Genomic DNA, 144,179 nt, shown 5'->3' on the forward strand with positions numbered 1-144,179 from the left:
ATGGAAAGAGTGACTTTCTGGCTATTAAAGTAGAACTAACCAGGTCTGGTCTCTATTAGTTTAATCCCCTTCTCATATTGGTTTGTTTGCTGCTCATTATTTCTGTTACTACTTAGTTCATGTTGATGTCACCATCTTCATTCAAACCTTGTGTGAGCCCAGATTCTAAGAGTAGCCTTGCCCATCTATTGTGGCAGCCAAAAGAAAAGAATTGAATCAAAAGAAAACTAACACTTTCGTGGTCAATAAAATAATTTATTGTGGAATCAGTTTTAGGGGATGGGCATATTTGTGTATACATGTGAATGAATGGATGGAGATCGATAAGAGAGGGGGGGAGGGAGAGAGAGAGAGAGACTACCATGGCTACAAATATTGTAGGGCAAGAACTTTCTTCAGGCACAAGTATATAATATAATTCTTATTTGGAAATCAAATCAAGTAGGACTATAATATATTATAAAGTTTATGTTTACATATGTGTTAGTCTATGACCATAACAAAGATTTGATTTATATTTACATAATCTGCTTATTTGTGTTTAACTATACTGCATTCAATTAGTCTAGTTTCCGGAGTTAACACATTGAGCCATACAATATTTTTCTGTTTGTTTTTGCTTATCCAGTAAGAACTGGCAGGGCCAGGTTTCTCCAGATCGTATCAGCAAAGAACCCCAGAGGTTTTGCCTTCTCTGTCACTGCCATCTCCCCTTTGAAACACCACCTCTGCTCACTCTTGAACTTGTGGTTCTTCAGGACAGTGACTGAGTTGGAAAAAACGTAAGTGATATACAAAACTCACTAGTCTAACTATGCAGTTTGCTAGTTTGTGATTCAGTATTCCTGATGTAGAATCATGTGAACCCAGCCTCCATCGCTATTGTAGGTTAAAAAAAATATATCCCTGAAGTACTAATTCAAAGCAGCAATAACCATGTTAACATTCTATGCAACAAGAAACTAATCACTGAGTTCTAAAATATTTTCCAGCTCACACACAAACACAAGGACAAAGTTAATCCACAGGGTGCCACACTTTACATTCTTTGCTATTACAACCAAAAACAAAAAAAAAAGGATGGTTATCATTAGGTGGTTGCTCATAAAAACTTCATTATCTGTGAGAGCCCTTTTTATTTATTAAAAAATAATCTTAGTATTAAAAGTACATGAAGTCCCAAGTCCACAACTGGATAATTTTAAAAAAGAAATCCACAGGCTTAATCCTTTGTTGTCCTTAGACTCAGGTCAAAGATGCAAGAGATGGGGAAGAAGCAGATGAATCCAAAATTTTGGCTGATGTTACAGTTCTGAATTTCTCTCCCTAGGATCATTAGGCAGATGGTTCAGGGCAAACTGAACCAATTAGTCAGTTAGTGTGTATTAGAGGTAATTACACATAGCTTCCTAAAACAGATAAGCAACAGCACACAAATAACATTTCTGAAAACATAACAGCCTGGAAATAACTCAACCCTTACTTTGGGTAAACATGTAAACTGCAAAATTTGCAAAACATGGTAGGACATGTTTATTGGCCTGAGATTTCTTCAATAAAGACATGGATTCCTCATAATCTTCTATCATCATTTATGGATGGATGGATTCCAGATCACAATGTTTAGAACACACACACACACACAAATATAGTTGCTGTGTTTTGACTTAACATGCTGGGTGATCTCCATCACATGTCCCAGGCTAGTTAGTCATAACATTTATATGAATAAAGTTGGAAGTTAAGCAATCTAGCAAAGGAAAAGTCAACTGAACCCAAATAACACAAGAATATCTAGCGGTGAAAAGTAGTTAGGCCTTCAAAATGCATAATGTGTCTTCAGATGAGGACAACTCGTGTTTTTCTCATGGTTACATTGAAGACTAATGCATTCAAGTTACAGGGGGGTGGGGTGGAACCATTGTCAAAGAAAAGGAAGCAAGGAATAGGCACAAAGCTAAAAGAAAGAATGTTATTCATGCATGTGGGGGAGAAAATAGCTTCTACTGCAGATGGGATGAAATAGAAATGCCAGAAAACCTGGTGCTGGGTGTTGTTTACAACCACAAAATTGCTGAGTGGCATCATTTCTATTGTTTGCATGTTACTCCCTTGTTCCCAAGGCAATGGGACAAGCTGTGGAAGCTACAGCAGGGGTCCTTATGAAACATTAAATCAATGGCCTGCATCTGCTAAAACCCTTGAAAACCACAGACGGTGAGGCCAAATTTCAGACTGCAAACTCAACAGGAGCCATGTGGCAAACCTGTGCATTCAACACTGAAGCTTGGCTTATTAACAACATTGGCTACTAGCATTTGGAGGGTCTTCAGTTGGAACCCAAGGAGCAGATTCCAACTAAATGAAAACACAGTGAAATCTACTCCTACTTATTTTTTTTAAAAAAAAGAACTTCTATAAGTGGAAGAGTGTTTTTGTGATGTGGTATTTAAAAGAATATTCTGATGACTTCTTCATACAAATTACTTTTGATGTTGAAAGTCATAAATCCACTTCAATGCAACAATAAAATTAAAGTGTTTCAGGGAAGTAGGCCTTATGGTAGCCCTGTGGGGTAGAATAATGTAGTTTCTGGAGGACAGAAAGCTGTTGACACAAAAGACTTAAGTTTTTTAAAATGTCTATTTAAGCCTGTGTTCTTATTTTAAATGCCTATTTAAACCTATTTTCCAAAGCACCAGAAGGCAAGGCAAGAAACAATAGACGGAAACTAATCAAGGAAAGAAGCAACCTAGAATTAAGGAAAATTTTCCTAATAGTGAGAACAATTAGCTAGTGGACCAACTTGCCTTCAGAGGTTGTGGGTGGTCCATCTCTGGAGGTTTTGAAGAAGAGACTGAATAGCTGCTTGTCTGAAATGATATAAGGCCATGATGGCGAATCTATGGCATGTGTGCCATATTTGGAACCATATTTGCTGCAACGGCAGCCCTCAGCTCCATGATTTTTGGCCTTCCACAGAGCCGGGGAAGGCCATTTTCACCCTCCCCAGTCTTCAGGCAAGCCTCAGAAGCCAAGAGAGGGTGAAAAATAGGCAGAAAATGGCTCAACAGGAAAACTGGAAGTTCATTCCCGCATGGGGGGTCATGCGTGCATGCATAGGTGGGTGGACATCAGGGGTGGGTTCCTGCCAGTTCTAACCTCTTCTATAGAAGAGGTTCCACAAATCTACAGTGCTGTTTAGAACCGGTTCCATCTACCTCCCCCCTCCTCTCCGCACATCATCAAGATGAAGAGCGAGAGGAGGAATTCTGGGAGTTGAAGTCCACAAGTCTTAAAGCTGTCAAGTTTGAACACCCCTGGGTTTTTTTTCTAAAGGGTTAGGGGTGCAAGGGTCTTGTAACTTGACAGCTTTAAGACTTGCGTGCTTCAATGCCAAAGTTTCTGAGCCAATATTTTGGTTGCTAAACAAGAGCGTTGTTAAGTGAGTTTCACGACATTTTACAAGTTGGCCACGCCCACCCAGTCACATGGCTGTCAAGCCACTCCCACTCGGTTACATGGCCAACAAGCCACTCCCACAAAGCAGGCCACACCTACAGAAGAGGTTCTAAAAAAATTTGAAACCCAACACTGGTGGACATGCACATGCAACATAACACACCCATACAATTTTGGCACACCTTTAGAAAAAGGTTAGCCATCACTGGGATAGGGTCTCCTGATTGAGCAAGAGGCTGGACTAAAAGAGTTCCAACTCTTTCTATCTTTCTGTTATTGCATGTAGAAAATCTGCTTGGTTCCATAATGCTTCACCACTGTAGCTTGTCCTCTTTTAGTGATTGCCTTGTTTAACAACTCTTTGCAGTTGTGATGGTGTGAAAAAGTAACTTTGTGAGCAATCCTTGCATTCATGTCTTTTGCAAGTCTGAAAGCAAAGCAAAGCTGAAATAAGATCATAAGCACATAGTTTCACTTAGCAACCACTTCACTTAATGACCAAGTTATGGTCACTAAATGGCAATTACCTGTACTTCGACATGCAGTGCCTAAGAAATTAATCAATGTAGCTGAATTACATTAATGTAAAGTTGCAAGCGTTAAGAAAGAATGAAACCTGGGCGAGAAAGGAGGAGATGCAACATATTTTAAGGGCGACTATTTTTTCCGTCATCTATCAAACGTATGTAACTCTATACAAAGGCTAGATCACTGCCTTATTAAAGGCTTTAAAAAATTTTTTGCCTGAAATATTTTTGGTACTTATTGTTGGCACATGGTAGTGATTAAAAAAACATTGGGTGTTTCTAAAATTTAGGGACTAGTTGCACAGTAAATTGAGTGCCTGAGTTTTATGGGCAACACACTCAGTTTCCAGAAGATGCAGCTGCTTTAACTCTTCAAGGAGATTGTCGCAAAGGTGCTTTTTCAAGAGGCCACTGGAGTTTCTGTTTTTTCTTTGAAGACATTTCGCTTCTCATCCAAGCAGCTTCTTGGATGAGAAGCAAAACATCTTCAAAGAAAAACCAGAAACTCCAGTGGCCTCTTGAAAAAGCACCTTTGGGACAACCATGACCCAGATGACTGAGAATCTCCACAGACACTTCAAGGAGGTTGGGCTTTGCTCGTGCCAGTTTCTGTGAAGCAGTTATGTCAAATGACTGTTATTCCTAGCCATATGTTTTGCTTGGTTTCAGGGTCTGCCTGTTTTGCACAGCCCTCACTGCAATTCTTATGGTGAAGAGATTCATGCGTGATGCAACAAGGAATTTAATTTTTCAGCCAGCTTGTCAAAGAAGCTGACACTGATTTAGACAGAGGGGGACTGACGCCCAGTTACCCAGATTCATTCATTCATTCTCTCTCTTTCTCTCTCTCTCTCTCTCTCCCTCCCTCCCTCCCCCTCCCTCCCTCCCGCCCTGCCTCCCTCCCCCTGCTCTCTCTCTCTCTCATCAAATGGCTCACCCTATTCTTTTTTCCTAAGTTGATACAAGGCTGGCTTGTGCACTTTGGAGCCAAAGACATGGCTATATGCAATTCAGGCATCCCAACATTATAACCGGGATTATTAATATGATATCCTGTCTATAGTTCTTTTCCCTCCAAGACAGTGTGGGTAGACTAAATGATCCCATGGGTCCAAATATTACTTTGACAAGAATCTTAAAAGTTGTTGAAAAAGGTAGCCCTTGACATCGCAATGACATGACATGCAATCTTGGGGCTCCAGGTTTGCTATCGATATCTCTGTTCCTAGACAGTCCTTTTGGACCTAAACAGTTCTGAAGAAACAGTGATAGAGAAGAGCATGTCTTGCTGATCTCAGGGACATCGCAAAGTCCCTGATTGATCCAGGAGAAAGCTCCTTTTGCCAGCTACAAGAGAAGCAGTCAAAATGGCTGCAGAAGCTTGGGACAAGCCCCTGAAACAGAAGCAGTACAGGAGAGACAGTGTGTTGAAATGGTGAGAAAAAAAATATTATTAGAGAAGGGAAAATCCAAAAGACTTGGAGTTTAAAATAAAATTGAAGACAGAAGAAAATAAGCGGCAAATTAACCCTGGTTTAAAACTATCATGTTATCTTTTCTACCTTAACTTTGTTTGTTTTCTATGGATGGACTTTTTACAAATGTCTCCTACTTTTAAACTGGACTGGTCTCTTTTTTTCCTTCTTCCACTATACTTTTTCCATTTTTTTGTATTAGTGGATTAAAAGTTTCTTCTTTCGTAAGGCTTGGTCGAAGCGTAATTTTTAAACATTTTTTTCCTCTTCCGGAGCATGCAGTTTACAGAGAGAGGCAAAAACAGACAGAAAAGAGGAGAAAAAACAGACTGCCATCCAATGGCTAGAGGCTTGGCAATATTTGATATTACAAAGCTATAGGCTTTGTTTACTGAAAGGGTCAGTGGAAAACATTTTGTTTATACAGGTGTTCCTTTGAAGGAAAGAGAAAGCTTTGATTTGAAAAACTCCACTGAATTTGTTTGAAACCTAAAAAGTCTTGGATGTTTTGGGAGTGTTTATAACCTGGAAAATGGCACAATGTGAAGAAGAAAAGGCACTAACTTTGTAAAGAATTTTCTTAGAAATTCAAAAAGTTTTAATAATCACAGAGAGAATTGAAAAGAGGCTTGAAATTATAGATCAAAATACAGAAAGTACGGAGACAGAGCTCAAAAAATCACAGAGACATATGAAAGTGATAAGAAAATTGTTGACACTGACAGCAAACTGAGAGTGGAGGGAAATGATAAGTGTGAAATATGGAAAGGAGAGATCGATGAACCGGAACTTTATTTCAGATGTCAGAACATAGATGAAGAAAGGAGAGAAAATTTGTCAGAAATAATGAGAGTAATCTCGGCAGAAGCACTAATGATAACAAAAGCTAAGCTGATAAAATCAGGAGATAGAGGGTTTCAAATCCTTATAAAACATGCAATGAACTACAAGTTCTTAAGAGAAGTCTACATAAGACTTATCAGAAAACACTTAGAATACAGACTTTATAAATGGCAAGAAATATTGGACTACACTATTTCTGGAAGGATACAGGATGATGAAATGAAATGTCACAATAAAATTTATTTAAATGTAGTTAAATTTTGAGTGCTATGTACAACGTAATAATAGTCAAATAAATGATTAATAATGATAACAAAGCAATTATATATACTAGATTGATAATATGAAATTTTATACAAATTGTAAGTGAGGATTATGGAGATGATGTTGAAAAGCCTTTTTACAAAGATAAACAATTTTATATAGAATAGAATATAACGATGTAATATCATGTGATGATTTCAGGATGATGTAATGAAATGTCATAATATAAATGTACTTCAAATATAATATGCCCTATGTTGAAAGGCTGTAATAATAGCTAGGCTTAATGGATGTTTAATAATTATAACAATTTGCAAACATGTTTATTAGATTGATGATACTAATAATGGGAAAAAACATGGAATTGAAAATTAGAGAATGTTATCAATGCTAAAATAATAGAATGACAGAATATGATAAAAAATAACTTTATTATTGGATATATTGAAGATGATATAATAAATAATTATAATATTAATGGTTATATATTTAGAATACCTTGTCTAAAATGGAGGGGCAATAGTGATAATTAAACAAAGGAAGCATAATAACAATGTATACATTTTCTTGGGGGGGGTTCCCCCCTTTTTTTCTTTTTATTATTCTTTTCTTTTTTGTTCTTTATTTTTTTTAATTATTATTATTTTGTAACTTCTAATCTATTTGGTTTCAATATACTCCAGACTTTGCTTGATAAAGAACGATGCCGGGAATGGGATCTGGGAAGTCGGAAGGGGGTCAGGGAGGGAGGTTTAGGGGGTGGGGGGGGAGGGTGGAAATATAGACTCAATTTTCAGAACAATGAATGCACTTGGATACTGTTGCTTTTTTTTTCTTTTTTTTTCTTTTCTTCTTTCTTTTCCTTTTATTTTTCTTTTGTTTTAGTACAAAACAAATAGACCAATGAATACTAGAAATACACCGAAGCGAGGTGTAGAGGGAAAGAAGAGGGGGGGAATTAAGAGGGAGTGAGAAGGGAATGTAAGGAGGGTGAGATGGTGGGAAGGGGAGAAAGGAATGGCTGAGGGGGAGGGGAAGTAGAAGAGGGGATTGTTGGAAGGGAGAAATGAAAGTTGGAGGGGTAGAAGGAAGGGTGTATGTAGGATAGAAGTGTTATGAGTTGTTTATTGCTTCTTTTTTTTTAACTGCACACTATTTAAGTGATTGTATAAAGGAAAATGAAAATGTAATAAAAGATTAATCTTGAGAGACAATATGTGAATTTTGATAAAATTCAAGTGATGACTATGGAAAGGACGCAGAAAGACCTTGTAACCAATTGACACACTGTATGTAGTTCAAGAGGCTTTTATGTTATATGTGTTGTGTGTTTGTGTTTGTTTGAAAATAAAAAAAAAATTAAAAAAAGTTGTTGAATAGATTTTCAGTCATCTCGGTCATGGATAGATGTCTCCAAAACCTTTATTAGGACTTAAAAGTTGTACTTGGTCTCAGGAGGACATTAAGGTCTGCAGCTGAGGCATGATGTGAATCCATTTAGTAACAATAGGGATTGAGTAATTTTGACTCAGCAAGCATGAACTCAGCAACCTGTAACTTAAACAATTGTTTGTTGTGATCTGCATAAGCCAATCAAAATTGTAGGTACACATGTGATTTTACTACTGAGGTCTATCCTCACTCTACAAACATGCATAGTGTGCTGTCAGAGTAAATAGATGGGCATAATCCTCTTTGGCAATAAACTTAGGATGAAGAACAGCTTGGATGGTGAAGCTGGGGGAGGTCTATGTAAAAACAGCAGCAAAAGAAGAACCCAAGGGAAGGTTCTTGTCCTGTTGATTGGCAGATAAATTCTATGGCAGTTGGTGGCTTCTACAGTGCAATGACTGTTGAGTTCTGATGAAAATTGTTGCTGATTCAAACTCTGCATATAGAATAATCATTGAGTAATTACTAGGTGAGTTGAGCCATTTGGGAAGTGTGGATTTTCTTGAGGTGGGGGGTTAAGGAAAAAAAAGACAGTGGTTAAAAAAAAGCCCACTTCCCAAAGGTAGCAGAGCTGATCTTTGTAGCTTCCAATTCTCTCTGCCAGTAAGAGGAACAATCTTGAATTTTTGTATTGCATCTTTCTCCTCCCCATCTCTCTCTCTCTCAGACACACACATATCTCTATCTGCCTATCATAATCTATCAACAGTATATCTCTCTATCTGTCTATCATCTCTTATCTATATATCTGTTTATTTTATATATATATTCTCTCTCTCTCTCTCTCTCTCTCTCTCTCTCTCTCTCTCTCTTCATCATCTTTAAGTATTTTTATCTATCTATCTATCTATCTATCTATCTATCTATCTATCCTCTAACTATCTATCACTGATCATCAATTTATTATCCATCAGCTATCTTATAAATGATGGTTTGATCCATATACTTATTTCCCATCTTGCTGCTTTTGTATTTCCCATAGCAAGTGAAGGAAGAAGGGCCCTTCTCAATAGAGCAGAAATAACCAGCGAATATAGAAATGTTCAAGTTAAAAGATGGTCTGGGTCAGTCTCTAATAAAGAGACTTTCTTAGATAAAAAAGGACTTCTGACTAGCAATTGTCCAGAATTGAACCACTGCTTTTGAAAAGGAGAAGCAAGATGTACATGTAGCTGTACCATTCACCCAACTGCTCAATAGTCACCCAAATTGTACTAAGATAGTGTTGAGGAATCTCAAACACAGAGATGTGTAATGCTTTTGCATCATATTGTCATTATCTTGATGAGGCAAACTTTTCTTGATGAGGCAAACTTTGTGGCGGCTACAGCACACGTCAATCTTGTTTTAGACTTAAGGTAGATCCAATCTGTCAATATGGAGTTTATGAAAGTTTCACTGTCACAGACAAGTCACTAAGCAAGTTATGTTTGGTTGCCAAGTTGGCTCTACAATGGATGGAAAGGAATCCTCTGCTATTATTAACTTTCAGTGACGTACAGATCCAGAGGGTTTCCTTGTACCTTCATGGAAATTGAATTCCAAATTGACCAGAGGATCTGCCATGATCCTGCTAAATGTTCTCAGCAAACTGTTTACTCCAGCATGCTTTTATCCAAACTGTAGAATATTTCATCTTTTTAGAGACTTAATCATAATCAAATGTGAAATATTTTGCAGGAGAAGCAAAATGTAGCTGAACTTTGATGAAAGCCCATATTCTTCAGTGTTGATGGCAGCAGGAAAAAAAACACATACCTAGCCATTCTTGAATCTGCAAAGCATCAATGAACAGACCTATTTCGGGTCATTAACCTAAGCAATAAGTCAGGGACTGAAACTTTTGGGCCCAAGTTTTCATGTACAATATAGACGAGATAAAAGTTTTGTACCTCTTCTGTTCTGACCCCCTCCTCCGTCTAGTAACGAACGCCGAGACAAGCTTAATTATAATGTCCTTTAATAACAAAACCAGAAGCTCGATGGCTGAAAGCCAAGCAAACAAACAGATAAGGACCTTGGCAGCAATTCAGACAAACCTTGGCAGCAATCCAGCCTGCCAAGTTAGTTATGTTCTCTTTAGTCAATGCGTTGACTTCTGCAAGAGGAGTGTGTCACAAGCAGTCTTTTTTATAGTCTGGGGAGGAGCCTAATGATCACCAGATGAGCGTAATTACCTCCTGTAATTGCATAATTGTTCTTGATGCCGAGTAGCTCTTCAATGGCATACATCGAGAAACAACTCACTGCTGGTTTCTGGATCACTTTCCCTTGTCTCCTCCCCACTGGTCCAAGGCTCAGGCGCCACCTGGTGGCCAACCAGTCTCTCTGCGCCCTGCTCGGAGTCGGAACCCTGTCCAGGGTCCTCCACATCCTCCAGGGCCGACTCATAGGGCCCCTTGCTGTCGGAGTCTGGTGGCAGCTGCAACAAACTCCTGCTGGGCCACAACACTCCTCTAACTTACATACCGACGCTATGGAACAATCTCCCCGTGGAGATCGGCACCCTCACCACCGTCCAGGCCTTCCGCACAGCCCTCAAGATCTGGCTATCCCGTCAGGCCTGGGGATAAGATTCTACTCTCGCCCCTCCCGAATGTTGAATGAATGTTGTGTTTTTACTGCTAATTATTTTTACTCACATTTTCTTTTTGTGTTTTGTCCTGCACTCCCCTCCCCTATTATTGTAAGCCGCCCTGAGTCCCCTCAGGGAAAAGGGCAGCCTATAAATGTTTAATAAAACTAAAAACTAAATACTACAGTTTTGGCAGAATTAGAGATGGATAAACCAGCCCATCATCTAACCTCGTTGTTATGGATAATTTTGAGCTTATGTGACTGAGGATGTTGACAATCTGTTAGAGAACTGTGGTTTACATATGTGCTCCTCCTCTTCCAGCTAATGATACTCTCTGGGACAAGTACTGCCCCAAAGTGGTCAATTTTTTAAATAGAGAAATAAGGCAGCTTTGGTGGTCCTGAAAAAGGCAAGGCTGAAACCAAGACCAACCCCCCCCCCCCTATTCTTGATTGCTAGTCTTTGGCCAATTATTGTATTCAATTTTACCCCTCTCAATTCTGAGTACTCATTCATTTCAGTCTGTATTTGGGATTTAGTTTAGGATGGTATCCACAATCTTGGAGATTGAGAAATTCACTGAGAATGGGCTTTAGCAGGAGTCTGAAAGCTTGGAAGAACAAACATCTGGTGCCGGTGACCGACTCAGATTGGAACCTGCAGAATCCAGAATCCTGGTGATTCTGGGAGATGACTTTTAACATTTCCAATTGTGACCCGCTCCTCTTGGAATGGACATGAATGGCTAGAACAATATTTTTCAACCTTGGCAACTTTAAGAATTCTTAAAGTTGCCAGGTTTGAGAATCATCATAGGTTAGAAAGAGATGGCTAGGGATTTTAATTCTTGGTTTCCAAGATGCCATCTTATTCCCATACTTTCAATATCTACTTGAAGCAGCTCTGACAAATTGTCCAATGGTATATAAGCTGAGGTATCATCAAATGCCAGTCATCCCATCATTTAATCTAAGAAAGTAAATGAAATCCTCTGGGCAGAACTGGCATGCAGTAGAATAAATAGAGATCTCTGGGCTCCATGGCAAACCACCAATTATAATTTGGGAGCTTAAAACACACTAACATAGCACCCCAAAAGCAATCTAAGATTATTATCTACAGTTAAGATCTTTGGGGGAGGGATATGTAGGAAGCAATTTGTATTAATTAAAAAAATATTTAGCAGAAGTTGTATTTTCATGTTCCCTTTGTTTTAAATAGCAATTTCATTGTTGTATGCTTTGGAATCTTGAAGTTGTTAGGTTAGAGGACAATGTACAAAACAAGTGGATTTTAAAAAAATCCATTTCAAAATAAAGAAGCAAACAAGTATGCATGCTTGCAACTAATTCCACTAAGATTTAACTTTTGCCAAATGAAAAAGGAGCACAGTACAGTGGTTTTTCCATTAACAGGAGATACTTGATTTTTATTTATTCTGGCTTATCCTCAGCAAGCCAAATTCATGATCTTGTATATAGGTCTGATGTTGATTTATAGACTTGCTATTTCTTATCCATGTGAACAACTCTTGGCCTTTTTTTTACCTGCTTTCTCTGAGCTAACACACTCCTAATAGATTATACTATGGAATCCTTGGTGCTCCCTGAACATGTCTGTTTGTTTGCAAATGTTTTATTACCCAACTAGGTAACGCCATCTGTCTGAGTAAGTGAGGTTTGTTCCCTGTTTATATACAGCAGCTTGCCCTTCTGGTGTTGGTGGGGCTGTGATATTCTTCTTGGCAGATACTTGATTAAGGTATTGTTTTCTGCTTGATTGTTTGCCTAGTGTTAATCCTTGCTTATCTGGGTTTTGGCTGCTGGAGAGAATGTGTTCTGGTCTTTTGTTTCCTCTTAGCTTTTTAATGGTCTCTTTTGAATGGTATGTAAATATTATATTATAAAAGCAATCACCCTCTTTTGGCAGCATTAAGGTGGGGAATTGGGGGAAGTAACCATTAGCTCACCTCTAGAAAAGCAGATATGCAAGATCAGCCTCTTGAGGGTATACATGAACATCTCACTAACTTAAAAAAAATATTGGTTGCTTTTAAGAGTTCTTCAGTAATAGCCATTAACATTTGTATTAAAATATAAAAATTTCAGCTCAAATGTACCTGTGGCTTTATTGCTGCAGAAGCTCCTTAAGGCTTGTTGTTTGCATTTAAAGGGTCTTGGAATAAAAACTACAATGAAATCTAAGAATGGACGGAAGTCCTTAACCTCCACTTGTGGAAACATCATCAGGCTCTGGTTTCTCTTAGCACTCTTTATATTATTAGCTATGCTCTGGAAGCAAAGCAAAAAGAGTTGCAAATGCTCCCGAATGTCAGCATCCATGGTAAGTTTTTTTTTAAAGAGTTCTGAAATAGTGTTGCTCTTTATTTTGTTCATTTTAAATGTTTTGTATTCTTACTATAGCAACTAAAAATGAAATAGTATAGTCTCATTTTTGGGTGGTGCGATGGCTCAAGATACGACTTGTCAGGGCTGTTGGCCGCAGTTTGAGACCCAAGCAACCTAGCAATTAGAAATCTTGCAAATGCTAGTAGATAAATAGGTATCACTTCCATGGGAAAGGTTACTGCGTTCCATATTTTAATGCCGGCCACATGATGCAGCCAGCATAGAGAATTGCCTTGGCTGAGAATTGGAGGGGAACACTGCCCCCTTGAGTTAGTCATGAAGCATTGAAGCCTTTTATATTTTCTTAAGAAGTTTGTATTTTGTTTTGCTTGATCTGTGTTCTTTGGGGTGCCTGACTTTTCAGTATGTGTGTGTGAGTGTGTGAGGGTGTGTAGTATATGTGACACATATGTGACATTGTAGTATAATTAGAGTAGCAGTGGAATTAATCATGCTTTTCCCCCCCTTCCCATCAATGGTGTCTGATTCTCAGAAGCTGCCTAAACAAGTCCTTGAAGTTTTCTTGGCAACGTTCTCAGAAGTGGATCATTGTCTCCCTCCTGGGCCTGAGACAAAGTGACTGTCTCAAGTTCATCCAATTGGCTTTGTGCCTAAGGCAGGACTAGAATTCACAGTCTCCAGGTTTCTAGCCCAATATCATAACCACTACACCAAAGTGGATCTCATGTATTAAATATGTATTATTGTTATAAAGCAGTGTTTCTCAACCTTGGCAACTTGAAGATGTCTGGAATTCAACTCCCAAAATTCCCCAGCCAGCATTTGCATTCTGAGAGTTGAAGTCCAGACATCTTCAAGTTGCCAAGGTTGAGAAACACTGTTACAAAGTATTTCAATGTAAAATGTAGGTTTAGGACAACTCTGCAGAATGTCTATGGTTTGACAGTTGATGTATAGATTCATGCATAGACTATAATCAGGAGTGGGATTCACCCCGTTTGGACCGGTTCGGGCGAACCGGATGCTAATTTTACATCTGGTTCACCGAACTGGAAGTTTCAAAGAGCCAAGGTGGCGCAGTGGTTAAATGCAGCACTGCAGGCTACTGCTAGATCAGCAGGTCAGCGGTTCAAATCTCACCGGCTCAGGGTTGACTCAGCCTTCCATCCTTCCGAGGTGGGTAAAATGAGGACCCAGATTGTTGGGGGCAATATGCTGACTCTCTGTAAACCGCTTAGAGAGGCCTGAAAGGCCTATGAAGCGGTATATAAGTCTACTGCTATTGCTATTGCTATTCAAGGACTGGCTGGCCCACCCACCCTGCCCCACCCTCCCAGGAGTCTCCACGTGGCCCATTTTGGATGCCAGGTAAGTGCAAGGCCTGCAGGGAGGTTCCCTGAGGGTGAAAAATGGGCCTCCAAGAAGTTACAAAAGTCTGGAAATGGGCCTATTTTCAGCCTCTGGATGGTCTCCAGAGCCCGGGGGAGGCCATTTTTGCCCTCCTGGAGGCTGGAAGAAAACCTCAGGAGTCTGGGGAGGGCAAAAATACCCCCCCACACACACTGTGGTGGAGGAGGCTGAGTAGGCCACATCCACCATGGCCTTGCCCACCCAAGAACCGGTTGCTAAAATTTTTGATTCCTACCCCTGACTATAATCAACTAGGCAAACATTTGCATAGACGGAAACTTTCAACTAAATGAAAGTTTAGAATATAGAAATTGAGAGACAAAGAAGTTCCTGCAGACTTTACACTGATAGTCATTTCTGACTCTAGGGGCAATGCTCATCACCATTTCAAGGCCACTGACACAGTGCTATCGAAATGTATTTCCAGTCATGTGGCCAGCATGACATCACAGAATGCTGTTACCTTTCCACCGAAGTGGTACCTCTTTATCTACTCACATTTGCTGGCTTTTTAACTGCTAGGTTGGCAGGAGTGGGGGCATGGATGGGAACTCATCCCATTGCAGGTCTCAAACCTGGGCTTTCCAGGTGACAAGCCCAGCATCTTAACCACTGAGCCACCACCCTTCCCAGAATAGAAATTGGGTCAACAATATTTCCAAGGCAAGAAAATATTCATCATGAGAAACTCTTCAGGAGATGACAGGAGAACCTCTACTGAAAAATCTCCATGGGAGACAGGAGAACCGGTTCGGACTGGTTCACCCGAACCAGTAGCGGTAAGAGAGAGCTATGCAGTAGAAGACATTCCTTGGCCAGCTCATAACTTTAAAAGGTCAAGAACACCATATTCCACCCCTGAGACTTTCTCTGACGTGCAATCTTTTCTGCTGTGAAATCATGTCAAAAGGGTTTTTTTCCCATCAAATTAAATGGGAAGAAAAATACAGGATAATTGAAGAACAAATACAGGATAATTTTTCTCCCTAGTGCTAGTATTGAGAAGCTATCACTAGAGTATATATGTATAGTTCAGCTTTACTTGAGTTCCCAAACCATAAAAAATACAACTATCATATCACAGCCCCATCTTGGAAATCACCCTCATTATCTAAGCTGTAGGAGGGGCTTCCCCCCATTTTTTACTGAATTTAGGCAGTGCTGTAGTTTTCAGTTATATTGACCACGAGGAAGCACGGTGCCACCACTTTGATAGGACTTCTTAGCTGAGGATATACAGATGTTGTTCTACCTCTTTTAGAAAGACATTTGACCTTGATTGTATTGACTCTTAAAGTGTCAATAAGGATTCCCATCCATTTGCTGGAAAGGTTACAAATCTACAACAATCAAAGTTGCATCTGTAAACCATAAACCCCCAGCAAATTTGATCCAATGGTTAAGTGCTAGACTAGGAGTACAGAGATATGAATGCTTCATCCAAAGCCAAATGAATGACTTTGGGCTAATCTTTGTCTTTTAACCTTAAGGGGAAGACAACGGGAAACCAAAAATGGCTCCAAGAAGCCACACAGCTAGGAGTCAAGTTTCATTTGAAAATACACAGAGCTAACACACAAGCCCACTGCCTTCAGTGGATTGTCTTGAGTGTTATTTGGAAGCTTCAGAAGCATTCTCCCGATTTCTAGATTTTGTAGATGTTTATTGATTTCAAAAAACATTTCAGTGATTAACCTGTTTTAAGATTAAACAAACAATATCCTAGAACAAAGTAGCAGCAAACTGTGTTTATATCATGCCAGGAAAGCTATATGGTTGTGTCTCTGTAAGTCACTGAGGGTTGAGTTTGTCTTGAAGGTGACTTTTTAAAGGTATGTTAGCACTCAAAGACAGGAATAAGACTGAAGTGAGAAATAAAAAGGAAATAAGAGTAATAGAATTAGGAAACAAAATGTATAAAACGGAAGTCAAAGATAATAATGAACTAAGGGGAGCATAATAATGAATTAATAGTAAGAAATGAAATAGGAAAATAATAATTGCAATTATAAATCAGTAAAGGAGAAAGCAAACCAGGCCCTTGCTTACTTTCCTGTTCTGGCTCACCAACGTTTGATAGGAGATGTTGCCAACCTCTGAAAAAAGTCAAATAAAGACCTCTACCAGTGGTTCTCAAACTTTTCTTCACCATGGTTCCCCCTTAAATATCTTTTGTGGCCAAGGACCACGGCCATGGATCCCCAATTCAAATCTTAACTCAAGATTTAAATCATAACTTTTCTTCAAGCCTTCACGGACCCCCTGAGATGACAAAGCGACCCTCCCCAGGAGTCCACGGACTGCAGGTTGAGAATGACTGACCTCTGCTATTCCAGGATACAGAGAATGACTTAAAAGTGATGATATCACTCAGTCAACTACATATAGAGATAATGGATGCCAGTATACAAATATGCTTTTTTACATTTAAGGTTACAGAAAGAAAGAAGATAATAATCCCAGAGTATCCTTTTTGGAAGAAATCAGAGAATCTAAGCATCAGTGTACTGGAAAGTGCTTGGGGTCCTTTACCCATTACATACCAATATCTTGTTGGATCCCCTTCCTCTAAAATGAGTAAGTATAGGCTCTTTTTCTATAACACAGATATTAAATTTATCATTCTTTTCATGTATGCATTTCTGGAACGGTGGTTTGCCCAAACATTTTTATTTATTTATTGTATTAAATTTGTATTGCATCTCAGTGTCCGAGACTCTTACAAATGTACAATATCTAAATAGTCCAAATAGCAATAGCACTTAGAGTTATATACCACTTCACAGTGTTTGACAGCCCTCTCTAAACAGTTTTACAGAGTTAGCACATTGCCCCCAACTATCTGGGTCCTCATTGTACTGATCTCGGAAGGATGGAAGGCTGAGTTAACCTTGAGTCTGGTGAGATTCGATCTGCCAAAAATGCTGGTAGCTGGTGATCAGCATAAGTAGTAACCTGCAGTACTGCACTTACTGCACTCTAATCACTGTGCCACCATGGCAAATAACTCCAAACAGTTGATGGGCTATCTTGTATAGTTTGATCTAAGCACCATACTGGCTAAATTGAGAAGTTATCACATATAAGACCTGCCACAAAAATCCCTGTTCCTCTGCTTGGTTTATGATCAGCCATGTTGCTGTCCACATGTGGAAACATGCATTCTATAAATTCCTAAATCCACGAAAGCTTATGACAAAGCGTGGCCAAAAGACTGACTATGGTCAAAGAATCTCTGGCAAGGACCTCTCTGTCACTTTAGAATAGTATTTCTTAGCCTTTGCAACTTTAAGATGCATGGACTTAGACTCCTGGCTGGGAATTCTGTGAGTTGAAATCTATGCATCTTAAAAGTGTTAAGATTGAGAAACAGTGCTTGATATATCAGGTATAACCCTAGAATAGACTTACAACATATACCACTTCACAGTGCTTTGCAGCCCTCTCTATGCAGTTTACAGAGTCAGCATATTGCCCCCCAACAATCTGGGTCCTCATTTTACCAAACTTGGAAGAATGAAAGGCTGAGTAAATCTTGAGCCGGTGATAATTGAACCTCTAGCAGTCAGCAAAATTAACCTGCAGTATTGCGTTCTAACCACTGTGCCACCATGGTGTCATGGTGCCTTCAGAGCCCAGTTCCAGAGCCCCTGGAGGAGGTGAAGTTGGAATTGGGACCATCTGACAAGGTTTGTCCATAGGACCATTTTTCACGCTCTGGAGGGCAAGCTAGGTGACTTCTGGTTTGCCTGCAGGGGCGTTTTTTGCCCTCCAGAGCCTTCAGGTGGCTTCCATGAAGCCTCCGGAGGGCAAAAAATGGCCCAACATGCAAACCAGAAGTCCGTTCCCGAACTTCCAGTTTGCGTGTTGGGTGGTTTTTTGCTTCAGGTAAGCTTCCGGAGATGAAAATGGCAAAAAAGCCCGAAGTCAGCTGGCCAGCATGTGCATGCGCGCTGGAGCTGACAGTGTAACACCTGCCCTAACAAATGGCTCCACGTGCCACCTGTGGCACCCGTGCCATAGGTTCACCATCACGGTGATAGATGATAGATAGCTAGATAGCTAGATAGCTAGATAGCTAGATCTCTAGATAGATAAGATAGATAGATAGATGATGATGATAGATAGATAGATAGATAGACAGACAGACAGACAGACAGACAGACAGACAGACAGACAGACAGACAGACAGACATAGAGATGATAGTCTATTCTTGTATCTCAACCACAATTTGAGATGGGAATCTATTATTGTATTAAAAAATAACCTACCTAACAGAGCTTCCCAAAGAATCCATAAGAAGTGCTTGTCACAAAGGATATGTTCTATCATTGCTACAGATGCTTGTTTTATCTGTTATTTTTCCAGAGTTCATGAGTATTGGAATCTCATCGATCTACAAAAAGAAGGAATACCATTTATTGGCGACAGTTGAGTCCATTTTCAATCACTGCTCTCCAGAAGAACTGAAGAAAATCCTCCTAGTGATATACCTTGCCAATAATGATTCTGAGATAAATGTCGAAATTGCTGAAGAAATTAAAGCAGCGTTTAATGAACATATCAATGAAAAAAGGTTACTTGTTATCCAAAGCTCTACAGCAAGTTATCCTCCATTATGGAATTCGAAGGAAGGACATCGGGACAACAGGGAGGACATTGGCTACGCAGCCAAACAAAATGTGGACTATGCTCATTTAGTTAATTTCTGTGCCAATCTGTCCCACTATTATTTGATGTTAGAAGATGATATTGTTTGTGCTTCCAATTTTGTATCCATCATACAAAGTTACTTACACGATGCAAAGGAACACTGGACCACAATAGCATTTTCCACACTGGGCTCCATAGGGAAGCTGTATCATAATGCTGATCTTATTAGGTTAGCCCGATTCCTCTTGATGTTCTACCATGACATGCCTGTAGACCACCTTCTTCAACTGTTCCATAAGTCAAGGGCTCAAGAATATATCAATACCTTCCGGCCTTCCCTTTTCCAACACGTAGGGAGGGTTTCTTCATTTCACAATTTCGAAACTGAGATCACTGATCCCGAGTTTGAAGAAGATTTGGGAGACTCAGGAGATTTTCTTAGTGCTTCCTGTTTCACAGATATTCCCATTGTTTTAAATTATCCACCGGAAAATGTGTGCCCTCCTGGGAAAGGTGTCTTTTGGGGCAAGGAAGTGGAAGCTAATAGCTTTTTCACCATTGTTTTTGGGAATCCAATTATTGTCCAGAAGATTCGGATTTACACAGGTTCAGCTGAATATTCAAAGGACATCCTCTATGATGGCCAGGTTGAAGAGGGAAGACTCAAAGTTTATTCAGAAGCGGGGCAAACATGCATGATTTTCAGAGAAATAGGAACATTTAAGGATGGGCGTTTTGAGTTGGAAGATAAGCAAAGAAGCAATGACATAGAGTGCCTCCGAATTCAAGTCAAAACATCACAAAAGCAATGGCTGAGAATAAGGAAAATCAACATTTGGGTGAAGAAGGATTGAAATGCACTTTCTCTTGTACAAGCTAGTTGCCTTCATTGTAACTGTAAGTTTTAATTCCTGATTTCTGTAATTGAAGAGCAGTTCTGTTTCTCCTTAATTAAAATAAAAAATGGAAGGCAAAAAAATAAATAAAGTGAAAATAAAAGGAACATTGCAACGTGATCACAGTTTTTCTCAAAGACTGCGGCTTTAAATTCCTGCTCCCCCTAAAAAATATGTCATTTCTGATTACGGCAGAGCCTTTAAATATTCCTAAATGGGCCAGGCTCAGCTTTCTGATACGATACTAAGGTGCCATGGTGGCTGTGGACCTTTTCTTGAGTGTCCTAAGGTTGCTTGCCTCGCCAAAATGTTTTTTTTAAATAAAATGGTCAGCTACTATACCACAAAACAAAGGGCCACCCTCAGATGTAATTTCTAATAGTTTCCCCTGGGCTTTGCAGAGGGGCATCTGTGGAAGAAGGGAGTGAGGATGTGTGTTTAAAAATTTAACATGATGGATTCAGCCATGCAGTTGAAAGCAGTGGTGGGATTCAAAAAGTTTTACTACAGGTTCTGTGGGCGTGGCTTTGTGGGCGTGTTGTGGCTTTGTGGGCGCGGCAGGAGAAAGATACTGCAAAATCCCCATTCCCTCCTCACCCCACCCCACTAACCTGTTTTCCAGCTCCCGTTCTCCTATTCAGGGCAACAAAAGAAGATCAGCTGGGAGGCAGCGGGGTAGAGCCAGCCTATTTGCCAGTTCTCCGAACTACTCAAAATTTCCGCTACCGGTTCTCCAGAACCTGTCAGAACTGGCTGAATACCACCTTCAGTTGAAAGCTTTTCTTTCATATTGAAAAGGGCAATGCTTCAGTCATACAGCCCTTGGCCACCACATTGACTTTTTCTAGCCTCTGACCTCCAAAGTTGCGTCTGGTATCCCATCTTATTTTACAAAATAAAAATGATAGCGAGTTGGAAAGTGATGCCCTGTTTCAAAGTGTGCCCACTTACCGGGAATAGAATAAGTAATTGTGAGAGAAAAAAAATCTTAAAAGCTGAGAAGCAGTCCCATAACAGGCACTCCCCCCCCCCTTATAGGTCACATTTGGAACCGACAAGTCTGTCACTAAGAGACACAGTCATTAAGTGAAACATCATGTAACCAGTGCAAGGTCACATGACTGCGACTTGTGACTTTCTGCCACATTCCCCATTGACTTTGCTTGTGGAAAGATGACGTAAAGTTCACAAATGGTGATTGCGCAACTGCAGGATATTTTGACTGTCATAAATGCAGGTCAGTCTCCCAGCACCCGAAACACAACCACGTGATTATGGAGATGCTGTGATGGTCTTCAGTTTGAGGAATGACTCTAAATCCATTTTCAGCACTGTTATATAAGTTTGAATGGTTACTGAATTAGGCAGTCACTAACCGAGGGCTGCTTTAATTTGTTAATCATTTAATTTATTGCTCATTTCTGCCCTCCCCAGCCCCCAGGAGCTCTCTAAAAGCTTCCTAGAGGCTCTGCACAGCCATTTTGGTGAAGGGGCGGGGGTTTCGGGAGGCAAATTTTTTTTGCTGTATTCAGTGTATAAGACGCACCCAGATTTTCAGCCTCTTTTTTGAGGGGAAAAATTGCGTCTTATACTCCGAAAAATACGGTACTTTTTTGGGCAACACTAAGATGTGGCTTGTGACTTCTTCAGGGTTTTTTTCTTTTTACTTTCTAATCTAATCTAAAACCCTGGCATTTCCTTGAGATCAAGTAGTTAATTGGCCTCAGCCTTGCTGAGTTTCTAAGCCTTGCCAAGGTCAGTCAGGTGCTGCCATCTGCTGAGACATTAAATGAGGGCCTTGTTATAAGCAATCGGTGGTGGTGATGGTGGGGAAATCTGTATGCACAGAAAATAAAAGATGTGCCTTGAAAGTAAAGATAGATTTTGATATTTATCTCCAAATCATAAATGACACACCCTCTCTTTGGTGAAGCATAATTTATTTATTTTATTTAAGAATATTATTTAAGAAAACTTGTATAGTCGCCCACTAGCTCTCAGTGATTCGGAGTGGCCAAGCATGGTCACCTCATGGCTGCTATTGTGTTGCAATATTTTTGGAGAGGGCTTATTTTCATGGGAGGGCTTATTTTAGCGCATACCCATTTTCATAACATATAATCACATGTATATTATTACATAGCCAACTTCATATTGTATTATTAAATGTTTACATCAATTCATCTTACCGTCAACTTCCAAAAACAATTATTGGCTCTTCTGTTCTCTATGCACCATATTTGTACCTTATCCATCACTTTCTTCTCCCTCTCTCCTCCCCCTTCCTACCTCCTTTCTTCCCTCTGTCATCCTTATCCTCTCTACTTCCCCTTCCTCTCTCCTTCTCCTCTCTCCCCTTTCCACTTTTCCTTTCTCTCCTCCTCTTCCCTCCTGCTCTCTCTCCTTCCCGTCTCTTCTCCCCTTAGTTCTTTACTCTACTTCACACTCTTCATCTCATTTACTTGGTGTATTTCAGCTTCTGAGTGAGCTCCATTTTATGTTAATGGCATTTATAATTCCTTTTCAATGTACATATTTAATTTTGACATATATCTTCCTCCTTTTTAAAAAAATAAGAGAACAGAAAAGTATACATATATAATGATTCTGCTTTTAACTCCCCCACCCTATTTTTGGCCGAGATGTAGACCTAGTTACAATTCCCAGCTATTCTCATTATTATATTTATATAATTATACATCCTTACACGCCCCAATTTGTGATTCTGTCTTTAAATCTCAATAGTTTCCCATTGTAAGTATATTTCATGTTCCCTCTCCATTTTTCCATATCTTGGGTTAGATTACCCTTACTTGTCTATAAATGGCAATCCTTACTGTTCAGTGTTCATTACAATTCCCTTAATCTACTACATAGAATAACAAATGGTACACATCTCACTTTATTAATCATCTTAAAGGATATATATATATATATATATATATATATATATATATATATATATATATATATATATATATATATATATATATATATATACATACATACATACATACATACATACATACATACATACATATATATATATATATATATATATCCATGTTTCATATATTTTAACCCTTAATTGTCCTTCTATTGTCATATTCAATCAATTAGCAACTCAGTCTAATTATCATGTAAAAAGTGAATCACAAACCTCTGCTGTACAATCTCCCCATATCAGTTTCATATTTGTCCATATTCCATGTATTTGACCTTTATTTAATCATCTTTCCATTATCATATTCAATCAATTAGCAACTCCATTTTATTGTCATATTTAGGAATAAACTCCTTATTTTAGCTTTACATTTTCCAATATAACAATTTCTAGTTGTCTGATTTTTTCCTAGTAAGTCTTTTGTCCTACTTCTCTGTTCCTGCCTTCTCCCTTTTCTTTGTTTTGATATGTACACCCTCTTCAATTTTCCCCAATCCACTGTCAAAGAAACCTTTTATATTTCTCTTTGTTGAGGCATAATCTCCTATTTCTATTTTCCTTATGCCACTGTCAACCTCCGAAACATCTTTTGTCTGCTTTTTATTCCCTTTTGTTGGGAAACATCCTCCCTTTACCATTTTCCCTATAACGCTGCCAAGCCCAATGGAGCTTTTTGTCTGCTTTTTATTTCCACAGTTTCTACCCCTTCATTATCTTTCCCCCATTCTTCTTTCCCTTCTTCTTTAAATCCCTGCTTCTCTGGGGTCAGAATTCTATTTAGGCTTGATTTTAATGATTTATGCATATTTTTTATAATTTCACGTAGTTCTTCAAATTCCCAGCTTTCTATGATGTCCAATTCCAAAGTTACAGTTAGTTATATAGTTATTCTTTCAGAGTTCTGGTCCACCTTAAATTTATCTACTTCAGCTGCTGTGGGGAACAGCGATGGGAGCCATCTTAGTCTTTCGTTCTTCCTTAAATGTTCAGTTCTAAAATTGCAGTTATTTATGCAGATCTTATTTCAAGGTTCTGGTCCACCTTAAATTTAGCTAATTCAATTAATGTGAAAACAGAAGAGAAGCTGGAGCCATCTTTATTTTTTGCAGGAAAAAAAGAAGAAGAAAAACTTCATAGTTTCCCAGTTTTTGATCTTGTTATTTTTTTCCCCTTTGCTACCTTCCACCTCCGGTTGGTTATAACTCCTCAAAATATATTAATTGGAACAAACTTGCAAACAGCCAGACTCAGGTATGTTTCTCTTTGCCTCCTGCTTTTCCAAATTCTGATTTATGCAGTCAGTTAATTAAAACTTCCCACACAGTCAAGATTAGATTATCAGTTATCAGTGAGAAGATAGTGATTTTCTCTTGATTTTTCTCCCTAAGTGGAGTTGCTTAAGATATATTAGTTGGAAGAAGTTCAGAGGAAGTAAATCCCTCAGAATGTTTGGTTTCTATTTCAAATCCAAAACCAGATTTGGAGTTTGTATTTGAGTGGGTTTGTCACTTCTCTGATTTCTCCCTTTCTGTTTGAATTGTTTCAAATAGCTTTTTTGGAGGGCTAGTGTTTCAACCCTCCATTTTCCCTTTCTTTCTTTCCTTTTGCCAAAATTCATATCTGTCTATTAATATTATTTGTACTTTCAAGATTCTTTGCCTTTTCTAAGTTTTGTTTATGACTGTGGGTTAAATGAATCTTCTTATCGGTCTTTCATCTCGTCTCCGTCACACTCCTGTTCAGTTGCTTTGGCTGGAAGCCAGATTCTGTACAGCCATGTTGCCATGCTGCTGCCCCTACTCCAATTCAGAGGGTAAATTTCTGACCTGTGAGGGGCCTGTTGGCTCCCCCTGGGTCTAATGAGACACTTCCTCATCTTCTACAGGGGGGTTCTGATCCATAAAGGATCTTGGAATAGATTTGTCAGACAGGGGTCGTGTGAAGCTCTTGACAGCTTCCCCCTCCCCATGTCTGTCCAGCTGGAGAACTTTGAATCAGGCTGTTGTATTGTTGTAATAATGGGATCATGTCCTGCTACACTGGCCATGCTTACAGTAAATTATTTAATAAAACAATCTCTTAGCTCATTTGCAGGATAGTCAGAAGAATTCAAAGGGCAAATAAAGATGCTGTTGCAAGGAAAATTTGTATTTGCACCCTGTGCATTGTTGCGAGCAAAATAAAGTAAATACAATTATAAATCTTTGTAATCCACTGTATGTACAATTATAAATCTTTGTAATCCACGGTATGTACAGTATTTTCTTTATGATATGTCTACATCTTTGACCCATCCTGAAGTTTGATCTGGCATATCTCTAACCAAAGTTTAACTGGCAATTTTGTTTTGTGTTTGAGGGAGTAAGGATTCATTTTAGGGTGCAGCGAGGTGCCCCATAAGAAAGTGGATTTGTAGACTTCCTGGCAGGCTGAGCTGAAACTCATTAAGCAGCCATAAGCAATTTTAAGTTCTCCCTCTAAGTAATTCACTATAGAAAAATTAAGACACCCATTCACAAGAATCCCAGCAATTGCTCTATATCGAATGTCAGTTATTTTCTAATAATCAGGATTTACCTTTCCTGCATCTTTTTCTCCCATTCACTCAGCAAGAGTTAGAATTAAAAATATATTTCCTTTTGGGTGCGATAGAATTTCCATATATCCCTTGTGTTGATAAGGGGCTAATCCCTTATCAATAAGGGGTGGGAATGGAGATTTTATAGTATCCTTCCCCTGGAGTGGGGAAAGAATGGAAATTTTGAGATATCTTTCTCCTGCCGCGCCCACCAAACCATGCTGACAGAACTGCTAGTAAAAAAAAAATTTGAATTTCAGCACTGAATGGGAAGATAATGTGAAGCTACGGAAAATGAAACACCGAGAAAAGTTGGAAAGGGGAAGGGGAAACATGTTTCCTTTCCCTTCACTCTGTGTGATGAACTCCAACAGGCTTTTGGAGTTGATAATTTGCCTGTTAAACAATCTTATCCAGTGCTTTGCTCTGCTATTCTTCCATTTGAAACCATGCAATATTCCAGGTCTAGGTCCTGGAATAACACTTCTCTGAAGCCAAATGAAACCATTCTTTCAGTGGGCTGATGGAAGATGAGCAGAATCAAGTGTGTTTAACAGTTAAGGAAAGCAAACCACACTCAGCCTTAGCCACAAGGCCGAGAAGCTTTAAACAAAATTTTCTTTCCTCTCTCTACTATGATTCACTAGATGGCAGCAAATCTACATCAGAGAACTTCCTCACCAGATAACCTCTTTTTCCACTACCCCAAAAGCTTCATTCTAGGATGGTACCTTTTTTTTCAAATCCACACTTCAAAGCAATCTAAAATGCTTGACAGCAGCATTGAAGTATGAGTGGTAAGAATTTGTGTGAGTTGTTAGATGAATAAATTTCTTTTTTTAAATATTTTTTTTTATTTTTTATTTAAAACAAACACAATCCTTCTTTACATGCTGTAGAAAATGTATCAGTTGGTTACAAAAAGACTTTCGTGCATCTCTTCCACAGTCAACAAACATAATTCATATTAACTCAAGCATTTTAACTCAAATATTTAAACACGTCACCATCATCATATCTCCATTTTCATTTGACTATAATTGTTTAAGCGTCCTTCATCATAAAATATACCAAAGTTTAATACATAACCACATACTGGCCTTTCAATTAGTATTTCTAAAATCCTCCGCTAACACTAAATCCTTATGTCCTATTCTAGCTAGAAATCCATAATATTTAATAACAAAGTTTTCTAATCCTCCTTTCCAAATCACTGTTTAAAATTTACCCCCGGTTTCTATATTATACCCATATCTATATATACGTTGTTATTCTTATCCCTCCTTTATTTGACTATATCCTGTGTCATAACATTTTCCCCCTAATAATCAAAACTTTTAACTGTATCTAAGTTGGTCCCACCTTTTTTATTAACCTTTATCTATAATCCAAAGGGATTTCTAATCTTCCTTACATGGGTACCATTCCATATTCATATCCAATTATACTCATCATAACATTACACATTGTATACATTAGTAACATTATCAATTATTTATTTAAACTATATCTATTGTCAATAAATTTCACTAAGTTTAACTAGTTTTAAATTATATTCTTCCATCTATCAACCTGTATCTTTCCAATAGCAAAACAGTCTCATATATTCTGCCATTTGTGGTGCCAGTCCACTAATCATCTCCTTGATCAACTCCTCTTAGCAACTCCTTGCTTATAAGATCTCTCATGTAATCTTGATGCCCTTCTGTTTCCTTAATCAGCTTATCTTTCATTGTCAGTAGTGATATCCATTCTATTGGTAATAAAATTTCTCTCTTTAATTCCATAGATTCTTTGTTTTTTTCTTCTTCTGTAGCTTGCCCTCTGGGATAAATTTCCCCTCTTTCAGTATTCCACTCTTTCCATTTTCAGAGACCAGCCAATCACCATAAATATCAGCAAATTTAATCTCTTTATGTTCATTTTCCACTTCGATTTTTTTGAGTTTTAACCACCACATTTTGCATTTGATAAACATCTTCAACTTCTTCATCATATTTTGCTGTTATGTGCTCTAAGTCTTCCAGCTTCTTCTCTATACTCTCATATGTATTTGATAATTTCTGTATTTCTGAAAGTATTTTTTGCAAGCTCAAAATTCTTTTTGCTTTTGAAATTCTCTCCAGCTGACACAGCTGCTTGGAAGGTTAAAAAAAATTAAACATAGATTCACAAAAATGTTTGTTTTCACTTTTCTCTGGTTAGAGATATACTTCAAAGGGACATCTGTATGCTTCCCTCCTTATCACTCTCTATAACCAAGCAATAAGACCTTGCAGTGCCAAGCCAAAACAATCAGCGAAGAAAAAGAAAGTGTTCCATTTCCAATACACAAACTCCAATAAACAAACCCTCCAGCCTCCGAGCAGCAGTGTTACTACTGAAAATCTTATTTCTTTTGTATCATTTTTGTATTTCAACTTAAAAAAGAGTCCAATCGTTAAACAAGTTAGAAAAACACCCACAGCAATGAAAGAGAAAAACTTTAGTCCATAGGTTACAGAGAATAAAAGAAAAAATAGAAGAAACTTAATCCATCCATTTCAAAAGGTTTGCATAAATTCCATCCATGAAGATAGCATTTAAAAAGTAAGATAACCACTGTCTAAAACCATTCCAAATTTAATTCCGCTGCTTAATTCTTCCGTTCTCCAATTTAAATTAATTTTAAGTTTTTTATAGGCAGTCTCTTTTTAAAACAGTAAAAGTTACTCACCAGCTGGAAACAATTTCTCTTTCCGTATCCTTCCGTTTTGGAGCCGCCCCGACTTCGTCAGCCTTGGCTGGATTTTTTGTCACCGGCTTGAAGAACTTCTCTTGCATTGATCAGGGACTTTGCGATGTCCCTGAGGTCAGCAATATGTATTCTTCCTGTTCACCATCTCTGCGGGACGGTTTAGGTCTGACTGGACCACCCAGCAGCAAAAGTATTGGCTGCGGTCTCAGGGCATCGAGACCTCATGTCCATATTGTCGCGACGTTGGCTCCTCAGATGAATACATTTCTTGTTAAAAGCAGAAGGCTTTAGGCATTTGCATATTTCCCCTCACACAATTCTTTTTTCTTCATCAGTACAGATAACTTAACAAAAATAGAACTCATGTACAAATATCAAACAGGAGTTTTTAAAATTATACTAATTATCTTCCACCCAATATAATATTTCATGTTATAGGTCCTTAGGCATTAGGTATTATTCTGGGTACTGGACTGTGGTTACTGATTTTTAATCTTCAGTCGGTTGGTCTCCTTGATTTGAACTGTTACTTTAACTAAACCTAGGTAATTTATACTGGTGGCTCATAGTGTATTATCTATTAATTGAAAAAGAATACTGACTTTCACTACTATAATTTTTTGTACAGTGATACATTCCAACTTTGGCAGCTATAATTCCAACATACACTCACATCTCTAAACCATATCATTATTTTCAAAAGTATATTAATATATTTATGAACATCAAATCAAACAAACTTTGCTCAAGTTATTAGATGAATACATTTCTTGTTAAAAGCAGAGTGTTTTAGGCATCCGCAGAAGCATGGCCTCTCCTTCATTTTACACTTCCAACATAATAATTATCTTTCATTTGTTAAATTTTTATGCCATCCACTTCTCCTATAAGGCAACTCTGGGTAGCTTGCAGGTTATAAAAAGACAATTAGAAAAATAATTAAAATATTAAGGTAAAGGTAAAGGTTCCCCTCACACATATGTGCAAGTCATTCCTGACTCTAGGGGGCGGTGCTCAACTCAGTTTCAAGGCCGAAGAGTTAGTGTGGTCTGAAGACATTTCCGTGGTCATGTGGCCGTGCGCTGAAGGCACATGGAATGCTGTTACCTTCCCACCAAGGGTGGTCCCTATTTTTTCTACCTGCATTTTACATGCTTTCGAACTGCTAGGTTGGCAGAAGCTTGGACAAGTAAGGGGAGCTCACTTTGTTATGCGGTGCTAGGAATTCGAAGCGCTGAACTGCCGACCTTTCTGTTGACAAGTTCAGTGTCTTAGCCACTGAGATACTGCGTCCCCAAAATATTAAAACTATGCAAATTAAAAACTTAAAACTATACCAAAATCAGGACTAAGAGACGGGCAACATGGGGACAAGATCTTCTTAACCCATCAACAGCCTCTTGTGATGAGCATCTTCTGGGGGTCCCAAGCCAGCTGGCAAAATTAAGTTCTAATACTCTTCTGGAAGGCCAAAAGGCTGAGAGCAGTTCTCAGATCCAGTGGTAGAGGGCCACAGCAAAAAAGGCTCTTCTCCTTGACCCTGCCCATCAGAATTCCTTAGCAGATGGGATCCATAGCAGGCCTCCTCCCACTGGCCTGAGTGGGTCAGGGCTAATAATGGAACCTTTTGTATGCTTCCCTGAAGTATTCAATGAAGAAGGAAAATAAGTACTCTCCATGAAGGGTAGGTTGATCCTTTATCACTTATTTGTTAATTTAAGACATTTAGAATTTTTGTTCCAAAATTCTTGCAAGTAACTAATATTCATTTTAATAATACTTTAGTTGTTGATTTACATTACAATCGTCGAACATACTTTTAATCCAACAATAATTATGTGTTTCTGAAGCCACAATTGTCTGGATGTTTTTGTGAACTCAAAAAAATATTTCAGTTGGACTTAATGCTAATCCCCAATTTTGAATGATCCAAATTTCTCTTATAACAATTCAAGTTGTTTTGATAGTTGATCAGAAATAAGATAAAATCTTATAAAATCCTAATGCCCCTATTAGCTCACACATATCTAAGAGTCTTTGCTTACAATTTTGAAATGTAAGCCTATAGAGAGTATAAGAGAGAAAATTATAGGCTTTGCCAGCAGCAAAATGACACACATCTGAAAAATAAATAATCAACTTCCAAATATGTCTTTCAATCTTAGTGCTAGAAACACAATGAGATCATGATTCAAGAGAAAACCAAATACCAAGGGGGTTATGTAATAACTATTTGTGCTCATAGAGATTTTTGAATTTGATCCATCAAATTTAAAAAAATCAAAATAGAAACCCCAAAAGTAAAACTAAAAATCTGAAAATCAGTCATCCCATAAGATTATTATAATTTGATAAAGAAAATCAAGAGGTTGTCTTTTTCCTAAAGCTTCCTTCATTAATTACCTGTTTCAAACTCCGTAAGGGCTCAAGATAACTTAGGGGACACTTCTATGTATTAAAAATATTCTCTATAATATTCTCTATAATTCATGTGCAAGAATTACTCTCAATATTTTTTCATTACCATAACCAAAACTTTGTTATTATAAACCATTCATTAAAAGAGCTAAAACAGAAAAACCAGTCAGAATCCAGAGATCTCCGATTTCCATGGATAACTGCATCTATTATTCCTGAAGGATGCAGTTAGATGAAGTGCCTGCCCTGTATAATTTTTCGAGATCTATACAAATGTCAAATAGTTTCTTAAATCAAATAATTATTAAATTATGTATTGTACCATTCTTAAAAGTGGGAATACCATTCTTAGCTTTTTCAGTTAAAAGACTGATAGCTTACTCAGTCATTCTCCTTGCTATCAATACCTTCATTTAATATGACACAATGGATATTCCATAATAAGTGCAGATATAGACTCAGCTGACAGGAAAACTTTGTGTAAATCATGTGTTTCTATATCTATAGCTATCAATCCCATCCATCTATATCTATATCTATATCTATATCTATATCTATATCTATATCTATATCTATATCTATATCTATATCTATATCTATATCTCTATCTCTATCTCTATCTCTATCTCTATCTCTATCTCTATCTCTATCTCTATCTCTATCTCTATCTCTATCTCTATCTCTATCTCTATCTCTATCTCTATCTCTATCTCTATATCATCTATATCTATATCTATATCTATATCTATATCTATATCTATATCTATATCTATATCTATATCTATATCTATATCTATATCTATATCTGTCTATCTGTCTGTCTGTCTGTCTATCAATCAATCAATCAATCAATCATCTGGATTTTATACAACAATATGACCACAAATATATGTCTTACCTAGTAGCCATCAGACTTCCACATCTAATTTCCAGAACATTATGCAAAATCTTAATTGTTCCATTTTATTTTTAAAAAAGGTCTTTAAAAATGAAGTAGGTATATTGTCATGAAAAAAAGAAAGAGGGTTATTTATAGTCATTGATTCAGCTATTGGGTTATGAACAAATATTGCAACTTGGATTGCATTATATTTATGCAATTGTTCAATTAAATTTTAAAAATGCTACGATGTGACAAAGATTGTAAAGCTTATTTAAAATCTCCATCCATAATTATCTGATTCTAAAAAAACATTCAAAACACCTACATAATAATCTAAAACTCCTGGATTATCTTTAGTGGGATCATCATAATCAACATAAGCAATACAATTATCAGGTTCCACCACAAAACCGCGGTAGACAAAAGCGCGCTCGACGAAAGCGCGTACGTGATGTCATCACAGCGTGACGAAAACATCACGCTGTGAGCGGTAAATTTAAAATTAAAGCGAAAACCTTACCCTAACCCCCCCAAACCTAACCCTAAACCTAACCCTTAACCTAACCCTAACCCTAACCCTAAACCTAACCCTTAACCTAACGCTAAACCTAACACTAACCCTTAACCTAATGCTAAACCTAACACTAACGCTTAACGTAACCCTAAACCTAACCCTAACCCTTAACCTAACCCTAACCCTAACCCTAACCCTAACCCTAACCCTAACCCTAACCCTAACCCTAACCCTAACCCTAACCCTAACCCTAACCCTTACCTTTATGTGAATCGGCTTGCTTTAATTTTATTTTAATTTTAATTTCAATTTAATTTATTTTTAATTTTTTTCGTCGCGCTGCTGATGACGTCAGGTACGTGCTTTCGTCGAGTGAGGTTTTGTCTACCGCGGTTTTGACGGGTCACGCAATTATTAGACTATTTAATTGTCTGTATTTTTAAAAAGCATCTCTAGATCACTTATTTCTTGCATCACTATGAAAACTGTTAATTGTAGTTGCTACATATATCTGTACTAGCTTTTGATTTTCCACTGATGTGGAGTTCACAAGCCCATCTTCTGAAATGTTCTTTTTGATATGGGATAATATTGGCTACTTTTTAAAATTCCAATTTTTAAATTGTCCAGATTAGTATCTGTATTCTTTTAGAAAAACAATTAAGGCTAGTTACTCAGTGAGACAATTTATGAAATTTAATAGGTAAAAATATATTTTATAAAGATATATTTTATCTCTCTCTCTCTCTCTCTCTCTCTCTTTCTTTCTTTCCTTCTTTCTTTCTTTCTTTCTTTCTCTTTCTTCTTTCTTTTTCCCCTCTCTTCTTTCTTTTCTTTCTCTCTTTCTTTCTTCTTTTTCTTTCTCCCCCTCCCCATCTCCCCTCCACTTCCCTTCCCTTCACTGTTAACTCCTAGTGATTGCCTAAACTACTTCTTGCAGTTTTCTTGACAACACATTTTAAGTAGCTTTACACTGCCATCTTCTTAGGCCTCAGAAGGAGTGACAGGCCCAAAATTGTCCAGCTGGACTAAGAAACACAGTCCCAGTTTCTAGCTTTAACTTTAACTTTTAATAAATTTATATGCCGCCCAACCCCGTAGGACTCCGGGCGGCTTACAGAAAAAGTTAATATAAGGAATTAAAATAAAGAAACAATTTAAAAAGAAACAATTTAAAAACAACGCACCATACACTCAATCTGGGTGGGGCTGGACCTCATTCCTGAAGTCAACAGCCCCAGGCCTGCCGGAATAGCCAGGTTTTAGTGGCTTTTCGGAAGGCCGAGAGAGTGGGGAGGGTCCGGATCTCTATGGGTAGGTCATTCCACAGGGTCAGAGCAGCTACAGAGAAGGCCCTCCTCTGAGGAGCCACCAGCCGGCATTGTCCGGTCGATGGCACCCGGAGAAGGCCCAGTCTGTGAGTTCTTATCGGCCGTTGGGAGGTATGTGGCAGGTGGCGGTCTCCCAGATATCCAGGTCCTAGGCCATGTAGGGCTTTAAAGGTGATGACCAGCACCTTGAAGTGTGTGCGGAGACTGATCGGAAGCCAGTGCAGCTCGCGGAGGATAGGTGTAATATGGGTGTATCTAGGTACACCCATAATCACTTGCAGGGCTGTGTTCTGGACTAACTGTAGTCTCCGAACACTTTTCAAGGGCAGCCCCATGTAAAGCGCATTACAGTAATCGAGCTTAGAGGTGACGAGGGCATGAGTGACCATTCGAAGTGCCTCCCGGTCCAGATAGGACCGCAACTGGTGCACCAGGCGAACCTGGGCAAAGGGCCCCCTGCTCACAGCCGACAAATGATGTTCTAATGTCAGCTGCGAATCCAGGAGGACACCCAAGTTGCAGACCCTCTCTGAGGGGTGTAGAATTTCACCTCCCAGGCTAAGGGATGGAATATCTGGACTGTCCTTGGGAGGCAACATCAATAGCCACTCGGTCTTGTCTGGATTGAGTGCAAGCTTGTTCGCTCCCATCCAAACCCTGACAGCCTCCAGGCACTGGAACATCACTTCCACCACTTCACTGAGTTGGCACGGGGCGAATAGATACAATTGAGTATCGTCCGCATACTGATGGTATTTGATCCCGTGCCGGTGTATGATCTCACCCAGCGGCCTTATCGTTTTAACCTTAATTACACCAAATTGGCTCTCCTGCATAGTACATAGAGCAGTATAACTACTAAAAGATCCACAATAACTATAAAACAATAAAACATTTACCATTAACTATGAATGTTTGAAATATCTAAAGTAAACAGTACAACAGTCTTTGGACCAAATGCTGCCTTGCTAAGACTGAAGAACTTTACAATCTGAAGGGCAACTATGCACACCACTGCATTGGTTTGGGGAGAGCAGAGGACGGTCACCTCGAAAGCGAAAACAAAAATAAAATCAACCCCCTCCATCCCTGGCGGATGCAATGAATCTGAACGAGAGGTAGGCAAAATTGCTTTGGGGGGGGGGGAAACATTTGGAAGAGACAGAAAAATCTTTCTCTGACTCAATTCCAGTGTTTTGCAGTTCTCTGTGTCTGTAGGACATGGGAGCAACATTTCTATTTTCCCAAAAAAGGTAGTTTCAATCAGGCCTGCAGCGAAATGACAGGTCAACAACCATCCCAAGATGAACACTCTGTTTTGTTTTGTTATACTATCCCTGCACGTCATGGGAAACCATTTGCTCTCCTCTCCCCTCAGGGCAAACTTTCAAAGCCAAGAGTTGTCTCTTACACTCCTACATCCTCTGATTTCTGGGGAGAATCTGTTTGTACCAGGGATGTACCTCCTTCTCTTTGAAAACTCATCCTTTAATGCAGGAACAGAAAAGCTCGATTAAAAGTAAGGATGCCTTGCGGATTGCCACAGGCACTGGAAACCAAACATTCAGCAATTTACAAAATTATCTTCCTTCAAAAGAAATCTCCAGCCCTTATGAAAAGGAAGAAAAAGGTAATTCTAATCAGAGCTGGAACTGATGTACGGCTTGACAGGATACAGGTGGTCCTAGACTTACAACCATTCATTTAATGACCGTTTGAAGTTACAACTGCCCTAACCATTGCAACATCACGTGGTCAAAATTCAAATGCTTGGCAACTGGTTCATATGTATGAGGGTTGCAGTGTCCAAAGGTCATGATCCCCTTTTGCGAACTCCTGACAAGTAGAATCAATGGGGAAGCCAGATTCACTTAACAACCATGTTACTAACTTAACAACTGCAGGGATTCACCCAGGGGTGGTTTCCAGCAGGCACTACTGCTGGTTTTCTCATGTGTGTGCTATGTGCGCATGCACAGTGCAATTAAAGTCATTCTGCGCATGCGCAGAACTAAAAAACAAGATGGCGGCATCATAGGCGCAAACCGGAGAACTGGTTCGGGGGCATGGCAGGCCTCGGTCGCTGCCGGTTCCAGCGACCCAGGCTAGCAAACTACTACCAGTTTGGCTGAACCAAGCTCAATTGTGGCCATAAATCGAGGATTACCTGTATTTAATTTCCATTTCCTCTTTCAGGCTTTGTCCTCCTTCCCTTGTCTTCTCCTAAGGACCCAATCTCCTTTTTGGAATAGGCCAAGCTTCTTGTTGACAAGATCAAGCATGTATCATGAAGGTTTGAATCTATAAACAACACCACAATGTTCTTCACAGGCTCTGTGTTTGAAGGCTTTGGCACCCTACACATGTTAGTGTCATTCCTTTTGAACTCTATCATACCACTAAACGAGTGTCTTCCAGAATATAAGTAGGGCATTGATTTGAGTTTGGACAAAGTTTTGAAGAAGCAAACATCTTAGAATTAACTCCAATTTGTTCTTGACCAGCTGAAGAGTTTTGGGTTTGTTTGTTTTTTGTTGCAATTTCTAAAAGCTATCTTCAACGAAAAGGCTTCCCTTTCTCAAACAATCGGCATTAGAAAAACAATGCTTGGAAAAAATTCAGGAATAGATCTCTGTATGGAAGAATTTATATGTTGATCTTCCTTAGCTGTGTGGGCTCACGACTCTGTTATTCCTTAATGCTCAGCTTTTATCTACTCATCTTCACACACTAGCGACTCTAAGTCTACACAGAATAACTAAGTAAAAATCTGCATGATGTCTCTAGATTTCTAGCTAATTCAAAACAGAGTCTTTTTGTTTCAGAATACTTCTGGGGGAAAAAAATCATAAGACCGTAGGGGAAAAGGCTGCATACAAAGCTATTTGGAACATCCTCTTTCTCTAAAGAGGTTGATGGGCTGTGAGACAAAGTCTGTTAAGAGCATGCACACTGGGTGGCAAATGTACTTGCAAATGTGCACACACGTCTTCACACAGCCACTTTGCAATCATTGAATGCAGTTTTGTGTCTTCAAATTATCTCCCAATCAATTTTTCCACTCAAGAATGGAGAGTATTAAATAGTACTTTCCATCATGAGAGCCTTCTTTGCATTTCTCTCCATTGCAATCATCTAGATCAGGTGTGTTAAACTCAATTTCATCGAGGGCCACATCAGGGTTGTGTTTGACCTCCCGGGGGGGGGGGGAGATGGGATCCTTGGCTAGGGTGGGCATGGCCAGCTCGCCATCACATGTCAGGGGTGCCTACGGTGGCCCAAGTGCTCTATCGGTGAAAACAAGTTCCCGAGCTCCGTTTTTGGCTTTGACTGCCTTCTGCAACCCTCTGCCAGTGAAAACAGAGCTCAGAAGGGCCACATGGGCCATCCTTTGCTGTTTCCAGGTCTGCACTGTGGGCCAGATCTAAACACCCTGTGGGCCAGATCCGGCCCTCAAGACTTGAGTTTGACATCGCTGATCTCGATAGAAGTTGAAACATACGGTCTAAAAAGGTGAAAAGAATCTGGTGCACTGTTTTCTTCATGCAAGTGATTAAACTCTACTGTGGCAGTGTAATGGTAATGGGAAAGAAAACATACAGAAATGGCATGGGAAAAAGAGACCAAGGTGATAACAAAATTATGGACACTCCTGGCTGACTACAACATGGCCCTTCAAGAATACAGTCTGTGGGATGCACTGTTTTTCAATCAAGAGAGACCTTTGCCTGGGGACTTGTTTACAGACTCTTTGTCCCAACAGATCCTCTCCATAAGATGAGAGGAGATTACACGCATCAATCATTCTGATACATCTGGTCAAGTAATGTAGGAAATTGTTCAAGAAATGTTGCAGATGCTCTAATACCCAGGAAGCTTCTTGCTCTGTCCAAAATGTATGGAAGAGTTTTACCAAAACAAAACTCACTTAAGAGGATACCAAGACTAAAACAAAAGGTAGAAAATAATGGAAAGAAGAGAAACAAGAGTTTAAGAATTCAAAGAATACATACAGTGGATTGCATCTTATAGATGCTGAATCTGTGAAAACGAAAACAAAGCTATAACATATTTATAAATTGATTTAATAAGCACCAGATGGGGTGTCTTATGAACCACTAAATCAGAAACTATATAATATCATCATGGAAATGGATATTGCTTGAGTGATTACTTTATCATGCAAATGACATAAATTGCCATCATTTCCATGATGGTATCATTATGCAAAGTCTGTAAAATTGTAGCAAAAACTTGGTCTGTTGTGTGCAGAATCTATTCTACCGAGCTTGAATTGCACATAACTTTGGCTTCAGCATTTTCTTTTTGTTAATTTCAATGCACAATTTTCTTGATTTGTGTTATTATCAAAGCCCAATAATATCTTTCTGCTATCTGTGTTTTTTCTGATACAGCATGGGTGTATCAGAAAGGAAGATGGAAAAGAAGGCCAAGAAAGGCAAAATGATGTTTGCAGCAGCAAAACTGAACTCTGCCCTTTTTGTATGTGCTTCAATGTTGGGCTTTGATATCCAGTTTGGGCTAATCTTACCTTATAAAAGAAGAATCTTCATTATCTTTATCTTAAAACTTCAGCTGGGAGGCACTGCTAGCTTTATTAGAGTCACAGAAACCAAAATATTCAGCACTTTGGCAGAAGCGGGTTGACCTATGAAGCTTTTTGCTTCAGCTTTAAAATCTCTTTCTAGCTTTCAAATGGGAATTGCACGTTTTCATTTATCTTACTTTTCATAGATCCCTTTTGGCCAGCAATTTTAAGAAAACAGATGTTGCACCCTATAACCTTTTCTCAAATCCTTTATGATTGGATGAATGCCACTTCACTACCCAATTATCTTCCTGGTATTCTAGCTGAGAAAGTCATTTTTTTTTACTTCTGCTATTTTAGAGCAAATGATGGTGGAGATCCTACTGCTACATGGTTTAAGAGAGGGAAAGATCACAGAAGGAAGGGCATTTGATCTGGAGAGAACAGCTGGGAGGTTTTGTTTTGGATCAAATTCTTAAATCAAAGAAGGAAAAAAACCCTCAATGCTTGCACGACTATACGCTGCTCCTTGGCAACTTCCCATGATGGGAGCATCTAAAAGTGTGGGCTGCTTCATTTCCCTACCACCAATGGCCATTTTAACTAGTTCAAACTTTTTGAGAAATATGCCGCTTTACATGTTGTTCTAGGTTTTGACTGGGAGCCACCTTGAGTTGGCTGAAAGACGGATGACTATATAAAGAAATAGTCTTTGACTTACAACAGTTCATTTAGTGACCATTCAAAGTTACAACGGCACTGAAAAAAGTGACTTATGATGGTTTTTCACACCTACAATCATTGCAGCATCCGCACAGTCATGTGATTAAAATTCAGATGCTTGGTAACTGACTCATATTTATGACAGTTGCAGTGCTCCAAGGTCATGTAATTAATTACGGTAATTTTTCAGAGTATAAGATGCACTTTTTTCCCTCAAAAAAGAGGGTGAAAATCTGGGTGCATCTTATACACTGAATACAGCATTTTTGGCCTACCAAAACCCTGCCCCCTTTGCAAAAATGGACATATAGAGGGTTTGGCAGGCTTGCAAAGTGCTCCTGAGGGCTGGGGAGGGCAAATAAAAGCAAAAAAACTGACTGTTTTTGCCCCCCCCCAGCCCCCAGGAGCACTCTACAAGCCTCCTTAAGCCTCTGCATGTCCTTTTTTCTTTTTGCAAAAAACGGACCATTTTTTGCTCGTTTTGCCCCCCCCCCTGAGCCCCCAGGAGCACTCTAAGAGCCTCCCAAAGCCTCTGCATGTCCCCCTTCTTTTTGCAAAAAAATGAGGTGTGCAGAGAGCTTGGGAGGCCTGCAGAGTGCAAAAACTTTTAAAAAATATTTACCTCTTCAAAATCATGGTGCATCTTATACTCCGGTGCGTCTTATACTCTGAAAAATACTGTACCTTTTGTAACCTTCTCACAAGCAGAGTCAATGGGGAAGCCAGCTTCACTTAATAGCTTAATAGTTACTAACTTAACAATTGCAGTGATTCACTTACCAAATGTAGCAAGAAAGGTCATAAAATGGAGCAATATTCACTTAAGAAATGTCTCACTTAGCAACAGAAATTTTGGGCTCAATTTTGTTCATAAGTCGAGGACTCTCTGTAAATCATTTGCCTGTCCCAATAAAAAAATCTTAAGGGACAACTGAAGTAATAGATCTAGAATTGTTATCTACACCAGCCGGAATCTATGAACTAAATGCGCAATTACTGCAATCCCCTTCACCCCCTCTGCTCCAGGCCCCGATTGAGCAGCATGTAGCTAAATCACCACGAGAAGTTGCTCATCATTAAAAGCTCCATTTCCTTTTAACTTCTTGCCAGAAGGCTTTCTAAAACAAATATCTTAGGCTAATAATGCTGTAACAGTTTTTGTGCATCTGTTAATCCTAAGAGGTGAGCTCCTCCGTGTCGAGGAAGCCTTGAAGGCTGTGCCATTTTGCCCAGAGGTGTTTGAGCTCAATATGAACATATGGCAGGGGGCCCAAACAACTGTTCATTTTAAATCCATAGTCATTAAAAGGTAATTACTTAAAGGTTCAATAAAGTCTTTGTTTCGCATCTGGACCATGAAAAGTTAATGGTTCCCAACTTTCCTCTTTACCCGCTACTTCCAATAGCCCAAATTAAAATACTAGATACAAGGCTGAATGATGGGAAAGAATTTTTTTAAAATCATACACACACACACAGTATGTATGTATGTATGTATGTATGTATGTATGTAATGTATGTGTGTCTACTCACAACCAGAGATAGCTTTAGCCTATTAGTGAAGTGTTGTGAGAAGTAAGGTTTATGTGGAAAGGCTGAAGGAATTGGACTTGTTTAGGCTACAGGATAAGTGATAAGAAATATTGGAAGGATTGTCATACAGTAGATAGCTAAAGTTTGTAGTCTTCTCCCTCAGAGAGATTAGATTGAATGGTCTAATAGTTGCTTTGTTTGAAAATCTTAATTGTAAGACTAGTTTGACAATGAAACCATTACATTTTAATAGTGCCTGATGAGTAGATCCATCACTGAATATCATGTTTGTTTTTTGTTTGTTTGCTTGCTTGTGAGATGGAAATAGAGGGTTAGAATGTGCAGGAAATGAGGACAGAATAAATGTAGAACTAGAATGTAGAAGAGGAGAACTAGATTTAAATAGGCTGGAGGAGAACTGAAGAGAAAGGGAGTGTGTCCAATTTTTCAACTTTCAGTTTCTAAACATTAGGGGTGCTCAAAAGTTGTGACATGCCTTGGGCGCTGTAAAGATATTTTGGTTACTTGACTATAATTTAGATGGGCTTGGTAAGTAACTACATCAATATCATAACGTTTTAACATTTTGTTTGTTTCATTGTTAGGTTAATGATGTTTCTTCCTCCTATTTTAAAACCACATTCATCTTCTTCCAATCCAGCTTTCCTTAAATCTTCAGCATATAGTTTGAATAAATATAGGAAAAAGTCATGACATCATAGGTGAGGGTCAGACTTTTCATCACAATGCCATTCCTTCATTTGACATTCCTTGTCCTTCCATGGATGCCTTTGAGTCACAGCTTTATAAAGTGTCCTTGTTTTAATTTTATGGAAGATTGGAAGGTGGCTGATGGTTTTTCTTGTTAATGGTTATTGTGCTTTGTTATTGTTAGTTGTGAAGTCATGACCGACCCATCGAGACCCCATGGACAACATTCCTTCCTGTCCTCTACCATCCCTGGGAGCCCATTTAAGCTCACACCTACTGCTTCAGTGACTCCATCCAGCCACCTCATTCTCTGTTGTCCCTTTCTTCTTTTGCCCTCAGTTTTTCCCAGCATTGGGCTCTTCTCTAGTGAGTCCTTCCTTCTCATTTGGTGGCTAAAATATTTGAGTTTCATCTTCAGGATCTGGCCTTCTAAAGAGCAGTCAGGGTTGATCTGCTTTAGGACTGACTGGTTTGACCCAGGGACTCGCAGGAGTCTTCTCCAGCACCATAGTTGAAAGGCCTCAATTCTTTGGTGCTCAGCCTTCCTTATGATCCAACCTTCGCGGCTATACATTGCAATATTATTATTCTATAACAAAATAAGGATTAAACTCCCTTGGTCAGTGTGATTTGCCAAGACAGAAGCATAGAAATAAATAAATAATTGGCCGAACTCTTCCTTGTGGGGAGTTTTTAAGCAAAGGCCATTGGCTGGGAATCCTGTAGTGAGGCTTTCTTACAGCAAGCAGGGATTGGCTTTGATATTCTGTAAGACACCCCAAACTCCCAATTCCTGACTCCAGCTCCTAGGCATTTCATTTGTTTCACGAGCCCTGGTAGTACAGTGGTTAAATTGCAGTTTTGCAGGCTAACTATGCCTACAGCCCGGAGTTCAATCCTGATGCAGGATTAGGTTGACACGGCTTTCCTCTGAGGTCAGTAAAAGGCAGGCCCAGATTGTTGGAGGCCATATGCTGATGTTTGTAAACCACTCAGAGAGGGCTCTAGAGCACCCTGGGACAGTATATAAGTCTAAGTGCTATTGTTATTGCTATTGCTATTCATGGAGGAGGGATGTCATGAGCACAAAATGGTCAGTGGTGGGATTCCAAATCTTTTCCTACCAGTTCTATGAGAGCGCACGCAGCATTCAAAGACCGCCCTCGGTGTCAGCGCTGGTGAGCTGAGCTGTTTTTTAGCTCAGCAGATGCATGGCAATCCGCTCTGCCTAGCAAATCAGTTGAGCTAAAAAAAGGGAATATAGGACAGGGAATGGCGGGGGTGGGAGGGCAGGCCCAACCAGAGGTGGTATTTGCCGGTTCTCGGAACTATTCAAAATGTTTGCTACCGGTTCACTCGAACTGGTCCGAACCGGCTGAATACCACCTCTGAAGATGGTGCATCAATATAATGTACATTGTTGGTCAATTTATCCAGCCTACATGCATCTTGTTTAGCAGCAAGATACTGGACTACTTTATTATTTATTTTAGTTTTTTCTCCACTTTTATTATTTTTATAAATAACTCAAGGCAGCAAACATACCTAATATTCCTTCTTCTTCCCATTTTTCCCACAACAATAAACCTGTGAGTGATTTGCAGAGGTGGGTTGCTCCCGGTTTGGTCCAGTTCGGCTGAACTGGTAGTGGTATTTTTGCTTGGGTCACAGAACTGACAGCGACCCAGGCTTGCCACGCCCCCGAACTGGTTCCCTTGCCACCGCTGATGTCGCCACCATGTTGATTTTTTAGTGACTGCACATGCATGAAGAACAATTTACATTGAACAGTGTTGCGCACATGTTGCGAACCAGTAGGGTTGGAATGTAGCCACAAGTATTGGAATGAGATGCCCATAACTAACATCCCTTATGAGAATTAGTGGTAACACAGTGGTTAGAATGGGTTGGGCAGAGACAGGCTGGAAGTCACCCAGCTGGCTTTCATGCCTAAGGCAGGACTAGAATTCCCAGTTTCTAGCCTGGTGCCTTACCCACTCCGCATCTGACCCTACAGGATTTGCCTTATGCTCTTAGAGCATGCCAATGGATAATCATGTTACCATTCTGGTACATTTTTTAATGCTACACTTTTGTTTATGTTCACCTCTGATGATGTAATCATACTTATGAATGGGAAACTTATATTGCGAACCAGTAGGGTTGGAATGTAGCCACAAGAATTGGAATGGTACCTACGAGACTGTCTACTGCCACATACCTCCCAGCGGCCGGTAAGATCCCACAGATTGGGCCTCCTTCGGATGCCATCAGCCAGACAGTGTTGGCTGGCAGGCCCCCAGAGGAGAGCTTTCTCTGTGGCTGCTCCGACCCTTTGGAATCAGCTACCCCCAGAGATCCGGAGCTTACCCACTCTCATGGCCTTCAGGAAAGCTGTAAAAACCTGGCTGTTCCAGCAGGCCTGGGGCTGTTGACCTCATTGTTGAGGTCTGGCCCCAATTAGAACGAATGCGTGTGTTTTGTGATTTTAAACTGCCTTTTTAAATTTTTTTCTTCTCTTTTTTTTCTTCTTTTGTAAGGTGCCCGGAGTCCTTCGGGATTGGGCGGCATATAAATTTTAACAATAAATAAATAAATAAATAAATAAATAAATAAATAAATAAATAAATTCTTTTCTTAGAAAATGTTAAATGTTAAATTGACGTTTCAGACTGCGGCAAATATTTTCTACTAGGAACATTTAAAATTTTTGGAGTTTTTAAGCTATGAACAGAGAGCCAAGCTTCCATAAGCATTGCTTATCTCAACATCTCCTATCTGTGTCATGCATTTTTTAATACTTTCAATACATTTCCTGGATGCTGCAAAATATGAGAAAGGCAGAATGGTGGAGTGTGGTTTATCTCCTTCTGTTTTATGCTGTGTGCCTCCAAGCATAACATTCTGGATAACTGCTTTCATTTTGAAAGCCTCTTTGAAATTTGCAAGCAGTTTGAAGAGAGCATTATACTTTGTGGGTTTTTAAAGATTTAAATATAATAAGAACAGGACTCTTTTTTCTAGGTGCATTGCTGCCTTTAAAAAATGACACTTCATAGTTAAGAATGCATGCAAGTTAGAGGTGTAAATCCATAAACTCTGCCACTATAGAGACCCTGTTTTCCAGTATGAATGGGAACCAGATTGCCAAAATGTCTGAAAATAATATTTGGGATTGTAACATTTTTTTCCTCCACAGCAAAGTCCTTGGGCTCTTTCCAGCACTAGTTGAAGTCAATTGTACAATGAAAAATGGCATAAAATAAATATACCTGCATAGGAAAGCAGCATTAAGATTTCATGCTTGTTGCATCATCATCCCCTTGGCATTTGAAGAGCAAGGCTGGAGGGTCTGAACCAGTGATGTGCAGTCAGGGGAGGCAGAGCCTCACCACTGTCATCATGAAAAGAAAAAATATGTAAAAGGAAAAAGGAGAGACCTGAGGTCAGGCTGAGCTAGTTGCTGCCAGAGTCACCATGGATGACTCTGCTTAGTGCTTAACTGTTTAAAAAAGCCTCTAAAAAGTGCCCTCTACAGGAGAGGGCAGGAGAACGACGTGCCTCATCTAGTCTGACTGTAGGCGTTTTATGATCACTTGAGCAGAGTTAAGCAAGGGTTAAAAGCCTAAAAATTCCTGACATAGGTGAGGCACGTTGTTCTCCTGCCTCCTCCTGTAGAGGGCGATTTTAGAGGCTTTTTTAAACAGTTAAGCACTAAGCAGAGTCATCCACGGTGACTCTGGCAGCAACTAGCTCAGCCTGACCTCAGCTCTCGCCTTTTTCCTTTTACATTTTTTTTCTTTTCATGATGACAGGCAAGAGCAAAGTTGAAATCCTCTCTGAAACAGCTGGAAAAAGTACGTGTGGGTCAGAGGGAGGGGGAGGAATTCAAACTTCATTCTCCTGGTGCGGAGCTTTGGGCAAAGGCTGGAGGGAAGTGCTCACCCTCCCCAAGTGTAGTGAGAGCCACTTGTCTTTTCAAACCTGTAATCAGTGAAGCTGGGCTGGATCCTTCCAGGGCTGGGGGAAAGTGTGTGTGCTCCAATATGGCTCTTTGACTGGCTTCCTGCCTCCTCCTATGGTCTCCTTGACTCCCTCCAATCCAACTTTGTGTGTGTGTGTGCTTGTTTGAGAGAGGGAAGGGGGTAGGAGAGATAGTCCAATCCAACTTCTGTGTGTGTGTGTGTGTGTGTGTGTGTGTGTGTGTTTGAGAGGGGAGAGGGAGGGAGAGAGGGAGGAAGGAGGGAAAGGGAGAAGAAAAAGAAAAAGAAAGAAGGAAACTTATTTCGCAAAGGAGAAAAACAAATGCTGGCGTTTTAAATCAGAACTGAGCATGCCTGGCTGTGGAATTCTGGGAGTTGAAATCCACAAGTCTAAAAAAATTTGAAACCCACCACTGTGTCAGTGCCTCACCAGCCATAAACCTCACTGCACGTCACTGGTCTGAACACATATAAAGCCAACCTGTCACTAACCTTTTAAGAAACCTATGCTACATGGAAATAACTTTTAACAATGACATCATTATAGTGTAAACAATTCTGTTACCTCTGAAACATTTTCTCTGCTATAGAAGAGTTGTTTCTTCATCAATCAAAAAGTAATGGTGGGCAATCTTAGAAATATCCCCTCCCCTTCTTTCCAGAATTGTTTAAGACAGGGGTGTCAAACTCGATTTCATTGAGGGCCACATTAAGATTGTGTTTGACCTCGGAGGGCTGGGATGGGCCAGCGTGGGACATGGCCGGGGGTCAGGGTGGGCATGGCTGGGGTGGGTGGAGCCAATGGTGGGTGTGACATGGGACTCATGTTGTGATGGGGGACACCTGTGGTTGCCAAGTGCTAAGGCAGGAATTCTCTGAGACCCTCCCTCACTCTCATTATAATCTTCTTATCGCCTCCCTTCCTTTTTTTCTTTCTCCCTCCTTCTTCATTCAATTTCTTCTTCCTTCCCCTCTTCCCTTATTTTTCCTTCTCTGCTCTCTTTCCATCTTTTCTTCTTTTTCTTTGTCTTTCTCCTTTCCTTTCTTGGATTGCTTAAATGCAAAAGGGGAAACTTTTCTCCTTTTGTTTTGTTTTGATAGCTCTCTGGCATCCAAAATGGGGGGGGAAGAGAGGGCGTGCATGACCCCCCATGCCCCATTTTTGCTCTGGACAAATTCCTGCACTCTGGCAGCCAAAATGGTGTGTGTGTGTGTGTGTGTGTGTGTGTGTGTGTGTGTGTGTGAGAGAGAGAGAGAGAGAGAGAGAGAGAGAGAGAGAGAGAGAGAGAGAGAGAGAGAGAGAGAGAGAGAGAGAGAGAGAGAGAGGAGAGGTGCATGCAGCCATCCAAGCTGAAAACGGAGCACGGGGGGGCATGCACAGCCCCCTGTGCCCTCCTTTTCACTAGCAAAGGCACCGTGGGTCGGTCCTTTGTTATTTCCAGGTCGGCCGCACAGCCCAGATCTAAGCACCTTACAGGCCAGATTCCCTAACCCTAACCCTTGAGTTTAACACCCCTGGTTTAAGATGAGACATAGTTTGGCTCTGCATCTTGCCAAACCATCAGAATTCAGAATCCACAAATCCAGGCTCCTTCCAATGATATGCTCCTTTAGTCCCTTTCCAACATTGGAATTCTAGTTTTAAGAATATTCTTTAATATTTGAAAAATGGCTTTAGATGCTTCTGGAATACATTTCAGCATTAGGGTCCTTATTCTGAATTCAGTCTTTTTCTGCCCTTGGCAAATTGCATAGCTAAAATAAAAAGATTAATAAGAATAAGGGAACGTATCAGTGTAAGGTTGTGTTGCATTATCTGTTTAGCCATAGATAGTCAGATGTTAGGTAGAAGATAGATGAGAGAGAGAGAGAGAGAGAGAGGGAGGGAGGGAGGGAGGGAGGGAGGGAGAGGGAGAGGGAGAGGGAGAGAGAGAGAGAGAGAGAGAGAGAGAGAGAGATTTTCAAATATTAAGTGAAACTTCAGATTTTAAAAGGTTTCCTGCAACTATATGAAGAGGAAAAACAAGTCTTTCTTTTATAGCTTTTTTTAAAGGACTGAGACATGATTGAGTATCTATGTTTATATCAAAAGAAATTTGCCCTCTAATATAACACAATTAGCCTCTAAACTAGGCTAATCAGCAGATGATGAAAGCAGGCGAGGCATTCTAGATAGGCTTTCATATAATTCTTTTTTCGTGTAAATTTTATCTCTTCCAATCTTAAATAATCCAACCTACAGATGCATGACTGTAAAGAGCATTCCCAGTTAGCCAGCTGTTCGTTTTGGGTTTTAGCTTCCAGGCTATTCATCCAGATAAGATCACTTTCCTACTGTGTATATAATGCAAATGAATGAAAAATAAAGTAAATAAAGACCTAACCACACTACCATTTCTTCAATTTGCAACAACAGCAAGGACATTTCTACACAATCTGCAAATATGTTAAATTCAAGCTATTTAAAAGTTGTGGTTTTTCTTACTACAAAACAAAAAGGGACAAAATCAAGGGCACCATTGTTTCAGTTTCGCTTTTGACATGGCAACAGATGAGAAGATTAGATTGACAGGTATTCCACTGAAAGTGAGATGGCCACACCAGAACTTCCCCCCTCCTGCTTATCCATGTGTAGGCTCAGTTACAGGTAAAAAACAGCTTGTAACCGAGCCTACCAGCCTCATTGGACCTTAGCTCCATCCTAGTATTTGTCTCGTAATTCCAAAACCAACAACTGTGAAACCTCATAAAATAAAGTTTAAGAACAAAAAATACAGGACTAATGTGCAGAACACCAAGCAATTCTGCTACAAAGGTTTAGACTCCTCTGTTGTTCACCTTGGCTCACCTTAAAAAATATAAAGGATTCTACTTAACAGAAAATAAACTTAACCCCCCTCTCCACTGTCAATTAACAAAATCAAGCCCTAATCAAATACAAGGCTTCCTGTGCTTGTTCTTCATTAATTGCAATATGGCTTGTAGCATACTAGAGCCCAGTGGTGGAATTTAAATTTGTTTACTACTGGTTCTGTGGGCGTGGCTTGGTGGGCATGGCACGGCTTGGTGGGTGTGGCTTGATGGGCTTGGCAGGGGAGGATTACTGCAAAATCCCCATTCCCTCCCAATCATCTCGGACTCGGAAGGCAGAGAATAGATGGGAACTTGCAAGAACCTGCTGAATACCATCTCTGCTACAAACATAGCATGTCTAGTTAAAATTCTAAAAACAATTCCCAGGATACAGTTCACTAAGTGTATCTACGATTGCAACCTTAACAGGGTATAACAATGGGCTGGAGTGTAGTATTGTATTCCAAGTATTGGAATGAGATGCCCATAACTAACATCCCTTATGAGAATTAATGGTGACACAGTGGTTAGAATGGAATATTGCAGGCTAACTCTGTTCGCTGCCAAGAGTTTGATCCTGACCATCTCAAGGTTGACTCAGCCTTCCTTCCAAGGTTGGTAAAATGATTGTTGGAGGCAATATGCTAACTCACTTAGTGAGGGCTGTAAAGTATATGAGTCTAAGTCCTATTGCTAGTGTAGGAAGTTAGCACCCATCCCTCTCCTAGGAAAATGAACTATTCTAGGAAAATATTAAAAAGGCAGAATATTATATTTCCCAGGATTAGAAATGGAGAAACATGGGTTTTTAAAGCAGGAAGCAGACACACTCTTAATAGCCACCACCCTCCTCAATAGCCCACAGCAGATGTCAGCACAAGAGATAGCTAGATTTATTCATAAGCAAATGCCCTCACTCAAGATCCAACAACGGTAGGATTAGCTTTCAGCCATAATAGGAATTCCCCAAAGCCTCTTCATTACATCATCACCCAGCAAGATTCAACCTGGCTCCATGGGAGTCTGACAACCAATCAGAATACATTTCTTACACAGGAACAGGAAGCTCCAAAGCAGGGCCCAAGAGAGGGTGTAAATCTATCTCACTCTCTCACCCATGTGCTTTTTTGCCCAGGAACTCAAGCTATGTGGTCCTGTCCACCATTAAACCATCTTTCCAAGCAGTCTCCATGTTTCCAGTGTCTTTCTTCCCACTTGGAACTGAACTCAGATGGACATTTCTTCCAATATTAGCGTTTAGAGTAGAATCTATAGGAGAAAAAGGAATGAAGGTTAGGGAGCCCTGCTTATAAAGGGATTTGAGTCATAAATTTAAAATGGCTGGTGAATTCTAGCTAAGTTCCGATGAATGCTGCAGATGACATCTGAAGAAGACATTTTGAATTTCAAACAGGGACGTGCAGTCACTAGAGGCAGGGGAGGCGGGGCCTCACCAGTCTCCTAAGGGAAAAGAAAGAATTTTAAATAATTTTTTAAAAATAATTAAAGCCAGGGTAGTTGCTACCAGATTCAAAGTCACAGTGGCTTGGTTTCTGATCTCAGTGTTAACTATGGGAGGAGGCCAGAGAACTCGGGGCCTCTTTTGCCTAAGGAATTTTTCACCTTTTAAAAGTTAAGGAGGAGTTAAAAAGCGAAAACTTTCATATGCAAAAGAGGCACTGATTTTCCCGCCTCCTGATCGGGGAGCGAATCATGCCTTATGAGCACGCTTACGTTGAGCACGCTTACGTTGGGCGGACAAGAGGAGAGTTGAGAGAGTTTCCACAGCTGGAAAAGGTGGATTGGACGGAGGGAGGGGTATTCAAATTTATTGTAATTTAATTTAATTTTTTTATTGTGAGGTGTGTGTGTGTGTGTTTTTCTTTCTTCACAGTGGTGGGGTCAGAGGAGGCGGGGGGCGAGGCGGCGGAGCGCGGAGGCGGCAGGGACGTTCTCGCTGCTGTGTCCCAACAGGCCAGGTCTCGCGTTTATGTCCGCCATAAATGTGAGATGCTTGGCCTGTTGGACACAGTGGTGGCGGGGGGAGGAATGGGCTGGGTGGGCTGGCTGGCTGGGGAGGGGGGAGCCCTTTAAAGCCCTGCTGCCGCGTCTTCCCAGCAAGACTTCCTTTCGGCTCGTGGTTTCCATTGCCTGCCTTAACCAAAGCTTGGCGCCCTGCCTCTGCTTTCACGCTCTCCCATCCTCAGCTGTGCAGCAGCGTCGGTGGCAGTTCTCGGCCTACGGCGGCAGCATCATGCAGGCTGTGGAAGGAGAAGGAGGAGGAGGGAACCAAGAGAGGCTTTTACCGGGCGTGCGCCCCACAGCCAGGACCGTCATTGCGCCTCAAGCCGCGTTTCTTCCTGCAAAGCCCTTCGGGCAACCCGAGAGCTCCGCCTGATGCCCGAAGGGCTTTGCAGGAAGAAACGCAGCTTGAGGCGCAATGACGGTCCTGGCTGTGGGGCGCACGCCCGGTAAAAGCCTCTCTTTGGTTCCCTCCTCCTCCTCCTCCTCCTTCCACAGCCTGCGTGACGCTGCCGCCGTAGGCCGAGAGCTGCCGCCGACGCTGCTGCACAGCTGAGGGAGGGAGATCAAAAGCAGAGGCAGGGCGCCAAGCTTTGGTTAAGTCAGGCAAGGGAAATCGCGAGCCGAAAGGAAGTCTTGCTGGGAAGACGCGGCAGCAGGGCTTTAAAGGGCTCCCCCATCCCCAGCCAGCCAGCCTACCCAGCCCATTCCTCCCCTGCCACCACTGTGTCCAACAGGCCAAGTTGCTGGGAGGAGAAAGTTTGGGCTGCAGAGCAGAGTTTGAAATGCCGAGTGACGTGCGGTGAGCTTCATGGCCGTTGAGGGTCCCGCTCTATGGCGGACATGGCGCCGGGGCTTCGGCGGGGCTTTCGCGCTTGCCTCACTGGCCATGAAGCTCACCGCACGTCACTGTTTTGAAAAGCCTGTGGGAATCAGAAAAACTACTTGAAAAATGCTTAAATAAAGGCATGGCTTGGAAATTAAACTGATTTTCACTCCGGTGTTGTTGGACGTTGATGTTACCTTTGGTGAAAGGAAAACTCAGAAGAGTAGGAAAAAACAAGAGATAACACAGGAGTGTTAGATAGGAGTGTGGGGTGTGGGGGTTATAGAGTGGATATTTATCTGCATTATTCTTCAGTTAAAGCAAAAGGAGGCAAGTATTCTTCTAATTAATCAGTTTCCACACCAACTATCTGATTAATGCAACACTAACGTGCTTTAGCTGAAAATATTGAAAAACAGGCAGAAAAAAACTTTCAGTATTTCTTTGTGACAACATTATGACTGGCTTTGTTTTTAGAATATGAAGCACAGATGACTCAGCTGTAATGTGTATGATTTCAACAAAGTGCTATGCTGATCACGCAATAGATACCAGGCCCAATTCCATGTTTAATAATCCCAGCATAGAAAACCCTTGGCTGAGTTTTGATAGAATTCACTGCAACATATAATGATCTATGCACTTTTTCTGAAATGGGCAGCTACATACATTTTATGAATAAATAAAATACTTTGGATTAATCCCTTGTGTGATCTACAAATTCTGATAAAAAGCTTATCAGATTCCATAAACTCAGCCAGCTGCAGTTAACAACAAACCTACATTAAGTAAATCATGTCTTAACACAATGTATGAATTGGGCAATCTCATATCCCTCACTTTTCAAGTCCTTCCTGAAAACCTCTTTCTTCTGCAAAGGCTTCCTTGAATTTATCCCTTCTTGGCTCATGTTCTATAATATTCTTGCTCAAGCAAGCTAGATCATTCATTCATTCATTCATTCAATTTACAGTCAGGACTTTACTTCTTTCACTAATTCTTTAGTAAACCAGGAGATATCATCCACCATATGTGGGAATTTCTTGGAATATAAGCGATAGCAGCAGCAGTTCTTTTGCAGAACTATAAAACAAGCAAATCATTTTTTTAAAATAATGGGCACGCTAACAATGCTACAATATTTATAAACACCTTCCTTCTAGGACCTGAAAATAGCATACACAAAAGTTTCCCTTCCTCCATTTTTATCATCACAATAACCCCCCAAGGTAGGTCTGGTTGAGAGATAATGTCTGGCTGAGCATGACTTGGGTAGCTTAATGACCAAGTGTCCATTTGCACCTTGGTCTTCTTAGTCATGATCCCACAGTCTAATCCTACTGGTTTGGCAGAAGCAAATCCAAAAAATATTTATATGTGAAGCAGGGGTGGGTTGCTAATCCCGTTCCAACTGATTCGGTTGGAATGGGGCCGGCAGTGTCCTCGTGCATGCGCGCAGTTCACGCATGCGTCTTAATGCCTGCACGATGCTCCAGCTGCTCGTGGAGACTCGCGCAGGAGCTGTATGTGCCATGCACCTGCGTGGAAGCGCAGAAACCTTCAAAGACCGCTAAGGAGCGTGGGCAGGCGGGTGGGCCCTTCGCCGTTCCCGGAAGTTACTTACTTCCGGGTTCGCCGACCAACCGGTTCGCAAACCGGTTGAAACCCACCCCTGATGTGAAGTGACAAGCCTGGCTGAGGCATGTCCTGCCTCACAAGGCTGTTTTTAGAAAGAAAATGGTTGTTTTTGTTTGCAGCTTAACACTTGCACTGAGCCTCCTCCTTGCACCCCAAATCCCTAATTTCTTAGCCTTGGAAGGAGTCTAATGAAGTTTCACAAGGCTGAAAACCAGGGCCAGAGTGATATTGCTCAACCTTTCATATAAGTGGGGGAACCTAGACGAGAAAGCTCTCTTCCTCTGCAGAAGGGAGATGGGAGGCGTGCTTGAACTCCAAATGGGGTGGCTCTCTTTGTCAGGAATGGTTTCAAAATGCCCTAACACCAACCCCCCCCCCCCACCTCAACCTGATCCCCATGTTCTACCGTTTACTTCTCTATACATAAACATACGAGTGTATGATACTTTTGAACATTCTTTCTAAGTTAAAAAAAATCACCAATAAAATATGCCTAAGCCTGCAGACAGCCTGAAGCATTTATTGTGGTTGGTACATTGCTAAGCACACTTAATTAACCCACCTAACATGCTTCCCTGGCAAGCTCCCCCTGCTCCAGCACTGTAAGTCTCGTTATACTTTATCAGGCCACCACAAGAGTTTGCTTTTGCTGGCACCGACGGCACACGGCATAGCTGGGTTCTGATGTAGCTTGTGACATGGGATTGACATCACTCCAAGTGAAAATATTGTGATCAGAGGGATGCTTGATAATAGGAAGGCTGTTCTTCGTGGTGAAGAGCTTGTTTAAGCGTTTAGGAATCTTCTCCTGGGAGGTTATTATCTTAAGACTGCAGAGGAGGCAAAAGGAGCTACTTGGCAGAGTAGCTCCTTTTGTACACCCCTTCCATCATGCTGATCTTCCATCATGCTGATCTGAGAGAATGGTTTCGCTAGGGATGGGCAGTCTTTTAGCAGATGCTGCACTTAACTTTTGCAGAGGAGAGGAGATAAAGCCCTCAAAGTGACTCATCAGGCCCAACATGCATCTGGATGAAACTGGATCTGGATTTTTCGCCTTTCCCTACTTATTTAGAAGTTGATTTTTTGGGGGTAAGAGACGTGGTGGTGCAGTGGTTAGAAGCAGTACTGCAGGCTAATTCTTCTGACTGCCGACTGCCAGCAGTTCAATGCTGACCAGCTCAAGGTTGACTCAGCGTTTCACCCTTCTGAGGTGGGTAAAATGAGGATCCAGATTGTTGGGGCCACCATCAATATCCATTATGTTTTTTTCAATGATGGACCAAAATTTCTGGAATTATCTCATCAAAGAAATTCTTTTTGCTTCATTTAAGTGGCCCACTTCGGCTATATTTCCTATCATAGTTTTGAAATAGCTGCTGCCATTAAAAAAAAAACAACTTCTAAATTGGATCATTTTGCTAGATTTAATTTTTATTTTAGAATATGTTTTGTAAGCTGCCCTCTGGGAAAGCTTTGTCTTGAAAGACAGTCTATGGGTATTTTAAAGCCACAAACATGTATCTGGCTGTTGCAGAATGTTTTGATTAGTGCTTGCCCAAATGCTGCCTGAATCCTAGAAAGTTAAAGCAGTCTAAATTAGGGTTTTGAAGAACAGAAGCAGACCAAGAAATATATTTCTTCCCTTCAGTAAGACTGACATTTTGTGGATTTGACATTTTGAAATGATGCACCTGTCCATTTCTGAAGGAAGCACGTCCGCCCAATTTCACCCTTAGTCCAGATCAGTTTTACAAAAGCTCATAAATCAGCATGAACCATTACTCTTGAAATGCAAACTGTTTGAACTTGGCACGTTGTAATTTGCGCATCTCCAGCTCAACTCTTAATGTTCTCTGCTTTGAGCACCAAACACTCAGAATTTATCTAGCAGCAAAAGGAGTAATGAGTTGTGCATTGTTTTCCTCCTTCTCTCCTTCCCTTTTCTTTTCTCTTCCCTTCTCTTACTTCCCTTTTCTCCCATTCTCATTTTTGCCTTTTGTAAGACTTTTCATTCACAGAGAAACCAGATCATGTTAAATGTCAGTGAAACTTTGCTGTTATTTATCGGCAACTTCTTTATGGGAAAAGTACACATAATCTGTGGGATCGCCTATCCCTGAGGCTATCTGCCTATCTCACCAGAGTAGATAGGAATGGTAGTAAGATGCATATTAATATTGCAATCTTGCCAGTCATCAGAAGCATGCTTTTTCAAATTGTTATCGCTGCCCTATGGAACACTCTCCCACCCTCAGATACCAAAGGCCCCCATTCTCTTAACCTGCCGAGAAACCCCCCCCCCCCCCCAATGTTGGGACTTGGTAGATAGATAAAAAAGCATTGGGAGTTTCATAAGGGAATTGTAGCTGTGTAGCTGTGCCACTTGGTCTTTCAGTTTCTGGCTTTTTTATTTTTATTTTCCTTTTATTGTTGCTTACATTGCTTTTTATTGGGATTAGCTTTCCTCCAAGATGGGAGGCTCTACAAATGTTTTAAGTAAATAAATACAATAAAAATAATAGCAACATTCTCAGTATTCTAGAAATGCTTGTCACACAAGGCAAAAAGACAGCTCATTTTTCATATTTATTTTCCAGAAATGAAACATAAAACATAGAGTAATCCAACTGCCAGGAAGTGAATTCTACTCAGAATAACCGGGTTTCGCCCCATCTAGGCATATGTAAAAGGGGAGAGACTTATTGTCTGTTCATTCTTCTGCTATTGAAATGCATGGCAAATTTTCTCTTTGAATCCTGGCAACATCCAGAGATTTTAATAATGCTTAGTAAGGTTTACAGTTCACTGTGCATATGATCTGTGAAATGCTTTGGCATGTGAAAATGTTTTTAATTACAGGGTGGGGGATTTTATTCAATTGAAAGAAATTTGGACTGGATTTTGGTTGCTTCCTTTGAAACATTCCCTTCCAACAGGGTTTAGGTGTTGTTTTTGGGGGGGTGAGGGGGGGGTGAGAGAATATTAGAGAATAATTTGGACAGGAGCACCTTCTCCCAAGCAGCTCCAAAACCCATCAGGAAGGACCACTGCAAGGACTTTTTTTTAACCCATTGGGTGAAATTGTATAACTCACCATGTGTAGTGCCTCCTGTCTTTTTAAAGGACGGGGGAGAGGATGAGAATCTATACAGCACTCATAAAATAGTTTTTTCTTTATAAGACTTTATCCAGTTCGAACGAAGAATAAAATGTAAGAAAAACTGAAAAAGGAAGCGATTGGAAAGAAAAGATCAGGAAGGGGACAAGGTTTTCGGAGCTTAGGAAAGGGGGAGAAAAAAATAAGAGGGGGGGAAAAAGTAACTTCCGATTTCTTCCGTACAGATACAGCCATAACCTACAACACGCAGAAATCTCTTACTTTTAAGATTAAAGTACTAGAAAGGTAGTCTTGAATCAAAGCCCACAACTGCTGGAAAAGCGGGTCGCCGGGGAAAGGCGGGGGGGGGGAGAGAAATCACGTGGTAGGGGAAGAAAACGCGGTAGCAGAGCGAGGAGGCAGAGCAGTGTCAGGAGGGAAGGTGCCGGGGAGGCAGGCGCTTCGCAGCAACAGTAGCAACCAAAGGAGGCGGAGCTGAGACTCCGAAGTTGATTCTTCTCCGGGATCCCATCAGCGGGGGAAAAAAAAAACAGCCACCCCGAGCCTAGGAGGAGCAGAGCCGAAAGAGGGAGATCCCGAGAGCGTTGCAATTTTAGGCTCGTGGGTTTGTTTGCTTTTTAGCGCCCCGCAGGCGGGCAGAGGAAGGGTCGCAGCCATGCCTCGCCACGGCGGCTCCCGGGCGGCGCGGCTCTGGTGAGCGCTCCCATGGGGGATCCCGCCCAGTAGCAGCGGGCGCGCCCCCCCCTTCCCGATCGCCGAGGTCCCGTGCCCCAATGGAGCCGGAAGAAAAGAAGATCTCGGTGTGGATTTGCCAGGAGGAGAAGTTAATCTCGGGCCTCACCAAACGGACCACTTGCTCGGATGTGGTGCAGGTCCTTTTGGAGGAGAGCAAGCAGCGGCGCAGGCGTCGGCTGCAGCAGCAGCAGCAGCAGCAGGCATCGCTGCAGGAGTGCGGCGGCGGGATGTTGTCGGGGCTCCCGCAGTCTTACTGCATCGTGGAGAAGTGGAGGGGCTTTGAGAGGATCTTGCCCAACAAAACCAAGATCCTGAGGCTCTGGGCGGCCTGGGGCGACGAGCAGGAGAACGTGCGCTTCGTGCTGGTGCGCAGCGAGGCGTCCTTGCCCAACACCGGACCCAGGAGCGCCGAGGCCAGGGTGGTGCCCAGCAGGGACAGTCCGGGATGTCACGGCTTAGGGGTTACAGCCCGGGCCAGCCTGGCTTTGAGCCAGGAACGGCAGCGGCGTGTGGTAAGGAAAGCCTTCCGCAAGTTGGCCAAGATCAACAAGAGGAAGGGACAGCCGCAGCTCGAGGAGCCGCCGGCCAAGGAAGCCCCGGCGGGCGAAAGGATGGAGACTCTAGTGCATCTGGTCCTTTCGCAGGACCACACCATCCGGCAGCAGATCAAGCGGCTCCGCGACTTAGACCGGGAGATCGACCGCTACGAGGCGAGGATTCATTTCGACCGCATGAAACGCCACGGGGTTAACTACGTGCAGGACACCTACTTGGTGGGAGAAGAGGCGGAGCCCCCCGCGGGAGAGCAGGAGCTAAAGTCTCCCGCAGGGACGACCCCAACAGCGGCTTCGACGGCAGCGGGGGAGTTAGAGCAGCCGTCGTCCGGCAGCGAGGACTTGGAGGAGTACGCGTGGAAGTGCGAGCAGGTGGCTCGGGTGCAGGAGCAGTGGCGCCGCCAGGAGGAGCTGATCGAGCATTTGGCCGGCGAGATCCAGGAGGAGCTGAACGAGCGCTGGATGAGGCGGCGCCGGGAAGAGCTGGCAGCCGCCAAGGGCTCCAGCACCAGCCTCTCCGAGACGGACTGCAACACCACCGAGCTGAGCGGCGGCGGCGGCGAGCTCCACGTGGAGCAGGAGCGCATCAAGACGCAGCTGAGCACCAGCCTCTACATCGGGCTGCGCCTCAACACGGATTTGGACGCCGTGAAGTCGGACTTGGAATTTACGCAGCGCGCCTGGGGCGATAAAGAGCGGGAGCTCCAGCGCTTGCTCGATTCCCTGGAGTCCTTACACGTGGAGGGGGAAGGGGAGGAGGAGGAGGAAACGGCGGTGGCGGACGAGCGACGGGACCTCCCTTTCAATCCGGGCGAGGAGCTGCCCGCCTCAGTCCCGATCACCTCGGGAAATTGGGGTGAGGAAGCCGCCCGGAGTTTGAGTAAAGACTGCGAGGATCGTGAAGACGAGGATTCCGACACGGGCTTGAGTTCTATGCACAGCCAGGACTCGGACTCGGTGCCCGTGTGCGAATCCCTCGTGTAGCAGTTTTCCTTCCGCCCCTCTTTCTCTCTTCTCCCGGTCTTTTCCTTCCCATCATCTCAGGGACTGCAAAGTTGTGTTTCCTCCCGTTTTGACCATCGTTGCCCGAGTTTCCATTGGTGCAAAATGCTTCGATTGAGAATTCCTGCTTTTCCTCCCGTTTCTGATCAAGTGTATTGCAATACATTGTAATAATGCAGGATCCAATCTGGGTCGGTAACTGGGACCATTGTAGTAATCATGACGGTGGTTCAGTATAGGCCATTTCTGTTCAAATAATTAAATCCTGGAAAATATATATTTATACAAACAAGCAACAAGCTAGTTTTCTCCATAATTAATAAAAGGGTATTCCTTGTTGTATTTTTTAAATTTCCAACTTTTCAAATGAAGAAAAGCTGCCGTTTTTAATACTTTAATTCTCTGAGGAAATACTGTTGGGGAAAGTATATGATATTGTGTATATAAAACAAAGCACCCAACATCTACATTGAGGGTTTGACACTGAAACTTGCTGAAAGTAGTCAAGAATGGCAGATTTTGCTCTCTCTTTCTCACTCTTTAACTGCAAGCTTTTTTTTAAAAAAAGGATTGTTGGCAAATCTCTGAAACTTATTTTCCATTTTTTTTTTGCATCTCAGATATTTATTTTTGAATGGCCTTTTAACCCTTACATTCATAATTGCAAATGCAGTGTGCTTTAAAAGTGTAATTCATTCATTTGCTTTCTAATTCAGGGATTTTCTAACCCCTTGGTCCTTTCCCAACATCTGTCTAATAAAATAGCTGTAATTTGCTTCAAAAGAATCACAGTGGTTTGAACCTCTGATCAAAATGAAACATACAGATTGGAAGACACAGTAGCAAGAATCGGGATGACTAAAAACCTGTACTCAGGAATGCCTGCTGTCAGGGTGTTTGGAATAGATTCCAACAAATGTCTAGTAACAAATTTATGTCTCTGATGGAAAAATCTCTTACGCACAGGTGTTCATGGGAATAATCCAGGTTTTGTGGGGAGGTGGGCAGGGTTATTTAAATGCTAACAATGAATCATAGGAAGTAAATAGGAATCATAGCAGTTATGCTTGTTTGGTTGTGTTCCTTAGAAAACAGGGAATGAAATGCAGGGGACCTAAGTTAATTTGCTCACAACACATTAACGGTGTAAACCCACATGAGAGAATGCTGGTTGAGTGAGACTTTACAATGTAATTACATTGCACTGAAACTTTCAAAAGTGACATGTGCTTTAATGCTCTGAGTATGCTTGAGTTGCAGATTAATAGAAGCAGTATGCCATATGTTACGAATAAGATTGAATTTGTCTAATTATGCTGAAGTCAGCATTGGGTAAGAGCTATTCTACAAAACCAGCTCCGGTGCCTTGTTTGTTGCTAGTTTTGAGCAAAGTTTCGGTGGCTAAAAGACTAATCTAAAGGGCAACAGCTCCCCAACTGATATGTCTAAGTATTTTATTAAACTTTCGAAAGGAAATAAGACTTTCAGACCATTTAAACTCCTACCCTGTTTTAAAATGTCAAATTTGGCATTGAATGGAATGAATTTCACTGGTGGGAATGATGGAGGCGGAAGGAATGTGAAGCAACAAGAACAAATTAACCCTTTCTTGTGTGGATACACAAACACACACAAAATAAAATCTCAAGGCTAGCGGGGCTATTATAACCTTTTCTAACTTTTTTTAATAGTCATGATTTAGTCTCAGACCCTAAAAGAATCTGACTGAACAAATGTCATTGTAAATTCATACTGTAGATTTACTTCTAAGCAGAACTAAACCATTGGAAGTTAAAAGTGGCACATGCTATTTTTGTTGCTTTGTTTTTCAGATTTTCACCCTTGTGAACAGTAGGGCAGTTTTAATTCAACTGAGCATGAGAAGAAATTTGGCATACATTATCTTTCCAGTTTGCTTTTAAAAGTGTGTTGAGAGCCTTGTAAAAGAGAGGAGCAGGATCAGATTCTACCAATGGATAGTTAGAAGTAAATTTAATGGGATCTCATTGTATATTGAGCTCCTTGTGGAAATGAAGAAGATTGGCTGTGTATAGAACAGCAAATAAGTCTGTATTAACCAGTCTTGGCAAAAGATGAAAGGGTACTATCCGTATCATATCAATTTGCCTTTCTCAAGCAAAATCTTACTTTCATCTATTGCATAATTGCACTGCTATTTTCTTCTATGTCTTTTGGGTCAGTTATTTAAAAATGAATACATAATGGTAGAATGCAGGCCAGTTATTAAATGAATCACATTATCTGGGAGAAATTCCCTGAATGGGGGCAAGGTGATTTATGCAATACAAGCTTCATCTAAAAGCAACCAGTATTTGGGGAGGGAGTGGGGGAATCTTGTATTTCAAATTGGGAGGAAAAAGGTGCAAAGACAGTGCTCTGCCCAAGATACGCTACAAGTATCTTAGCCATTTTAGTTTTTCCAGCCAAAATGTAACATTTAGTTTGTTATTTTACCTAAATGACAGTCTGATCCTATGCATTCCTATTTCAGAAATAAACCTGGTTATTACTGCCAGATAAAAGTTTTACACATATGCAATGTTAATAATCCTTTGGTCCTGAACATTTGCTTAAAATGTACCGTATATTTTCTATACTGAACCTGATGGTAAGAAGCTATTCCTACTGTTTAAAGAACACAGATTTGAGAAAATGGTGAATCAAAACCTCATTTGCAATAACACTGGATTATTTATGGAATAAAAAAGACATATTTTTCACAGAGGACCTGATCTGTCATTTGTATACCAATTAGCCAGGTCTTGATGGGTATCAAGTATATGCACTTACAATAGAGGCAATGGAGGATGACAGAATTTTTTTATGACAAAACCAAAGGGGCTAAATGCAGCACCCATAAAAGACATTGTACCAATAAAAGATGACTGCAATGCAAAAGTTGGAGAAATGGCAGAATCTTAAAAACCATTGGGAAACTTATGACTGAGAGAATACCACACAATTTAGGAGATAAGGTTAATAAATTTGGGGGAAGAACATTTGTTTGCATGATCATGGAATGCTGCAAATAGCTATAGATAAAGGCCAGTTGCTGAACTTCCAAAATGTAAGTCACATGTCCATGGGGGGGGGGAGCTCTTGGAACTTTGAAACCAACTTGCAGGTAAGTTTTGGGGAGGGGCTGTTGTAACGTCAAATGGTTGCTAAGTGATCGGTCACACAGTCTATGTATAGTTGCCTTAAACCACATCAACACATGGACATCACCAGATGTACGATACTGGAATCAGGTCTAGTACACAAACTATTGAACATCGGCACAAGGACACTTCCAAGCACAGATGAGACAGGTTGGTATGTGGTATATAGGTTAAATTAAAATTAAAGCAAGTAAGGTGTTGCCCTTGAAACTTAATCTAGAAAATGAGAATATAAAAGCAAACTAAGGAACAGGATCAACTATGCAAAGACAACCTGTTGAATGTAATCAAGGCTTAAGAACTCATGATCAACATGCATATTTTGAGCATGGGATGTGAGTGGGATGATCTAAAGATATTTGGAAAGGCTAAGAAGTAAAAAGGGGGGGAGAGTTGATAAGCACTTGGAAGAGCTACAGATGGTCACTAGGGACGGGTTGAGATGATGGGCACCTCTCCATAAGGTCAAGCCAGACTTCACGGCACCCAGCTAACTAAATGTTACAAAACGATTTCATGCTGTTTCATCAACACATTAATCTAATAATGTTCCATCAGAGATTGTTTGGATTCATTAAAGTGTCAGGCTCTACAATTGTATAGAGCTTGCAAACAATGTATTTACCAAGGCTGACTTGAAAGCGATCTGGGAGAAGTGCTTGAGATCTCGCCCAATCACAATATGTTTCTGCTAAGAATTTTAAGCCTGGTTTTAGATATTTTCTTACACTCAGCATGATCTGCTTTTAAATAAACAAAATCAGATAAGCAGTTTGTACATGGTGGGTTCTGGGAATGTTGGTTCCAATGCTCCATACTCCATAAGTATGATTAGAAAGATTTGTGCATTCATTGAATTAGGTTTTGGAAAAGGCTAGCTGATTAAAGCCTCTTCTAATTAGCCACTGGGCAATAGAATTTCATATTCACTTGACACAACTGACAATGTCCTCCCCGCACCCCAAAAGGAGGGGAAGAACAAGTTAATGATACCTAAGAGAACAACTGAAATTATAACTGAACATAATGATAAAACATGTCAAATAGAAGTAAAAGTGGCCCCATAAATACAGTTGCTTAGCAGATTGGCACTGGGAGTCTGTCCTGTGCTGAAATCCTGACTTTCCTTTGTAGCTCTTGATTAAAACTTCACAGCATTTCTGGCATGAGGTAATTATGAAAACAATAAAGTAAGAGATGCTAAGGTGAACTCTGGACCAGCAGATTTCAGTATGAAATCTGCTGCTGTGAGAACTGAGTTGCTGAGGTATTTTTTTCTCTCTGTGTGTGTCCACTACATAAACCAGAGAAAAGCTGGTGCCTTTTTTGCAACCCTTTGGCTGTGGAGAATTTGTGGGGAGTCTGCTTTTCCATTGCCAGGAGCCCTTGATTCATCCCACCTCCCAGATCCCATTCCCTCCTTCTCTGCCCCACTTTTCCATGGGCTCCTGTCTGTATTATTTTGTTTCATCCACTGCAACTGCTGCAATGCCTTGTTGCAAAAGCGCTGATGCTCATTTCAGGGTAATAAAGAAGAATATCAAGGCACCTTGGACAATGTTCCCTCTAATTTTTTTTCAGTGTGAGCAGAAAAGTATAGTGTTTGAGCGGCACATTTTCATGCCTGAGCACCTGAATTTTTTTCACAGATGTTACCTAAGACAACAATGAAATCAGTATTATTTGAAACTCAAAGTTATGTTTATTCAAGGTGCCCGCTTAATTAAAAGTGTTATATAATATCAGTATCACTAACAACGCTCCTGCTTAGCAACCAAAATGTTGGCTCAGGAACTCTGGCATTGAAGCGCGCAAGTCTTAAAGCTGTTGTTACAAGACCCTTGCACCCCTAACCCTTTAGGGGAAAAAAAAACCAGGGGTCTTCAAACGTGACAGCTTTAAGACTTGTGGACTTCAACTCCCAGAATTCCTCCCTGAGGGGAATTATATATTTGGACTGTTTCATAGTTACATTAGAGAACTACATTGTTAGAACTTAGCACAAAAGATACCTTTTATCTGAAAATCCAAATAGAGTAAACCTGCTATTATCCCAGAGCACTAATGTCATTTGTCCCAATCTGTTTTACGAGTCTGTATTAAAATAGATAGAAATATTTTCACTAAATTTTATAGATCTATATTTCAGGAATGTATCAGAAGTTAGAGCAAGATAAGAGTGGAAGAATGAATTTTGTTGCAGGTCATGGGGATTTTTTCAGCATCTTAAAAGTGGAGTGCATGTGCATTGAACTAGCAATACCCATTTAATAACAAAAGGAAATGGCTGAATTAAATTTGGTAAAGTTGCAAGCGAGCTGTAAAAAGCTTGTGGTTTTTAAAATCATAGCATCAGAAGGGATACTGGAGGTCTTCTAGTCCAGCCCCTTGTCCAAGGCAGGAGTCTTTATATCATCTGAGACAAATGGCCGTCCAGTCTTTTGAAAACCTGTAGCAAATGAATTAAGATTCCATTGATTTTAATTGTTCTTACTGTCAGATTTCTCCTTATTTCCAGCTTGAGTCTCCTTCTGACAAGTTTCCATTGCTTCTTGTCCTGTCCTCAGGTGCTATTGCTGCCGCCTCCTCCTCCTCCTCCTCCTCCTCCTCCTCCTCCTCCTCCTCCAACAGTACCAACACATTTGCTGCCCAGCGCTGCGGCTGAGGTGAAGCTGCGAAAGCTCCCGCTGGCGCCCCTGCAGCGTTAGGCGGAAATCCGGCAGTGCTGTTGGAGGAGGAGGAGGTGGCAGCAGATATAGGAGAATGATTTCTTACTGTTGCTTGATAAACAGTTGGAATCTGAATTTTTTCCTGAAGAAGGGTGCCCCGCCTCTCCTCTCCTCGCCCGCCCCCTTGCGCAGCGCCCCGTCCACTGGGGTGCACCGGAACGCAGGTGCTGGACATCCCACACACACCCGCTCGCCCCTCTGCAGACCAGGTTCAAGTTAGGGGTGTGGCGGAGGGAGGGGGGAGCAGGTCGAAAGCTGCCGCACAGAGGGGGCGGTGGTGGAAAGGCAGCCAACCAGCCTGCCACCGCCAGCCCCGCCGCTCTTCCCACCCCCTTCCCAGCCCCACAGTCCAGCAGTCGCAGCAGAAGCAGCCCCGGGTCTCCGCTGCTGCTCCCCGCATTTTCTGGATGGGGTCTCGGAGGAAGGAATCCCTTCTCCAAGGGATCCCCTGAACATGGACTTGAAGAGCCGTGCTCTTCAAAACAAGTCTGGGGAGGTCCTTTGCAGGCGGCCAGTTGTAGCCGCCTGCAAAGGACTTCCCCACGTTTGCTTTACAGAAATCTCTGTGCGGCAGATAGAAACTGCTGCGCGGGGTTTTCTTGCCACGTGCGCGGCCGTGCAGCCGCGCACCTTAGAGGGAACAGTGACCTTGGACATTGCTTTCTTTTTATTCCAGGTGTTCTGACCTAGGCTTCCTGATACAGTAAAAACACACGCTTAGTCCCAAAACCCCTCTTTTTTCATTCACAGCCCGTAATGAGTCACAAATAGTTTGTAAAGAGTCCAATAGTATTCTGCCACAATCCTTCAGGATAAGGCTGATAAGCATCCACCTTTATCTTCCTTGAATCTTGCCAAAGACCTAATTGGCAATTAAATTGCAAGGCCACATGGAGCAAAAGTCAAAATGGACTTCAGAATTTAAACCGACCAGAACGAACAAAGGCTTCCTGTAAAGGGTGACATGCCTTTGCTCCTTCTTTATGTCCTATGGGTGGGCCAATCACCTCCATGCCTTACTCCTGAGTCGTCTCTTTTGGTTTAACTGCTCTTGCCTTCGGGCAGCTCTGCGCATCCACACACTGGGAACAGGCTCCCCCTGTTCCTCTGCCTGGCTGATGTTCGACTCTGGATGCTCCAGAGGCTGCACATAACTCCCAGGTAGCCCTGGCCCCCTCTCTTCCTCTGACACAGAGCCTTCATCCAAGCCTTCCCCAGACTTGAGGGCTGGCCCATGCTCCACCCCAACCTCCTCTCTGTCCAACTCTGCTGCCAGTTCCGCAGGCCGCTGGTGGACCACAACACTAAGAACCTAATGAACCTAAAATGATTAAAGTGCATGCCATTAAGACAAATACATGAACATTAATGCTAGCCATAAGTAATAATTAAAAGCTTACAAAAAAGAGATGCATTTTATAGATGTTAACTTGATTGATGCATCTTGCAGAAAAATTTAATTTTCAGATATTTTTCCAGAGGAGTCCCATGTAGAACACATTGCAATTGTCAAAATGGGATGTAACTACGTAATCGTGGATAATGACATAAGTGGACCATAAATCACACTAGCTGTAGATGTGCAAATTTAGTCCTCATCACAGCTGTCACTCATATGTGTGGTGATGGCTAAGGGCCAAGGAGCACCCTGAATTGCAGTCTGTTTTTTTTTAAGTGAATGTATTATATTTGTACATTTTAAAAAAATGTCAACCACAATGACACTTTATTTTGCTGGAAAAAACATTTGCCAATGCTTTATTCTGGCATTATGTTCCTCCATAAGGTGTTATTTGCTTTGCTTCCGAAGATGCAATTGATTGCAATAGCATCATCAGAAACAAAGCAGAGTTGGGGAGGCAAGAAAAATAAGTGACTTATGCTCCAAGAAGACAAATGTTAACATAAGTATGCTTTAAAAATGTGTACAGATTTGCAATCTGGATATTTTTTTAAAAGAATTATATAAAGACACTTCCATGCATTCCTATCAGCTTCAGTAGCAAAGTGTCACTGAAACGTCCCTGCTGAGAAGCAACATGGAAGCCAGTTGTGAAACAGTTAGGAACATCCCATCATTGGGCACTGTGGGAAGGAGGAATCTTTGGTTTACTCTTGTAGAGTTCCACTTAGTCCTCACATCTGAGTTATTCCATTTCACACATCATAGACATCCTTTAGGTAAAATAACTACTTTTGTTTATCATTCTATACTCTTTTTCATTCTATACTTTTAAAGAGCTGTGATGGCACAGTAGTTAGAATAAAGTATTGCAGGCTAACTCTGCCAACTGCCAGCAGTTCAGTCCACAAGGTTGGCTCAAGGTTGATTCATCCTTCCATCCTTCCAAGGTGGGTAAAATGAGGACCCAGATTGTTGGGGGCAATAGGCAGACTCTTTAAACCACTTAGAGAGGGCTGTAAAGCACCGTGAAGCATTATATAACTCTAAGTGCTACTGCTATTCACAAAGAAAGACTTCTTTGGCATGCAAATATCAGAACGAATCTTTCTCTTTCTGCATAGCATTTCTGAAAATGGCCACAAGGAATCCTCTGGCCAAATGTTCATCTTGTCTAGTTGGCAATTTAAGCCTGATTCTGGTTTTTTTTTAAAAACAACAACTGGCAATTCAAACCTACAATTTATGTGCAGGCTTAGTGGTCTCACAGAGCCAAAAAACATAGGCAGAAAAGATCAAATGGCTTTTCATGCTACACCATGATTATTATCTTTCTCAGCTTTTCTTTCTTTGTTGGATCCCAGAGTTATACGAAAGAGAATAGAAAGTTTGGCTCAAAACAAAAGCTAGCAAAGTATATTTTTCTATCTCAGAATGACTATTACATTAAGGAAAATACATTAGAAACAAAGGATCTAGTCACTCTGCTTATTTTTCATTATAGGAGGAGGTGGATTTATTTATTAATCCACTTTTCTATTTGTTTGATTATCAAGTCAGTTTTACAAATCTTTAAAAAAATATCAATCTAACCAGAATTCAGATACAAATCATAAATTAAATTAAAAATTAAACATAATGATTAAAACTTGGGGAGTTATGCTTTTACCAACTTCTGGGGAAATGGAAGCCAAACATAACTCTCCAGGGAATGTATTCTATAGCTTTGAAGCTGCAGAGAAATTCCTAGGCAGTCAAGGTATCTTCAATGGGAAATCTGTTGATCAGAGTGATCAGGCGAATTAGAGACATGGTGGCCCAGTGGCTTAATGATGCTGGAGATGCTTCTTGCTCCAGTGGTTTGGGTACTACTGGTAGCATTGTGTGGTGGCTGAGCTTCCATCACTTGCCTTAGCTCCTGCCCACCTAGCAGTTCAAAAGTGTGTTCTAAGAAAGTAGATAAATAGATGCCATTTTGATGTGAAGATGCAATGGTGCTCCGTGCAGGCAGTCAGATTCCTGCTGGATCGAGCCTTTCAAGTTGCAAGGCCTGTTTAAGAGGCACTTCCAGGGAAGGAAGAGAGCTTTGGATGACACTGCAGGAAGAGCTACTTATCTTTCTTTCTGGTGTGAAGCCAGCTTGTCCTCCTGTGGCGCACCTTGGGAAGCAGGTAAGCATGTCTCATGACAAAGCAGGTAAACTGACAGGCAAACTACTGTTTTGCAATAGCATTGTCATCTCCTGGGTCAGGAAAAACACCCATACAATCATCATCATCACCATTTTCTTTCTTTCTTTCTTTCTTCCTTTCTTTCTTTCTCTTTCTTTCTTTCTTTCCTTCTTTTTCAATTTGTCCTTCAGTTAAGAAAGACAAAACAGTCTGGATAGTGCACCTGGAAAGAGCAGAAGAGAAGAGAAAGAACTGGAGAAAAATCATAAAATACAAAGACCTGCAAATAGAAATAGAATGACTGTGGCAGAAGTAAGCAAAGGTAGTCCTAATAGTAACATGTGCCTTGGATGCAATCCCAATACAACTGGAGTACCACTTGAACACCATTGCTATTGAGAAGTTAACCTTCAATCAACTGCAAAAGGTGACTTTACTTGGAACTTGAAACTCCAATTGAAATTGGAGTCACAGAAAATATATCTGGATGCATCTGGAGCTACAAAGATAGTTTCTTACTGAAATTCCTCAAAAATAGGATAATTGAGACTGGTCTATAATTAGAAAGGTTTCCTGGGTCAAGGGAGGTCTTTTTCAGTAAAAAAATATGCTTAATCATGCAGGAACACATCTCTTGCTCAAGGAGGCGTTAATTACCTCTCCTAACCTTGGGGCCAATCCTAACCTGGCTTGTTTAAACAGCCAGGAAGGGCAAAAACTGAAGAAACAAGTACGGTAGAGCCCTGAATTATCCTGTTCATATCGCATATCACATCCATAAACTGCCCAGAAGAAATCCATATGAGCTTGACCCTAAGGTTAGCTATCTACTGCGTAATTTATTATAATACTGGACTCTAAACTGAGGTGACTCTGGTTGATTTTGACTGCAAGTGTCAGCCTTGTGAGATGGTCCAAACAGGAAACACGCCCAGATGAATTACTTTATTTTGAGGTTTTGTTAACAGAACCTTTCAAGTTTGAAAGTATATTTTCCTTTGTTACCTTTACAACCCAAGAAACTAGAGAGGTGCCTTCTGAAATGTTTGCCACGTCTACGTTCCTTCTGTGGGTTAAGCTGCCTCTAATCCAACCATTGTCCTAGCTGTGGTTCTTCTCTGGTCTTCCAAGGTCATTCCCACATACCATTACAACAACAAATAATGAGAACTGTTCATAATGAGTCTTGTTGGCTGAGCTCTCCTCTCCCAAAATCGTTGCTCAGCTGTTTTACATAGACCTAGTGGAGACAGAACGTAGAGCCTCTTTGTTGCTTCCACTGCCATAGAATATGATCTTAAGTGGAGCTGAAAAATGTTTGAAGAATTCCTTCATTTGTATTCTAATCTATTCTCCATCTACTTCATTACTGTCAGTTTCCTGATACATCAAAGGGCCAATGAAAGACGAGCATGGTTAATTGATGTAGCATTAATGAACAGAATATTCAGGCTGGAGGATCTATCATTGTTGCCAACTTCTTTGGTTAATTTTCAACCTGAAAGGAAAAGAGGTCAATCACTGGTCTGCTATCAGGCATGAAAGACCAGGACCACACATGAGGTTACAATTAGGAATCTACTGAACTAATGGTTAGCACTAATTTGGTACCAAGTAAGGGTCAATGGAATTCAAGGGGGGCACTTTGTCTACTTGTGGCTACATAGAGACGCTAGGCTGATTCCTCTTTTGACTCTGCCCCAGGTTCTGCCACTCCTTCTCCTACACTTGCCCTCTCTTCTCTGTAATGACAGATTGTAGTATCTGTCATTTCCATCTGCTATTATTATAGTAGTAATGATAATCAGGGCTAACTCTAGTAATCATTTTCCAAGTAGCTCCTTTATATTCCAATACCATCAAGCACCATATTAATAAACAAATATTCATCCATTGAAGTGCTCTCTCATTGCATAATTGGGAAGACAAACAAGCTAGCCATTCTAAAGGAATATCCACATACATACCTTGGATTGCCCCTTTGGCACAAACTCCTTTATTGGTTATCTTACTGCCCCAAAGACATATATTTCTTTAGGAAGCATAAATGCAATATTTGGTTTTTGCTTACACCAAAATTTCTTGACTAAAACAAAAGACCCAGTAACCCAAGAAGAAAAAATAGGAGTCATCTATAATATACAGTGCAAAGACTGTAACAGCCACCACTGTAGCTAGAACAGGTAGAAAATTAGCAGAGTGCAATCATGAACACCAACTATCAGTAGACACAATGAAAACTCCATCTCACATGGACAGAGTCAATCAGTTTCAACTGAAAAACAGTGAATATGCTAGAGACCAAGCTAAATCCAAAACTGCTTGGGAATTCCTGGAAGCTTGGCAATGAGACAAACCAACCATCAATACACACATAGAAACAAACCATATTTATTTGAGAGGAAAAAATGCTAAGAAGGATACAAAAAGACCTGATCATATCCTTCCCAGCAGCCTATATCCAGATAAGCAGAGATTGATGCCAAGCAAACAGTCAAACAAACAGAAAACAATATCCAAATCTAGGAACTACCACACCCTTAACAAAATTGGCAAAACAAACCTCACCTCCTTCTAGCACTGATGATATTACCTAGTGAGATAATGAAATGTCTGCAAGTAAGCAACTAAGCTTATAGCACCCCAAGGACTCTACAATTTGACACTAAACTATATATGTTCTATTTTACTGGAATTTAGCTCTTGTATGTGTTGTAGCCTTCAGCTGTTTCTATTCTATGTATAAGACACCTGGAAATTTATTTAATTGAATTTTTTATCCCACCTTTGCCCTTTTACAAAATCTCTGTCACATACTGTATATACCTTACACTCATGGTTTTTTTTAAACTTTTTGTCTGCCCAGTCCTTTGTTCCTGATCCTCACCGCTGGTTTCTTACGGGATGAAACAAAAAATTGAAACAAGTAAGTCATTTTAAGATCATAAGGTTTGTCCTTCTTGTATGGGTGTGCTTTCCTTTGTTGTCCATGCATCTGCAGTAGAAAGCAGATGTGCTCTCCTAATTTGTATTTGACGCTACTTAGGAGGAAGATAACCAGAACAGATGCCTGCCTACACAATCCTTGTTTTGTTCTCAAGAGTTCTAAATGATTCTCTATGTATGTTTTTTGTTTTCTTCAACCCATGTTGCATTATGCCATGACATGACATGACATGACATGGTCCACATAGACAGGACAGAAGGGGCTGCTTCCAAGAGAAGGGGCTGCCTATTAACAAAATGGCTGACAGGTCAGGCGTGCCTAATCACTCAATGCATTCCTTTGCTAGAAGATAGATAGATAAATGGTCTCACCATCACTCTTTTGAGATGATCTCTACCATCCAAGCTTATTTTCCAAGTGAGAACTGAGCTGCAGCTATTTGCCATTTATATTTCCCAAGGCAGTCCATGGCTCATGTGAAGTCCAGAAGTAACTTGTACATTTTTTTAAAAAAGCTGTGGTACTATAGGCTAGCATTTTTATGTAGCACTGTCAGCTTTGGATTTTCCATATCCACAAATGAACTAAACAAGGAACCTAGCAACCTGAAAAAATATGTCTGTCATAATGGTGGGTTTCAAAAAAGTTTAGAAGTTCTTCTATAGGTGTTGCCTGCTTTGTGGGAGTGGCTTGTCAGTCATGTGACCGGGTGGGAGTGGCTTACCAGCCATGTGACTGGGTGGGCATGGCTAACTTGTAAAATGTGGTGAAACTCACTTAACAACACTTGTTTAGCAACCAAAATGTTGGCTCAGAAACTCTGGCATTTGAAGCACACAAGTCTTAAAGCTGTCAAATTACAAGACCCTTGCACTCCTAACCCCCAGGGGTGTTCAAACTTGACAGCTTTAAGACTTGTGGACTTCAACTCCCAGAATTCCTCCTCTCGCTGTTCGTCTTGATGATGTGCGGACGGGCGGGGGGAGGGAAATGGAACCAGTTTTAAACGCCACTGTAGATTTGTGGAACCTCTTCTATAGAAGAGGTTAGAACTGGCAGGAACACACCCATGGTCTGTCGGTACAAATGCATAATGCATACATGCATAATTTCCCTGTTTTCCTATGAATCATGTGGAAATGCTTAAAGAGGGGGGCATGAGATTTTTTAAAAAATGAATGGAATTAGAGAAGGAAGAAAGATAAAAATAGGCTGAAATATAGGTAGGCTTTGTCTTTTTTTTGTGCCTGATATTTTTGTACAAAGAACCCATTCACATGACTACATGCCCTACATTATGGCAGCCATGTTCAAGAGCTGCCCATTGCATGTTGCCATTCTTTATATGGGAACTGTGCTAAGTCAGCAATCTGAGGCCATATGTGAGGAAGCAGTGCTGCCTCTTTTTCCCACACTTGTCTTATAGCAATTGTTTTTTGTTTGTGTTTGGCAAACTGAGATCGTTTTTATGCAAGTTTCACAAGCTAATAAACTTGGAGTGAAACCTGTCTAAAAGCTATCACAGTATGCCAAAGACAAACAAAAAACAACTGCCACAGGCGGTGTTATAACTAGATACAGAGATGTAGAAATACAGATCAAACTAATGCTCCTTTCTCACTTGCGGTCTCAATGTTGACATGGGCATATCATATCTAAATTAGATATCTCCAACCCTTCACTAACAACATTGAGGTTTTAGAGTGGGAACAACATTCTTCAAAAAGAGCTTTTGGAGCCCAGAAATGTACATTGATGCTATTGTTTGCTAAGATGCTATTTTAATAGTAACTTTTGCTAAATAAATTCAGGAGCTTAGCTTAGCTCCTGAGGGTGGGGAATTAAATACATATGCAACAAAAATAAAATTAACGTAGAGTGTAATTAAATTAAACAAATGCTTAGAGGAATGAAACAGAATCATCTTAGAAATGCCCATTGCTTTTCCATTTTTCAGATTATTCTTCATCCTTTATTTTTCATAAATCCAAAGATTTGAAGATGCAAAGAATAGAATAGACTAGAATGAGAGTTGGAAGGGACCTTGGAGGCTTTCTAGTCCAACCCTGTCTAGGCAGGAAACCCTATACTACTTCAGACAATTGGCTATCCAACATCATCTTAAAAACTTCCAGTGTTGGAGCATTCACAACTTCTTGAGGCAAGTCGTTCCACCGATTAATTGTTCCAACAAAACCGTGCCAGCCTTGTGAGGCAGTCCAGGCAAAAAACAAACCCAGAAGTCATAGTTCTAACTTTATTTTAAGGATACTTGAACTGAATCTTGCATGTGTGAAAGAACATCTCTCCCCTTTACAAGAAACCAGGGATATGATTGCCATGCCCAATTCCTTCTGCAGACTCAGCTGTCTCTTTTCTGACCACTGTGTAGTCTACAACTCTTCTTTCTGTCTCCCCAGATTGTTCCCACGTAGCATTACAGGCCAAATCTTATTCTCACTTACTTGGGAACAAGTCTCAATGAACTAACTGTGAATTATATGTGAGAAAAATGGGTAGGATTGTGTTCTATGTAGTTTTTGTACAAGATAACATAAATAAGATGGATAAGATAACCTCCTCCTAATGCAAACATTTTATTTAAAGCTTTCAAAGAAGAACTGAGTCATACATCATGAAACCAAAATGAGATACATATAAACTTCTAACATAAGCAAAATAATACAGGACAAGACAACATAAGAAGAAAGTGCATCACTGTTTTCTTGACTGCATTGACTGTGTCAATCATGCCAGAATGTGGAATTTATTAAAGCTAACAAGCACTAGCTCTAATCATTCTTCTGAGGAAACTTTATAATTAAGAAGGCACTGTAAGAACAAAATGTGAATAATATGGAGAGGCAGTTTGGAATACGGCAGGGAGATAAACCTCATTATTCCATATATATTTTAATTGATATAGTGAATGTTTTAAAATTGCAACAATGGAAGAGATGTCAGATAAAAACAAAACTGGAGGTTGAAACACAGTTTGAGATATTCAGATGTCATTTTGTTAACACAAAATAACAACTTTTACTAACATAATAATAGAAAGTGAAATGTTTGGTTTCATATTAAATATCAAGAAAATAAAGAGAATGAAAAACCTGTATGCTTGGTGAAAATGCAAAATGTACCCCAATAAATTCAGGTTAGTAGATGGTAATTTAAGATTAGGTAATTTAACTGTATTATTAATACTAACAGTGTGTTAAAATATATTGTGAATTTAAGATACTAAAGATTAGAAATGGTGGGGACTTTGAGATACACTCCCGTGCTGGATTGAATAGTGTTGGTATTATTAGTAATCCCACTCATTTGGAATATTGATGCGATGGTGGAATAATGAGTGATTTTTAAAATATTGAATGATAACATATAGTAAGGGATAACAAGCAAAGAAATGTTATTTATTTTTAAATGAAATAATGGGAAAATATAAAAGGAATATGAAATGAGACTAGTATTGTTGAAGTTGGAAAATTAGAATTCCACATACTATTTGTATTATTATTGTTAATGTTGTTTAAAAAAGATTTGACCGAATCAATGTACTGTCCACAAAATATGAATGCTTACATTGGAAATAATAAAAAATATTATATATATAAAAAATAAAGAAAATAAAGAGAATGAAAAACCTGCCTGCTTAGTGAAAATGCAGTTGATGGCAAAGAAGGGAATGTCCTAGTCAATGATGGCTTTCTTGTCTCAAGAACGTGTTGAGAAAGAGGAAGAAGGCAAGGCCTAATTTAGGCAAGAACATGGACAAAGGGAAATTTAAATCACAACGTAAATCAGAATAGTGGCAAAGCAGGCAATGAATGCTGGATAGTAAAGCATTTAAGTTATGGATTTGGAGATGAAGACTAAAAGCAACCAGAATACAAGAAGAACCATTCAATCAGTCTTGGACCAAATCAAAGCTAATGGCTGCCTTGAGGTGATGATTAACAAACAGAAATTCACATATGCTTGGCATGTTATTCAAGAAAATTAAGGGCTAGAAAATAATATTGTACTTGGCAAACTTGAAAGAAGTAGAAAAAGAGAAAAAACAACAGGTAAGGTAGTTGGGATCAAAGAGATTACAGGAATGTCTTTGAAAGAACGGCGAGTTATTTCTAAAGGGAGGTAGGTCATTGTATTTTTTTATATTTATATAAAATTTATATATCACATTTGTAGACTGTCTCATAGAGCAACATAAATAGGGAACATTTATCCATGCAATCATTAGGAGTCAAACATGACTCTGGCGTCTAGATAATTAATGGAGAAAAAAAAAGCTACCACAGAAATTTCCCATAGGATCAGAAATTGGGTCAAACGATTAGAAAAGAGATACATGTCATAAGACTGGCAGCATCAAATGAAGCAGTTCAGTCAGAGATAATAGGTCAGTGTCACACCCTTTGTTTTATTTGGAAAGAGGCTGATGAAATAAGCCATATCTTATTTTATGCAGGTAGGAGCAGGAATTAAGATACAACAGACAGGAACATTCTTTTGTTGTTGTTGGTTTTGTGCCATGAACTCATTGTTGACTTTTAGTGACCACATGGATAGCTTTTCTGTAAGACATTCTGTCCACGTGTCATCGTCCCCCCCAGGCTGATTCTTAAAAGGATTTTCCAACCCATCCATGTTGCAAAATTAAATCCATCCACGTTGCAAAATGTCCATTAGGACAGAATTGTCTTGAATTTAGTCCCAGAATAATAGTTGTATTATGTAAGTAAAATGTGACAGGAGAGATCACAATTAAGAAGGCTGATTTACAGTGTGTACATATTAACTGAAATGAAAAAAAATTCTGCAATGAGGCATCAAAGATGTTGCTTACATGTGATTTCTGCCTTGCAGCATTCTGTTTCATGCAATTAGCTTCTACCCTACTAATTCTAATCAATTTTTTAAAAAATCACTTTTAAGCATTTCACAAACTGGGTCTCCCCCACCCCCTGTAGATTTGGATTTAGAATTAGACAAATTGAAAGGCCACCACATAAGACATCAAAGAGATCTGCTAAACCCCCCCTTTTTAAAAAAAATGATGTCCTATCTGTGATCTTGATTTTATCTAGGACTATGGCACTGAATTTTTATTATTTCCCCCTAGTTCAGTGATGGCTAACTTTTTTGTTGTCATGTGCCAAACGCATGCACACGTGTGGCCACACCCATAATACAATACATGCACGATCCCTCCTGTGCCCCCATGCCCCTGCGCACACGACCTCCTGTGCTTTCCCCATCCCCTGTGCATGCACGTGCAATCCCCCACCCCAATTTGGACTTAGTATGCCTCCCTTCAGCCTCCTGGGACAAAAAATGGGCCGTGAGGGGGATGCCACCCACCCCATGCATGCGTGCATGACCCCCCACATTCCTGCGCCTGCATCTCCCGCATGTGCCCCGCCACTGCGAATGCACGGCAGAGACCCAAAAATCAGCTGGCCGTGGATGTGCAACGGTTCGTGTGCCTGCAGAGAGGGCTTCATGTACAACCTGTGACACGCGTGGCATAGGTTCGCCATCATGACCCTAGCTGATTAATTAGTTATTTTGGAAGGGAAGAAGTACCTTCATAGGAGAAACAACAGAGTAAAAAATTATTTGATTTCCTAGGTCAGCCACGCTCTTATAGATCCAACAATGGGTTCATCTGTGTGTAAAAAGTACACATTAGAAACCATATGCAAAGATGATAGAAATTCCATATACGACAAGCTATTTTACATCTGTAGGGTCCCACTAACGTAAGCCTCTTTCCCAACAGCTGGTTGAAAAGAAACTATGTTTAGTTTAAGTTAATGAGCCCTTTTCTAAGGAGAATTGGTGGGTAGTTTTCTGCCCTGTACTTTGGTATTATGGCTGGCTTTTAACTTGCAGTGTTAATAATGGCCTTTCAATTGGCACTCTGCACCGAAGGAATTATTAAGAAGAAAGCCGTGTTTTGAGGAGTAGCATCGCATGCCAACAGCCCTAGGCATGGTAATGGCATTCTTACCGCTTCTGACCCACAATTTGACCTTGAGATAGTTTCTTCAGCTTCATTTAAGGCAATGGGAATTCATCTCACTGTGTTTTCCCTTTCATTTCCTTAGTTACAGAGACGGAATATGTATTGTGGTGCACTCTGGATTTCCAGGGGAAAAATTGCAGACTACGGGAATCAGGAGCACTGCTCAAGTGACCCTGAGGACACAGAAAAACTTCCTAGTGCTTCAATGACCCTCTAAAACATGGGTGTCAAACTCGCAGCATCACGTTGCCATCATGTGACATTTCCCCCATTCCTGGAGCTGGGGTGGGCGTGGCCTACACATGAAGGACCCGGCCCGGGGGCCACCGGTTGGACACCCCTGCTCTGAAAGAATGTAAATTAGCAGCTGTCTGCAAGGAATATATATCCTTCCATTCCCCACTATCCAATCAGAACTGAAGAAGCTTCTTGGATGGGAAGCAAAACATCTTCAAAGAAAAAAAACAAAAAAGTCGAGTTGCTCCCTGAAGAAGCACTTATGGGATAACCATGACCTGGATGATTGAGAATCTCCATAGACACTAGAAAAACAGTACTGCCACATACTTTACAAATGATAGATGGGGAAACTATTTCCTTGAATTCAGTGATCATTCAAAGTTACAGTGGCACTAAAAAGTGACTTATGACCATTTTACTTACCACCATTGCAGCATCCCCACGATCATGTGAACAAAATTCAGATGCTTGGTAACTGACTCATATTTACAATGGTTGCAGTGTCCCAGGGTCATGTGATCACCTTTTGTGATCTTCTGACAAGCAAAGTCAACAGGGAAGCCAGATTCACAACCATGCTACTAACTTAACCCCTGTGGCACTTACCCTTGTGGTAACTTAACAACTGTGGCAAGAAGGTCGTAATACAGAGCAAAACTCACTTATCAATTGTGTTGCTTAGCAACAGCAATTTTGGGCTCAATTGTGGTTGTGAGTTGAGGACTACCTGTAGTGACTGGTCGAAGTTACAACAGTACTGAGAAATGTGACTTATGACTTTTTCACACTTACAATCTCTGCAGGATCCCCATGGTCATATAATCAAAATTAATTAAAGCTAATTTGGCAACTGGTGTGTATTTTTGATAGTTGGAGTGTCCTGGAGTCATGTGATCACTTTTTGCAACCTTCTCACTAGCAAATGAGGTGGCTGGGTGGAGTCACTGCAGCAGCAGGGGTGAGCTTCAATGGACTCCAAAGGATGGTAGAGGACAGGAAGGCCTGGATGAATGTTGTCCATGGGGTCGTGATGTGTTGGACATGGCTTTGCAACTAACAACACTAGCAAAGTCAATGGCAAAGCCAGATTCACTTTACAGCCATGTTACTAATTTAGCCACTGCGTGATTTATTTCTGTGGCAAGAAAGATCATAAAATGGGCCAAACTCACTTAACAACTGTCTTGGTTAGCAACAGAAATTTTGGGCTTAATTGTGGTTGTAAATCCAGCACTACCTGTATACAGCCTTATTTTCTGATTCATCAGCTGAGTTTTCGGTACTGATGCAGAAATCTGGGCCACCAGGAGAGACGTGATGGTGCATTGGAAATACTAATTATAGTGCTCAGGACACTGCTTAATTGACTGGATGCCTCTCTTAATGCGGAGTTGTATATAATTAATGGGAGAGTGAGCATTCTAGGGGAAACAATTAGTTGCTATCAATTAATGAGTTGGGTAAGAAAACCCAAACTTAAGTGCATACTCAGCTGTGAAAAATCATTGGGTCACTTTGGGCCAGTTGGTGTTTTTCAGACCAAGATACCGCATTTTTGGCCTCTGCATGCCCCATTTTTGGCCTCCATGTGTCATGTTTTCAGGTGGTTCCAGACAGTGGGGATCAGCAATGGCGGCGATCCCCGCCACCTGGAACCACCCGAAAATGTGATGTGCAGAGGCCTAAAATGGGATGTGTGGAGGCCGAAAATGCAACATGCTGAGGCCAAAAACATGATGAGTGGAGGTGGCAATAGGCAGCGATGTGTTGTGGTAATCCCTACAGCCTTGAACGGATCTGAAACGGAGCTTTTGGAGGCCAAAAACGCAAGGCACACAGGCAGCAATGGTCTGTGACAATCCTTGCAGCCTGATTGGGGGTATTCCGGGAGGCCGATCCACCTGCCAATCAGCTGCTCATGCTAAATCAGGCTGTGATAATATGCTGAAGCTGACCAGGCTGTTTGCTGTTTGCTGTAAGGACACTAGCCAGATGAATACCGATGGATGCTGGTAGGCAGATACAGATTTTTTTTTCTTGTTTTCCTCCCCAAAAACTAAAGTGAGTCTTATACTCCGGAGTGTCTTATACTCGGTAGATGTTGTCTGATGCAATGAATATGAATTTGGGAAAACTCTAGGAGAGAGTGGAGGATGGGATACCTAGTGTGCTATGGTCCACGGGGTTGCAAAGAGTCAAACATAACTTAACAACTAAACAATAACAACAATTGTGACTACAAGTATCCCTTGCATTGTGTAAATTCACTGTTATACAATTGATTGGTTTTGTGCAGAAATTTGCCTTCAGTGAAAACCAAAATCCCTATTATGTGATTGATGCATAGTCAATTTGTGCCAAAGACTGGAAACATTCCAAGACTTCTTCCTGCCAAAACTGTTTGAACTATTTCCACCCAAACTTCTTTCTGCTCTCTTTCACAATTTATCATTGTGTTATGTAGTTATTCTAACTGTGTGTCCTGCCTCCCACGTACTTTGGCAATAGTTTATTGCTAGGAGATCAAAATGGCTACAACTGTTGTTCAACCTTCTTATCCAAAATGAAAGGTATCTTTCTAACATTAGAATCAAATTTAGACACGATATATATCATTCTAAAGCTGGTAAAGGACCCTCAGCCTAGAATTCAAGTGAATCTACTGTGTGCAACATTATGAACTGTGCTAATAAAAAATCATAGGGCCATAATGATTCTACATTTTTGTATACCATGATAGCTATGCCCATTAGATATCCCCGCATTAAAAAGGTGAGAAACTACTTTCACTACATAGAACACGAGACAAGGAAGAAAACCTGTTTGAGTTTAAAGCACACCTGTCAATGAATTTGGGTTACAAAATTTCAATATGGCGGTGCCCCACCAACCACTTTTTTCCACTGGTTCAGTCAGTGCATTGTTGTTGTTTTTTGCAGTTTATGTGAGATTTTCAGAGAACTTAACGCTAGCCTAAAGGAAGGTAAATCTCTATATGTCTCTATGTGACTTGCTGGGGAAAAAACTGTCCCTCTGCCCACTCTCCATGTGCTCCCTGCTCTTAATAGGTTAAGACTACTTAATTATTTAGTTAACTACACGTTAACTACTTAATGTGACCAATGACATTTGGGGAATAAGCTGAAGTCCAGCTCACTGTATGCAAAAGACAGTAGATTGGGAAAAGCTGTTTTAAATTTCTTTTGCTTTAAATGTTCAGCAAGAGGAACAGTTGTATCTATTTATATAAGTTTCCACAAATCAATATTGCATTCAGTCACTGCAATCCATACACAATTACAACCCATGTGAATATCTGTTAGAGCACTGAACGTGCACCAGTTCGGATAAAATGTGCTTGCTTATTAATGCAGAAAATAGAATATCTGTTTTTATTACAAGCTAACTTCCCAGCAGAGCTCAATCTATGAGTCACTGGGATTAAATGCCTGTTTACAAATGTTTTACAATGTGTTGATTTGGGGCTGTGGAAGTTACGATCTGTCCAGGAGCTGCGGAATTAAAGTTTCGCAATTTGGCAGTGCCATTCTTTTCAGCAATATAAATATTTCTGCAAATTTAAGGATTAGAGCGTGAGGGTGGAGTCGGAAAGAAGTCAGAAGTGACAGCTTTATCATGAAATATGGCAAGATATCTAATTCAGGAGCCGTATTTGTTTTAGTTGTTTTACTTTCATGTTGAGAGTTCAAACTTCATCTCTCTCTTTTTTTGTTTAAAGGAAATCTTATAAGAAGGGGACTACTTGGAAGATCCTTTCAGTTGACAGAGTTTTTACCTTTTGCTTCTTATTTATCATTAAACCCGATATTCAGTTGCACATAATTACATGCCTTTTGTGTGCACATTTAAAAAATCCTCACAGTAAGTAGCACCAGGCTGACCAAGATAGGATCCTCACAGGGTAGGCATATGCCGTCAAACATCTGTTTCTCAGTCTGGGGTGGGGATTGAAAATTATAAGGAGTAAAATGGGTGCCTTCGGCAACGGAAAGATTTAAGGCATCCATTTGCCATGTAAACATTATTCAACTGCTCCAAACTAACATCCATGTTTGAAAAGGATGGAATGGTGGTTAGCAATAGCAATAGCAATAGCAATAGCAGTTAGACTTATATACCGCTTCATAGGGCTTTCAGCCCTCTCTAAGCGGTTTACAGAGTCAGCATATTGCCCCCAACAACAATCCGGGTCCTCATTTTACCCACCTTGGAAGGCTTAGTCAACCCTGAGCCAGTGAGATTTGAACAGCCAAACTGCAGAACTGCAGTCAGCTGAAGTAGCCTGCAGTGCTGCATTTAACCACTGCGCCACCTCAGCCGAAATGGTTTAGAAAGCTACATGTGATTCAGTCCCAAGATACCCAGGGTGCTTCCTTCCTCTGTCACAAAGTAATTATTTGAGGATATGACTGTGTGGCATGCCGGGCAAGCCCTGGAGCAGGGATTTCGTTGAGGGCTGGATCAGCATTGTAGTTCTCCATTGGACGGAGGAGGGGAAGCAGGGAGAGACGGGACAGATGCCTTCTGCAGCACTTTGCTGGTTAAAATAGGATGTACAGAAGCCTCACACACTTCAATTTTGGCCTCAATGGCTTTCTGCAGCACTCTGCCAGCCAAAAACATGGAGGCCCTGCAAGCCCCCTCCCCTTGTTTTTGGTCTCTCCTGCCTCCAGCAGCACTTTGCCGGCCAAAAACGGTCCTCACAGGGGCCTCTGCATGGCCCCTGCATGGCCCATTTTTGGCCAGCAGAGTGCTCAGAAAACTAGGGAGGCTGAAAATGGCCCCCTGCAGTCTGTTTTGGCCAGCAGAGGTCCCTTGATATTTCCAGGCTGGTCCTGTAGGCCAGATTTAAGCAGCCCATGGGCTGCATCTGGCCCACAGGTCTTTAGTTTGACACCCCTGCCCTAGAGCCCCTACTTTTGAGCTCTCACAATAGATCTCTGTAGCAAAGAATAGAAGTTGTGATAGTTCTTGCTGATCTTACTGTGCTTATGTGCCATTTGTTCTTCAGTTTCAGGCAGCGAAATATTTCTCACTGCCCCTAATGAAAGAAAAGTTGTCAATGAAGGGAAAGCAAAGTATAAGTGAATATTCCATTTTTTTTCCGTAACAAAAAAACTCTGATGGAGAAGAAGTCTCCCTGCGAGCTTTCCTTGGGGCAGACTGGGACAGTTTTCAAGGAGACGAAGCCCTAAATGACTCAATCCAGGGAGGGAGACATCAGGAATGTTAAATGATACTGCATTTGTTTAGAGAACAAAATTAATTCCTGTTCAGAACCTTAAATGGGAAAACTACATGACCTCACTATAGCATTTCCATGAAATCCACCATCTAGTTAAGGACTCTTCAGGAGAAGACTTCCAGACATGTTAATACACACTGACAAAAAGAGGGTGGAATTATCTCACATTATTCAACAAATTATACAGACAGGTACTCAACACCATTCGTCTAAAAAATAGCACACAAAAAAAACAGGGGAGTGCACAGAGAGATTAATCTGTCTTTCTTGACCTGTTTTATTTATTTATTTTTTAAGGACAAGACTGTGTTTAAATACTGTAGCACCAGGAAATTCGAGGAGTCTGTCAATGTATGATGAATACAAATTAAAATTACTGCGGGGAAGGGGAAGAAATTAAGTTAATTTCAGTGGGAAAAAATGAAATCAAATTCTTCTGAACTAATGGATGTTAATTAAGAGAACTATTATGTTTGCTTGTCTATCTAGCCCAAACATGCGCAAATGTTAAATATAACAGAATCCAACAGCCTTCAGCATTAAGAATGAAAGAAAATTTTTAGTATGTTATCATTGGCAAAAAATATGTCTCTGTTTTTATTTACCCTTAGGTATAGTGTGCAACTGAACAACATAGGCAATGTTGCAGTTGCACTGAATGGTGGCCGGTTCTGACTTTGGTAACCCAAAGGAATTAGCTCACATTTGAAATATTTTTCAGAATCAAATGTGATCTTTTTTTTAAAAAAAAAAGCTTTAGTTAATACAAAGTTTAATAAAGTACTTTGCAATTCATAGGATTTGAACAAATCAAACTATGCCATGTTGACCAGCACCATGGAGTTGGAACTGCTCCATCATCATGAATAATAGAAAGGATAGGCAAATTTTTGCTAACTGCAACGATGTTCCCAGATAAATGGCTTCACTTTTCTTCATTAGATTCAATGACAATTATTTAATTATATGGGGAAAAAACCATGACATTTTATTTAGAGACACCAATGTTATGGGGACTAAATCTAAGGAGTCTAGCCATTAAGAATCATGTTTGTTCCTGTCTTCATCTACATAGTCCTTCTTTGTTGCGATAACTTCATTATATACTGGAATAAGACAGAATGTTGGCAAATTTTATGTGTTCTTATATCTTTATTCGGATTTTTTTTTAAAAAAATCATACATCTAATAACAAATGAAATGAATGCAATCATTATGGACTACTATATATTCCAGATGTCTTGGAGAATGTCCAAAATAATAAAGGTTGCTTCCTTTTTTAGCATTGAATAATATGAGAGAGTTCTTGCAAGCTGCATCTTCAACTAAAAGCTTAAAAAAAGTACTATGAAACCACATAATTAGGTCATGGAAATATGTTGGTTCTGGAAGAAGTACAGTAAATTTCTCTGGTCTAGTACTCTCTTTTGTCCAAGAATTATTAGCATTACTAAGAAATGTGATATATTAGATACCATCTAAGACCAACTCCCAAAGTTAGTGAGGTTCTTTTTTTTCTGAGAATATATGCTATTATTTAATTTATGTAATTAATTATGCTGCTTGAAAACTTGGCAAACTGCTATTGCTTGAGCTGAATAGGTAAAGTATGGAAGGAAAAGTATACCAAGATTGTTTCTAGTCCAAATTCTAAAAGTGACCTGTGAGTACTAGGTAAATCTGGACAAACTTTACAAAAGAGAACATCTGGAATAGTGTCCAGTAATTCCAAGGAAGCCCAAATGGCCTTAGTTCATGCAAGCTTTGCCTGCCTAACACTGTAGTCTTTAAGCAAACACTGCACTTGTTCATTCCCCAAAGGGTGGGGGGTTTTTTTGGCCAGAAACTGGAAGTAAACATCAGAAACCAGCAAAAAACTTACACATATTGCAGTCTTGGGATCATGGGATGCTGCAAACAGCCATAAAGGTGAGCCTTTTGCCTAGAACCCAAAATGCAAACAGGTGACCATGATGTGTGTGTGGGGGGGGCAGGCCTGTGTGCACACATATGCAGCCATTGTAACTTTGCAAATGGTCATAACTAGCTCTGGGGAAGTCCATCATAACTTCGAACAGTCATGAAGCAACCAATTTTAAGTTGAGAACTTCCTGTATTTTATTCCTTTGCTTCTTAGACCATGGGATCAAAGCAAGCCAATGTTCTAGTCAAATATAATATTGATGTGGGGATGCATATTGGGCTGATAAGAGATTTATGGAGATGATTTCTAGGAAATAGTCCAGTCCAGTGTTCTCAACCTTTTCTTCAGCACAGACTCCCCTTAATTACCCTTTGTGGCCACGGACCACCAAGACGTAACTCAATATTTAAATTGTAACATTTCTTCAAGCCTTTGCAGACCCCACTGTGATGACCAAGGGTCCACAGATTACAGGTTGAAAACGGGTGATCTAGTGAGGAGGAAATAGAAGAGGAACATTTGCAAACAATTCTCGGCAGAGAAAAAGCCAGGACTATGCTGTGGAGATGATGAAAGTTCTTGTCACACGTATGTGGACCACCATAGGAGAGATGGATATGTTTCCTGAAGGAAAAGGCAAATAGAAATGCAATAAATATTGATTACATTTAATACAAGCAAACGTATTATTGCACTTATGTACAAATTGATAGCAAGCTCATTCTTTGATTTTCATGTAGCCCAAAATACAAGAGGAGGATTTAGCAATAGGTTCAAGGGAACCCTCATAATTTGAATGAATGAATAAACAAACAAACAAATAAATAAACAAGAAAAAACAGTTAAGGGAGTAAAGAATCCCAGAGAAATAAGCCACTGTGACCTAAATATGTTTAGTGGTTACAGAATTGTCTACTAATTTTTCGAGAGTACAAAACTGAGAGCAAATTTCTTTTTTGAAGAAAGAAACAGCTTAAAGCTGGGAAGCTGAGCAAGAACAGTACAGTGCAGTTGAACAGAGTTAGAAGGTACCTTGGAGGTCATCTAGTCCAACCCCCTGCTCACCCAAAACTGAGGGCAAAGAATATATTGAAGAAAGAAATAGCTTATAACTGGGAAGCTGAACAAGAACAGTCAGTCCCTATTGAAATATTTTGTTCTTATATAACACATGGTATATTACACTTTTACAAAATGGCTCCGCCTTGCTTGGCTGCCGCTGCTTCAGCTCTCATCATAGCATGCGCGTATGTGTGTTAGGTACTGTATTTGAACTGTATTTGAGAGCAGGCGACATAAATTCATTTTTCATGTGTGCCCACAGTAAAAAAGGACAATAAAGGTCACCTCTCTTATTCCAATACAATTGCTGATCTATTTACACCTGGGTATTCCTCAACATTATATCCAAAACCAAAGAAAAAGCACTACTTATAATCTTCAATTTGAAATGTTACTTTCCCCCCCCCCTCTTTCCAAAGACTTCTGTCAACCATATCCCAGGGACTTTTATGCAGATCTGGAAGACGGCAGAAAGCTGGAACATTGACAAACCACCTACCAGCCACCCACCATGAGCTCTGAGGGAGGCAGACGTAAACCAGACAAGAATAATAAGGTTGGGAATTCTTGGCAAGAAGGACCCAGAGCTACATGTGCAACATTGCTGGAAAAAAAGGAGGGAGCATCTCAAGATAGTCTCAGCCAATTCAAAGCACAAAGAGAATTATGCATCGCAGCCTTTCTGATAAATCAAAAATAGATGTGGCTATGCTACACTAATTTTGGGGATTGAAAAAAAAAACCCCATTGCTAAGTACCATGGTGTATCCACAGAACATGCCCTCACAAAGCCAGGCCATCATTTCCATCTTTCTCCATTGACCTTCTTTAGTTTTCAGGAATTCTATGAAGATTTTCCACCCTTGCCTGGAGATACCAGGTGGTGAAGGGTAGATCTTCTGATTCAAAACATGGGCTCTATCATTAAGTAACAGCCTTTAAGAGACTTTTATAGAATTTCTGGAAATAAATTAATAATAGTTAAGTTTTAAAAGCAGGGCTCGGCAACACCAACCCTACTGCTTTATTGGCCTCCTGCGGCCATTTTTCTTACTGTTTATCAGATCCTTCATCCCACCTGACTTTTTAAAATGTTTCTGTTAATTAACATATGCCTCTCTATCTCTCTTTATCTGAAGGTGGCATGCTGCAAAACAAAACACCAGGAGCTACAGCATCTAGTAGCAACTTTTTAATATATGAAAATGCATGGGAATTTACTGATTTATTTACCACAGTTGCACACTGACTATATATTCATATGAGTCTGTCCTGTATATGCTTTTAGAAAATTATAGTGGCAGGTACTGGAGCCCACTGCTTGCTGAGGAAAACAAAAGACTTGGTAAATAGTAACTATTTCATTCGAAGATATCATGGCAAGTCTACCCAGAGCAGCCATTTTGGAAGAATGCCCAGATTAAGCTCTCACATTCCAAATTGGCCACCACCTTGAAAAAGATTACCTGGCCTGATTTTAAACTATAGTTTATTGAGGAAAAATTATATATATTGAAAGAGAGAGAGAGAGAGATTAAAATATTAAACCAAACTTTAGATTTTAAAAGGTTTCCTGCAAGAGATGTATAGCTATATAGATATATATCTTTCATGTATGTATGTATGTATGTATGTGCGTGCGTGCGTGCGTGCGTGCGTGTGTGTGTGTGTAATTTTACATAAATGCCACATTCATTGAGAAATACTTTCTGTAAAACCTTGAGAAAAAAAATTACAGTTTGCTTCCAGGTGTTTTACAGAACAGATTCTATCCAAAGTAAATACAACACTGTGTGGTTTATACCCTTCATTCTTTGAAAGATATCTTATGGGCTGAAAATGAATTCCACCTAGCATCATCATCATCATCATCATCATCATCATCATCATTATTATTATTATTATTATTATTATTGTTATTATTATCATCATCATCATCATTAAAATAACACATGCTGTCACATAATTTCCTAATTACATGATTAACACTTTTAAATATAGTTTCAAAGTGACATTTCTTCTTGCATGAAGTTAATGCCAAATGTATTTTTCCACTAAGCAAGCAAAAGTGATTGATCTTTCAACTTATAAATCATCCACTACTTTACAAACAATCCAGATTTTCAGAGCACAGTTGACTGAACATCACCATAGTTCTCTCAACAGAATGTCCCTTTCCAAGGAAGTTGGCCAGTTTAGACATGTAAAAAATAAATAAATAAAAAATCAGAAGAGATGACACTTTTAGCATTAATTTGTTATTTTTTTCAATGCAGTGCTACACACCGATTAGTAGTGTCCTCCCAACACATAGTTATTATTACTATGCACATCTAGGTGAACCTGCGTGTGTACATCACACCCATGGAAGTGAAAGGAGGTGTGAATCTTTTTTAGAGGTGTGATTTTCCCATCAAACAATGTCAACAAATGGGAAATAACTACATGGCAGTGAATTTGATGATGAATTAAAATAGGAGGAGAAACTCAGAATAACCACCCAAGTCAAAGAATACCAATTTTATTTTTAATTTGTATGCAAAGAGGAAAATACTATTACTTTTTTAAACTAGTGTGTTTGAGCTTGTTGATTGTAATATTGAGACAGAAAAGGGTGGAGATGTGGGAAACATGCCTTACACATAAATGTTCACACACATACATTCATCATATTCCAGTTTGGCACTAAAACAGCCACCACTAATAACAGTAGGTTTTATACCTGGGGTGTATGATGGCAGACAAAATTTTGAGATGGATCAGAACAATGAGCTTCTCCAGTTTTTGGTGAAGAAGTCAAAGTTGTATACCAATGCAGTGAGCCATGTATATTGGGGGAAACAAAACAATCACTTCATAAACATATGGCACATCATAGGAGAACAAACCCATCAGGGCAAGATTCAACAGTTCATCTGCATTTAAGGGCCACTCTTTTGAAGACAGAAAATTCCACATTTTGGACAGAGAAGACCACTAGTTTGAAAGAGGAGTCAAAGAGGCCATCTATGTCAAAATTGAACAGCCCCCTCTCAACAGAGGGAGGCGGCTACAACATCATCTATCTTCAGTCTACAACACAGTTCTTTCAGCAGTTCCAAGAAGGCTCCGTACACATTCACACTACTCAGGTGACCCTGAGGACACAGCGAAACCTCCAAGTGGCCTCAATGGCTCTTTAAAAGAATACAAATGACCAGCTGTCTCCAAGGTGTATAAATCCTTCCATTCCCCACCATCCTGTCAGAACTGAAGAAGCTTTTTGGATGAGAAGCAAACATCTTCCAAGAAAAAGAAAGCAAGTCAGTTGCCTCTTGAAAAAAAAAGCACCTTTGGGATAAACTCATAACATTTATTCTGAAAAATATTTTTCTAGTTATACCCAAAAGGCAAAATTCTAAGAGATTCAACGTCATAACATAGCCATTAAAATATTTTAATTATCAGATTTCTCCCACCTTTTCTTATAATAAAGTAATTAATCCTATTTCTACTGCTAAAGTACTTTTAGAAGATGGTTTTAACCTGCACAATATGAGGAAAGAACATTGGATAGAAAAATGCCTCCACAATATCAAAGTTTGCATTGCATTTTGGAAAAACCATCTAGATTTGGCAAGCCCCATGTGATATGGACAACACCGAATTGAATTCGTACTAGCCCTGGTAGATATGCAGATGCCCTCTATAAGTGGACCAAAATACCATCATGGAATTGTAACTATGGGGCCGAAAAACAAACCATCCAACATATAATATCAGAATGCCAGAATAAAGCCTATAATGGAAACTTTGCTGATTTCCTGGCTGTGACAAATAATGCCAAAAATTATTAATCTAGACATACATTTATAATGCTTTATATTTTATATTTTAATCTCTTGTATTTTATCAAAATGTGATGTGAATGTGCCATATAGTAAATACATAATAATTATAATTAAGTTCCAAGGATTATATTTTTAGTTATTGATTGCTTCAGTGTAGTCACTATTAGGAAAAAACAGAGATAATCTGGAAGAGTATACATATAATTATATATGCACTACATGCAAATTCATAATATAACAGTTTATAATCTCAGAAAATTATGGTATGACATAAGCCTGGCATAGGAGTGGCCAGGGAACTGGTAACCACAGCAGCGTCTGATCTGGAAATGAATACATATAAAAAAACAGAAACCCAGCTGAAGCAAGGAAAAAACATTGTAGTTCTAGGGGAAATAATTACTTGTATTTGAAAGGAAAACAATTCTGCTTTTAGAATTACATAAGTAGGAGCTCTTTAATAGGGATTTCTGGAATAACATTCAATTACTCCATAATAGCTCATTAGTAATTAATTCCTACAGCAAGGACAGTTTCAATCTTGATTTGAGAAAGAAACTAGACCTATTGTCATATAATTGTACATTTAAAATTGATTTAAATATAAGTCAGTTAATTTGATGTTTGGACAGAGGTGAGTTGCTCCCGGTTCAGCCTGGATTGGCCAAACCGGTAGTAGCGGTGGCAGGAGGTTCCTCCCACCCATGCAGAAGCATCGGGCATGCAGAGGAGCGGACGTGGGAGTGCACCCAAACCAGTAGTAAAAAAATTGGCAACCCACTACTGTGCTTGGACTATAGACATGCATAAGGTATGTAATTTGAAATAGCAGATGTGAATTTTTGAGACTATTAAAAGAAAGTGTTTACAAAGATGTCCTAATGAAAATCATTGTGGCTGCTAATATTACGATGAATCCAGTTTATCTTAAAGGAGTTCTTTTGCACTGGAGAAAATAATAATTATAGTATAGCGTAGTAGCGTTAAGACTTATTCTTTCCCCTTCAGCCCCTTATAAGAGCCCAGAGACCCTCTAGAGCAGGGGTGTCAAACTCATGTCATCATGGCAGCATCATGTGATGTATCAGGACTTTCCCCCCCCCTTCGCTAAACTGGGCATAGGCGTGGCCAGTGCGTGACATAGCCGACCCGCGAGCCAGGAGTTTGACAGCCCTGCTCTAAAGAATTATACTGAAATAGTGATGTTTTCACTTAACAGAATAAGCTTTTTATTCACTGAATAGGTAATCCAAATATAGATGGGTTAAATATATTGTTGTTAATATCAATTGCTTTAACATTCGTTAACATACATTAGAAAAGATGCATTAAGTAGTTCTCAAGTTATGACCATTTGCTCAGTGACCTTTCAAAGTTACAATGATGTTGAATAAATGGTACTTACAATGAGTCCTCACAGTTCCAGTCATCACAGGATCCCTACTGTCATGTGATTACAATGTGGGAGCTTGGCACTTGGCTGGAGATTAGGTCATGTGATCATCATCATTTCCAATCCCTTTTGACTTCCCCTAAGCAAAGTCAACGTGGAAGTTGGCAGAAAGTCAAAAGTCATGATCATATGAGGTCCTTGTTTTATGATCTATACATTGGGACTGCCAGGTCTGCCATTTCTAAGCAAGGTGGCCAGATCCAGTCCCAATTGCTGTTGTAAGCCAAAAAGTACCTGTAATGTGGTTGCTGATTAAAAGCATGCCATTACCTGTTTTTACCTGATATGTTTAGAGGTCTGATTGATGTGTATATAGTTGATTTTATCTGCCTAGTATTATTTAAATCTTAGCTGGGCTTTAAATTAATTACTTCTCAGTGATCTCACAGATCATAAAATGTCCTGTAAGATGAAAACAACACCTAAGAGGGAGGCAAGAGAAATAGCTTAGTTTCTTTACTTATTGGAAGTTACAGGAGTCATTTTTTTCCTTTCTAGAATAAATTATTCTGAACTATTTTTTTGTCACCATGGGAAAAAAATGTACAAATATATTTGTCTTTTGTAATCTTTGATATGTGAATGTATGTGCAAACACAGCTGGGACAGCACTATTGATGACTAAGTATTTTCTAAGAAAAATGAAGTATCCCAGATCTAGAAATGGATGACTCAGATTCAGGTTGCCTTTTTTCTCATTGTTCGGTTTTTAAAGTCGGTTCTGTTCCTTCTTTAGAAACTTTATTTAAAAATATTACAAATATGTGTCCATGTGGGTTGAATGCATATCAAACATTTGTTTGTATGCTTGTTGTTTGTTTGTTTGTTTGTTTGAATAAACAAACTAAACTGTAGTAATGACATTTTTTTTTATTTCTCCTAAAAGAATAATTTCTCCCAAGTTTCTATTTCTACTGAAAAATTAGGGATCTGAATATTCTTTCCTCCTCCTTAACTCTTGGATTTCAAATTCTCTTCCAATGCAGTAAGCACTGCAGTCCCAGTATAAACTTTTTGGAACAAATGGGGATGATTGCTTTTGTCTTCCTGTCTTCATAATAAGTAAAGATTTAAAAAGTAGTTCTTGACACTACAAGAGTCTCTAGCTTTGTCTAGCCCCTCACTTCTTTAAAAACATGTAATAACATAATACAGCCAGGAGATCCAAGGAGCAGAAACTTCTGACCTTCAACTTGGAGTAGGTGCCTATAGCTGAGGGGAAACATACAGAGCAACCATTGGTAGAGCTTTGGCTTCCTCTGCTTTAAAATGTTACAGATGTTTTCTGCAGGTTTCAAGAACTTTTTGGTGACTAGAAAGGACTTCCTACTTTATTACCGCTCTGCTCCTTACAGAGGTGGGTTCCTACCCAGTTCGCACCTATTCGGTAGAACCTGTTCGTCAAATCTACCGAACCAGTTAAAAGAGGTTCCACCAGTGGACCCGGAAAGCAGGCCACACTTACAGAAGAGGTTCCAAAATTTTTTGAAACCCACCACTGGTCCTTGGATATGATTATTCTACACTATCATGCTCATATTTATAAAACTCAGTGCCTCTGTGAAAGGTAAGGATGACTACTGCGTTTGTGGTGCAATCAGAACATTGCATGTGTTGAAGTTGTTTTAACACAAACCAAAGATGCCTTTTAAAAAACAAGTTTACATCATATTCTTAGGCATGCCAGTGCTCTGTGTGAGGTAATTTAAGGTGGTTCTGACAAGTGTCGTCGGCATCTTCATATCTGGTCACATGGGCGGCAAGCCACTCCCATTCGGTCACATGGGTGGCAAGCCACTCCCACAAAGGAGGCCACACCCACAGAGTAGGTTCGAACAATTTTTGAAACCCATCACTGGCTCCTTAGTGATCAATGTTTTTTTTTCAAGTTTTCCTCATCTTATTGATACAGGATGTGTCCATAATAGGAGTATTGTTGACAATATGGAGTCCTTGGTGTTTCTCAGCCTTGTTGTTTGCTTGAAGATGTTTCATTACCCATTGTTACTTTTTTAAAACAATGAACACGTGGGACCAGAGGTGGGTTCCTACCAGTTCGCACCTATTCAGTAGAACCGGTTTGTCAAATCTACCAAACTGGTTAGCAGAGGTTCCACTAGTGGACCTGGAAAGCAGGCCACACCTACAGAAGAGGTTCCAAAAATTTTTGAAACCCACCACTGCGTGGGACTTAAATTTTAGAAATCTGAAATTTCTTCATAGAGGAGGCATGTGTTAGTGCATGTATAAGGTTTTAATTCATTGGATTTTTTAACACTTATCTTGCATTGATTACAAATGAATATATGTGTATGCACACATACACATACTGATACAAAGGCCAATGTAATGTGGTGACTAAGATGCAGGATTAAGAATGGAGAGACCCAGATTTTAGTCTCCCTTAGGCCATCTAGAGACCTTGGGCTGGTCCCTTTCTTAGCACTAATCCAACTGATTCTATGTCCAGCTGGATGAACAACAAAGTCCATCATCACCTCATGCACTGATGAAGTCCCTCATCACCTCATGCACTGTAAGAACTGGGCGAGCACAGTGCAAACAGAAGTGGACTCTACAATCATGCTGGACAAGTGCTAACAACAACAACAAGCCACCCACACAGAGACACACACCACCTTGGAATCTGGTTTGATGTGTGATGCAGAAATGCTTAAAGAAATATAAATCTATAGCAGTAAAACCAAATTGATGAATAACTTAAATGAGACTTGTTTAATCCTTTCTTTAAAAAAAAAACCAACCCACACCTTTCCACCAATTTTATTGACTTCTAAAGTATGGAATCAATTTTCAGACCAGGAGATAAAATAAATTAATTTCATGACTGATTATTTTTTTCCTAGGAAACTGGTTAATATTGAGACCTGTACTCAAGCTACCATGGGGTAATGATAATATTGTAAATATGATAGACAGATAATCACATCACAAGGATTCCAGGTGGGTTCAGCAATAAAACACATGGCAATGTATGATAAATTTTCTTCCTCTATCTCTTAGTAAAACTATTGGTCAGAATTGTAATCAATGGGAGAAAAGCTCCCAAAAGACAAAAGAGAGATCAAGGGCCTATTGAAGCAGGATTGATTTTAAAGTTTTTTGAAAAGTCAACCAAATAAAAGTCAAACATATCTCCAAAAGCGAAGTGTTCTGCATTATTGGTTCTGCCACTGACCTCTGGAATCCACTCCCCTTAATTTCTCAAAGGGTCAGGATCCTGACATTCCCTTTCAAAGAGACTTCCTGGATGGGCAGATTCTATTTGGCAGAGGTAGCCCTGAAATTACCTTGCAGTCCAAATCTCTTAACAGCACAATCTGAATTGGACCTGCAAACCTCTTTTAGTCCACATGAAAGAAATGTGGGAACTTGTTATTCAAGAATTGCCTCATCAGAGCAAGATATTCCTGTCCTTCTACTGCCCAGCCCATGGTTGGTTTGCCAACCAGCTTAGGTGACAACTGCAGTCCTTAGTTTTTTGTCTACAGTTCAGTTTGTGACTCTCAAAGGATTTATGCCACAGCCTTATCTTAATGTTTCTGGAAAATGACTTCCATGGATATCTAGACATCTGGTATTTAAATTTTTATGTAGGCAGATGATTGCATTTTAGTGGGATGTATTTACTGCTACTTAAATAGCCACAGAGAGTCAGGTATTTATCTCAAAGCAGACTCCTCAACCCATGGACCTCTCAAACAAAAGGAAGAAAATCAGCTGTTGTGATCTCCAGGACTTTTACTCCAACAAATAATCTGAATATAGAAGCAAGGGGAATGATTAGATGTTTTGTCAAGGCACCTGGTATACCCCAAATATGGGAGGGAGAATACTGCTTCCCTTTTGCCTTTCATCTTTCAGCTTATTATAACTGCCTAACATGTAAAATAGCCCAAGTAAAGGTATGGTTAGTTAATGAGAGCTAAATAGCTTGAAATAGATCTATACTAGTCTCCCTTCAGCTAGCCATACCTTTACTGGGATTCGAACCTGCGCTGTTTTACATGTTAGGCAGTTGTATTAGCCTCTAAGCCACAAGCTCTCCTCCCTTATCAGCTGAACCGAGGAAATGATTAAGTGTTATGTCAAAGCACCCGGGAGCACCCAGTATGTTCCCTCCCATATTTGGGCACACTGGGTGCTTTGACATAATATGTATATATGTATGTATGTATGTATGTATGTATGTATGTATGTATGTATGTATGTATGTATGTATTGCTGGTCAGGACCTGGATTGTTGGGGGCAATATGCTGACTCTGTAAACCGCTTAGAGAGGGCTGAAAGCCCTATGAAGCGGTATATAAGTCTAACTGCTATTGCTATTGCTATTGCTATTGTTGTATTCGGGTCTTTTCCCATGTAAGATTGAGATTGTCTTGGCAACATTTCGGCAAGGTCTCACTTGCCATCTTCAGGCTGGGGTTTTCGTCTTAAAGCATGGTCGGAGCTGCCGTCTTTCTATAAATCTTGGTGGAGGTGTGTGGAGTGCTGGCTTTGTTTCAGTGAATGGATTGATTGGCTGTGTGATTGTATCATGATTGGTAGATTGGTGCTGATTGGTGCTGGCTGTATGTCCGTTGTTGTTTTGTGTTGTAAAGGCCTGGGTGGTGGGTGAAACTCATTTGTTGACTAGGGCTGGTTTCCAGATGTCTGGTAGGTGGGAGATATCATCATGTTTATTCATGTTGTGGAGGTGTTTTTCTATTTCGATAGCTTCCATAACTATTTTCTTGTTAAAATGTTCAGTTTTGGACATTAATTTGGTTCCTTCAAAATTAATTTCATGTCCTGTAGCTTTAAGGTGCTGGAAAAGGGAGGAAGTTTTTTCTTTTTTTCTTACTGCATTCTTGTGTTCTATGATGCGTGCATTTATTCTCCTGTTCGTTTGTCCTATGTATGTTGAAGGGCAGATTTTGCACGGTATTCCTTGGTTTTCTAGCTGGATTTTGTCTTTGTGGTTTCTTAAGATGTTGGCTAGATTTTGGTCAGTGTTGAATGCTGTCTTTATATTGTGTTTGTGGAGAATTTTGCTGATTTTATCTGTGGTGCCTTTGATGTAAGGGAGGAGGGAGTTGTCCTGTTCTGTGTCTCGGTTTTTGGGGAGAGTTTTGGATTAGGTTGGTAATTGTTTTCTTTGGAATCCATTGGAGACTAATATGTTTGTGAGAGTGGTCTTTGTCAGCTAGATGTTTGGTTCTGGAGATGAGGCTCTTGGCTACAGAGTTGATTTGTGTAGGGTGATGATGGGATTGTGCATTTAAGTAGTGGTTGGTGTGTGGTTTTTTTCCGGTAGATGGTGTGTCCTAGGGAGCCATTGGGTTTTTTGTAGATTATGATGTCCAGAAAGGGAAGTTGGTTGTTTGCTTCTATTTCCATTGTGAATTGTATTTTGGGGTGTAGGCTGTTGAGATGTGTGAGAAAGTTGTCCAGTTTTTCTTTCCCATGTGGCCAAATCATGAAAGTGTCATCAACATATCTAAGCCAGAGTTTGTGTTTGTGTTCAGATTTATCTAAGGCCTTAGTTTCAAAATGTTCCATGTATAAGTTTGCGATGGCGCGTGAGAGGGGTGATCCCATGGGTGCTCCTTCTATCTGTTTGTATCTTTGTCCATTATGGATGAAGTATGTGTTGGTTAGGCAGTGGTTGGTCAGGTCCAGGATGTGTTTAAGGGGGTTGTGTTTGTCCTGGATAGCTGTCAAGGCTTCTTTTATAGGCACTTTAGTGAAGAGGGATATGACATCAAAGCTCACAAGTAGGTCGCTGGGTTGTAGGTTTTGTTTCTTTATTGTTTCTATGAAGTGGAGTGAGTTTTGTACATGTGAGGTGATGGATTCTGTGTAGGTTTGGAGTTGTTTGGCAAGGAATTTGGCAAGATTCTGTAGAGGTGTGCCTATGGAGCTGACTATGGGTCTGAGTGGTGTTCCTTCTTTGTGTATTTTGGGGAGGCCATAGAGTTTGGGGCATCTGGATGATTTTTCTCTGGGGATGATTCTCTGCTGGATCTCTTCACTGATGGGAGAGGCTTTTATTTTGGATTTGGTGGTTTTTTCCAGGTAGGTGGTGGGGTCTGGGTTTAGAGGTTTGTAAAAAGGGTCTTGAAGTAGGTTGGATAGTTTGGCTTGGTAGTCAGATGTGTTCATCACCACTGTGGCGTTACCTTTGTCCGCTGGGAAATGATTATGTTGTTGTCTTTCCTTAAGTTGGTGAGTGCTTTTTGTTCTTCTTGCTGTAAGTTGCTTCTGGGTGGATTACTGGAGCAAAGGACGTTGGTGACTGCAAGTCTGATTTTATTGGCTTCATCTGGGTTGATTTTGGTGAATGTAGCTTCAACTCTGCATATGATGTAGTGGGGATGGGGGGGGGCAACTGCAAAGTTGAATCCTCTGGAAAGGACATTGGTTTCAGTTGTGGTGAGAGTTCTGTCTGATATGTTGTGTACTGTTTGTTTCATGAGTTGCTGTGGAGGGGAGTTGGGCTTCTGTTGTTTTTCTAGTCTGTGGAGTTTGTTGGTGTGTGTGTGTCTGTCTTGTAGGAGGTTTCTGTTTGGCTATCCAGAAGACTAGTCATTTGGATTTGTTCCAGAGTGCTGGGTGGTTTATGTTGCTGAGTTTGAGGTGAAGAGTGAGTAGGTTCCAGTTGGTTTGGTCTAGTAGGAATCTGACTTTAAGCCGAAAATACCAGCCTGAAGATAGCAAGTGAGACCTCGCCAAAATTTTTGGTTCTCTCATACATATTCTAACAAGGCTACCGAAACATCCATTTTATTTTTAAAATATTTTTATTTGTATCACACCTTTATTATTTTTACAAGTAATTCAATGGCAAACATCTCCAACACAACTTCCTCCTCCTATTTACCCTCCCAACACCACCCCATAAAGTGGATTGGGCTGAGAGACAATGGGATGAGAGAATGTTAGTGATCCAAAGTCACCCAGCTGGCTTTCGTGGCTAAGGTGGGACTAGAACTCACAGTCTGTCTCTTTCTAGCCTAGTGCCTTAATCACTAGGCCAAACTGCTTCTTTAAGGAATGGCTGATGCTAACGTGTTCCCAATGATATAGCCTCCAAAGTACCTCTTCTCTGTTTTTCTCATTTTCCCCATCTATAAAATTTACTTCTATGCAAAAATAAATAGATTGGATTTAGTTGACAGTTATTTAATTAAAAGCACTGGGACTCTGGGTTTAAGTTTCAAATAAAAAAGCCATATCTGTAATCTCTTCTGTAATAGGAGTAATTTATTGTGTTGATGCAAAAAAAAAACACCCAACCTCTACTGTTTAATATCTTCTTCCCAATCTTACCTTTCTTTATACTGTGCAATTTGGAGCTTGAACAGCAGCTTTCAGTGATTTCCCATCGGCTTTAGGGACTCAAAAAATGAGCAATTGTAAAGAAGTTGGCATTCTGCCTGGACTGCCACAGTAACATACAGAGTTCTTTATTGAGGACTGGTCTTCCCAAATCTTAGCTATTGCCAATGGTGCGGTAGTGTCAGCTCACTCAGTTTCACCAGATTTTTAAAATAGCTGGCATTGTTCATATTTTGAAATTCAGTCAAGATGCTTTCGCTGCTTCCTTTCTAAAGGACACCTCCAAGCAACCAAAGAATTGATATATTTGGAAACAAGTTGCTTGAAGTCAAACGAACATTTTCTTTCCATTTCTAGGCAAACTGCAGCTTCAGAGAAAAACCATGCATTTATTTTAAGGCAGTGGGTTTGCCAAATTAGCAAAGAAACTACAATACAGTGAAAGGGACGAAAGCTCTATAAGAGAATTCCCCATACAACCTTCCTCAACTTTGTATTCCCCAAATGTTTTGGGAAACAACTCCATAATTACCAATGTAACATCAATTCGGAATTAAAAGCTCTCTTAGGTAGTTTAACTCATGCATTTTCACCCTTGCAGTTTTCTTGGCAGTTATAAAGTGGTTTGCCACTGCCTTCTTCTGAGACTAAAAAAAAAACATCCTCTATCTCTAGCAACAATTCAGGAATCAAGAAGTGCTCCCATTCAAATGCTAACCAAAACTAATCCTGCTTAGTTTCTGAGATGAGCCCAAGGTAATTAGAAGACAAGTTATTACAGTTAAAATGAAGTCATTGATGGGGGGTGGGTGGGTTTCCAAGAAAAAATAACTATAAAAGAGGATTGCAATGGAGAAAAACAATACAAGTTATAAGTTCAATTGCAGACATCTTCAGTTTGATTAGAAGAACTTCAACCCAAGACTATAGAGTAGCAGTGACAGTCAATGCCTGTAATGCTGTATTAGATGGACCAGTGATTAGGCCCAGTTGAAGGAGCTTTTTAAGCATAGAAAAATGTCATATCAAAATTGTTCTGTTTCTCTTGGTCAAATAATTAGTCCTGAAGCCATTATCTTCCCATATAGAATGATAGGTATGTGCTATTACATATTATGCTCTGCCTAAACTTACATTTGTTCATGAGTGGGAAGTCCACGTGTTTACTTCAGCTATTGAAGCTCTCTACAGCTTTAACACCAAATGTGGGTTTCTGCTAGTTCACCCCAGATTGGGCAAACCAGTAGTGGCAGCAGCGGAAGGCTCCACCCACCCACTCGGAAAAGCATCACGCACATGAGCGAACCGGTAGTAAAATAAATTGAAACCCACCACTGTTCAACACCATATTGTATTTTTCTCCAGAGCCTTTGAAATAGTTTTTTGCACTCAAAATGCATGGTAGGGATTGGATTTCACAAATTCCGATCATGCACAATCATAAGATTTGTAGATTTGTAGATTTATTTATTTATAGGCCGCCCTTTTCCCTGAGGGGACTCAGGGCGGCTTACAATCAAAAAAGGAAGGGGAGTGTAGGACAATACCAAAAAGAAATGTGCACAAGTAAATTAGACAGTAAAACTCAACATTCACTCAGCATTCGGGAGGGGCGAAAATAAGATTATCCCCAGGCCTGACGGGTTAGCCAGTTCTTGAGGGCTGTGCGGAAGGCCTGGACGGTGGTGAGGGTACGAATCTCCACGGGGAGATTGTTCCATAGTGTCGGAGCCGCAACAGAGAAGGCTCTCCTCCGAGTAGTCGCCAGTCGGCACTGACTGGCAGATGGAATACGGAGGAGGCCAACTCTATGCGATCTGATGGGACGCAGGGAGGTAATTGGCAGAAGGCGGTCTCTCAAATAGCCAGATCCACTACCATGGAGCGCTTTATAGGTGGTGAGTAGGACCTTGAAGTGCACCCGGAGATCAACAGGTAGCCAGTGCAGCTCACGGAGGATCGGTGTTATGTGGGCGAACCGTGGTGCGCCCACAATCACTCGCGCGGCCGCATTCTGGACTAGCTGAAGTCTTCGGATGCTCTTCAAGGGCAGCCCCATGTAGAGCACATTACAGTATTCCAGCCTAGAGATCACAAGGGCTCGAGTGACTGTTGTGAGGGCCTCCCGATTCAGGTAGGGCCGCAACTGGCGCACCAGGTGAACCTGGGCAAATGCCCCCCTGGTCACAACTGAGAGATGGTGGTCAAAAGTCAGCTGTGAATCCAGGAGGACTCCCAAGTTGCGGGCCCTTTCTGAGGGGTTTAAATTTTGTCCCCCCAGCCTGAGTGATGGTATGTTGGTCAAATTTTTGGGAGGGAAACACAACAGCCACTCGGTCTTGTCTGGGCTGAGTATCAGCTTGTTTGCTCTCATCCAGTCTTTAACGGCTTCCAGTCCCCGGTTCATCACGTCCACCGCTTCATTGAGTTGGCACGGGGCGGACAGATACAACTGTGTATCGTCCGCATATTGGTGGTATTTTATCCCGTGCCTTCGGATGATCTCGCCCAGCGGTTTCATGTAAATGTTAAATAGTAGGGGGGATAGGACCGACCCCTGCGGCACCCCATAGGTTAGGGGTCTCAGGGACGATCTCTGCCCCCCCACTAACACCGACTGCGACCTGTCCGAGAGATAGGAGGAGAACCACTGCAAGACAGTGCCGCCCACCCCTATCTCCCGCAGTCGTCGCAGAAGGATACCATGGTCGATGGTATCGAAAGCCGCTGAGAGGTCCAGGAGAACTAGGATGGAAGCATGGCCTCCATCCCTAGCTCTCCAGAGATCATCAGTCAATGCGACCAAAGCGGTTTCTGTGCTGTAACCGGGTCTGAAGCCAGACTGGAAGGGGTCAAGATAGTTAGCTTCCTCCAAGGTACGCTGAAGCTGGAGAGCCACCACCTTCTCAACAACCTTCCCTACAAAGGGGAGGTTGGAGACTGGACGATAGTTATTAAGAACAGCTGGATCCAGAGACGGCTTCTTCAGGAGGGGTCTTACCACCGCTGTCTTGAGCGCGGTGGGAAAGTACCCCTCCTGAAGAGAAGCGGTAACAACCGCCTGGATCCAGCCTCGTGTCACCTCACTGCTGTTGGCAACCAGCCAGGAGGGACACGGGTCCAGTATGCAGGTGGAGGCACTCACAGCTCGCATAGCCTTGTCCACATCCCCAGAGGCAACTTCCTGAAACTCAACCCAGAGATGGTTTGCCAAGTAATTAATTAATTAATATAAGAGCTAGAATCAGAAGCTTTAAACTGTCTGGATTTCAACTCTTAGAATTTTCCAATCAGCATGGTAGCTAGGGAATCCTGGGAGTTGAAGTCAAAAAAATCTCAAAGTTACTGAGGTTGAAAAACAATGCTTTAAAGGAAGTCTTACAGAGCTGAAAAAAACCTAAGTATTTTCCCCCAGTGGATTTTGGCTCTAATAGATGACAGATAGGATGCACTATCAACTATCATTGTAGGAACTACTTTTTAAGAATGGGTCCTACCTCAAAACAGTTTTTCTGGGACCAGCTCTCATGTTCTGTGATTCCCTACCAAAGAAAGCCCCTTAATTTTCAATTGACCATACATATATAGAAGATTGACAGCTAGATGGATAAAATGTGTGGTTTGTGTTAGAAAACTGTTAGTAGACTCAGGAAGGATGGAGGCAGGCAGGCTGGATGGCTGCTTGGAACTGTACAAAGTAATCTTTTTTTAAAACTAGTACATTGATAGTCCCTCCCATGAGTCTCTAAAGGGGAGTGTGGGAGAGCAAATGATAACATGTGCATCATAGCATCATTATACCAAGGTGGCGCAGTGGTTAAATGCAGCACTGCAGGCTACTGCTAGATCAGCAGTTCAGCGGTTCAAATCTCACCGGCTCAGGGTTGACTCAGCCTTCCATCCTTCCGAGGTGGGTAAAATGAGGACCCAGATTGTTGGGGGCAATATGCTGACTCTCTGTAAACCGCTTAGAGAGGGCTGAAAGGCCTATGAAGCGGTATATAAGTCTACTGCTATTGCTACTGCTATTATACAAATGACACAATGTACATCGCTGCACTTGCATCACCATTTATTCTTTTTTTACTTACACTTTTATATTTATTTTAAAGATAGTATGTTACATATAAAATAACAATTAAAAAGAAAGACAAAAATTACAGACAAGACAAAAAAGAAAGGAATAATTAAGAAGTGTGCACAACATACATAGAATCAACATTAAACATACATTGTCCACCCTGGTTGAATGTTGAGAAATATGTCTCAAATAAATCTGATAAATCCCCCCTCCCCTTTCACAGTGCATCTACAAATAATTATAAACTTCTTATCTATACTTGCTATGTTTGGTTTATTACTATTTTACATCATATTTTTGCAAATTAGCATTTTGAGAATGTTGACTTGCAATTCTATTTCTTCTTTGTTTTTCCACTTAGCTTTAAGTAACACTTTGTAGAAAGCAATAAAATTAAGGATAAGATTTAGCTTTCATCAAACAGAAGCAATATACAGGGTGATAACTGTTTTGGTACACAGCTTAATTTCTGTATGCCAAGTGTTTTAAATTATAAATATACAAGAAATTAATCTGGTTTACTCACTTATTTAATTATAGAGTTCAGACAAACAAAAAAGACTAATTCGTGTAAAGCAAAGGAACAAAGCAGTCTCCTATAAAATCTTTGGGTGTTTCTCTTCTATTCATGAAAGTTCTTTTTTCTCTGATGTTGTACAACTAATCTCTGTTTTGATAATCTGGATTACAATTCTCATATCCATCCTTCATTTAAAAGAACCTAATTATGCCTAAAAACTAAATTGCTCGCCACTACATTTGTTTATCTCTCCTAATTTTATTGCAGCACTGTATTGTATTCCTGATGTCACAAGATAAGTATCTCTTTCTTTTTAATATATGCTTATATAGGTATAGGTAGTCCTCGATTTACAACTCTAATGAAGGCCAGAATTTCCATGGTAAATCATGTTGGTCATAAATTGAGGCACCTGTGTGACTGAACCAATTTTACGATTTCTGTTTTTGTGTGTGGTGTTCATCAAATGAATGCAGTGGCCATAAAGCAAACAATGCATCTGTGTATGCTGAAATGTCATGGTTACAAAGCAAGTCCATTCATTCCTATGGGTGCTTTTTGCCAGTCATAAAGGCCAGACACCAATTAAGAACTTGTAAATTGTGCTCACATGACCATGGAATGCTACAACCAACTGTAAAAATGAACGAGTTGCCTAGCATCCAAAATGTGATTGTGCGATGTGGGTGTGGGTATGGGTGCCATTGTCAAAACTCCAGAACTGGCTCCAAAGTACCTTTTGTGGAGAGTGTCCATTGTAACTTAGAATGGTCACTAAGCGATTGTTAAGTGAGGACTACCTGTACACACTTATTCACTTGTTTCTAACAGCTGGATAATGGCAAACTATCTGGTAATAACCTTTAATTATTCAGTACAATTAAGAATGTGGATGGCCATGAAAAACTGAGCCCTTAATCCTAGATGAAGTAGAAAATAACTGACTAGAAAGACTACATTGTTAAGGCTACAGTCTTTTGAGATAGAAAGATTGCTTAAAGCTCACTTTCCCTTAAGTGTTAACTAGAGTTAGTTAAAGCATTTTTAAAATGGGAAAAACAATTCCAGAGTGCCTAGGTTTATAAATGAATTCATTGACAAGAAAAAACAAGTCGGCAAATATTGACACTTAATTACAGACAATTAAAATTCATGAATAGGCTGTAGTTTGAGAACTGCAACTAAGAGTTGGCATTATTTAAGTGCATCCTCTAATATATAAATACAGGGAGGTATGAAATTCACTGGGTGACTTTTAGCTGGTCACTCATTCTTAATCTTTTCTGATTCATGGGGTTCTTGATATTTGAGGTTAAATACTTACCTAGGGTCTTTGGAAGGACACTCTTCCCTTTACAGTTGTCATCCAGTCTACTGAAGTATCTTCCTTATGTGAAGCATTTATTTAATATCTGCAGAACTGTTTTTACTTCTCATTCAATGCAGTGTTTCTTGGGGTATACAGGGAAACTCAGATGTGCTGCGTAGTGTAATTCAAGACAAGATAAACATATTTGATATATTAGAACAAGAAATTTGGACCATTGATTTTTTTAACATTCAAAGCCTCTGGACAGCATCTTTCTCTTTCTCTCTCCAGAGACTTTATATACATTTATGAAGATTAGATCCTAGAAGCTTTGAGAATAGGAAAATTAGTGGTGGCTGCCGTGATATTCCCCAGAACTTTTATTTATAAAACTAGAAAGGACAACTAACACAGCATTGCAGGTTGCTTGTATTATGTGGCTGTTGTTACTGTTTTAGTATTGTTTTTCCTCATCACTGTCACCATATGCTTCTGATAGGAAGGATCACAAGGGAGAATCTATGAGAAAGGCTACTTTGCCCAGAGACTGCAAAATCAAGCATTGATCCTGGTGCCAAATTGAACCTGATACCTATTGATCCACTCCATCCCCCCTACTTCAGATGTACTTCGGGGACTTTCTAAAGTGATTGTGCTGACCGCTATAAAAATAATCAAGATTATAGAGGGCAACTCAAAAGTAAGACTAATATCTATTATTCACCAGTCTAGACTGCAATGCTAGGACAAACTCATTTATGGTACCCAAGTAGGAGGAATACATGTTTGAAAAAAACGAAACAGGAATACGTAATGCTATACACCCCCACCCATGATGTACTGGGTTTCAACACTCACAGTCTTCCAGCCAGTAAAACAGATTGTTGAAGTGCAATATATATGGACCATCTATTCTAAAGCAAGTACATACAATGATAATGTGACTGATAGATCAAGTCAAAGAACTACCAGCTAGCATTCAACTTCCAACAGTGGCCTGCCTGATTTGCCTCTACTTGACATACAGAAGTTTTTCTTACATGATTTCCTTCATGGAACATTACCTTAGATAATTAGCCAAGGGGCTTGCATGACCCAATGTTGGTATGAGCTATTATTGTCAGAAGTGTAACACTTCCTGAATAGCACTCATTATGAACTGGTGAGACTGACTAAATACAATCCATGAAGAAGATAATGGCAACACTCTAGTATTCTGCTAAGAAAATCAAATGGACATTCATGATACTTGGAGATGATCTTTCCTCATCTCTTCACACCCCAAGTCCAATAAGATACCAACAAACAGCAGTTAGGAATAAAGTAATGGCAAGAGCACTTAGACTTATATACTGCTTCACAGTGCTTTCCAGGCCACTCTAAGTGGATTACAGAGTCAGCATATTGCCCCCAACCATCTGGGTCTTCATTTTACCCACCTTGGAAGGATGGAAGGTTGAATCAACCTTGAGCCTGGTGAGATTCGATCTGCCAAACTGCTGGCAGCCGGTGATCAGTAGAAGTAGCCTGCAGTACTACACTCTAACCACTGCGTAACCATGGCTCTTATGCTGAGGTTGGATAAAAGTCAAAGGGACATCAGTTACTGATGTGGCTAGAAGCAAAAGGAATTTACAGTGCTGCAAAGATACATATATCATTTGCATGTGGTACATCAGAATCAGGAACCAAAGCAAATTTCATGTTATTAGAGAAAAACAAGAAGAGACAAAGAGTGATCATTCCCCTCCCTCCCAAATTCACATACTGGGATAAGTCCCATGGTGATATGCCATGATATCCATGAAATTAGGAGTTGGAACCCAAAAGGTAAATTGAAGTATCCAGAAACTCAGATTGCGACAGGATGTGCAGTATAACTGCGACATTCCTAAACTGTCCCTTAAACCCAGTTGCAAAATAGGACCTCACTTCTGGTTATCTTCCTGAAGAACCTCTTGTATGACAGTTACTACTCCTTTTATCCTAGTGCATTTGATCGATGTAGAGAGGCGAAATAACATTCTGCACCCATCCAGTTCTCAATAAGACAAGTCTGCCTTCTCATCAATGGTGCTTAAACATTTGTGAACCCTTGAAATTGCAATATTTCTGAATGTAAATGCCATGCATTTTGGAACTATTTTGTATAAATGAATCCCATATTTCTTTATACATATCTATACAAAGTCTATATCTATAGGCAATCCATAAGTCAAAAATCCTATATTTATTCATTTGATTGTTAGCTACATATTTGTTTGTGGCAAAAGTCAGTGAACCTCTAGAAAGATTCCCACTTGAAGAGGAAATTAGAGCCAGGTGTTTCAACCAATGGGATGATACTCCAATGGGAGGGTGGGAGGTCCTGCCTTGAATTAAAAAAACAAATTATGGATACTGAATATCAAAGTGTGATCTTCACAACATAGTGTGAAAGTGTGTCACGGTTCGAGCAAAGGATGCTGATGCTCAACAAGATGGAAAAGATGACAAAACTATTTCCAAAGAGTTTGACTCCACCATGTCACTGTCAAGTAGATTGTGTACAAATGGAGGCAATTCAACAACACTGTTACCTTCCCCAAGAGTAGCCAGTTCACCAAGATTATACCAACAGCAAGCTATGTAACACTCCAGGAAGTGATGTATGTATGTCTAAACAATATGAATTTGTCTGCAGCCTAACCTTTCAACCTTTGTTGCTGTACTGCTACCTACCTGGCCTGCAGTCAAATGTAGCTCCAAATCAAAACTAATTGTTGGAATATTACATTCCTGAGTGAGTGCCTCTAATGTGAATGTAACACCACCCACATTCTAAAGGTCACATATTTACATTGTGATTTCTCCCCTTTTGGTCAGGTTGTGAAAGTATCCATGGAAGCATACCAAAGGAACTGACTACAAACACCTTCACACAATGCTTTTTCATGCAGTGTTGACAGAAGAATGATCAGAAAAACAAACATCAGCATAAAAGGGGGGGAGAAGAGGAAAGAGCAGGCTTTTTGTCAGAATGTTTTCCTTACATTGAAGCCATGGACCCCATGCCCTATAAGAGAAGCAGATTTATTTTTTCCCAGTATGAAATAATATTCTTTCAACAGTTCATAAAGAAGCAGTGGCGGAACAGGGGAAATGATGAGTTTTCCTGTGCTTCTTGCTTCATTTCCTTTCTCTTTACCTTTATACGTAATATGTTTTTTGCTCGATTTGGCTTTGCTAGAATCAAACAATGTCAAAGTAACACATTTCAACTAATTGCTTAGGCAAAAACCAGATGTAAAGATCTGCTAGCAGCAATATTCTTTTTTTAAAAAGTGCTTCTGAAGGCAACTTGCTCAGCTTTAAATCTGAAATGTAACATATTACAATTAAGTCAATATAGTACATTTTTAAATGTAAGTAATGCACTGGGCTTAGAAAAAAGATGCTAACTTTAAATTATCCATTTACTCTGGATTGACATTTTCTAGTTGGCTTTTTGAACATTCATATTGACGTCTCACTATTATAAATTAAAATAAATAAAATGTGGTAAGTACATTGATGGCACTATCCCTCATTTAAAGTTATTTTTTAAAAAGAATACATAAAAGTAATGTTCACTTTTTAAAAAAAAAATCAAAGCATTAGCCTCTAGCATTCTTATTTGCAGGAACATGTTTAAACTCTACTGAGGCCCAAAGGCGTTTTTAGAAAATACAAATAGTTGGTATCTATAATCCAACGCCTTCATGAAAATATTCTGGATAGAGAATGAATGAATGAATGAATGAATGAATGAATGAATGAAGGAAGGAAGGAAGGAAGGAAGGAAGGAAGGAAGGAAGGAAGGAAGGAAGGAAGGAAGGGGAGGCAATAGGAACAATTTCATCAGTTTGTACTTTAGTAAGTAGATATTTCATGGTGGCCATAGTCACTGGGATAGCCAGATAGTAAAAATCTGAGCTTCTCTTAGGTAGCTATTTTGTGAAAGTACCCAGTATACTGTATATTTCTACCATCTTCCCACTCTCTTGCTCCCTGTGTGTTTATCTCCAGCAGATAGTCCTCCATTTTTAAGAAAAGCAAGGAGATTGCAGAAAAAGGACATAGAAGAAGCAACCTTCATTACTAGTTTCCTATCTATTTGAATGAGGCTCAGTTCAGACACATGGTTCCCCAAAACTGATTTAGTATAAGGTAAATAGGCAAAAAAAGGATTTGTGCAAGGTAACAGTCTTTTTTGTGTGTGTGTGGCTTCCATTCATTCCTGGCAGAATAAGATTGTCAATGGATTTGACTCCACCCCAAAAAGCAAACGAATGGCTAATCCTGGTAAAGTTAACAAGACAGCTTCTGTACAAAATGTTGATTGGAAACAGAATCCATTTTAAGGAAGCACAGGGGGATCCGGTTCTCTCTTATTTTACTTACCAGATAAAGCAGGGATAAAAATAAGAGTTGAATTATAACCGCGCTGCTGCATTGTTTTGTAAGGATCCTATGTTCCTCCCTGAATTGTTAGCTGGCTTCTGAACTGCAAAGGCTGTTGACATATTTCTCAAGTAACAGCTTTAGAGTAATATTTCTGTGAGCAGCTTTGCTTTGTTCTTAATTCTTATCCCAGGTTTCCTGAATAATGTCTGATCAGCTTGACTTTTGTTAATATGTTTACCACTGTCTCTCTTGTTACTTTAGGTTCAAATGACAAGGAAAGGAAACTCTCAAAAGAAAAGGCTGCAGAATAGCTATGACAATCTACAGTTCAAAATCACCACTGAATGGGGCATTGACTTCTGAATAAGAAGGAACAGTGAACACAGTGTTACCTGGAAAGTTTTAATGCTGGATTCATGACATGGTGCTGGAGGTCAGCTATGTGCCTTTGGATACTTCCCTCGAGGTCTGCCAGGCTCCCTGACTCTCCTATTTAAATGTTTTTAAAATGTTTTAAAATGTAACCTCTTCCTCTCACACTGCCCTCCTCTCCTCCCACATGAAGCTGGATCTTTTTGACTTTCAGAAGTTGCAGTGGAATGAATGCAAATATTTTCCTTTCCCTGGAAATCAGCCAAGCTCACTTTTGAAATCTTTTGCTTTTCTGAACAATTTCAGATGTATCTTTCTCCTGGATTTTGTGGGCCAGAAATGAACAAAATACTCACTGTGTCCTGACCAGTCTTCAGGGAACTGCTACTATTTCTTCCTTTTCTATGAAAAAGTCAGTCCTATTGTGCAATCTAAAATTGCATGTCTCATTTTTTAAGTGTCCGGGTCAAAAATTTCACAGTCCTTTTTAAACGACAAATTTCTCCTAACCCCTTCTTGTACATTTGACTCTTTCCAAAATGGGAGAACTTCACATTTTTTTTGTCTTACATTTCATTTTGTTATTCTCTTCTACAATGTCCAACCTATCAAGAGCATTCTGAATTTATTTCTATTTCTGAAGTGTTAGTTATCCAATCAGGTTTTTTTTGTTACCTGCCAAACTTAAGAAGCAGATCTTCATCTCTTTACCAAATCCTTAATATAAACATTGCAGAGCACATGGCTCAGTAGAGTCTCTTGGAGTCCTATGCCACAACTCCTGTGATTTGATACAGAATTATGAATAAATATTTTAATATGCTTTGTCAAACAGTTGATGGCCAATGACATGGAGCACTTTTGATATATCAGATTGGATGGTTGGTAGTGGTACTGATTATTCAGAATCGCTCCACAATTTCAATAGTGGCTGCTGTTGTCACTTTAATGACTCTGAGCGTAGTGTCAACACTAACCCTAGCCCTAAAACAATCCTTTTTGGCTTGATATCTAAGTGGTTGTAGGACAACATACTGTAATCAATCTGGACCAATAAGGTTCTCCCAGGAAAATATGCTGGTTGTGCTTGATTTTCTTGAACTAGGGGTAAGGCTAGAAGATACTCTTCCTCTCTTATGGGTTCTCTAATTTGGAATAGCATCTCCCTCTGTAGAAATCTTTTGAAAATGAGATAACATAATCTTCTGCCAGGTATGATTAAGATCTTGTGAAAGGTGTGCAGGAGGAAGGTCGTGTTTTATGATTTTGTTCTTGTGGTTTCTTATCTGTTATGTGTTATCCTGTTTTTTGCACTCCATGTGTTTGATTTTATAGTTTGCTATAATTCATTGTGTTATTAAGCATCAGAAGTTCCTGGAGACTGTGGCGCCTACTTTATAAATAAATAACGAAACATGTGTTTCATCATCCTGATGTTGGAACCAGGCTTGAGGCAGAATTCAGCATTCATGTGTTACTGGAATGGAAAAGTGAGAAAACCCAAATCAAACTTTTTGTCTATCCAGTAGACAGACAGATAATGTTTATCTAGTAGACATTAAGGACCAACAAGCCTCTATTCATCAAGCAACTCTTAATACCCTTTACATTTTATTTGGTGCAATTACAGTGCTTAGTGTTGGGTTTCTTGCTCTTCCTCAGTCAAAGCCCAATATATAAACTTTGGCAAGCACTTCTGTGCTCATCAAAGAACTCTTTGAACTGCCAACTTGTTTAAGGCAACTTCTCTTTTTAGGATAATCTTCGTCATTAGAAAAGGAAAAAAGAAGGCCTGTTAGCACTGATGTTTGGTTTGCAACACTCAGCACTAAAAGATCTGAGAAATATACTGAGAAAACAATTCATTGAAGCCTTACTGGCAATATAAAATTGTTCCTAGAGAACCAAAATATGTGCTTATCATGGGCCAAAAGGTAGATTAAGAAACTGAGGTTCAGTGAGTGCTTGATGAAGTTGCACTTTCTTTGAAAAGTGTAATTCTGGAATCAACCATGACCTGAATGACTAAGAAACTCCATAGATATCTGGAATCAACCCTGATCTGGTTAATCAGGAGACTGAACAAATCCCTAAGGTTTTTATTGTAAAAACATACTTCTGATTAAAGATTCTTCTGTTTGATTTGGAGGTGTGAGGTTTTGCCCCCCTCCCCGCCTTTTCCAGGAGTTATTCTTACTTTTATCCTATGCTGTTCTTTTCTAATTTCTGTTGGCAGAATGAGGGAAAAGTAATCTAAGCCCTTGACTCTTTCCTCTCCAGTCTCCTGCTATTCTGGACAATCCTCACATTTCTTAGGATAGGGGATAAACGCTAAGATTGAACTCCTTCCTTCAGTTAGCAACTTGTTTCTGCTAAATCAAAAGTTGTCCACAGATAGAATCAGCTTTTTTCTGGAACTCTGGCAACCATATTTATTAACCAATTTGAGTGATACATGTTGCACATGAGACAATATTCTAATATGGCTTGCGGGGGGGTGGGGTGCTAATTCATCCCTGCGAATCATTTCTCTTTATGTCAGCAGTACCTCTAGATATTGGCTTGTCCTTAAAACAGAATAGGAGACAGCGTTTCTGGAGATCTATGCTGGCAACTTCACAGTATATTTAAGAAAATATACAATAGTATTAAAAAGACTCTGAATCCCACAAAAACCTTTCCACTATATAAAGCAGGGGTGTCAAGCTCGCGGCCCACGGGCCTGATGCGTCACATGCTGGTCCTGCCCCCGCCCGGTTCAGTGAAGGGGGGGAAGTCCCAATATGTCACATCACGACACCATGACAATGTGAGTTTGACACCCCTGATATAAAGGATTAGGGTTGGAAGAACAGGCTATGTTAGCTGCATGGAAAATAAAGATTTTGCACTGTACAAAAGAACATTTTCAATAGTCCCTATAATAAACAAGTTGATTCAGCAAAGTCTTGGGCAGATCCATCCAATCTGAGTGTGGTGATTACATGCCCCTCCTCAAATCCCCTCAAAGATTCTTTTGCCAGAAAATCCCCATGTACTGTATGTATTTATATGTATGGAAGATATATCTGTGAGATATATCTGTGAGTTGTACCATTTGAGTTTGCTCACATCGCATTTCTGAAATTTTCTTTGATGGCCCTGCCTCCTTTTCCAGGGTGGCTCTCCATGGTCAGTCACATGCAGACCTTACTGAACAAAGTTTGTATAGTCCTTCCCTATGTCAATAAAGTTGAGTGGACCAAGCATGAAGCCCTCTTCTATGATTACATAATGACCATCTGCATTTGCTTGCCTTAAAACAAGTTTGCACAGGCAAGTTCTTCTCAAAGCGATTGCAATCTTGGCAAGTCTTGAAAGGACTTGGAAATCCATTTGGAAACCACTTCTCTAGGAAGGTCTCCTATTGTACCAATTGCATATCTCCACTGTGTGTGAGAGGAAGGGGGGAGGGAGAGGGAGAGGGAGAGGGAGAGGGAGGGAGAGGGAGAGAGAGAGAGAGAGAGAGAGAGAGAGAGAGAGAAAGAGAGAGAGAGAGCATGTGTATATACATACTTGGAGACACACAGATATGTCTCACTTCATTGTCAATAAACATGGTCTTCAACATAAAGCAACTATAAGGCTTCTGAAGTAATCTCCCTTATAAGTATTTGATTCGTACACAAAGCTGTCTGCTGATAATATATCTAACTCAGCACTCTGTAAATTCTTGAGAGAAAAGAAAGGCTCAGCAGCTATATGATGAATGTTCATAGACCAGATTATGCCAGAGTCCTGCCACCTAATTCTTTTAAGCAAACAAATCTGGAACAACTGGCATGCTTTATTCAAAGAAGGAGGTTCTCAAAGAAAAAACAATTCCAAAATGTAATATTAATATTCAATTGCACCATAAATACTTTTGAAATGTCAGGAGTACACATAATATACTACACATGCAGGCTACACTTCAGTTTTAACTTCAATGGAAGTAGCAGCCCTCCAAAAAGTAATCAGAGTCAAGATATATATAGTATCAGTGGTGGAATTCAGCCAATTTGCACTGGTTCAAGCAAACCAATTGTTAAAGTACACACACACACACACACCCTATCAAAGTGGGCCCTGGCCACTGCACTGTGCTGCAATGGATAAACATTGGAGCGGCCGATGAGAGAAAAGGAGAAGGCCACTTTCCCTTCTCCTTCCCTTGTGCCAGCCGCTCCATTGCCTGTTTCTCCATTGTAGCACAATGCCCAGGATCCACTTTGATAGGGGGTGGTGGTGGTAATTTAACAACCGGTTCGCCTAGGGTCAGGTTGGCCATTGCAGGAGGCTTCTCCTACATGTGCAGGAGAGCTGGAGGACGGAGATGGGCCGTGCCTCCCACGACAGCCAACCTGACCCTGGGCAAACCAGTTGTTATATTAATTGAATCCCACCACTGTATAGTATGATATTGACAAAGATGATGGACCCAAAGAAGAAAACATTGGTTCCTGGCTACGATAGATGGTTTTTGGATTGATGTCCCACTTAAAGCCCAGCTACCTCATGGGATTCTGAGGTGCAGAAATGGATGTAATTTAATTGATTAAATATGAATCAATCAGTGGTGTTAGGATAAAAATTAAATCTGATTCATTTTATGTTTAAAAATGCCATGAAATAAATACAGTTAAGATTATTATTAAATACCAAGGGAGTTACGACCTCTTTCTGTCAGAATGAAAGTTACAATTTGTGGTGACTTTTTGCAGTGGCTGTAGGCCTGCATCTGGGGCTTTTGAAGTTTCCATATATCCTTTTCCTAGAAATTAGAATCTTGGGTAGATAGGAAGTGAGAAAAAATCAAGGAAATCTTTATTGTTTGTTACCTGGAAGATCAACATACTGTATTGTTTGAGTTCTGAGCTATGGTTTAATGCAAGCCAAGATAAAATTACTGTAATAGTCTGGGTCAGAGCAGTCATACCGAGTAAGGTTGTTTGCTTTTTAAAATGATGTTTTAATCTATGAATTATTGCCTTTATTATTATTATTTTATGTTTTCAGTGCTCTTACTCCAAAGTGTAAAAAGCAAACTAGTTATGGATGTGAGCACTCCAATCCAGTGGAAATTATATTCAGTCAGAGGCTGAAAGTGGTTTCCGCAGCTGCTTCTGTATTTTTTTCCCTCCCAGCTGCTCACTTAGAGTAGAAAGATACTAAAGTAATGACAGCATTTATTGATCAAGTCTCAACATCTTTCAGGGAGAATAAAAAAGTGTTTCTGCATCCATAACCTCCAAGTAATTAGGTATGTATAGTATCTTGTATTATTTGCAATCCTGTTTTTATACTTTCCCCAAGCTTTATGGATTTCCCCTCTGATATACATCTGAAAAGTTCCGTGGTACCCAAATCATTTTAAGAGAGAGAACAGACATAGCTGTGAAATTTGATTCCTAGCTGAAATGAGGGGCAAATTCCTTATCTGTTGGAAGATGCCTAATGGTAGCTTGAGGAGAGGTTATTAGCTGGTTGGAAGGTGATATTAAAGATCAACAAAATATAAAACAATGCAAAAAGTAAAGATGGTATATTTTTTCAATAAAGCTTCAGTGAACATTTTTAAATGGTGTTTTTTTTTTACTGTTCAGTCACTAAGTCATTTTTAATTCTCTGTGACTATGTACATAGCACATCAGGGCAGGGTGGGTTCTGGCACTCACTACTGCCGGTTTGCTTGTGGGTGTGCTGTGTGCCTGCGCATGCACAGTGCAATAAAAATTGCTCTGCGCATGCATGGAAGCAAAAAACAAGATGGCAAAACCGGTTCTGTGGCATGGCAGGCCTGGGATGCTGCCGGTTCCAGCGACCCAAGCCGCCAAACCACTACTGGTTTGGTTGAACTGGTAGGAACCCATCACTGCCTCAAGGTCCCTGCCTTCCACTGTCTCCCACAGTTTGCCAAAATTCCTGTTCATTGCATTGACTACACTATCTAACTATCACATCCTCTGCCGTCCCCTTCTCCTGTTGCCTTCAATGTTTTCCATCCTCAGGGTCTTTTCCAATGAGTCATCTCTTCACGTTAGGTGGTCCAAACATTTGAGCGTCAGCTTACTGTAGTATCTGTCTTTCCAAAAACCAGTCAAGGTTGATTTCCTTTAGCATTGACTAATTTGATCGCCTTGCAGTCCAAGGGAGCCTTCTTTATCACCACAATTCAAAAGCATCTTCAGCGTTCATCCTTCCTTATTAAAATTAGTGTCATTAATTCCTTATTAAAATGATTGGTGTGACTTCATGCTATCATCTTGCTTTTAATAAAATGCAAATGCTGAAACAGTATCTGTTGACTTAGTGCTAAGCCAATATACTCACCTTAAATGACTAGATACATATTTAAAGGAGAATATTAATAGCTCAGGGTTGAAATGAGGGGTCCTTGGTGCTATTTGAGCTTGCTTGTTTTCTTGCAGATGTTTCATTATACTAATTAGGTAACATCATCATGTCTAGCACTGATTATGTTACCTAGTTAGGGCAATGAAATGTCTGCAAGAAAACAAACAAGCTCAGAGAACATATATATGAGCCACAGTGGCGCAGTGGTTAGAGTGCAGTACTGCAGTTTGGCAGATTGAATCTCACCAGGCTCAAGGATGACTTAGCCAACTATCCATCCGAGTTGGTAAAATGAGGACCCAGATTGTTGGAGCAATATGCTGACTCTGTAAACTGCTTAGAGAGGGCTGTAAAGCACTATGGAGTGGTATATAAGTCTAAGTGCTATTGCTATTGCTATAGTATATACATATACATATTTCCTAAATTGTAAATATAACGTACATACTAGTTTCTTTTAAAAGTTTGAGTACTCAGGAAACCATGCCAGGTTTTTGAAAAACTATATTATATTTCTATATTGAACTTGCCTTGGCATGTTTACAATTTACATTCCTCACATAACTAATTCAGGCTAAAATAGTCAATTTCCAATATCATGAATCCATTTGTGTAGTTTAAACAACACACCATTTTCATACTTTAATTGAAATGTGCAGAGGAACTTTAGTCTTCAAATGATTTGTAAAAGAAGATACAAGAGTATGTTTGTTGCTAAATAATTACAAGCAAAATAATATCTGTTCTGCTGATTCCCGCCCCCCGCCCCCCCACCCCGATGATGCATTACGGGACAAATGAAAAGCAGAGTGTTTGCAGAATTGAATGATCTCCTTTAATATTTCTGGCATCAAGATAATATGTAGAACATGATAAACAGATTACTTTTCCTCCCTCCAAATCTGTAAATATTTTCAATGCAGAATTGTATCCTCTTTGAAGTGAATGAAGAAGTTGTTTTAGTCCACTTTATTGTGAAGAACTCCATTTCTACAACATGACACAAATTTTATTTTTATTTGTCAAATTTCTATACCATACTTATGTGCCTTCATTAGGCCAAACATGCCTGGACTGACAGCAATTGGGTGACCAAGTGACATTGAAGTGAGAGAGAAAGCTAATCCATCCACATATTTGCAATCGATATGTGGTCAGCCTAGCACAAATGCAGGTATTATATTCGGTAGATATTATTGAAACTGAACTGATTCAATTTTTTTTTTAGACACATAAACTTTGTCCTTGAACCAGTTATTATTTCCAGTTAATTTATTGAATTAAATATAAATATGGTTCTACTTCACGGGTGACACATTCTTACAATATATTTTATTCTTTGAATAATGTGCATTAAGATTTAAAAGTCTGTGTTTTAGGCATATGCTGATGCATATGTAGTTGCCCAATTATTTATTTAGAAAATGGCACGTGTTAGCCAGGGATCACCAAAGTGGCTGACTGCCTCTGTGAAAGGAATTTTTGGGGGTGTTATGTTTACCTGCAGGACGCCTGAATGCCAGTAGGCAATGGGGGAAGCTCCTTTCTTGTCCCTACATGGTTTATACGCTCACAGGAATTGAGCCGCCGACCTCAGCGGTGCGCAGGCCCAACATCTTACCACATGAGCCACCACGGCTCCCTAGTTGCCTAATAATGCAATATTACAAGCTTCTACTTGGTTGACATGATGTGGAAAATACTGAAACTAGGATTTTAAAATGATAGATGTCTTTCTAATATTTCCACATAAGATAATGTCAGTCAACATATACTGGTAGTTAACAATGTAGGAGAAATAGTTAGCAGTCAAGAATTGTACTTAATTTATTTTATAAAATTAATTAGGTGCAATTAACGGACAGCAAAACCTCTATACATAATTTGTCACCCAAATATACAGACTGATTTGCTCCACATTTTCTGATTTTTTAAAGTGTTTATATATATTTCACATGTCCAGCAATTTAATTTGTCTCCTTATGCATTTTTATTTGTCTTCATTGAAAGTCATTCAGGATGTTTGCAGATCAACCTATTCTTCTCAGATCCATAATCTCATGCATCCAGTAGAGCAGTGTTTCCCAACTTTAGCAATTCTGGGACTTGAAGTCCACATATCGTAAAGGTGCCCAGGTTGGCAAACACCTGCTCTAGAGGCATATGTAACCTTCCAGTCAGGAAATAATTTCTACCTGCAGGTTCCTGTGGAGAAGAGTACCAAAATGGATTGCACATCACATTTGTTTTAATTAGTAGTAATAGCTAAACCCATTCATGAGATAAACCATGGTTTTCTTTTGATAAATTACAATGTGAAACTGTGATCTAAATTTAATTTATGAAACTATGGCTTGCTAAATCTGAATCTGTAATGCTGGTTAACACATGGGATGTGTTTTCTATCTTAATTTCTTGCCAGTCTTCAGAGATAGGGACAAATCTGCTTTAAAAGGCTCTGTTCATCAAACTTCCTTATTTTTCCCCATATATTTTCATTCCCACTGTCAATTGTTTTCTTTACACTCAAAAAGAAGGACTAGGAGTGACATGATAGCAGTATTCCAGTATTTGAGGGGCAGCCATAAAGAAGAGGGAGTTAACTTGTTTTCCAAAGGCAAGGCAAGAAACAATGGATGGAAGCTAATCAAGGAGAGAAGTAACCTAGAATTGAGGAGAAACTTCCTAACAGTGAGGACAATTAACTAGTGGAATTGTTTGCTTTCAAAGGTTGTGGGTGCTTCATCACTGGAGGTTTTTAAGAAGAGACTAGTTAGCCATTGTCTGAAAAGGTATAGGATCTCCTCCTTGAGCAAGAGGTTGGACTAGAAGACCTCCAAGGTCCCTTCCAGCTGTCCCTAAGCACAAGACACAGCTCGCCATCTTCCTTCAAATGCCAAACATCAAATCTCGTTTACAAAATATACCAAAATAACTATTTCAAAGGAGGAAAACTAATTGCACTTACAAAAAAAGACACAGCTAAATATACACCTTACATAAAGTGCTTATGCATTCTTAATCTGTGGGTAACTAGGTGTGTATGCTATATTACTTGCAATAAATGCTTGAATATATTTATCTTGTTTCCTAAGTTTTATGTTTTCCTCTGATATACATCTGATACTTTGTAAGAGCCAACTAAGGAATTTTAATATAGAGAATGAAGCTAGAGATGAGAAGAGGCCTATGTTGTATGACCAAGGGGGAAAACTAGGGCTGTTAGGACATGAATATGCCAAGATACAACTGCAAGTCAGAACAGAAGCAAAGACAAATACAAATGTCCACAAAAATGTCCACACCCTATATATCCCAAAGACAAGGCAATCCTATCCCCAACAAACATTCCTTCCCGACAACAGAAATACAAAAACACACCATACAAATAGACTCATTCAGAAGTGGTATTCACTTTAATTTCCCTAAATTCGCAAATGTGAGTGCTCATTTTGCTCACACAATCCAGCTCGGCCTTCCACGCATGAGTTTTGATCACATGTGCAGTTTGCACGCATGTGCACAGCTTGAAAATGTGCCTAAATAGGATTCAGGAGAACCTGTCCAAACCAGCTGAATACCTCCTCTGGACCCATTGCACCTTTGGGTAAATTAGACTCAGCATCACACTGATGGAGATTACTTTGCTGTAGTGCAAATTACATAATGAGTTTGGGATCACTGCTGTCAACATTCATACAGCCGAGGTGGTGCAGTGGTTAGGGTGCAGTACTGCAGGCCACTTCAGCTGACTGTTATCTGCAGTTCAGCGGTTCTAATCTCACCGGCTCAAGGTTGACTCAGCCTTCCATCCTTCCGAGGTGGGTGAAATGAGGACCCAGACTGTGGGGGCGATATGCTGACTCTGTAAACCGCTTAGAGAGGGCTGAAAGCCCTATGAAGCAGTATATAAGTCTAACTGCTATTGCTATACAGACCTCTCCTTAGACTAGAAAGCGAAATTTTGCCAGGGTAGCAGCAATAAAATGTTAGCTCCTCCTCCCTTATATCTCTGAAACTGCACTGCTAGGAATTATATGATAATAGATCTACTACCTCTGACTACAGAAACCAAAGAAATGTCTAGATAGAAGCAAGAAAGTAGAGCAGACTCTCGTTCTTTGCTGCCATCTGACTGCCATCCAGATTTTTTCAGCCTAGATAGGGTAAGCCTAGCTATTGTTGGAGAAGAGGAAATTTTTCTCTCGTTGTAAAATACAATCTCTGACTCACTGGTGGAGAGACAAAAGGGACTAGAGGTCAGACCAGAAATGAAAGAAGACAGTGCAGTCCTCAAACAGCAGCTCCCAAGCAATGAAAGAGCCAGGAACAAATGTAGATCTTTTAACCCCCCTCCCCTTTGTCTAGTTTTAGCCTGCTAAGGGAAAGAAGAGAGGATGAAATTAACCTCCAGTTTCTCCTAAAGCATGCTGGGGCCTGGACATCATGTCCCAGCACTGGGTGGGGGCTGCTTTGAAGTGGGTTGGTTCCCTTACTCTTTTCACTTGTTTTTTCTTTTGTGGGTGAGCTTGTGTTTGTTCATGTGTCAGATCTGGGATTGGCATTATGCACTCCTGGGCATGATTCTTTCTCTGTATAAACAGGAACATTAAAGGAAAAGGGAGGAGAGAAGGCAAACTTATACTTAAAACTGGGAAGGGGGTAAAAGAAGGCAGGTTCTCTTGCGGGAAGGGAGGGGGAAGGCAATACATTCTGGATCTATTCCCTGTATGTGAGGTTTGGGGCATATTCTTTCACAAATAGCTTTTCACCCTTTTCAATTAAAAAAAAGATGAGCTTTACAGGAACTGAAAAACAGGCCTTCCTAATTACAGTATGTGGATTACAGTTCTACTGCTTTATTAGCAACAATACTAAGCAATCCTTTTAATCCATGGGATTTATTATTGTGCCTAAGTCTGTAAGTGATATGTGAAAATGAACTATACTTGCCCTGACTCTGCCTTTTTCTAATTTTCATCACCTGCACTTTCGATTTCCAAATTCCAGAAGTGAGAAATGTGTTTCTTTTTATTCTGTTAACACTAATTTCTGTTAATACATTTTCATCCAAGGAATTTGGACATTTTGAATGTATTACGTTCTTATAAAGTCACAGAAACCCTATGATTTAAAAAGAAAAAGAAAAACCAGTTCCATGAAACAAAATTTGATACGAATAGCAAAGAGGATAGGACAAACTGGTTTAACCTATTTCTCTGGGAGCATTTTTATTATCACTGTGAACAAACAATTGCAAAGTGTAACACATTTCTTAATGCTTTAGATACACAGAGATGATTCCCCAGATCCTGCTCTTTTAAGTACAAGAATAAGTGGGAAAAAGATGAGAACAGAGCAGCATTTTCTGTTGATGTCTCTCTCACACTAAATAGCTTGGGATAGGTTTAAAAGTATGAAATAGAAAACCTAGTTCCACAAATATACAGCCAAAATTGTCTTTAATAGCAGCAAGGATATTTGGAAAGATATTTTGGGACTGGCAAAAAAAAAAGCCTGAAGAAAATTGAAACAAGAATTAGCTGTTTGCCTGCAAGACAAATTCTGCTTTTTGTGTGTAGGGGTAACAATTTCTTAAAACAAATCTTGCCTTAATGTTATACTATAAATGAATGCCAAGGAAATAGATGGAAGCTCTCTGACTGAGATAATTGATAATAATAACATGAAATCAGAGTTTGGTTGTGCTTTTCACATTTCACTACTACCAGCAACTTGATTTTGTTACTACTTATAAGCTGGAATGTTTGAATGGAGGGCATCCTTCAGAATTACCTCAGAAATAGATTTGCATCATGTTCAGGTGATAGTTTTGCTAGGACGCTAGTCCTGTTTGTGCTGGGAAATTTAATCTTCTTCTATGGCTCCTTTTGAAAAGGTAGGATACCTACAGAGACTGAATGAAAGAAAGAGGATAGTATTCCTGTTCTTATAGGTATCATGTGTTAAATAACAGAAATACGTTTTTTTTTAAAGACTAATTGAAATATGTATCTGAGCGAACATCTAAACAACTTGCCAAAGTAAGTAACTTAGTAAAATTAATTATCATCTGCAAAGACTTGAATCTGAGACATATGAACTATTGCCAAAATAAGATGCATTTGGATAATGACATCTGGTGTCACTCACTAAAATTGAGTTCCATTAGGCCTCCAAAGCCTGAAATAGACAGACAGACTACTGGTTATGCATTCCTCCTTTTAATACACAGGCAATGTTCTTTCATCTTAGTTATCTCTTTATCTTTTAGTTGAGATATTGAGGTGTAATTAAGGCTGAGGTAAACAAATCAATAAGGCAAACTGCATTATGACTTTGAAATGCATATCTCCACATAGCTAAGACTCATTTCTCTATTTGGCTCTCAGTGTTTCTATGATCAATTGAACCCTGTGCTGAGACTTGACAAAACGAGGAGCCAAAAGATAAGAATATTTTCAAATGAATCAAGTAGTAGATATTCTACATCCCTCAATCAAAGAAGTGGAGGCATTGTTGTGAAATACAACAATCTTTTGAAAGGTGGTTTGGAATCATTAAAGCAGCCACATCTTGTGCTTTGCAATCTGGGCTCTGAGCTGCATATGCCTGAACAGGCTTTTTGCTTTGTTAGGAAATGGGCAAAATGAAGTTGTCTCTACATGTACATACACACATCGACAGCCAGGCGCAGCTTCCGAAGTAATCAGAAATACCTGGAAAAAGATACAGTCACTTTAAGAAGTATGAACATTCCTCTGTCAAAGGATTTGAACAGCCCTGCTATAAAGGATTCTTGATCTCATAACGGTTCCATTGTAATTGAAAGTGTACTTGTAGTGGCACTGTGGTACTGACATTGAAATACAAGGATTAAATAAAATGGATTATCATTTTTATACACAACAATTGAAGAAAATATGACTCATTGCCTCAATGGATTGCCTTGATGGATAAAGATGTGCTAAAGAAAACCTGCCAAGGAAAAAGCCTGCCCCACAATGGAAAAACACAAAAGACTGAAAAGTGTTACTGTATTTCCAAGTCATTTCTGCTGTTCACTTTTCAGTGACAGATGTGCCTGAGTCTGGAGTACATCTGGTAGAGGATGTATTCTAGCTTAAGACAGAGTTCAAACAGCTGAAGATCATGTTACGAACTCTATTTTTTTAAGTTATGACAGTATTGTCATAAAATAATGCAAGTATAAGGATTACAAAAAATAAGCGATGGTGTGAGGCTCATCAACAGCTGCAAAATAGGTGGCCCATGACAAACTGCCCAGTAAAATCACATGTATTCTTTCACTCCTTTTGTTCCATAAGAATAACAGAATAACAGATTTGGAAGGGACCTTGGAGGGTTTCTAGTCCAACCCACTGCTCAGTCAGGAAACCCTATACTGGGGGTCCCCAACCCTAGGTCCGTGGACTGGCATCGGTCTGTGGCATACCACACAAACAAGCAAAGTCCCATCCCTGGGATGCAGGCAGCATATGAAACCACACCTCCTCTTTTCCACCGAGAAAACCTTTCTCCATGGAAGTGCCCAAAAGGTGGGGGGGGCGCTGCCCTATACCATTTCAGACCAATTGTTGTCCAATTTCTTCTTTAAAAACCTCCAGTGTTGGAGCACCCACAACTTCTAGAGGCAAGTTGTTTGCTTGATGAAGTGTGCATGAATCATTAAAAAGATTCATGGAATTCCCTGACCACTTTTCAAAAATCTGTGAAGAATATGATGTGTTCATTTCTACATGAAGCTCATTCCCAGTTCAATAGAGAAGGTGGCTGGGACATTTAATAGCGTGCCTAACGCAATTTGTGGATCAACAATGGACTGAATAAAATTATGTTAAATACAATACAGTAGAACCTCTGATCACGAACAATTCTGACCATGACCAAATCAGATTCTGACCAACAGTGCACTTTTTTTGCGGCTGATTTTCCCCTTCCCACCATTTTTTTTGTATGTGCCAAATTTCCAAAATTAGATTCGGGTCATGACCAAATCGGTTTGCGACCAAAGTTATAGAATGAATTATGGTTGTAACCAGAGGTTCTATTATAGTATGAATTGCATTTAGAATATTTTGGAAAGGGTGGAATCAAACAGCAGTGGTAGAATTTAAGGCTGAATTATTATTATTTTGTGAAAATGAATCAAAACTGAAAAAGTAAGCACCTTGGGAACATCATTAGATTTGATTGTTGATTCAGCAGTAAGCAAATGTAATAAATACTTTCTATAATATGCAGAGAAATTAAATAAATACTGTAAGGGTAGAGCTCCAGAAATCATAAATCAAATAGCAGAACAAAACACATTTAATCATTTATAATATAACTTTTTACAGTGCCCATGATAAAACCATGTTTTATTTTTAAATTATTTTACTAGACGCCAATGTAATTATTGGACAAGCTGAATTTTTTTTTTGAAGAACTTTCTTCTTTGGAACAACAAACTACCCAAACCATTTTCAAACAATTTTCTCCTGTTTATTTAAAAACCGCAGTATCCTCATAATGAAAATTAGAGTTCATAAAGTGATTCAGTAAATAATGCTAGGTCAACATTTTGGATGATAACTGCGTCCCATTGTTTTTTTTTGCAAATAGCAACATAGTGCTGTTTTAATAAGTTAAAACAGGGGTGAGAAACACCTTTGTGGTGAGGAAATATACTCTGGTGAGGGAAAAAATACTTTTGAGAGCTGTAGGGAATATATCGTATTGAGGTGGGAAGGTTGAAATGTTCTGGTTTTCATTTATTTGTGTTAGGACAGTGTGGGTTGAAAAAAGTAAAATTAACATAAATAGTTTGCTTCTTATTTCTATAAAAAAAAATCTACCAAATATTGGCAGTTCACTACTGAATGTAAACATTAAGATTAGAAAGGGGGAGACTAATATATTGTGGACAGGAATTTTGGAGGGCCAAGTGCCTATTCCTGTGTTCATGATTCAGAAGAAATTAATATAATTTTTGGTAAATCCCCCAAAATATGTTAATTTATTCCAAATCTTGAACTCAGGTGTGGCACCTGGCCCTCCAAAATTCTTGTACAAAAAGAAGGGAAGGGTGTGCTGGAGAGTTGTCAAACAACATGTGTGAGATGATGTCATCAATAAAGACCACAACTTACATACTAGCACCAAATTTGGGCCCCAAATATAGTGCTTGCATGGTGTTTGCATGGTGATGTTATTCTGAACATTTTATCATCCTTGCAGTTTGCTCTGAATGAATCTGGATTTTACGTTTGTTTGTTTGTTTGTTTGTAATATTTCTATCATTGCCCAGATCAATCAAAGTGATTCCAATTACACAAAATTCAACAAAACCTAAGAAAACTATGACACACAAACCAATAAACTAATACAATGGTGATCCAAACAGCAATGACAGTACCATCCAATCAAGGCTCCCCCATAAAATGATCCACATGCCTGGGAAAACCAGCAGCCCTCAACAACCTTTCTAAATGCCAGTAGAGTTGGGGCCAATTGTATGTCAGTTGTTTCTTCTTCTAGAATAGATACACTATGTGTTTTTCTCCTGGTTAACTGATGTGCTAGTAACTGTACTCCAAAAAGTAGATTGAATCAAGATCTATAGATCTATTTGTGAGATGTGAGATGCTTTTTTAGAATGCTCATAACCTTTCTGGCAAATCAGAAGTACTGTGAGTGATGTGATTCCATCTTTCGAATTATTTTTTTGGTCTCCAGTTTTCTTTGGAATGAGAATGATTCAATGCCACTCATTCTGTTAATACATAATTTCTGGCAGATCAAAATGAAAGTTTCAGCTAAACTGCCTCAAAATGCCAAAGATAATAGAATAATTAGGCTGCATCTATTCTTTTATATTTCCTTGATTTCACTTCTGATCATCAAAAATGTGTAACAGCAATAGCAAAAGTATGAATCACTTAGTTCCATGATGTGAAAGGAAAGGAAAGGGCAAACAGCAAAGGGTGAGATAGGAGCAGGCAAGTCAGTGGCCAAATTTATTTCATAAAAACCAAACTCAGGAGAAATTTAGGAAAGAGGCTGCCTTATTTAGATCATTATAAATGAAGCTGGGAAATTTCTATTGCACTCTCCCAGGTTCTGTATTAGTCTAACAAGCACTAAAGAAACTTTATGGAAATTTGTGTGGTCCTCACCTCTTGCCCCATTGCATGAGGTTTGATATGTATATGATCATTTCTTGTCTTACAAGGAAAATATTTTCTTCTCCCTACAGCCCTTTTCCGGAAGCAATAACTAACGAAGTGTGAGTCACTCACATTGGTGCCTCTGCTGCCTTACAAAGACACCTAAAGCCACATTTCCTTTGTAACAAAATATCAGGGATCCGGTAGCACCTTTTCTGACTAACCCATTTTATTATAGAGCATAAGTTTTCATTACCTGATGAAGTGAGCTGTAATTTGCAAACATTTAGCCAGAAAAGCTTTTTTGCCACCATAAATTAGCCAAGTTTTACTCCTACAACTTCTTTTATAAAACAATTTGAATTTTAGCAGCTGCTCAATATTATTGAAGGAAGCAGACTAATCCAGATCACATAATCAGCTTAAGTGTCTCTTTCTCTTGTACCGAAAACCTGATTCTGGATCCGTTCCAAAGTAGATTTTGAAATCCATCCAATGAGATTCTGAAGTGCTCTTCTGTGATTGAGGATTGAAAAGTCTGTTTTTTCAGGAATTCTAGGTTGGGAAGTTATGAATTTAGTGCTGGTCAAATGGTACAATTATAGGAATTAACAAAACTTGAAAAGTTGGTGTAAGAGAGTTTGTTACTACATTACATTCTGCCCCAGAAAAGTGAAGGGACTGTCTTCCATTACTCCATTTCTCCATCTCTGCGGTGTGGATAGCTTCTGTCTTTTAGGATCAATCATCAACCAAAAAAGAACAAACAATCAAGACTTATTCAAATGCTGTGATGTGTCTCTATCTACAGAATCATGGCAGCCCTGGTATTCTCTGTATTCTCTATGGAAGCAAAAATTGGACTTTGAAAAAACAGGATAGAAAGAGTATTGCTACTTTCGAATTTTGGTGTTGGAGAAGACATCTGAGGACATAATGGGCAGCCAAGAAAACAGATCTATTGATCAACAAACAACTCAGAGATCTTATTTGAGGCACAAATGACTACACATTTTAGCACTTTATGTAAAACCCTAGCTCTTTGAAGAAGTCTCTAATGCTGGGAAAAGTGGAAGGAAAGAAAAGAGAGTGGCTTTTTCTTTTGCTTTTATCAACCTGAACCATCAATTCTTCGTTGCCACAAAGTTTCTGTGGATCCACGGTAGAATGAGGGTGTGGTTTAACTCACTGTAGTTCTGCAGAGGGCAAACAAAAGGACCTTCACAGCATCAAAGGAGAGAAAAGGAGAAAGGAATATGAAAGCAAAAGAAAAGAATGAGGAGTAGTGAGGAGAGAACAATTCCTAAAGGGAGAAGGCAAACCATGGTAGATCTGTTCAATTATGGATGGAAGGGTATGCTGGTCAGGACCTGCAGTGGCCAGAGCTTGTAACAGGCCATCCTGACCCTGTTGGCCAACTGCTGCAATCCAGACCTGAATGTTTTAAGTTGGCAGGAGGAAAAGTTGCAAGCAACACAAACAGAACAGTTTAGACTACTATGTGGAATTCATCTCAGAAAGATTAAATGCTCTTGTCACTAAAGGTTTTGGTCTGCTGTCCTTCAGTCTCCCTGCCCAGAGCCCCTGCAGCCCAGATCAAGGACAGATTCCTTTCCTAGCAACTGCTATGAGGTGGGTTTTGGAGGCTTTTGGAGGGTGGTTACTAACTCTGGGCCACATCTTGGAGAATCACTGAGAATGAGTTGGGTGTCCATATACATTTTCTTAAATAAAAATAAATAATCACAAGATGATGGCAAAAGATATGCAAAAAAACCCCTCTTACTTAGTTAGATTTTTGCAATCTGGTCTGGTAGCCTGAAATCTTATATGTGTATGAATGAGATGGAGGAGAAAACAAGCAGTGAAAATTGTAGTCTTTGCTTTGATCAAATAGAAATGGAAATGTGTGTGGTAGCATTTTGCCCATGGAACAGAGCAGGTTTTTTTTGTTAGAAATAGCACAGGTTAGCTGACTTATCCAAAATGCCAAAGCAAAAAGTTTCATTTAACTTTTAATGTGAAAATAACATGTTTCTAAGAGGGAGATGGGTGGCCTAGAAACACAAAATATGAATGAATGAATGATAATGAATGAATGAGCAAGGATGGTCATCATGTGTCCAACATCACATGACACTATTGTGTGGGCATCAGCAACAAAGGAAAGGGCACTCTGTAATTTGGCCAGACTTCAGAAACCTGCCAGGCAATGCTAGGGAAGACAATAAAGATCAACCCTAGTTAATATAGTTTGTTGCATAAGCATTACAGGGTGTTTGAAGTTGAAGGTGCATTTAGTGCTTAGGTGTAAAAAAAATTACTCCTCCCTATTCTTTTTCTCATCACATACTTTTTTTCTTTGGGTTATTGTTTTGGGTTAGCTGAAGGCAGCATAATTGCTGTAGCAGTTTCAGAGAGGTTGAAAGGAAAACAGCTTTACATATTTTTTGTACCAATACTAAAGAAGAACTTGAATCTTAAACAGAAAACATTAAATGTTTCAGTCTAGTATCTTGTATGTTTCTTCTAAACACTTCTTTAATTTTTAATTTAGTTGCTGAATTCTTGCTTCATTTCAGAAACAAGATTTTAGCATCTCTTATTGCAGGAATTCATCTACAATCTCAATTTAGGGCAGTGTGTTCCGCGAGAAAGAGACTTCCAAAGCTGATGTTGCACTTGGCTCCAGAATTCTGTAAACTGGCCTTAATGACTTATATATGAGTGTACTTACAGCATGATTTCAAAAAGTAATATTAACAGTTGCAAAATGTTGGCTCTCTGTTAAGTGCACTGTTGCCTCCTTGCTGCTACAGGAAATACTGCAGCAAGATCTCTCAGAGGTGAAAAATCTGCAAAAATCCATGGCCATACATTTTATTTTATTTTATTTAGTTTGTCAAACATGTACAAGATTGCAGGTATAAGTATAAAAATGGACATGAACAAGGGAAATGAGTACAAATAAATGAGGACAGTAGGACAGGGACGGAAGGCACGCTGGTGGCTTATGCATGCCCACTTTACGGACCTCTTAGGAATGAGGTGATGTCCATGGTAGACAGTTTAAGGTTGAAGGTGTGTGGGTTTGAGGATGAAACAATGGAGTCAGGCATTCCAGGAGTTTATCACTCTGTTCCTGAAGTCGTATTTTCTGCAATCGAATTTGGAGTGGTTTACCTTGAGTTTGTATCTATTGTTTGCCTTAGTATTATTGAGGTTGAAGATGAAGTAATCATTGACAGGTAGGAGTTGTAGCAGATAATTTATATTTATACAGTATAAATCATTTATTGGAAAAAGATTATACACCCAGGGTGTTCTTTGCCAATTAAAAAAAACAAAGATGACATCAGGCAGGAAAGAGGAGATAACAGCTCATCAAATTGTTCATTAAAATGTTGTACCTGCCAATGGCACAAAAGCCAGCTGGGTGATCTTGGGCCAATCACTCCCTCTCAGCCCTAGGAAGAAGAAAGCAAGTGCAAACCACTTCCGAAAATATTTCCTGGAGAATTGCATGGGCTTGTCCATGTGGTTACCAGGAATCAAGACTGATTCAAGCCAACGAGCAAATAAAGAAGACTTAAAATATTTTCAGGAGTTATGGAGTTATATTAACTCGCATAGAGTTATCTTCAAGAAATTATACTCATCTCAAGATGTTGTGGAAATGTTCTGTTTCAGTTGTTAGAATCTCATTCATTTTGGTAGCCATATTCACCTTTCACCATTTTTCATTACTGCCTATAATGGTAATCCCAGGCAAATTCACATATACTTTAAATGAAATGAAATTTATTTTGGAATAAATCTGTACAGGACCAGCCTATGAAGAAATCATAGTCTGGAAAGTAATTTATCTGCTTACGTTTTCATTCACAATTGATTTGAATGAAGGGATTTTATTAAAGGTACTATTATTCAGTGGTGGGCTCAGCTAAACGAGCATTTAATTTACTAATTTTAAAAGTGTAATCTGAAAACCCCCATAGGCAAGTAGATTTTCTTTCTCTCTCTCTCTCATATGAAAAAGAGCTGAAAATCAAGCCAAACAGATTCTTGGAACAAATTCAACTGCTAGAGGGTTTCAGAATAAAAGTGCTCTAAAATACATTTCTGCAAGTCATTCCAGCAACTGCAGAAATGAATACATGAAATATTTGAACTTTCTAAATCTAGAAGGATTACAGCAAATTATTTAACAAAAAGAACACATAGGGTGGCTTATCTGAGTAAAAATGAACTAAGAAAAAAAGTAAAATAAATCAGCAACCTTCAATTATTTTATCACTATTTTTGATTATAGAAGGATCCCCCCCCCCAAAATAAATCCACATAGTTTTATTGGATTTTGTCGTGTCCCCCTCCCACATTTGTAATAAAGATTTCTTGCCAGTGTCATTATTTGAAGGTATAATATATGAAGTGGAGAGATATGCAGCATACCTGAGTTACTTGCCAAATACAGCATCTTTTACTGCATTCAAATAAAATGAGATCATATTTCCCAAAAAGATGAAATATGGCAAACTTCAAGTTTCAATAAAGAATGAATAATTGACTCTCAAAACTCAAGATAAAGCCATTAGTATTTGTCAGTTAAATGTTCTACATAAGTATAGATTACATTCCAGACAAGATTAAAATATTTTAACCTATTCTTTTCCACCAAAAAGATTTATAAACATATTTAATCCCTCAGTTGAAAACAAATTGCAGCGAACCTTATCTGGGAGTGGCCAGTTGCCATGTTTGTGTTTGGGCCATTCATGTGGCTAGTTACCAAATATACTGTGTGAGAGAATACAAGAGGATGGGTTATGTTATTACAGAGGGCAATTGGAGAAGAAGAAGCAAAATATTGAGGGACTGAGACAGAGGTGTATTCAGCAGGTTCTGACCAGTTCTGGAGAACCAGTAGCGGAAATTTTGAGTAGTTCGGAGAACCGGTAAATACCACCTCTGACTGGCCCTGGCCCCATCTATTCTCTGCCTCCTGAGTCCCAGCTAATTGAGATGAAATGAGGATTTTGCAGTAACCTTCCCTGCAGTGTGGAGGGAATAGAGATTTTACAGTATCCTTCCCCTGGAGTGGAGTGGGAATGGAGATTTTACAGTATCCTTCCCCTGCTATGCCCCACAAGCCACACCCACCAAGCCATGCCCACAGAATCAGTAGTAAAAAAAAAATTGAATCCCACCACTGGACTGAGAGTTGCTAGCTGTTTTCTTTCCCTTTGAACCATTATTCTTTTACTGATTTCTTTTCATGTTCCTTAATACCCAATAATCACTAGTTCTATAAATTGTAACAGATAAAACTTAATTATTTTCCAGACATAACCTAATAAATATTTTTATATTTTTGAGCTACCAATCAGTTTTCCATCTGAATGACCCACCAATCTTAGTTTGAAGTAATATTGGAAAAATCAGCCCGCTCTATAGGATTTCTATTGCCTTTCCAGGAAACTCACTGGATCAGGCTTTTATCCTAAAGATCTGTCCTTAGGTTTAGGGAGAGATTTGTGGTTTTTGCTGGGGTAGTCATATTCAGCATCACTAATACCCATTTCCACTGCCTGAGTTTGTGGAGATGATCTTAGTTTTGACGATTTCTCAGCATGTAAGACTGCATAAATTTCAAGTCCAATGTTCTTATTCGTTGGAATAACAGAAACCATACTATCAATAGAGAGTATTGTTTCATTACAATGCAAATATAAGAGACCTAGTTGTACACTTATTTGGACTCTTTAATACAGTGATGGCACAGATACCTTTTTGTCTCATCTTTTTGTCTCTGTGTGCCAAAAATGCATGTCTGTGCCCGCGACAGCCTGTGGGTGTGCTCGCATTCATAATGCAATGTATGTGCAACCCCCTCCCGCATGCCCTACCTCCTGCACATACACATGTAACCCCTACATGCATCCCACGCATGCAACCCCCCACACATGCACTCCACCCCCACCCATTTTTGGCTTCTAGGTTGGTGCAGGAGGTCTTTCAGGCCCAAAACAATTCCCCCCTATGCCCCATTTTTGGGCCTGGAAGGCCTCCTTCACCAACCTGGAAGCCAAAATGGTGTGTGGGAGTGCTGTGATCGCTCCCTGTGTACGTGCCCCACCTCCCCATGCATGCACCCTACCCCCCACACATACGTGGCAGAGACCTAAGACTAGTTGGCTAGCGCAATGCACGTGCGCATGCACGGTTGAGCTGGGCTGGGGCGACAAGAGAGAGCTGTACGTGCCACCTGTGGCATGCGTGCCATAGATTCACCATCACAGCTTTAATACATGCAGCTGATTTTTTTCCAAGCATATTTCAATACACGTAGTACTGGATTTTCTATTGCAACAGAAAATAGATAATGAAATCTGTTCTTGAAAGGCTAAAGTAGGTATTAAGTGCTTCATTCTTCTGTCTAAAATAAAGAGTAAAATATTACTCTCTGAAATTTAATCCTTGACTTACAACTATTTGTTCAGGGATCATTCCAAGTTACAACAGCATTGAAAAAAGTGACTTACGATAATTTTCACACAATTGTTGTAGCATCCCCACTGTCATGTGATCAAAATTTGGATGCTTGGTAATTAACATGTATTTATGACACTTGCCGGGGTCCCAGGGTCATGTGATCATCTTTTGTGACCTTCTGACAAGTAAAGTCAGTGAGGAAACCAGATTCACTTACCCATGTTACTAACTTAGAAATTGCGCCGATTTACCTAACAACTGTGACATGAAAGGTCATAGAATGGGGCAAAAGTCAACTGTCTTGCTTAGCAGTGGAAATGTTGGGCTCAATTGTAGTCATACATGGGGGCCTACTTGTAAGTCATTTCATTGCTAGCTAATAATCCTACACTGGTGTCCAGAATGACTTGGCTCCATTGTTTATTTTACAAATTTTTGGGTATCCCATCAGAGGTGAGTTGCTCCTGGTTCAGCCTGGATTGGGCAAACCAGTAGTAGGGGTGGCGGGAGGCCTTGCCCACTCTCTGCATGTGCAGAAGCATCACCCGTGTGGGAGCACACCCGAACTGTTAGTAAAAATAAATTGTCAACCCACCACTATATCCAATCCTATCAAAACATTTAAAATATGAAATGTCTCTATTTTTACTACATTAGAAAATGTACATGTATCAATTTGAAAATGGTAAAAGAAATAGGTGTGGAAGGGCTTAACTTTGCAAATGCTAATCAAGTTGAATAATGCCAAAAAGTATAATTATTCATGATTTTTTTTTAAATTGTGACTTACATCTCACTAATTTCCTAACTTGTGTATGAACTGGCTTTAAAAGTCTAGAAAGTATAGCATGGATCCTAATTAGAGTTTTGACTCCTATTTACTTTAAACATATCGTAAACTGGAGTGGTTTTTTTGGGAATGAGAAACCTGGTGAATCCTTCTGCATCTTCATTTACAAAAATTCCTACTAAGCTCCTTGGATCCAACTGTATATCAATTCATATGTGCACTTGTAACTTACTAGATGATTACTCCTGAGGTTTTTTCCTGTTGTGTTCAGCAGTAGATTGTTGCGGTTTGTTTGATTCAAAATCATATGAGAAATGAAAGAGTAAACTAGCCTTAAGGCTCCAGGTCAAACTTTTGTATAAATATCTGGGGAAATCCACACACATATAATGAAAGCACATTAGAGAGAAATTAAAGCTAAAACCCACTGCTAAGCAGTTTCTATTTTGCAATGAGTTGTTATATTGAAAGCTTTCCCATCTGTAATCTAACATGGTGTAATCAAGTAACAGCTCATTTGTTGTCTGCATGAGTCAAATAAGAAACAGATTTTTGCTTCCATGTATATGTATCAGAGGTGGGTTGCTCCCGATTCAGCCCAGTTCAGCCGAACCGGTAATGGCTGAGGTAGGAAGCTCTGCCCACCCGCCCGGATGCTTCTGCGCATGTGCAAAAGTGTTGCACGCACACACGAGCGAACAGGTAGTAAAACCAGTACAAACACATCACTGATACGTATGTATATGTTATGTGCATGTGTATAAGTGTATATATATTTCTTTGTGTTTATGTGTATATTAGATATATATGTGCGTGTGTGTGTATGTATGGGTATATATACAGTATGTGTATATCTGTATATATGACACTTAGGAAAAAGAAATGAGAATGTCCCTTATAACTTGCAACTAGGTCATGCAGCTGAATACACTCTATTCCCAAGATTACGGGTACTTACAAGGGTGCAGTTACATAAAGTGGTATGAACTCTGTGTGAACTTTGATTGTCAATTGTGAGGTGCAAGCAAGACTGGCCCTGCCTTTAGGGCCAGTCCTGCACCTTCCAAATCAATTTGCAATTGATAGGCAAGGTCAGGCAAGCATACTTAATTACCTCCTGTTATTGTTCCTTTAGATTCCAGGGCGAGTTCATTGATAGTTTCAACAGTCATTGGGCACTTTGGGACTTGAACAACTTTAGTTTCTGTGCTATTTCTATATCTATAAAATTAATACTTATCCCAGAATCCATGACAGCAGAAATCAATAAGTGGAGTATGCTTCCCTGACCTTGCAGCTTGAGCTGTCTTCAAATAGAAGATGGCCTACCCTTCAGAGATTTGGGGTCAGGGTCCAGTGAAGTTTCCCTGGGGTGTTGTCTAAGACCAAGCTGGGCACTTGCTGGTTTCATGACCTGTCAATTTATAATTTCTGCATCTTGTTGCTGTAGATGCTGGCACTTTTACAGGGCATGATTTGCCTTTGTGTCCTAGAGCTCCACAGTAAAAGCACAGCCCCTAATTCCTTCCTCCTCTTTTTTCCAGATGGCAGAGATCTCGTGGTTGCTCTGATTTGCAAGGGTTCTCCTATGCTGAGTCTGAGGAAGCCATCAAAAGGAGTGACGGGGGGGGGGTGGACAGGCTATAGGTTCTATTCTTCTTCCTCTTCTTCTTCTTCTTCTTCCTCTTCTTCCTCTTCCTCTTCCTCTTCCTCTTCCTCTTCTTCTTCTTCTTCTTCTTCTTCTTCTTCTTCTTCTTCTTCTTCTTCTTCTTCCCATTTCTCCCTTGCCATAACTCTTCCAATCGAACATCTACAGTTTTACCCAACACTCATAGAGCTCTTCCAGGATATTTGGGGTGTTTTGCCTTATCAATTCATCTCTCTATGGCAGGTCCTTTCTAGGTTTCTTTTTCTGACCACTAAGTCACTGGGGACTCCTCCCTCTCTCGTCTGTTTCCTAGGCAGCATCTCTTTCCTCTTTTCCCAAGGTGATTCACACATTCCATTACATATTGTTAAGTGAATCCAACACTGTCAACTGAGGATATCTCGTAACCACCATTTGCAACCTCCTGCCAGCTTCTCCATTGACGCTGCTTGATAAAGTAGACCATAATCTACTACTAGATAAAGTAGAAAAATGTGGGTTAGACAGCATCACCACCAAATGGATTTGTAACTGGCTGACCAACTGCACTCAAAGTGTAGTCCTCAATGGAACTGCATCTACATGGAGGGAAGTATGCAGTGGAGTACCCCAAGGCTCTGTTTTAGGCCCAGTACTCTTCAACATCTTCATCAATGATTTGGATGAGGGGATAAATGAAGAACTCATCAAATTTGCAGATGACACCAAGATGGCAGGAATAGCCAACACTCCAGAAGACAGGCTTAAGATACAGAAGGATCTTGACAAACTTGAACATTGAGCACCATCTAACAAAATGAAATTCAATGGTGAAAAAGTAAGGTTCTACATTTAGGCGAGAAAAACAAAATGCATAGGTACAGTATAGGTGGTACCTTGATCAATATAGTAACTGTGAGAGGGATCTTGGAATCTTAGTGGACAACCATTTAAATATGAGCCAGCAGTGTGCAGCAGCTTCCAAAAAAGCCAACACAGTTCTAGGCTGCATAAACAGAGGGATAGAATCAAGATCACGTGAAGTGTTAATACCACTTTATAATGCCTTGGTAAGGCAATATTTGGAATACTGCATTCAGTTCTGGTCACCATGATGTAAAAAAGATGTGGAGACTCTAGAAAGAGTGCAAAGAACAGCAACAAAGATGATTAGGGGATTGGAGGCTAAAACATATGAGGAACGGTTGCAGAAACTGGGTATGTCTACTTTAATGAAAAGAAGGACTAGGGGAGACATGATAGAAGTCTTCCAATATCTCAGGGGAGTCAAACTATTCTTCAAAGCACCAGAACAAGAAGCAATGAGTGGAAACTAATCAAGGAGAGAAGCAACTTAGAACTGAGGAGAAACTTCCTAACAGTTGGAACAATTAATCAGTGGAACAGCTTGCCTCCAGAAGTTGTGAATGCCCCAACACTGGAAGTCTTTAAGAAGATGTTGGATAGCCATTTGTCTGAAATGGTATAGGATTTCCTAGGCAGGGAGTTCCAAGGTCCCTTCCAACTCTGCTATTGTATTGTATTGTATTGTATTGTATTGTATTGTATTGTATTGTATTGTATTGTATTGTATTGTATTGTATTGTATTGTATTGTATTGTATTGTATTGTATTGTATTGTAGGGAGCTAGCAAAGAAGGTCACAAATGTCAACCATGTGACTGTAGGATAATGCAGCATCATAACTGTGAGCTGGGGACCAAGTCCCTGGATGTGAATCACAATCACATGTCCACAGGGATGCTGCAATGACAGCACCATTGCAAGTTCAAATGGTCCTGAGCAAGTAGTTGTTAAGTGAGGGCCATGTCTACTATGATAATGGAAGACGAGGGTTTTATCCTAAATGGTACCTCTCTTAAGGTTGAAAATATTTTTAATGAGAATTATTCTCAAAGGGCAGCATAATGTATAATACATAATATGTAAGTAGTGTTAAATGATCACAACAGGATTCCTGTGTTTTATTTATTAAACCACAATTTTGAATTTATTATTATGAATGGGAAAGCCCCAAGCATACCATTGTTAAGGCTCTTTCACGAGAAGGAAAAATGAAAGCATTTTTTAAAAAAAAAGTATGTAGTGATTTAAGTACAAAACCTTCCCTGGGATGTGCATGGGAAAGATGTTGACAGATCTTTAGGCTCATTAAAATGGAAATCCATCATCATGTTAGGAAATAATCTTAGAAGACAAAGTACCGGCTTGTTAATCTTGCAAAACTATTGAAGAAGTATATCATTCAGAAGTGAAGTTGAAAGTCATGACAACATGAAAATGAATGGAGAAACCGAATATACTGTATATTAAATGGAGAAACACAAGACTACAAAGACATCCTAAATTTTTATCCCAATTATGCAAATATTTTGGATGGAATTGTCTTTTTTAGAACAAAAAAAAGATGCTTTTATTCCTGTCATGGAATCCACAGAAGCAAGTTAATTTGAGACTGTTGAAGATAAAAAATTATCATGTCTGGAACTCCCCTTAGCGCTATGTTAAGATCATAAAATGACTGTGGGGCTTTGAAAGATTCACTAAGTGTACAGACCATAATTTCAGGAGTTTGTTTACAAATGTTATTTACAAAATGATTGCAAGGTGCAAATGAAAGTTCCAAAATGTATCATTGATTTCCCATCCCCCCCTCAAAAAAAATAGCTTGCTTTCAACAATCTGACTTGACAAGTTCAAATGTGAGCCAAAGAACATCTCCCGGAAAAGGCAGCTTAAACAATTCTCCATGGGTGGCCATTATTAAAAGATCCAGGAACCCTGCAAGCATTAGAGGATTGACACTTCAGTGGAAAATTGAGATAAAATTCAGTAGAATTTATAAGAGCTTGCAGTTTTAAAATGTCCTTTGAGGTAAAACCACAGATTCTTACGACTTTTGTGTCATCTGGTGCCATAGTTTAAGATCAGACTGAAGACTTTTTGTTGTTGAATATAACTTAAAATCATGTATATTCTTATTATCTTTTTCCTTCTTCACTTCCTCAGACTCCTCTATTTTTTTTAGAAGTTTGTTTCAGATGTTATCTTTTTTTAAAAAAAGAATAATCACAGTTGTCCTTTCTACCTTTGTTTTTCTCTCTCATTTTTCTTCCAATACTCACCTTTTTTATCATTGTTCTCATTAACATATGCTTTTCCCCCCTCTCAAACTTTACTATTTGATCCAGGATGTTCCTATTTTCTCTTTTAAAAAGTCTCTTTCCTCTTGACTTTAATACTTGTTTATTATGGTACCAGAGGTAGCTAAAGCGAGTGTCAAATGGCAGGGATTCAACCACTGAATATAGAGTTATGGAAATTAGAAAATATATTTGATTGGCTATGATTGGCTTATGATTGAGTGTAATATTATTTTGTGTGACAATCAAGTCAAATATGCAGTAGATTCTATGAGGTAATGGAATAGGCCTACAAAAAGAGGTTCATTGAAAGACCAAAGGGAATCTTCTACAAATATAGTTGGTTTCTAGAGAGTTACAGTCTTGGATTTACCTTCACCTATCCCTGATTTCCAGATTCTTTGCTCAAAGTCATAATATCTTCTCCTAGATCTATTAACATTTTTTAGCCTTCTGAATAGTTTAATGGCCAAGCCAATAATGTTTATTGTTTCTCATGTTCCTGGTGAATGTAATTAGAAGACAGGAATGTTTTTACTTTATTTTATTTGTTCTAAAAAGCACCAGAGTAGATATCGAGATGGATGACATATAAATTTAATAAATACCCCAATTTTTCCTATAATCTCTCTCTCTTTCTCAGAATCCCTGTTCAAACCATAAATCTCTTTTTCCCACTTGCGTGGAACAGCACTTCTCAGTCCTGGACAGGATGAAAGATTGACTCCTTATTATTGGGGAGGTATTAAACAAGGTAGGTATATGATGCCTGAAATTGTGATATGGAAAGTACAGTATAAAAATGAATTTTAATAGCCGCACTTAGTCACTGGCAAAGACACTGGCAAAGACAACTTCAAGCCAGTTGTCTTGCTGAAGTTCACATAACAACAGTGATATTTATCTTCTCAGCACCACTTTTCCATTTAAGGTAATGAGCAAAGGATTTAACATATTTAACTCCCAAGATTCAGATACAGACTTTTAAAAATAGGGCCTGAAAAGAAAGCTTCTATTAGAAAAATGATAATTAAGCATGCCAGAAAACAAGATAAGAATGAAGTTATCTCTGGAGGCGGTGAAGGCTCAAAAGAATGAAGTGAGCCATCCTGGAAAATGGTTAACCATAACCAGAAGGATTTAGCTTTTGACAGATTTATAATAAAATTCAAGAAACCATTAAACAAAACTGTTATAGCATAGTCCAAACCTGTTGGATCTTCAAAATAAAACATCAAGTAAACTATCTAAATGTTAGCCCACCATATCATGAAAGATATGATTCATGAAATTTTTAGTAAAGGGATAAAGAATAAGTCAAAAGACATTTCCATGTATTCCAGTCTTATATACTGTAGTACTTGTTATTCAGGTCGCTTCTCTCATGAAACTCAGTTAAATGTTCTCTGAGATTTAGGTTAGTAAAAATGCAGGCCTTCTGTAAACCTTCTACACGTTTAGACATAAGTGACCTTAAGGGTTAAAACCTAATGATTAAAATACAATTTAAAAAAACCTATAGTACATGTAAGAAACTTGACAAAAGTAGTTAAAGCATTTGGTGGCTTTGCCAACGATTAACTATATTATTTCTGCTAATTATCATTAGGAATCCTGGGATACTGGCACATAGTATAAATCTGATTCCCAGAACCACAATACACCAGAATCTGAAAAAATGGGGAGCAAAGTTCACATCTCTTCTGCCCTAAAAGGGTCACCATAATCAAAGTATTTGGCAGGCTGAATAGGAGAAAAATCCTACTTATTTATAAAGCCTAGGTTAGGGAACTTGCAAGTTTGATATGCCATAAAGTCAATTTCCCCACAAATATATGGATTTGAAACCTACCCAGCCTAGTGTTAGAGGCAACTGCAAGGAAGAAGCCAGGTAAAGTTATAGAACTTCTTGCTAATCACTACAGGGAATAGAAGAAAAATATTCAGAAATATGTCCAGATCCTGCCTTCATTGGTTTACCTCATAACCAGGAGTACTACAGGTTGAGTGGGCAATGCATATTTTTGTGAAATGGAAAAGTTGGTTAAATTGGCACCAGAATTTACTAGAATGTGAAGATTTATTTCAGAGCCAATCAGAATGTAAAGAACAATAGAAAGGACCAAAGGTAACAGTTTATCATGACTTCCCAAAATCTGCTTATAAAATGCCACCTCTTTCTGCATATATAGCACATAGCTGTTACCTCAGACAGGGAAGTTTTAACAGGGCAATCCTGTACAAAACGCCCTAAACCTGAAAATGTAAACATAGACCATGTACAGTCATTGTTGCTTCTGTTTACTGACAGTAGAGCTTGTTAACTCCTAACTTCATGACATTGACTCTGATTAATGATGAGTAGAAGAGAAATAGAAGAAAAAATACTCTTTTCTTCTCATCTGTAGTCTGTCATATTTCCTTCGGCCACCCATCTATAGTCATGCAAAGCCAGATGAATGCTTCCACGTTTTCTAGGGTACCCTGTCAAATTAGCTCATCTTGTATTCATTGGGGAGGCACTTTTTCAATTGGTTGACTGGTTTATTCCAGTCCAAATCCTGAGAAAGCAACTGTAACTCAATCACGTTGTTACCTATACTTTATTTTTACCTTGTTGTATGTATCAGATGTCATGATTCACTGTCATCCATTTGGGCTATATAGTTAGTGTTAGTGTTCCCCCTCCGTCCGGTAATGAATGCAGACACAGTCTTAGCTGTTTGCCACTCTTTATTCACAGCAATTATAATCCTGTTGGCTGAAAGCCCAGAGACGACTCACTGGCAAGAAGTTGGCAGCAACCCAGACTCCAACAGACACGGGAACACAAGGCAGACCAGACAAGGAGTTCTCCAGATTACTATGAATGGTTGTGTCCTGCAAAAGGACTCCTCCCAAAATCTCTTCTTATATACTCTCTTGGGAGGGGCCAAGCCACAACCACCTGGGCTTGATTATCTCTTATGAGTCTGTCCCCGTAACTGCTGCCTCCGTTACTCTGCCCTACATTGCCTGGAGTCAGGGACTAACTCCCTTTGATCTTCCCTACTGCTCCATGCCTCAGGCACCTCCTGGTGGCCAACCAGCCTCTCTGGTCCCTGCTCTGAGTCTGAACCCTGCCCAGAGTCCTCCACATCTTCCATAGCAGACTCATAGAGTTCCTCGCTATTGGTGTCTATAGGCAGCTCCAACGGCTCCTGTTGGGCCACAACAAGTTAGTATCATTTCTGTGTCCAGGATGTTCCACGGCAGAGGAGGGTTTGTCTATTTTATAGACGCTTCAGGCAAAAGGATTGCGCCACTACGGCCCCTCCGGGTCGGCGGATCCCGGAGGATCCCGGAGGCCTCCTTGGTTCACCGAGGAGCTCCGGGAGATGAAGCGCCAGAGGAGACGCCTAGAGCACGTGTGGAGGTCTGATAGGTCCGAATCAAACCGAGCACTTCTGACAGCATGCACCAAGGAATACATCCGGGCACTAAGGACAACTAAAAGAACACACATCGCCACCTTGGTTGCGTCCGCCGAGTCCCGCCCAGCCGCCCTGTTTAGGATAACCCGCTCCCTCCTAAATAGGAGGGAGGCAGGGGACCCCTTACAGGGTAAGGCTGAGGATTATGTCCAGTTCTTGGCGGACAAAGTTGCTCGGTTTCGGTCGGACTTGGACTCCACCCCCGCAGATCCAGCCGAGACACAGGGGAATAACTTGGCAGACCATCTCTGGGTTGAGTTTCAGGATATTGCCTCTGGGAATGTGGACAAGGCTATGCGAGCTGTGAGCACCTCCACCTGTATACTGGACCCGTGTCCCTCCTGGCTGGTTGCCAACAGCAGTGAGGTGACACGAGGCTGGATCCAGGCGGTTGTTACCGCCTCCCTTCGGGAGGGGCACTTCCCCGCCGCACTTAAAGCGGCGGTGGTGAGACCCCTCCTGAAGAAACCATCCTTGGATCCATCCATTCTTAATAACTATCGTCCAGTCTCCAACCTTCCCTTTGTTGGGAAGGTTGTTGAGAAGGTGGTGGCCTTCCAGCTTCAGTGTACCTTGGAGGAAGCTAGCTATCTTGACCCCTTCCAGTCCGGCTTCAGGCCCGGTTACAGCACAGAAACCGCTTTGGTCGCATTGACCGATGATCTCTGGAGAGCCAGAGATGGAGGCCATGCGTCCATCCTAGTTCTCCTTGACCTCTCAGCGGCTTTCGATACCATCGACCATGGTATCCTTATGCGACGACTGCGGGAGGTGGGAGTGGGAGGCACTGTCTTGCAGTGGTTCTCCTCCTACCTCTCGGACAGGTCGCAGTCGGTGTTGGTGGGGGGGCAGAGATCGTCCCCGAGGCCCCTAACTTATGGGGTGCCGCAGGGCTCGGTCTTATCCCCCCTACTATTTAACATATACATGAAACCGCTGGGCGAGATCATTCGGAGGCACGGGATAAAATACCATCAATACGCGGACGATACACAGTTGTATCTGTCCGCCCCGTGCCAACTCAATGAAGCGGTGGACGTGATGAACCAGGGTCTTGAGGCTGTTAAGGACTGGATGAGAGCTAACAAACTGGTACTCAACCTGGACAAGACCGAGTGGCTGTTGTGCTTCCCTCCCAACAATTTGGCCAACGTTCCATCACTCAGGCTGGGGGATCAAAATTTATACCCCTCAGACAGGGTCCGCAACTTGGGAGTCCTCCTGGACCCACAGCTGACTTTTGACCACCATTTGTCAGCTGTGACCAGGGGGGCATTTGCCCAGGTTCGCCTGGTACGCCAGTTGCGGCCCTACCTGAATCGGAAGGCACTCACAACAGTCACTCGAGCCCTTGTGATCTCCAGGCTGGAATACTGCAATGTGCTCTACATGGGGCTGCCCTTGAAGAGCATCTGGCGACTTCAGCTAGTCCAGAATGTGGCCGCGCGAGTGATCGTGGGCGCACCACGGTTCGCCCACATAACACCGATCCTCCGTGAGCTGCGCTGGCTACCTGTTGATCTCCGGGTGCGCTTCAAGGTGCTACTCACCATTCATAAAGCCCTCCATGGTAGTGGATCTGACTATCTGAGAGACCGCCTTCTGCCAATTACCTCCCTTCATCCCATCAGATCACATAGAGTAGGCCTCCTCCGAATTCCATCCGCCAGTCAGTGCCGACTGGCGACTACGCAGAGGAGAGCCTTCTCAGTTGCAGCTCCGACGCTTTGGAACGATCTCCCCATGGAGATTCGTACCCTCACTACCGTCCAGACCTTCCGCACAGCCCTCAAGATCTGGCTATCCCGTCAGGCCTGGGGATAAGACCCGAACCTCGCCCCACCCGAATGCTGAATGAATGTTGTGTTTTATCAGTTTATTTTTTTATTCACATTTTTTTTCTTTCTTGTGTTTTGTCTTACACTCCCTTCCCATTAATTGTAAGCCGCCCTGAGTCCCCTCAGGGAAAAGGGCGGCCTATAAATGTCAAATAAATGACTAAAAAAATGACTAAATGACTAAAAGACCAATGATAAAACTTACACAAGTGGGAAATTATTCTGAGCTCAAAGAGATATATAATTTGTACCTAGTGAAATTGTTTTGTGCCATATTAGTTCCATTCCTATTAGCAGGTCACAGCCAGAAAGATAGTACTTGGAAGCATCAGCTAAGCCCCACACCAGGGGTGGGTTCCTGCCAGTTCTAACCTCTTCTATAGAGATTAGAATCTAACAATCTACAGTGCCATTTAGAACCAGTTCCAGCTCCCTCCCCCCACCTATCCGTACATCATCAAGATGACGATCGAGAGGAGGAATTCTGGGAGTTGAAGTCCTCAAGTCTTAAAGCTGTCAAATTTGAACACCCCTGGGTTTTTTTTTTCTAAAGGGTTAGGGATGCAAGGGTCTTGTAACTTGACAGCTTTAAGACTTGCGTGCTTCAAATGCACGAGTTTCTGAGCCAACATTTTGGTTGCTAAGCAAGAATTTCACCACATTTTACAAGTTGGCCACGCCCATCCAGTCACATGGCTGGCAAGCCACTCCCACCCAGTCACATGGCTGGCAAGCCATTCCCACAAAGCAGGCCATACCTATAGAAGAGGTTCTAAAAAATTTGAAACCCACCACTGCCTCACACATTGGTAATATTGGGGTAATATTAGTTTCCCCTCTGTACTATTTATGATATGCATGAAACTGATGAGTAAGATCTTTTTGAGCATGTAGAACAAGATACCAACAATAAAATGTCACCCATATCTATTTTCCTTATGAGAAATGCTAACTATGAGAAATTCCTCATGGGAAATTCAAGTTTAAGATACAATATATCTGCATTAAGATGGGCTAGGTTCTAGCAAGCCAAGATTCTGTCTTATTATATATATTAATCCAAGGAATTTACCAATGCTGAACTTGAGTGGCTTACATGAATTTAACAGTATTTGTTAAATGTTCTATTCCTATTCTTTATTATATACTTTAAAAGACTAGAAGGATAAGTAAAGAAAATCATACCAGCTTTCAAAATTCTGATAAGTAAGCAACAATCTGGAACATCACAAAGCTAGGATATTCTAATTCGTCTTTAGAAAGTTATAATGTTATGAAATTTTCTTATCCATTTCTGGATTTGATTTTTAGAGTCCCAATTTCAACATTTTGCCTAATTTACAATATTAGTACAACACATCATTTACTACTTGAAGTTTCTCTTAATGATTTGGATAGTGTAAACCAAGTGTTTTAGTTTCAGGCAAGACATTTGTTACATTTTAATTCTATCCTTCCATCAAGATGCCCAAAGCAGAATCCATATATGAATATATAGTATTTAAAATCATTATTGGTTTCCAGTCTGCTTAGCTTCAGAAGGAATTGTTTTAGATAGCTGCCATACAGCAATACTTATTTGACTGGGGTTCAGTTAATATATGTTCGGTGTAAGAAGGTAAACTAGTGTGCAGTTTTTTTGTTCCTTGCAGCTACCCTCATCCTGGTAACCTCTTCAGAAGTATTGAATTACAGTTGCAGGAAATTTCAGCCAATATGGTCAACAATTAAGCTGGCAAGGATTCCTGGAAGCTGTAAACCAACCTATCTGGAAGGCACTGACTGTTCATCTGTTTTTATGAGGCAAAATCCTCCTCTTTATCTAGGATTAGAATATAAATATGATCTATAATTAAATACGGGGGGGGGGACCCTGATGTTGCAACCCAGCATCTGCATGTACATACAAGTTGCTTCCTTCACAGGCAAGAATTTAGGAACATGGAAAGGATCATGTTGCACATAAAATGGCCATGCAGGTATGTCATTGAATTCATGGAACATTTTGAATTCATACAGTTGTGTGATACTGGATAGAACTGGTTAGCATATTTTACAAATAAAATTCCCCAATCAAAAGAAAACTGGAAGAGACAGAACATAGTTTTGCTTTCCTTAAATTCTAAAAAAAACATGAAAACATTTAGTGGATAATGTCACCTAAAAAGAAATTTCCAGAGAACTGAAAAATCTAAAGCTAACTTTTCAAGTTCCTAGGGATACGGAAGGGCTGACCCACTTCACGAATCCTTGACCCAGTTTTTCTAATCTCAAATATGAGAAGGAGAGATCCATTTACATGGCTGTTGAAACTTGCTCTGTAACTTTGGAGCTAAAGCCAGGAAGACGGAGTAATGACCTTGAATGG

At 39.9% G+C, this 144,179-nt stretch overlaps 2 protein-coding genes across 2 annotated transcripts; both read left to right on the top strand.

The window, feature by feature from the left end:
* The first annotated feature begins 12,351 nt into the window (after positions 1-12,351).
* Positions 12,352-20,021, top strand: LOC106545375 (alpha-1,3-mannosyl-glycoprotein 4-beta-N-acetylglucosaminyltransferase C-like). Its single transcript, XM_014061901.2, has 4 exons — positions 12,352-12,362; positions 12,774-12,944; positions 16,813-16,957; positions 18,750-20,021. The coding sequence occupies exons 2-4, from the start codon at positions 12,795-12,797 to the stop codon at positions 19,886-19,888; spliced, it is 1,434 nt and encodes a 477-aa protein (XP_013917376.2). The 5' UTR covers positions 12,352-12,362; positions 12,774-12,794; the 3' UTR covers positions 19,889-20,021.
* Positions 20,022-55,723: 35,702 nt separating this feature from the next.
* On the top strand, positions 55,724-60,330 carry RASSF10 (Ras association domain family member 10). The gene has a single exon (XM_014061902.2). The coding sequence runs from the start codon at positions 56,068-56,070 to the stop codon at positions 57,565-57,567; it is 1,500 nt and encodes a 499-aa protein (XP_013917377.2). The 5' UTR covers positions 55,724-56,067; the 3' UTR covers positions 57,568-60,330.
* The last annotated feature ends 83,849 nt before the right edge of the window (positions 60,331-144,179 follow it).

Source organism: Thamnophis sirtalis, unplaced genomic scaffold, assembly GCF_051295495.1.
Source record: "Thamnophis sirtalis isolate CommonGarterSnake01/CBP01778 unplaced genomic scaffold, rThaSir2_p1.2 scaffold_1, whole genome shotgun sequence".
NCBI classification, from domain to species: Eukaryota; Metazoa; Chordata; class Lepidosauria; order Squamata; family Natricidae; genus Thamnophis; species Thamnophis sirtalis.

Coding starts and splice junctions, on each gene's coding strand:
- RASSF10 (XM_014061902.2), top strand. CDS start 56,068: ATGGAGCCGGAAGAAAAGAAGATCTCGGTGTGGATTTGCCAGGAGGAG.
- LOC106545375 (XM_014061901.2), top strand. CDS start 12,795: ATGAAATCTAAGAATGGACGGAAGTCCTTAACCTCCACTTGTGGAAAC. Junction 12,945..16,812: donor CCCGAATGTCAGCATCCATG/GTAAGTTTTTTT, acceptor TTTACATTTAAG/GTTACAGAAAGAAAGAAGAT. Junction 16,958..18,749: donor ATCCCCTTCCTCTAAAATGA/GTAAGTATAGGC, acceptor TTATTTTTCCAG/AGTTCATGAGTATTGGAATC.